At 54.4% G+C, this 136615-nt stretch overlaps 9 protein-coding genes and 1 long non-coding RNA gene across 12 annotated transcripts in view; 7 read left to right on the plus strand and 3 right to left on the minus strand.

Annotated features, from left to right (window-relative positions):
• The window catches only part of LOC311579263 (keratin, type II cytoskeletal 75), a 9442-nt gene extending 9290 nt beyond the window's left edge, over positions 1-152 (plus strand). Inside the window, exon 9 of the mRNA XM_084749634.1 lies at positions 1-152. This exon is cut by the window's left edge and continues 481 nt beyond it. The gene's annotated coding sequence lies outside the window, so the exon portion shown is untranslated.
• A 2100-nt stretch (positions 153-2252) lies between these two features.
• Positions 2253-13258, plus strand: LOC311579256 (keratin, type II cytoskeletal 75-like). The gene is made up of 9 exons (XM_084749627.1): positions 2253-2809; positions 4510-4718; positions 5720-5780; positions 6570-6665; positions 8350-8514; positions 9409-9534; positions 10517-10737; positions 11281-11315; positions 12268-13258. Exons 1-9 carry the CDS (start codon positions 2327-2329, stop codon positions 12492-12494), a joined length of 1623 nt encoding a protein of 540 aa, XP_084605753.1. The 5' UTR covers positions 2253-2326; the 3' UTR covers positions 12495-13258.
• A 1575-nt stretch (positions 13259-14833) lies between these two features.
• KRT82 (keratin 82) lies at positions 14834-26776 on the plus strand. Its single transcript, XM_084749632.1, has 9 exons — positions 14834-15277; positions 17221-17429; positions 19617-19677; positions 20255-20350; positions 22131-22295; positions 23912-24037; positions 24717-24937; positions 25115-25146; positions 25490-26776. Exons 1-9 carry the CDS (start codon positions 14873-14875, stop codon positions 25732-25734), a joined length of 1560 nt encoding a protein of 519 aa, XP_084605758.1. The 5' UTR covers positions 14834-14872; the 3' UTR covers positions 25735-26776.
• A 7439-nt stretch (positions 26777-34215) lies between these two features.
• On the plus strand, positions 34216-42046 carry KRT84 (keratin 84). The gene is made up of 9 exons (XM_084749605.1): positions 34216-34845; positions 35998-36206; positions 36890-36950; positions 37504-37599; positions 38441-38605; positions 38732-38857; positions 39265-39485; positions 39797-39828; positions 41036-42046. Exons 1-9 carry the CDS (start codon positions 34294-34296, stop codon positions 41368-41370), a joined length of 1797 nt encoding a protein of 598 aa, XP_084605731.1. The 5' UTR covers positions 34216-34293; the 3' UTR covers positions 41371-42046.
• A 10982-nt stretch (positions 42047-53028) lies between these two features.
• LOC311579262 (keratin, type II cuticular Hb5) lies at positions 53029-60180 on the plus strand. Its single transcript, XM_084749633.1, has 9 exons — positions 53029-53536; positions 55526-55734; positions 56150-56210; positions 56350-56445; positions 57034-57198; positions 57387-57512; positions 57933-58153; positions 58860-58891; positions 59241-60180. Exons 1-9 carry the CDS (start codon positions 53117-53119, stop codon positions 59432-59434), a joined length of 1524 nt encoding a protein of 507 aa, XP_084605759.1. The 5' UTR covers positions 53029-53116; the 3' UTR covers positions 59435-60180.
• Positions 60181-78195: 18015 nt separating this feature from the next.
• On the minus strand, positions 78196-85166 carry LOC311579293. 3 transcript variants are annotated; one of them, XR_014773104.1, is made up of 5 exons: positions 84885-85166; positions 82931-83206; positions 81932-82120; positions 79562-79714; positions 78196-78299 (listed from the first exon to the last, which is right to left on the minus strand). It is a non-coding gene; the product is annotated as an uncharacterized lncRNA (long non-coding RNA). The 3 variants fall into 3 exon arrangements; XR_014773105.1 differs by lacking the exon at positions 79562-79714 and having other exon boundaries at positions 84885-85161; XR_014773106.1 differs by lacking the exons at positions 79562-79714; positions 81932-82120 and having other exon boundaries at positions 78202-78406; positions 84885-85158.
• Positions 85167-86580: 1414 nt separating this feature from the next.
• Positions 86581-92925, plus strand: LOC311579270 (keratin, type II cuticular Hb1-like). Its single transcript, XM_084749650.1, has 9 exons — positions 86581-87024; positions 88236-88444; positions 89355-89415; positions 89543-89638; positions 90125-90289; positions 90525-90650; positions 90834-91054; positions 92030-92061; positions 92500-92925. Exons 1-9 carry the CDS (start codon positions 86662-86664, stop codon positions 92664-92666), a joined length of 1440 nt encoding a protein of 479 aa, XP_084605776.1. The 5' UTR covers positions 86581-86661; the 3' UTR covers positions 92667-92925.
• A 6043-nt stretch (positions 92926-98968) lies between these two features.
• On the minus strand, positions 98969-105130 carry LOC311579267 (keratin, type II cuticular Hb6). Its single transcript, XM_084749644.1, has 9 exons — positions 104689-105130; positions 103831-104039; positions 103230-103290; positions 102407-102502; positions 102077-102241; positions 101716-101841; positions 101312-101532; positions 99713-99744; positions 98969-99562 (listed from the first exon to the last, which is right to left on the minus strand). The coding sequence occupies exons 1-9, from the start codon at positions 105055-105057 to the stop codon at positions 99384-99386; spliced, it is 1458 nt and encodes a 485-aa protein (XP_084605770.1). The 5' UTR covers positions 105058-105130; the 3' UTR covers positions 98969-99383.
• A 9277-nt stretch (positions 105131-114407) lies between these two features.
• On the plus strand, positions 114408-119320 carry LOC311579269 (keratin, type II cuticular Hb1). The gene is made up of 9 exons (XM_084749649.1): positions 114408-114861; positions 115510-115718; positions 116380-116440; positions 117076-117171; positions 117337-117501; positions 117737-117862; positions 118046-118266; positions 118494-118525; positions 118815-119320. The coding sequence occupies exons 1-9, from the start codon at positions 114493-114495 to the stop codon at positions 118979-118981; spliced, it is 1446 nt and encodes a 481-aa protein (XP_084605775.1). The 5' UTR covers positions 114408-114492; the 3' UTR covers positions 118982-119320.
• Positions 119321-125153: 5833 nt separating this feature from the next.
• On the minus strand, positions 125154-131642 carry LOC311579286 (keratin, type II microfibrillar, component 7C-like). The gene is made up of 5 exons (XM_084749720.1): positions 131445-131642; positions 128642-128746; positions 126024-126241; positions 125872-125903; positions 125154-125563 (listed from the first exon to the last, which is right to left on the minus strand). The coding sequence occupies exons 1-5, from the start codon at positions 131445-131447 to the stop codon at positions 125400-125402; spliced, it is 522 nt and encodes a 173-aa protein (XP_084605846.1). The 5' UTR covers positions 131448-131642; the 3' UTR covers positions 125154-125399.
• Between the last annotated feature and the right edge of the window lie 4973 nt (positions 131643-136615).

Here is a 136615-nt window from a genome sequence, read left to right on the forward strand (position 1 = left end):
GCAGCCATGGGCGAGTCCGTGTCTCCCAGCCAGCTCAACGCCAGGCTGTCTTGTCCATGCCTGGCTGCTTATAAACTGCCAGCGGGAGTCAGTGCTCCTCAGCTTCCTCCTGGAATGTGCCTATTAAATGCATGTGTCATGTGTTTGGCTCAGCCCTCTGTGTGCAGTGGTGACGAGCCCAGAACAATGCTGACTCTCAGGCAGCCCCCAGCCAGGGTTCCACACAAGCAGCACTCAGCACTGAGGACCCAAAAGACACTGCCCCTTCCAGAGGCGCTAAGAGGGGAGTGGGGGGATGAGGGAAGGGGCAGCAGACCAACAGTCTCCCTCCTTATGGGCTCCTACTTCCTCTCACTTTTCTTTGGAATGCTTGTTTGGGAAGTCCCACGCCCTGGACAGAAGCCCTGCCCAGCCTCCTGCTCAGTATGTCATGCAGGGCGAGGCCATCCCCTCCCCAAATCAGCCTGTGTCCCCGGGACAGCACTGACGTAGGATGGGTGGTCAAGGCCCTGGCCAGCAAAGGAACTGATTGTTCCCGACAGCTTCAAACTTGCAGAGCCGAGCAGGAAAGGAGTTAAAAGCGAGCCCCGAGGCCAGGCCACGGAGCCAAGGAGCCCATAATTGCCAGACAGGGAGACACCCAGGAAACTCCTCATTCCTGAGTTGACAGTCTCCAGACCCATCCCCTCAGGTCGCGGGGATGACGGGACTAATCCCGAGTGGGGTCCAGGTGTTTGGGCAGGGTGGGCTTGACACACACCAAGAAAGGAGAAGTTCACTGACATAGGAGTCAGAAGACAGTGAACTAAGGACCCATGTCTGGGATGGCCCAGAGGGCAAGGATTTCAGAGTAGAGGGGAAAGGCTCCGAGATTAATTGTTAAAGTCACTAGCTGAGACCAGGGAGGTCAGAAGCAGAAGGCAGGGATTTGGGGTGACCTCCGACTATTTCTTAGGAAGGACAGCCAAGAGACCTCACTCCCCCCAGCTATGTGAAGTGCAGGGATCCTGGGCACATTCCCCAGTCAGGCGCTGCGTTCTAGTACCAGCCCCAGCGTTCCCTATCCCCTGGCCATGTGGCCTCTGTGCCAACAGGTGCAGCTGGAAGCCAGGGGCAAGAGCAGCCAATGCCGAAAGGTAAACAGGTGGAGTTCAGCTCCCGTGAAACTGCTCAAAAAGTGTGGGCAATGAGTTACCATCCGTTTTCATAAAGTTATAAAAAACAAAGTGCAGTAATGTTTGTGGTAGACCGACCACACGGTGCGGCACAGACTCAATTCACGGTTAACGGGTTGTTAAAATATTTATGTACGTAACCAAGATGGGATGGATGCAGTCAGATGTTTGGGTCCAGAGTCTGGGAGCTAAGCATGCAGAACAGACAGAGCTGTACATGGAAGTTCATGTGTGCGTGAGTGCGTGCAAGTGTGCATGTGTGTGTATGTGTGTGTGCATGTGCGTGCACACATGTGCCTGTGTGTGCCTCTGTGTGAGTGTGTGTGTGTGTGAATGTGCGTGCCTCTGTGTGTGTGTGAATGTGTGTGCCTGTGTGTACGCCTGTGTGTATGTGTGTGTGCATGTGCATGAGTGTGCACATGTGCCTGTGTGTATGCCTGTGTGTGTGTGTTTGTGTGTGCACATGTGCTTGTGTGTGAGTGCCTGTGTGTGCACATGTGCCTGTGTGTGAGTGCCTGTGTGTGCCTCTGTGTGTATGTGTACATGTGTGCCTGTGGGTGCACATGTGCCTGTGTGTGAGTGCCTATGTGTGCCTCTGTGTGTGTGTGTGCATGTGTGCCTGTGGGTGCACATGTGCCTGTGTGTGAGTGCCTGTGTGTGCCTCTGTGTGTGTGTGTGCGCATGTGTGCCTGTGGGTGCACATGTGCCTGTGTGTGCCTCTGTGTGCGCATGCGTGTGTGTGTGTGTGTGTGTGTGTGTGTGTATGTGTGTGTGTGTGTGTGTGTGTGTGTGTGTGTGCGCGCGCGTGCCTGTGTGCCTGTGTCTGTGTATGGTGGGTGGTGTCCAGAGTGTGTGACTGAGGACCTGGGCAAGTGGAGAGGCTCAGAACCTAGCCTTGCCTCAGGCTGGGCTCCCCAGGCCCGGTCCTGCCCAGGGTAGGGTGTTCCCCACCGTGATTAGCGGGCAGGGACATGGGCTGTGGCCAGACATGCCATTGAGGTGAACACAACAGAGGGGTCTTTGATCTACTCCGGCCAAGCCCAGTTCTTGAAAGGGATAAAACTCAAGATGAGCGCAGGCGAGCCAGGCTTTGAAGGCTCCTCACTCTTGCCCTCTCTTTGCTCCGCTGCCCTTTGACCACACCTTACACAATGGCCCAGCGATCCTCCGTGACCATCAAGTCTGGGGCCACACGGAACTTCAGTGCCTCCTCAGCCAGCCTCCTGCCTGCCTGCCGGCCTGGTTTCAGCTCTGTCTCTGTGTCCCAGAGCGGAAAGAGTTTTGGAGGTGGCTTTGGGGGTGGCTTTGGGGCAAGAAGCCTACACAGCTTTGGGGGTAACAAGAGAATCTCCATAGGCGGCGCCTACCGCTCCAGCCGAGCCGGCTTCGGGGGTGCTGCCTGTGGGCTGGGTGTCAGCAGCGGCATAGGGTACAGAGTCGGGGGAGCCTACGGCGGGTATGGATTTGGAGGTGGCATGGCCTCCGGAGCCGGTGGCATCCACGAAGTCACCGTCAACCAGAGCCTCCTGACGCCCCTGCATCTGGAGATCGATCCGTCTCTCCAGCGAGTCAGGAAGGAGGAGCGGGAACAGATCAAGAGCCTCAACAACAAGTTCGCCTCCTTCATCGACAAGGTGAGGGGCAAGCGGGGTCCCCAAGTGCTAAGGCGCTGCCTTCTAAATGTGTACTTTCTAGGCTTTCCTGATGTCCCCTGTGGTACCCCAGGACCCACGCTCCTGGGACCTAGGCAGCCTGCTGATGGGGTAGAGGACAGTGTCCACCCATCCTTAGAGCTCTCAGACCCAGACGCCGCTGCTCTAGTGCTCAGTGACCATGGGCTCAGCCAGTTTGGGAGGAAGGCGGTAAAGGGACAAAGGCCAAAAGTGCACGGAAGGGTGTTGTGTCCCTTTCTTTCTCCCAGATGGTTAACACTTCTGTCCCCGCAAGGCAGAGGCATTTCCCTGTTGACATGCCTTGGTGACGGAGTGTGTAGGAAACTGAGTGGGCTGTGAAAGGAGGCTGAGGTGAAATGTGTGACTTCAGAGCCAGTCCCAGCGGCTCTGTGACTTGGGCTCCTAACAGTCCCCAGTTCTGAGAGAGAGGTCTGTGGGACGTGATGGTGATGCTGTTTATACACTATCTCGTGCCTCAGCTGGGAGAGACTCTGAGCAGTGCCCTGGTCCCCTCAGACTGTATCCCTGGGATGAAAAAGGGAGTGGAGCAGAGAGTGGTCCAGCTCAGGCTCCAGTCTGGACTCTACTGAGAGCGGAGAGTTACCCCTCCCCTCAAGGCCAAGTAGGGTGGGACAGACGGACTCTCAGGCCCCTCTGTGGCTCTGTTGTACAACAAATGCCTCCTCATGGCGGGGTGGGCAGGCAGGCAGGCAGGTGGGCAGATCACTGGGCAGAGAAACCCAAGCAGAGACACTGATGAGACAGCAATTCTTGAGAGTTGTCTCCCCACCTGGCCTGAGTTATCCCAACAGAGGTGTGACTTCCGGGAGCCTAGCTGAGACGGGGAGCTCCCTGGGCTTTGGTTTTCCTGGTTTCTTCAGAGGAGATGTGGGAGCCGTGGGTGGATTGGGAAAGACTGGGAGCCGGGAGGGGGGGGTGTTCTCTCTCCCACAGTGGGAGTGGCAAGGGAAAGACCCCTGTGGAGACACTGCTCCAGTCCCTCCCAGTGGAAGGACAGACTTCAGGCTCAGGAAAAGCTCACACAACTCCCAGAATCGAGATCAGGTGGAGCTAGGTCCACAAACCAGATAAGAGCTCAAGACTGCAGGGGACTGACTCAGTGACAAACCCAAGGGGAGGGGGCATGGCTCAAAGTCACACGACTAGGGAGAGCTGGGGCTGGGACTGTGCCCAGGTCCCCTCAACGCGATCCCAGCCAGAGTGGCTCACACTAACACTTCTAGGGTGACAGACAACCAAGTCCAAGATCCCAGTGCTGAGAAATCTTCCCAGGAAGGAAATGAACAGGTGGAATTTTCAGCCAGGAACCAACCTCCCATGAAATAGGACTCAGCATGGGCTGCAAGCCATAGTGTTCTTTTCCTAAGTTACCACACGTCAACACGGCTGGCTGGTTCAGGTGGCTGCCAGCCCCTCTGGACTTAGCATCTGCCACCCTCAGCCTACTGTGCCACCATTGACTTGGCTCTCTGCAATGCAGACTCCTTGCAGCTCATGGGGGCTCAGGGGGGAAGCCACCACCTGGGTTTTGAGGTCATGCAGGGACCCTCACCATTGGGAGGCCCTGCATCGTCATAGCAGGGCGTGCGGGAGGCTGACACAAGAAAGCCCTCACGATGCCTTACCTTTGGCGGGGACAGGTGCGGTTCCTGGAGCAGCAGAACAAAGTCCTAGAGACCAAGTGGAGCCTCCTGCAGGAGCACAAGACAACCAGGACCAACCTAGAGCCCATGTTTGAGGCTTACATCAGCAACCTGCGGCGCCAGCTGGAGTGCCTGGGAGGAGAGCGCGGCCGGCTGGAGTCGGAGCTGAAGAGCATGCAGGACGTGGTGGAGGACTTCAAGAACAAGTGAGTGGACACTCGGGGATGGAGTTAGCAGGAAAATGACCGTATAGGTCCAAAGACCTGTCCGCCTGTAACAACTTTTACCCGGGGCCGACAGGAAATGCAGGCTTCCGAAGGCATGCCGCTCACTCACCCAAAGTTATACAAAGGGGCAACGCATGAGTTAAGAGTTAAAGCCAGAGACTCCATCCTCCCCTTTATTCAACTAAGTGAGCATTTATAGGGCTTGTGTTTTCACCCCAGCCCTGCCCAGGAGGCTGGGAGAATAGAGAAGAGAAAGAGCCTCCCAGGACCACTCGTGGTTTCCAAGGCACAGTAAATAGCTCCCTCGAATCCCAGCCGGCTTCCTCAGGGAGTGCGGGATGTGCTGATGCTGAGGCAGGCTGGGTAGGCAGGCAGTGGGCCACTTGATGAAGCTCCCTTCTCAAAGGACTGTGGGCAGAGAGTACTGAGGCGTGCGTGCTGTGGGCGCCGGAGGGAGTGCAGGCAAATTGAAGAAAGGGAAAGCTGGGGTGGGCGATCCTGTTAGCTCAGGACTCCACCTTTCAGGATAGGGTTCGGCATGGCTGAGACATTGAGGGACATGGCATCGCTGTAGGGTGACAGGAGCCAGGCTAGAGGCAAGGAGCTGCCAGTTACGAAGAAAAATGAGGAGAGGGATGCAGGGGGGCGTCGTCTGGGGGGGGGAGGACTGCGCTCTTCCTTAGAGACCCAGGCTGTGTGAAAGTGCTTCACAGGAAGACAATGAGTCTATTTTGCCATTTTCAGTTTGAGTTTTCTCTTGGCAGAAGTAGGAGTGTTTGACCTAGGATTCTGGGCCACGTGTGTGTGAGGGAGACACACAGCAACACAATGTGTGTCCAAGTGTGCCCGCCTGCCAAGCCTTGAGCTGAGGAGCGTGCAGGCCGTGGTGGAGGGCTGCGAGAGCTGGGCCAGACAGAGTGATTCCGAGCTCACTCTCCTGCCCTCCTCCCAGCATCCACCCTTCACGGCCATTTCCACAGGTACGAAGAGGAAATCCACAGACGCACGGCAGCAGAGAATGAATTCGTAGTTCTCAAAAAAGTAAGCGCAAAGGCGTTCTCACCGACCCACAGGTTCCTGGGGGAAGCGGAACTTTCTCTCAATCCTGCGCGGTCTTCCTGGAGACAGATTTGACTTTAAAGTCGGGGACACTGAGGTCTGGGCAGGTTCAGTTTGTTGTGCAGAGGCCCTCAGAAGCAGGTCAGGACCCAGGACTCCCCAGTCTGAGCTGTGTGAGTCATGACACTAGCCCCCCTATGCTTAACGGTGGAGTGTGGGGTGAGGGGGAGCCAACGTGTCCTGGCCCCCCAGCTCAGAATCCAGAACACAGAGCCAGTCTCCAGGCAGGGCAGTAGGAGGACCAGGCAATGGCAGCCTAGAGGTCTGGCTGTCCTGCATGGAGCGGAAAGAAAAAAACAAAACAAAACAAAGCCCACCAAGGGTTGAGCTGAAAGAAGGAGGAACCAACAGTTCAGAGGAGAAGGGGAAAGGCAACGGGTGGAGGAGTGAGGATGCGAGCCCCTTTGGGGACAGGCTCGAAGGCCTCAGAGGCAACGGGAGCCCTGTGACGGAGGATGGGGTGTCCTCACCGTGGACGGTGACATAGGAGAGACCCTTGCATATATGGCACTAGCTGATGAGCAGCAGACAGGATCTCCTGTAGGTCATACAATGTCAACTTCCTGTCTCCCCAGTTCCACTAGATAGTGGTCAGGAAAGACAGACAGCTCCTTGGGGGAGTTTAAGCCGTCCCACTAGCCCCAGAAGCGATTCCCAGAGGCTGTTAGGCAGCCCAGGGTAGGGCCCAGAGCTCGTGCCCTGTCTCCTCAGGATGTGGACGCCGCCTACATGAACAAGGTGGAGCTGGAGGCCAAGGTGGACGCCCTGATGGACGAGATCAACTTCCTGAGAGCTTTCTATGAGGCGGTGAGACCTTGGCACCCTGTCTGAAGGGCTGGAGGCCATGAGCACTAGGGACGGGGTGGGGAGGGGGGGCGGTGTTCCACACAAGCTGCCATCCCTTTACTGGCCTCCTCTCTGCTCCCCACCCACCCACCCATCGGCACATTGTGATTCATGGATAAGATCCTGCTCTTTGAAGGGGATGAAGTGAGGTTCCTGTGGGGAGTATAGGGGGGCATGGGGCAAGGTAACAAGATGTTTCCAAAAGTGAAAAGTCCAACCTTGGCCAATTAGAATAAGTGTGTTCTGTTGAACAGGCAGAATATCTGCATGTCACCAGGTTCAGGTGATTCCCACAGAACTGTCTGAGCCCTGTGGCTTAGCCCAGCCCAGCCCAGCCCTGCACCACCACTGCTCTTCCAGGAACACCACAGATTGATGCAATTATACAAATCAGCAGCATTCACCCAGCCTGAGGGCGCTTTCTATCCAGGTGTGACAGTTACCTGCCTCTCCTGGAGACATGGTTTTGCGTGTGTGTGTGTGTGTGTGTGTGTGTGTGTGTGTGTGTGTGTGTGTGTGATATGTGCGTGATGTGTGTGTATGTGTGAGATGTGTGTGGTGTGTGTATGTGATGTGTGTGTATGTGTGTATATGTGCGTGTGTGTGTGTGTGTGTGTGGTGTGTGTATGTGTATGTGTGAGATGTGTGTGGTGTGTGTGTGATGTGTGTGGTGTGTGTGTATATGTCTGTGTATGTGTGTGTGGTGTGTGTGTATGTGTGTGAGATGTGTGTGGTGTGTGTGTGTGTGATATGTGTGTGGTGTGTGTGTATGTGTGTGTGGTGTGTGTGTATGTGTATGTGTGAGATGTGTGTGGTGTGTGTGTGTATGTGTGTGTATATGTGTGTATGTGTGTGTGGTGTGTATGTATGTGTCTGTGTATGTGTGTGTAGTGTGTGTGTATGTGTCTGTGTGTGTGGTGTGTGTGTGGTATGTGTGTATGTGTCTGTGTATATGTGTGTGGTGTGTGTGTATGTGTCTGTGTGTGCGGTGTGTGTATGTGTGTGTATGTGTGTGTGTGTGTATGTGTGTGTGTGTGTGTGTGTGTGTGTGTGTGTGTGTGTAGCACCAGGGCACTTACTCCACTGTGAGCTGCAGGGACAGTGCCACAGACATAACCAAGGCCCTCACTTTTGGACTTTTCTCTGGCATCCCTCTGCTATTTTTAGCTCATCTTTGTGCCCCATCCCTAAGGAACACAGCACAGGATGGGAAAAGCAGTAGCTAGTCCCTTCTGACTCAGGCTCTTTGGGTGTGAAGGGCTGGGCTCCCTCAGAGATGGGGACATCACAGCCCTGGCCGTCAGCAGGCTCTCTTGACAACAGATGGCTTCTGAAGTGTTCTAGCTAGAGTCCCCTGTGCTGAGCTCTCAGGTACAGATGCGTTGGTGCTGAAGAGCAGCTGTAAACTCAGTGGCCCCCAAATATCCTTCCCAGCCCTTCAGAGCTCAGAGGGAAGAAGCACTCCACAGTGCAAGACCCGCCCCCCAGGCCAGAGCCTGTCCCAAGGCTTCACCATCTACAAATAAATATATGCACGCATATACACAGCGACACACATGCACAAAAATGCAAGTGCGCTCACACGCGCACACACATGCACACGCGAGCATCCTGTTTCATCTCTCCTCTTTGGGCTCAACCACAGGAGCTGGCTCAGCTTCAGACCCAGATCTCAGACACATCTGTGGTCCTCTCCATGGACAACAACCGCAGCCTGGACCTGGACAGCATCATCGCCGAGGTCAAGGCCCAGTACGAGGACATCGCCAACCGCAGCCGGGCAGAGGCTGAGTCCTGGTACCAGACCAAGGTGGGGTGCCAAGATCCAACCAATTAAGCAGGCACAGGGACTGGAAGTTTCACAGGCAAATAGGATCCTGTCCTTTCCAGTGTCCCTAGCCTTGTGGGAACCAAAGTGTCTGAGTTCAACTTAGAGCTCACATGTGCTCTGAGTATTACCAGGGACCAATACTACCAGGGGCAAAGCAAATACTCAGATACTGACAGAAATGCCAGGTCTCCCTCCAGGGCCTATGACATACACCTCAAGTCTTTGTATCAGAGAAACATGCGTAAGTGGCCAGTTGTAGCCACCATGCCAATGGGAGTGGGTGAGGTCCAGACCAAGGGCTAATGCCTTCATGATGAGAACAGAGGATGGAGAGAGAGAGAGAGAGAGAGAGAGAGAGAGAGAGAGAGAGAGAGAGAGAAGGAAGAAGAAGGAGGAGGAGGAGGAGGAGGAGGAGGAGGACGAGAGAGATGGGGAGGGAGGTGATTGGAGGCAAGGCTCTGGGGACAAAGACTTAATATGGGTCACAGAATGAGATACTCTGAGCTGGGAGTCATGGCAACAGTAAGCTCTAGTGTCACGTCAAACGTATGTGAAGGGAGATCACTACCAGAAAGCATCCCCATGTGTGATGCTGATCTGGGAGAGTCAGGTGCACGGAGGAGAGGGGGAGGGAAGGGGCCAGGAGCAGGAAGAGGGGAAGGGGTATGGCCACAGGCGTCGGCTGTTGGCTAAGTGTGTGGCTACGGAGAGGAGGTGGAGAGCAAGACCTGGTGCCGAGGGATTCAGCGGGCAGGGCATGACGATCCAGGACTCTCCCAGGCAGCACACCATAAGCCTGGGGGGCGCAGGGCGCTACATCTCTCTCCCCTTGGGCCTGACTATCCCTCACCTGACGTCCCTTCTCCCTCACAGTATGAGGAGCTGCAGCGGTCTGCTGGCCAGCGTGGGGACGACCTCCGCACCACTAAGATGGAGATCTCTGAGCTGAACCGGGCCATGCAGAGACTGCGCTCTGAGATTGACAACCTGAAGAAGCAGGTAGGACCGAAATCTCCAAGGCCATCCCATCCATGCCCCTGCATCAGATCTGGGCTGTCTCAGTCAAGGTTTCTATCGCGGTGATGAAACACCATGACCAAAAAGCAAACTGTGGAGGAAACAGTTTATCTGGCTTACATGCCCTGCCTCATCACTGTTCATCATCAAAGGAAGTCAGGGCAGGCACCTGAGCAGGGCAGGAACCTGGAGGCAGGAGCTGAGGCAGAGGCCATGGAGGGGCGCTGCTCACTGGCTTGTTCCCCATGGCTTGCTCGGCCTGCTTTCTTTTCTTTTCTTTTTCTTTTTTTTTTTTTTTTTCATTTTTCGAGACAGGGTTTCTCTGTGTAGCCCTGGCTGTCCTGAACTCTCTTTGTAGACCAGGCTGGCCTTGAACTCACAGCTATCCACCTGCCTCTGCCTCCCAAGTGCTGGGATTAAAGGCCTGTGCCACTACGCCCGACTTCAGCCTGCTTTCTTATAGAACCCAGGACCACCAGCCCAGGGATGGCCCCACCCACAGTGGGCTGGGCTCTTCCCTGTCAATCACTAATTCAGAAAATATCCTTCAACCAGATCCTGTGGAGGCGTTCTCTCAATTAAAGTTTCCTCCTTTGGGATAATTCTAGCTTGCGTCAAGCTGACATAGAACTATCTGGTGCACGGGCTTAACTCAGTCGGTGCAGAAGGAAGTCTCTCCAATAAAGGCCTGCCAGGAATAGAGGTGCACTCACCTAGGACATGTAGCCAACGGACCATTTCCTCGCGTGGTCAAGCTTGTCTTCCTTTACGTACCTAGAGAAAGACCGCAGGAAGCCATTTTCCCATACAGATTATTCCACCTTACCCCTGGGGACTGAGAACAGCCTTATTTCCCAACAATGCCCCCTGACTTCCATGACACTAACGCATTTCAGAGAAGTTCATCTAAGCCAGATGTGGCCTGTGAGGAGACTCACAGACTCCTCCTTTCTCCTGGGGGCAGTGTGCCACACTCCAGGCTGCCATCGCTGATGCTGAGCAGCGTGGGGAGCTGGCCCTCAAGGACGCCAAGAACAAGCTGGCCGAGCTGGAGGAGGCCCTGCAGAAGGCCAAGCAGGACATGGCGCGCCAGCTGCGCGAGTACCAGGAGCTCATGAACGTCAAGCTGGCGCTGGACATCGAGATCGCCACCTACAGGAAGCTGCTGGAGGGCGAGGAGTGCAGGTGAGGCCCCACAGAGATGCTGCCAGAACAGCATAGTGTGATCCGGAGGCCACATGGGCCGGTCACTACGATGCCCCTACGTAGAAAGGCCAAGGGCAGATGTCGGGGCCACTCACAGTTCCGTCACAGGTTTCCTCCTACAGCTGTTTCTGGGCAAGGATCAAAGCTGTGAGGCAAAAGTGGATGCAGTCTCCTAGAAGGCCCGAAGCAGGGACATTGCCACCTGGGCCTTACAACATGCACACGTGCCCTTGGCATCCACCTCAGGGACAGCACATCGCCCCCAGACATGTGCTGCCCTTTAACTCCTCTGTTTCTGCCTCACTGCCATGGGGTCACGCTTCCGTCTTGACTTGATTCCTCCTCTGGCTTTCTTTCCCCTTCTGTATTCTTCATAGCTTCTAGAGCTCATGAGATAAACGCCAAGCTTGTAGGACACGGGGTGGCACACAGCGTGTGCTGAGCAGTACCGAGGACTCCACACGCAAGGGACGCAGAGCTCGCCAAGTCCCCTCGGCACTGACTTGCCTTCTCTTCCCACAGGCTCACAGGAGAAGGTGTTGGTGCCGTGAACATCTGTGAGTAAATGTCTCGGGGAGGCAGAGGAGTGTGGGGGAGGAGGGGTAATGAAGGATTTCCTAGCATCGCGGAGATTTGATGCTAGGGGGAAATATTAGATTTGGGGGAAATATGTCATTAACCCCTCTCCTCTCCTTTGACTCCTTTCCTAGTTAGTGTTGAGAGCTCTGAGCATTTCTTGTCTCTGGGGAGGGAGCCCAGAGCCTTTTTTTTTTCTCGTTCTGGGACGGTATCCTCGGATGCTGCAGAGGACCCCTTACCCCTGGGTGGCCCTAATGTGGTCACATGCCCAGCCTAGCCTCAGAGGACAGGACTGCCCGCGCAGCTAGAGTCCCCAGCCCTCAGCTATTCTGGCGGGAAGATGGAGCAGCTTAAAGACCTACACATGACGTAAAGGAGCTGAGCAAGTAAAACAGACACCTCGGCGTGGCCTGGACACCCAGGAGGAGGCCGGAAGGGCTGGGTGATCTCTTGGTGTCTTAGGTGGTGTGGCAGCACTGAGGAGGTTCCAGTACTTGGCAGAGAAACTCACCCAGGTGGCCTTTGGATCTGTGCTGATATGGGGAGTCCAAAATCCCCACCCAAATTTGAAGCCTTATGTCCCATCCAGTATGAGAGCCCCAATAGAGAAAGGGGCAGTTGCAGCCAACAAGTCTGAGGCATGGTCTCAGGCAGAGGTGACCCTGCGCATGCTGCTTGGTCTCTTTGCACTCCCATCTCCTCATCTGTAAACTGGGGTGGGGTGGGGTCCCTGCCATAACAGCATCACTTTGAGGGACTGGTACCATCACAGCTATAAAAGCTTTGAAAGTCACAGAGCCCTGTGTGGATGTCACCCTGGCTCCTGCTGCCTCAGGAGGTAGCTGTCTGTCACCTGAGCTTCCCTGGGGAGAGACAGCCTGGAGAGGAGAGTGGGAGTGACACCGGACAACCTGTGCCTTCTTTCCTCAGCCGTGGTGTCTTCCTCCGGGGGCACGGGCTACAGCGGAGGCGGTGGCCTCTGCATGAGTGGGGGCAGTTACAGCAGCGGCGGCGGCTACAGTGGGAGTGGCCTCTGCTATGGCGGTGGAGGCAGCGGCGGTTTCAGCTCCACCAGCGGTCGCAGTGTGAGCGGCAGCAGCTCAAGTGTGCGCATTGTCTCCAAGACGTCATCCAGCAAGAAGAGTTTCAGGAGCTAAAGTGCTACCTGCCTTGGCCCTGTCCCCAGGCCCCCAGCTCCCCAGCCTGCGCTTAGCCCAAGCCCACAATCCCCAGCAAGAGGCACTGACGCCAAGCGGCCTGCGAGTTTTAAGGTTACCATCCTTCTGCCTCCAGGCAGGTCTCCACAGAGACGCCCCACCCACTCCTCATCTCAAAAGTCCCTCCGCCCCCTTACCCACAATGCTGTAGGCTAAACCTTTGCCCCCTAAGCAGCGCGGAGTGTAGGAAGTCTTTCTCAGGCTATAGCCACAAGAGGTTCTTTCTTCATGGGGACCTTAAACTTGGTGGCCCAAAGTCACCTTTAATATTTGCTTCCCAGCCTCTGAGGTGGCTCTTAGCTGTGAGGACCATCCATCGTTTGTCCTGGATTTAAAAAATAAAATAAAATAACAGGCTCTCTAATCTAATCCCTCAGGTCAGAGCCCCAACTGGAAACTACTTGAGAAAGACAGCTCTTTTTGCTGCTTTCTCTTGCTTCAGGGACATGGGGGCACTCCTGGAAGCGGAGAGGAAGAGTGAGGGAACGGGAAAGCAGTTGCATGGAGGGTTCTGGAGCCTGGTCTTCACAGTGGTTTAGTCTGAAGACCCGCGAGTCCTCAAATGTTCACTATGAGTTCGGGCATAATCCTTCCCAAAGGCAATTAGTCCACCTGCTGCTGTGCTGCCTGTAACGCAGCCAAACCCCGCCGAGCCACCCCCTCTTACCCACGCGTGTTTCCTAGAATTGCTTCAATAAAATGTCACTGAGCGCCCTAGGTCTTCATTGAGTGTGTTTCATCTGGGATCGACCCCCTGCTCTGAGGGGTGGAGTTCCACGAAGGGTCCCTGAGACCATTATCTGTCCTGGAGACGGTGGAGGGGTTGTGGCTTTGTGGTATCCGCGTGGCTCCAGCAAGGCCTGTCCTCACGGCTCAGCCCACTACCCATCCCCCGCAGCAGGCTGCCCCCATTCCCCTTCCCCCCTCCCCTACCACCGCGCTTCACACCATTTCCTGGACCTCCCGGCAAAAATAAAAATATTACTACCTGCTCCATGTCCGAACACCCAAGCCCACTCTACCCTCTGCCTCCCAACCATCGCCAGACCTGTAGTTACGCCCTTCACTCTCAGACCCAAAGCTAAGAGGACAGCATGACATGGGCCAATTAGACAAGAATTCCCAGGGCCCAAGACAGCGTCACATTCCGGTCCGCTGATGGACAGGTGACAAGACAAGGAACACAGAGGTTGGGGCTCTGGATCCAGGCTCCTTCCTCGGGAGCTAGAGGGCACAGTGAGGGCAGAGAGAACAGGGCCCAATCCCAGCCTTGTCACCACCACTCCCACTGCTCCACGAGATCATAAATGTAAAAGGCTCAGGATAGCCTTGGCTTGTAGTAAAGACCCCAAACAACACCACTACGGGCTTGCAGCCTGGACATAATCTCAACAGGAAAAGGAAAGCCATTTGACCCATCAGGTGGGTAGAAAGAAGAGCAAGGAAGTCGAGGAAACTTTGAGCATCTGTATGCCCAAGCTGGAACGTTCGCTAGGGCAACACTGTCCCCCCACACATGCCCAGGTCGGAGCGGGGCCCCATCACTCTGAGGGAGGATGCTGATGTCAGTGCGGAGCCACACTGCCGTGTCTGGCAGGAGCACAGAGCGTAGGGGAGAGCGTCGTTTCCTCTGCTTTCCTCATGTTCAGGTCTCTCCTCCCCCCTAACCCTAACCCTAACCCTAACCCTGAGTCCCCAGCAGCCTACGTGAATGAATCCTGGGGGTCCAGTACCTGTTCCGGGAGGACCCTGTGACGCAGCTGGGCAGGAGCAAAAGGGGGCTTCCGATGCAGGGACAAGGTGTGGCTAGCCACCTTCTTCCTCCTTGGGTACTTCTAGAGGTGTCTGGGTGCACACGGAGTAGCACGGGGTCTATAGGAGGACGCTGACCCAACCCTCTGGTAAACAACACCCAGCCTACATCCGTCCCAGGGAAGTCCCCTTCCGTGAGCGTCCCAGAGTCCCACTCTCCTTTCCCTGCAGGCCGAGCCACGGGATAGGACATTCATAAGCGCCTGCTTGGCCTCTTTCATCATTTCTATAAACAAGGAAAGGAGAATTAATGGGATTTTTATGGGACCCTCCCCCCAAGCATTGACCACTGGCTCCTTCTTGCTCCCTGCTACCCTAATTATGAACCTTGTACGTAGCAGCTGCCAATATCCCAAGCTCATAAACCTGATTTAGCAGTGATTAGGGGTTTGAACCAGTCCAGCGGCCCCCCAGCCCCCACCAGATAAAAAGGGGAAAGCCAAGCCACCGTTTGGTCAGTCCTGTGCCTGCCCTCCTCTCCAGCGGCCCATCTCTGCCAGGGAGCCATGTCGTGCCGAAACTTCCAGCTGAGCTCCAGATGCGGCAGCCGGGGTTTCAGCTCAAGCTCGGCCACCACGCCCCGGATGGTAACCCACTATGAAGTGAGCAAAGGGCCCTGCCGGCCCGGGGGCAGTGGGGGCCTCCGAGCCCTGGGCTGCCTTGGCTCTCGGAGCCTGTGCAACGTGGGCTTCGGGAAGCCCCGTGTGGCCTCCCGATGTGGCATGTCAGGCTTTGGGTACCGGGCGGGAGCTGCCTGCGGACCTCCGAGCTGCATCACCCCTGTCACCATCAATGAGAGCCTGCTGGTCCCCCTGGAGCTGGAGATCGACCCGACAGTGCAGAGGGTGAAGAGGGACGAGAAGGAGCAAATCAAATGCCTCAATAACAGATTCGCGTCCTTCATCAACAAGGTAGGGGCGGCAAGGGCGGGGCCGGGGCGAGAGATGCTGCAGAGAATGTCCTGGATCCGTTCTGTCTGGGGAAGGGGGCGGGGGGGGAACTGGTCCTCCTGAGCATCCCATGACCATTTGTCATTGAAAATCCCTACTTCCCAGTCCTGACTAGCAACACTCCTCCCGCCTCCGCCCCAAGCAGACGTCATTTGACGGATTATCAAGGTTGTCAGAGAGCGGTCTGTCAGAGAGACTTCCAAAGTAACAGGAAAAAGGTGACAAAGGCTCACTAGGGCGAGGCCTTCCTCATGAGGAGCAGAGCTGCCTCCTCTGTACCTGGGCTGTGCCAAGACTCTCAGGCCTGAAGGCATAGATAGTCTTCCATCTGTTTAGGCCTGGGGTGAGGTAAAAGTGGAACAGAGCTCAGGGCATAAGCTGGCTACTCCCCATGTCTTGCTCTTGGCAGCCCCAAAACCAAAGCTTTGGAGAGCTGGAAGACACATTGCTTCTAGAAAACACTGAGCTGGCCTGTGGTTCCCCCCACCCCCACCCCCTGGGTTTGCCCCATACACCTTAGGGAGTCAGGATCCAGGCCAAGTGCTAGGCTGCTGTTTCTGGAGACCCCAAGGATTGGGGCAAACATCCCTGAGGCAGCAGTGAGAAGGCCTGAGTCCTGGCAGGTCCCTCCTACCCTGAGTCTCTCTGTAAGCTGCTCACAGCTCAGTCTCTGGGACTTTGCTGCCCTGCTGGGAGGATGGGCAGTTAATACAGTGTGAGACTCAAAGGCTGTGTGCTGCATAGAAACGTGCCTCTGGGGCCAGCCACGGTGGCAGGGAGTGGGGGAGGCTGTAGCAAACAGCACATGGGAGGTAAAGGCAAGAGGATCAGAGGTCAAGGCCAGCCCCAGCCACATAGTGAGTACAAGGCCAGCCTGAACTACATGAGACCTTGTATCAACCATTACCCACACACCCACACCCCCGCAAAAACAAAAATAAACAAACAAACAAAAAACTCACAGGCCAGTGATATGGGTCAAAGGGTAAAGTCAGTTGCCAAGCCTGACACCCTGAGCCTGATCCCCAGGAGCCACATGGTGGGAGAGAACTGACTCCCCCAAGTTGTCCTCTGACCTCCACATGTCACACACACACACACACACACACACACACACACGCACACGCACACGCACATGCACACGCACACGTACACGCACGCACACACGCACGCACGCACGCACGCACACGCACACGTACACGCACGCACGCACACACACACACACACACACACACACACACACACACACACTTGCAAATGAATGATAGGAGCTGGTCCACCAAGCCTGTTACTTTCTGGTTATAACCACCCCACTGAGGGGCGCCTCAGGCGTGAGCTTCTTCCATAAAGCTGCCAGCTGCCTGCTAACATGGCTGCTGAGCAGAGCAGAAGCCCTGAGACGGGAAACCCCAGAGCAAGGCTACAGACCATGTTCTGGGTGCCTGAGACTGGCCGGTGACCAGATTGACCCCATCGCTGCTTCCAATCTTGATTCCAACTCATAAAAGCGGGAAAGGTGAGCCACGGTGGCCCGCACTGCTGGGCTGGGCTGACAGAACAAGTCAGCAGTGCTAGGACACAACCCCTGACCTGTGCTGGGTGCCTTGGACACGGGCGTTCATGTGTGGGTGAGCTCGTGCCAAGGAGAGAGAGGCTCGCAAGGGGAGGAAGTATGGTCCAGGTCACAGGGCTACCAAAAGGGGCCAGCCAGAGAGCTCCGTGTGGACTGCCCAGGGATTTGGGGCAGCATGTTTTCCACATGACCACGGAGGGGAAGGCCCCTAAGGTAAAGGAGGCAGGCACAAAGACACATCCTCTTGGGTGTCAGTCTCGGCAGAGACCTGGTCATTGCAAAGCATGCTCTCCCAGTCCTTTCCACACGGTGACTCCCGTTCTCCGGGCAGGTACGGTTCCTGGAGCAGAAAAACAAGCTGCTGGAGACCAAGTGGAACTTTATGCAGCAGCAGAGAAGTTGCCAGAACAACATGGAGCCGCTCTTCGAAGGCTACATCTGTGCACTGCGGCGGCAGCTGGACTGTGTGTCGGGGGACCACGGGAGACTGGAAGCCGAGCTCTGCAGCCTCCAGGATGCGCTGGAGGGTTACAAGAAAAAGTAAGTGGCCTCTGCCCTCACCCTGCCGTGGAGCAAGAGCAAGCTGCAGAAACAACCCAGGTCTCCCCCTGTCCACAAAGCAGGGCACTCCACGGCAGAACAATTAGGTAGCCCAGAGCACCCATGTTATCACCCCCACAGGAGCCCTGAAAAGTGTGTCTTTGCCCCAGTTCCCTTCCTCCCACCTGGCGTGAATGAGGCCTTCAAAGCGCCTTGCTGCAAACACTCTCTCACTTGCCACTTCCGGAGCCCGGGCCTCTGCCCCAGCTACACTCTTAGTTGGCGTTCCATGCGGCACTCCCTCTGCACACCAAGAACTACATCCTAGACCCCCCCCGCCCCGGACCACCCCAGGCTCTTGCCTCCATTTGATGAGCCCTCTCCTCTCAGGTCCCCCCCCCCCATGCCTGCCCCATTCCCATCCAGACATCACAGCTCACGTGTTCTGTCTCCTGACACCTGGCTCCCCTGCCCTCCCCTATAAGGGGCTGTGGGTTTCCGTTGTCTGTCCCATCCCCACGCTCGCTCCTCGGGACAGGCTCTGAGCCTGCCTCTCAGTGTGAAGTAGGTGGCTTTCCGTTAGTGAAAAGGAGGTCCCCAGCTTGGAGGAGGCCCAGAGCACTTGTCACCTAGGGGGTTATGGGTAGTCCTGCTCAGAGCCTCATGGGAACTACATGGGACTTGGAGAGCATGTTTCTGTTGAGGGGAAATGGCGCAAGAAGACTGGGCAAGCGATGTGTCGGTAAAGTAGAGCCGTTGCTGGGGACATGACTGTTAAGCGTCAACCACTGGCCTTCATAGTGGCAGGCACTGTGCTAGGAAGTGATGCCCTCCCACCCCCACCCCACAGTACCAGGAAGAAGAGCAGAAGAGAGGAGAAACAGGGGGCAGGGACATGGGACACGCTTGGACCATGACCTCGGCAGATAGTTTTTCCTCCAGCCGGCCTCTTGTAAAAGAGACTCGGAGCCTGGTATGGTGGTACCTGTATCCTAATACCAGTACTCAGGAGGCTGAGGCTAGACAGTTGTGAGTTCTAGGGCTAACCTGAGATACACGGGGAGTTCAAAGGTTACAGAGTAAGATCCGTATCAATTTTTTTTTTTAATTAATTAGAGGCCAGGGTAGAGCTTTAAAAATGGAGGGAGGAAGGGAGGAGCGGGTGGCTGACAGGCAGACTGTGGGAGAGGGCAGAGGCCAGGTGTAGAGCAGCAACGCCTCCCTTGAGGAGTACACAGCAAGGCCAGAGTGGACTGGTTTGCAGCTCAAAATGTCACCTTTGTATTTTAAACCCGAGGTCCTTCTGGCCTATCAACCACAGTGGCAAACTCTTGCGCAACGCTTGTCCCACCCGGCGCATTGTTATAGGACATCACAGATGTCAACTAACTCACAAGAGTGCTTTGAGGCAGGCCTGGGTTGGCCCCGTTCTACTGGGGATACCCCTGTCAATAACGAGGGCCCCCCCTAAAGCCATCTCCCACCCAGTTTGGTAATGTCTACTGTGTGACAGAGTAGGGATTCAAACTTGGGCAGTAGCTCCAGACCTCTTCGTCAAGCTAGGCAGAGCTCTGCTGGACCAAAGAGAGAGAGGTGGGCACCGGGAGCACAGGGGAGACTCCACGGATTGGCTGTGCTCATCAAACTGTCAGTGCAGCAAGGTTGAACCCCGACTCCATTCCCTCTGCCGTGGGCACAGTGTGTGGGGACCGAGGAGCCCCTAAGGAGTGGGAGGGATGTGCCTGGGCTGTCTCTGTGCTCCAGGAAGTAGGTAATTGCTACCTCTACCCCTGGGCTTCAGGTGGGGGCCACACATACCCTGTAGACAAGGAAGAGGTCATCTGGGAATCTCCCGGGGATTACAGCTTCCTCAGAACAGCTTGGGAAAGATGACGTGCCAGCGGCATGACCTTTCTCCCATTTCCAAAGGAAATGGCTGTGGGGGGCGGGGCACCTCCACAGCAAGAGGATGAAGTACAACAGGTGGTCACTGACGCAGGCCATTGGCGGTGGGAGGGGGTACTCCGAGGGATAACTGTGAGGTGTTCTGGTGACAAGTGTCTGTCCCCAGAGGGTCTGGAGAGAAGGCTGGGACATGGGCTCCCGGGCACAGTCAGAGCGCCCACGGGATAAGAGGCCCCTTCCAAGCCCTACACCTAACCAAAGCAGTGTTTCCCGTTCCCACAGGTATGAAGAGGAACTCTCCCTGCGGCCCTGTGCCGAGAATGAGTTTGTCACCTTGAAGAAGGTGAGGGGGTACGCGGTGAAGCACAGAACCCAGATTTCAACCCCACACTGGTCCCGGTGCCCATCCATGCCCCAAGGCCACTTCCGCAAATAAGTTCCTCTCCCTTTGTCTCATGTGCTGGCCCTGTTGAAAGAAGAAAGGCTGACACCCAAGTCAGCTCCACCCTGCATAGAAACAGGGCTTCTCCTGGTCTCCACACATTGTCCACCCCCTACTTACATGGGGTCAGAGCCGGGGAAGGGCCGTGAACCCACCGCCCAAGCAACTGATGAACACTGACTCAATCCCGGGCACAGCAGCAGCTGCCCAGCTCCTCAGCTGACGTAAAATGGTTCCGGGCAGCCTCTGCGCAGGAACTCTGGGTAGCCTCTAGCCCTCTCCTTCCACACCCTTCCCACTGGGTCAGGCCCCCGCCTTTCCTCCTTGGCCCCATCTCCCTTGGCCTTCACCTGGCCTCAGAGAAGAGGTCCCAGGCCCACAGCCATCCCTGCCGTCAGCTGGCTCAGGGAGTGACCAGCTGGCGTTGGGCACGGCTCCTACAGCCCTGCAGCAGGTCACAGTTCTGTCACTGTTACAGGATGTGGACACAGCCTTCCTGGTGAAGGCCGACCTGGAAACCAACTTGGAGGCTCTAGAACATGAGACTGAGTTCCTGAAAGCCCTGTTTGAGGAGGTACTCAAAGCCACTAGGTCTTCTGGGTGACCTGTGAGGCCAGTTCCAGCGGGACAGAGGTGGGCAGGAGAGCCAAGGCAAGCACTAGAAGGATGCCACAGGCGCCCAGGGAGTGAGACTCCCCAGGGCATATCATCTAGATCGCTGGTTGTTGGGTCTCCCCTAGAGAAATTCTGGGACATCAGAGGGACAAGGACAAGGGGCAGGCTGGGGACTGTGGACAAAGCAGGAACAGGTCCCAGGAGGCCACTGCAGGCTGCTCTCTTGGCTGTACCCTCACTGCTCACGTCCCCTGCATGGCCCTCACTGCTCACACCCCCTGCATGGCCCTCACTGCTCACGCCCCCTGCATGGCTCTCACTGCTCACGCCCCCCTGCATGGCCCTCACTGCTCATGCCCCCCTGCATGGCTCTCACTGCTCACACCCCCTGCATGGCCCTCACTGCTCACGCCCCCCTGCATGGCTCTCACTGCTCACACCCCCTGCATGGCCCTCACTGCTCATGCCCCCCTGCATGGCTCTCACTGCTCACACCCCCTGCATGGCCCTCACTGCTCACGCCCCCCTGCATGGCCCTCACTGCTCACACACCCCTGCATGGCCCTCACTGCTCACACACCCCTGCATGGCTCTCACTGCTCACACCCCCCTGCATGGCCCTCACTGCTCACACCCCCCTGCATGGCCCTCACTGCTCACACCCCCCTGCATGGCCCTCACTGCTCACACCCCCTGCATGGCCCTCACTGCTCACGCCCCCCTGCATGGCTCTCACTGCTCACACCCCCTGCATGGCCCTCACTGCTCATGCCCCCCTGCATGGCTCTCACTGCTCACACCCCCTGCATGGCCCTCACTGCTCACGCCCCCCTGCATGGCCCTCACTGCTCACACACCCCTGCATGGCCCTCACTGCTCACACACCCCTGCATGGCTCTCACTGCTCACGCCCCCCTGCATGGCCCTCACTGCTCACACCCCCCTGCATGGCCCTCACTGCTCACACACCCCTGCATGGCCCTCACTGCTCACACACCCCTGCATGGCTCTCACTGCTCACGCCCCCCTGCATGGCCCTCACTGCTCACGTCCCCTGCATGGCTCTCACTGCTCACGCCCCCCTGCATGGCTCTCACTGCTCACGCCCCCCTGCATGGCCCTCACTGCTCACACACCCCTGCATGGCCCTCACTGCTCACACACCCCTGCATGGCTCTCACTGCTCACGCCCCCCTGCATGGCCCTCACTGCTCACACCCCCCTGCATGGCCCTCACTGCTCACACACCCCTGCATGGCCCTCACTGCTCACACACCCCTGCATGGCCCTCACTGCTCACGTCCCCCTGCATGGCCCTCACTGCTCACGCCCCCCTGCATGGCCCTCACTGCTCATGCCCCCCTGCATGGCCCTCACTGCTCATGCCCCCCTGCATGGCCCTCACTGCTCACGCCCCCTGCATGGCCCTCACTGCTCATGCCCCCCTGCATGGCCCTCACTGATCACGCCCCCCTGCATGGCCCTCACTGCTCACGCCCCCCTGCATGGCCCTCACTGCTCATGCCCCCCTGCATGGCCCTCACTGCTCATGCCCCCCTGCATGGCCCTCACTGCTCACGCCCCCTGCATGGCCCTCACTGCTCATGCCCCCCTGCATGGCCCTCACTGCTCATGCCCCCCTGCATGGCCCTCACTGCTCACGCCCCCTGCATGGCCCTCACTGCTCACGCCCCCTGCATGCCCCTCACTGCTCACGCCCTCCTGCATGGCCTCCGCAGGAGATCAGCCTGCTGCAGTCTCAGATCTCTGAGACCTCCGTCATCGTGAAGATGGACAACAGCCGGGAACTGGACGTGGACAGCATCGTAGCTGAGATCAAGGCTCAGTATGACGACATTGCCAGCCGAAGCAAAGCAGAAGCAGAGGCCTGGTACCAGTGCCGGGTGAGGCTGGGGTGCGGATGGGCAGTGCTGGCGCTGGGGAGAGGCGTCAGAGCAGAGGAGGGTGAGGGCAAAAGTAGGGAGCAGGGAGAAGCACGAGACAGGGGCTAAAGACCTCACAAGTCTGGGCCACTCCACGACGGCACCGAGGAACCCACATAAACCTAAGCTCTGTGGCTCCTGCCAGGTCAGGTCTTTGCCCAGCCTTGACACCAGGGTGCCAGGTCCCCAGCTCTGTTTGTTCGCAGACTCACTACAGTGGCCCTCCGAGCAGCATGCAATCAGTGTAATTGCTGTTGATGGCAGAGAGGCTTCTGTGCTTCACCGTGTAGGTGGGGGCCGCTGGCTTGGGTGTTCCTGGTGGTGGAGCAGAACCAGTGATTACAGGTTCCCCAGACTTAGTAATTAGGGGCTTGCTGGGAGGGCAAGGGGAGCCCTCGGGCAGCCGGATCTAACAAATCCTGTCATCTCATCCTCAATGCCTTGTCTGTGCAGTGCTGTGTGTGTGTGTGTGTGTGTGTGTGTGTGTGTGTGTGTGTGTGTGTGTGTGTGTGTGCCTGCTCACCCACTGGCTCCCACATTCAGCAACTATTCCTTGAGCATTTCTCACAGGCCAAGCACAGAGCATGGAGCTGCAGGTGTAGCAGGGGCTGGGAAAGCTGGCAAGCCTCACCTTCCTGTCATTTGCCTTCTCCAAGGCAGAGCCAACATGACAGAGAGAGCCAGACTGAGGGAGGGTGTGTCAGGTGATGTGTGTAGTATAGCCACACAGCACAGCCAATGAGGAAAATAAGGGAGGGCGACCCACAGAGGTGCTGTCTGTCTGTCTGTCTGTCTGTCTGTCTGTCTGTCTGAAGAGGTCTAGGGTCCTCTTGGGAACAACATGGGTCTAGCCACACCCAATTGCACGGGGACACTCATCAGTGTCCAGGGTCAAGCAGTGAGTCTCTGCAGGTGATAAGAGTGGTGGCAAACGGGGTCTGGGAAAGCAGGAGCCTTGACATTTGACCTACTCTCGGGGGACACAGAACACCCATACGCAGAGAGCAGCGGGAGGGCAGCTAACTTAAAAATAAGCAAAACGGCTTTCACTTTGAATCTGATTTCTGATGTTTTTATTTGATTCTTGGTTTGCTTGTTTGTTTTGTTTTGTTTTGTTTGTTTGTTTGTTTGTTTGTTAAGTTAACCAAAGCATGACACCACATTATGTTTTGGTTTTGACTGTCCAACCCCAGGTTGAGCATACAGTCCTTCTAAAGTCCAACAGGATATGAAATTTTTTAAAAAAGTTTTCAAGAGAGCTCAGGCTCGGGGATGAGGGTGGGGATGGGAGTGGGGTTGGAGGTGAGGGTGGGGGGGGGAGTGGGGGGTAGGGGTGGGGGTGGGGTGAGGGGACCAGATGCAAAAGAAGCAATGTAGGAGCGTAGGGGACAGAGGGGTCAGGGCCACCTGACGTAGGAATGAGAAGCAGCCACACAAGGCCCCTGACGCAGATGAGAAAAGGGCCAGGAATCAGGGCAAGGATGGGCGCAGGGCACCTCGGCCAGGAGCCCCACCAGCACCAACGAGGAGGAGGTGACACGGTGGGGTCCTGGGATCTCACCTCTGTGTCCCCGCAGTACGAGGAGTTGAGGTTGACGGCTGGGAACCACTGTGACAACCTGCGCAACCGCAAGAACGAAATCCTGGAGATGAACAGGCTGATCCAGCGGCTGCAGCAGGACATAGAAGCAGTCAAAGGCCAGGTGAGGCCCCCTAAGTGGCCGGGAGAGCCAGAGGTCCACTTTCCTGCTGGGCCATGCAGGGCGAAGCAAACCTTGGCAGTGAGCAGTGAGGAAGAGATACAAGCCCCGGCCGCTTTGTCTCACAGGAAGCAAGCCCTTCCCTCACAAGGGGCATAAACAGCCCCCACAAAGTCAGGCAGCCTACCGCCACGGAGGTAGCAAGGCAGTAGCTTCAAACCCAGTCTCTCACCCTGGAAGCCTGACTTTAAACATGAGTAAGCTGTTTATAAAATTAAACCTACTCGCCAGCTGCCCATGGTGGCGCACGCCTTTAATCCCAGCACTCGGGAGGCAGAGGCAGGCGGGTCGCTGTGAGTTCAAGGCCAGCCTGGTCTAAAAAATGAGTCTAGGACAGCCAAGGCTACACAGAGAAACCTTGTCTTAAAAAAACCAACAAATAAATAAATAAATAAAATAAAATAAAACTAGACCTACTCAATTCTACTAGGCTAATGAAAACCAGCCAGGCACTGCTGTCTATTGGCCACCACCCCATCCCTGCCTACCCCAGGCACAGTTACTAAGCATATACAAAAAGAAAATCTCAGCTCTCCTCAAGATGAGCCAGGCACTGCAGGAGCCACTATGTGTTACTCCGCTGGTCTAGTCCCAATGACACCTTCCTGTGCCCTCTCCCCAGCGTTGCAAACTCGAGGGAGCCATTGCTCAGGCAGAGCAGCAGGGGGAAGCTGCCCTCAGCGACGCCAAGTGCAAGCTGGCAGGGCTGGAGGAGGCCCTGCAGAAGGCCAAGCAGGACATGGCCTGCCTGCTCAAGGAGTACCAGGAGGTGATGAACTCCAAGCTGGGGCTGGACATCGAGATCGCCACCTACAGGCGCCTGCTGGAGGGCGAGGAGCACCGGTGAGCCGAGTGGAAGATGGGCCTCCCTAGGGCAGCTGCTGCTGTTACCATCCCATGGTCTTGGGGAACAAAGCGCAGTCTGCCATAACCCCTCCCCCGCCCCTGAAACACAGAGAGTGCAGAAAGCAGGACCCTCTTCCAAACAAGCACCTGATCTCTTTTCCCTTCCTTCACTAGGTTGTGTGAAGGCATCGGGCCTGTGAATATCTGTAAGTAGCGGAGCCATGCATCTTGGACTCTGGATCTCCATATTTGATTAACCAAAGTAGAAAGCCTATCACATCCATCCAACCCCACGGGAAAAGCTTGTCTGCCCGGGTGGAGAAAATCCAACAGGGCTGTGCAAGGGGAAAAGGGGCGAATGTGTGGGGCACTTCCAAGCACTGCGTGTGATTAGAAATGGGAATCAGCTGATTAAATGACTGTCCTTGGAGGTGGGTATCAATACTGGGAGGTTCAGAGATCTGACTGGTATGGTCCAGGGTGGGCGTGGTCCAGGGCGGGCGTGGTTCACGTGGGACCCTGAGCATGCTTGCTTTCCCGTTCCTACAGCTGTCAGTAGCTCCAAAGGTGCGGTTCTCTACGAGCCTTGTGTGGTTGGCACACCCATGCTGAGGACCGAATATTGCGCGGGGCCCACGGGCATCCTGAGGAACAGCGGGGGCTGCAGCGTGGTCGGCACTGGCGGCGGCAGCGAACTCTACATCCCTTGTGAGCCCCAAGGGCTCCTGGGATGTGGGAGTGGGCGGAGCTCAAGCATGAAGATGGGGGCTGGTAGCAACTCATGCAGCCGCTAGTGTTAGTGGAAGCTGGGGACATCGCATCTCCACAGGGATGAAGGCCAGAACATTCCAGAACTCTCCCTTCCCTCACCAACTTCGCACTGCCCTAGGATACTCCTGGGAGCTGAGCTACTCTCAGCTCCACTCTAATCTTCAGAGCCGCCCCTCACATATCTGGATGCAGAGCCCAAGCTAGGCCCAGAGTGTGTGGGATACAGAGAACGGGGCTGCATTGGTCCTGTCACCTGGGGTAGCAACAGTCAACTCTAGTACTGTCAAGAGAGTGGCCACGGTCTAACCAGCTCTCTCCCAGGACAGAGGGCCAGGTGGGCACACTACAGTTCTATTTTGTGAAAGACTCCGTGCCACTTTCCTCACAAAGCCAGCCCTAACCTTTCTACCCCGTACCCTGCCTCCCTGTTTCCTTCCCTCTGGCTCTCAAATACCGAAGAAAATTGAATTCACAGCACCCACCTGAAGCATGCACTATTATTAAAAAAAAAAAAAAAATCAAAAGGTGATTCCCCAAATCCTATTCTGAATTTCAAAACCAAGGTCCAGATCAGAGCTGCAGGGTCAGGTCGCTGGGCACTGCTGGTGTCTCCCGAGCGCTGAGACTCAACAGTGATATTCAGGTAGTTAGTATATTGGACTCAAACTAAAAGTTACAGCTGTCACTGGCAGCTGATGGCGAGGCGTGCCTAGAACAAAGCTGAGAGCCCGTGGCCTGGGTGCCGCCCAGACAGACAGTGAAGAGCTGGTCTGCGTCACTGCACCTAAGCGCCCTCTGCCTCCTCCTTCCTGCACCCTCTCATCCAATTTCTCCAGCTTCAGGCCTTGAGTCAAATAGGAGCATGGTTCACCCACAGTGGTGCGGGCAGCCTCCATCACTGGGGGCGGGGGTGGGGGGATCGGGGCGCTGGTTTAGGGCGTAAGAGAGGGAGGAAGTGCTAGGCTCATCTGCAAATCCTGGCCCCCTAGAGTCCAGGTTCTCCCTGAGGAGCCTCTGAGCTGTCTGTTTCCAATAAACTCGGTTCCCACTCTAGGGACGAACTACGCGCCTCAGCCTGTCATTGTGAGCTGCGATGGCCTAAGGGGACTGGTGAGCAGCCTAGCGAGAGCTGCAGTTTGGGGGTGGACAGGAAGGAGTCACACGAGTGGGAAAGCCTCGAGTGCCTGACTTGCAAGCAGCCTGTGGAATAAACACGACACCATACAATCCGTACCGAAAGCCTGCTCGTCACACATTTGCAAGACCCTCTCCATGGACAGCACATGTGTTGTGTGTAAGCCTCCCTGTTACGTGGGTCCCCACACATGATCTAGAGGAGACCTACAGGACCCCATCATATGTCTCCCACGCCCTTGGCTCTTTTCCCTCTGCACCATTCCCAGGACCACACCTTGGGAAAGCTTGGAAGTGATTGACAGCTAGACTCAGTGGAGGGGAGGAGGTCAGGACATCCACCCCCACCTGCCCTCATTTAAGGAGCCCGAGGACCTGGAGGCAAGGCTGGATGGATGCCAGCAGTCCCATCCTCCATGAGGCTCTAGTGCCCACCCTGCTGGCCCTGTTGACCTCAGAGTGCCCCCTGTGGGAGTCAGAAGGAGCCTCCACCTCATAGCCACACACAGAGCAGGGCCTCTGAGCTGGAGGCCATGACACTGAGATGAGAAAGGGGCCAAACTATGGAGCCATAAATAATGCTCAAGACACGCTAGTGACTGTGCCGAACACTGGGTGGAGAGGCTCACAGGGAGGCCAGACAGGAGTGTGGCAAGAAGCCTGGAGTTGCAGATTCTGGGCAGCATGTTTAAAAGAACCCACACTTCCACTTCTCACTTAGGCAATACGTTTTTTGTTTTATTTTGTTTATATTTGAGACACAGCCTCCCTACGTAGTCCTAGCTGCCCTGGAACTTGCTTTGTAAACCAGGATAGCCTCAAAATCAGAGAGAACCTCCTGTCTCTGCCTTCTGAGTGCTGGGATTAAAGGCATGTGACATCACAGGCAGCCAATAACAGATGTTAAGACCTGAGTCAGGCTACCAGGTGCTGACAGTACAAAGGTGACAGAGACAGCCCTCCTTATAAGTACCAATACTAAGGTCTCATTGAGAAGAAAAGGCGGCAGGGGGTGGGGGTACCTTTGGCAGGCCCGTGCCAAGGGGTGCCACTAAGAAATTACGCTATTCAGCTTAGTGGTGGCACACACCTTTAATCTCAGCACTTAGGAGGCAGAGGCAGGCGAATCTCTGAGTTCAAAGCCAGCTTGGTCTACAGAGCAAGTTCTAGAACACACAAAGAGACCTTGTCCCGAAACCCCACCCCCTCAAAAAAAAAAAAAAAGAAAGAAAAGAAAAGAAATTGCCACACAACAGATCTAGTGACGATATTGGGGGAGGAAGGAAAGCAAAAGGCCACCTCAGAGTGGGCACGAGAGAGAACAGAGGGGCAAGGGAGAGAGATGGAGACAGGGAGCTGGGGTGGACACCACTACCTGGTGTTGGTAAGTGACGACATAAACAGCTGTTAGGTTCCTGAGGGTGGGCAGATGGGAGTGCACAAGCCCAGCCCAGAACCTGGGTCTGGCTTCTAAGAATGTTACAGAGTTACCTAGCCAGTCCACTCCTAGGGAAATGAACATGTGTGTCCATACACCAAAAGTTGCTATATTGTTCATAACAGCCAAGATTTGGAAACAACTCAAGAGTCCATCAACAGGTAAGCAAAATGTATCAACAGTGAAAAACTGCTTTATTCTTAGAAAGGAATCAGAGCCTAGTGCCACAACACTCCAGCATAGGCAGTCCTCGAAGCATGCAAAGTGAGGAAAGCTGGTCACGAGTGGCCACTAATCCCATGACTCAGCTCCTGTAAATGCAATGAAAATGGGAACTCCATAGAGACAACGGTGAAGGGTAGATCTTTAGAACCAGGAAGAGATGCTAGGAGCCAGAGAAATCCCAGGTTCTTTCTGACATGATAAAAATGTTTTATAATTATAACGATAGCTACAAACATCTGTGCCTAGACAGAAACTTTACCAGGTCCCCTTAAAGAAGCACGTTGTATGGGGCTATGTGTTGTACCCGGGTGCTCTTAAGAGCAGCTTAATGGGGGTGCAGAGCCAGAGCACCAATTATAGCTGTAAGTAAATGTGGCCAAGTGGGGTGGGGGTGGGCGTGGGGGACAGAACTCAGGGTATCACTTCAACAGGACTTCTGAGGAAGAGCAGCAGGTAGCAGGCAAGTCTGAACCACAAAGGCTTACAGGACTGTGAGGGGAGAGAAGCCCCCAGTAGGAGGCTCGGCAGCTGGGATCTGAGGCTCCCCCTTTGCTTACTGAGGGAGAGCCTTCATCTCTGGCCCTGTCTCTGTGCCTGCCAAGTTCCTAGGGCTCTGGAGTCAGCAACCAGCCCCTGAGGGTCTTTTGTTCCAGATCAGGGTGTTTGCTGTGAGGTGAGGTCCCCAAGCAAGCACTATCACACAGGTTGCCGGACACCCCAGCTCAGGCCGCTTATCTTCAGATCCCAGGAGCACTCTCTCTTGTCTTGTAGTAACCCACAGCAGGTGGAAAGCGCCCCCTGGTGGTAACTGGTAGTTCTCACCCCGCTCTCCCCAAACACCTGCTCTCCGTGCAGCCGGGATGGGTACTGACTGGGGAACTAGAGGGATCCTATACTGCTGGGTGAAGCTAATCCTAGTTCCTTACAGAAGGCAGCCCAAATAAGGAGAGCTGGGAAAGAATCTGCAAAGATGCAGTGGGTGGAAGGACTTGGAGGTAGGCTCCACTTCCTGTGTCTGCCTTCCTGAGTGTCTCACAAGCCCATCCCCTCTTTCTGTCCTGGTTGTCAAGTGCTTCCTTCCTGCCCCATGAGCTTGTCCCCAGAATCCTCTGCTCCTGTCCCAGTGGCCTTTCCTCATGCGGTCCCAGGCTCACTTCATTGCTGCCTTTCTACAGCTAGGGTTACCAAGCACTCAGGAAGAAACCCAGCAGTTTAGCTTGGGACAATGGCTTCAAAAATGGCACTGTGGATCTGGAGACTAAGTCAGAACTACAGACTCCTGCATGGAGTAGGGCAGCCTGGCACTTAGTACAGACAGGGGGTGTGGGTGGGAGATAAGGCTCGGGTAGACCAGTTGCCTAACAGCCAGCCTGGGCAACGTAGTATGGAATGGGGGAAGGGCCGGGGGAAGCAAAGCCCAGGTAGACCAGTTGTCTAACATGCACAAGGCCCTGTGTTCAATCCCCAGTATAGAGTTGAGTGGAAGGAGGGAGGAGAAGAAGCAAAGGGAAGGGAAGGGAAGGGAAGGGAAGGGAAGGGAAGGGAAGGGAAGGGAAGGGAAGGGAAGGGTACTGAGCAGAGGACCAGGAAGCTGGAGCGTCAGAACCAAGGGCAGGAAGATTCACTGTCATCCCAACACAACTGCAGTCAGCATGCACACAGTGAGAATAGAACACGGTGCGGCTCTGTGGGAGCAATCTGAGCTCCATGCCTGCCAGGAGCAACATTTTCACTCCGGGCAGGTCACACCGGGTAGGCAAAGAATATTGGATCCAACCTGAAAAACTCATCCTTTTGGTGGGTAGGAGGCATCTCCCAATAAAGGGGGAGCACTTTACTTCCTCTAGGGAAACATTTGGGCCCTCAGTCTGAGAGGTCCCAGGCAAGGAGGTGCTGGCCAATGATGACTTCCACCTCTGACCCACCCAGCCACTTTCTGGGGGGATGGGGGAGGGGACAGACTCCAGAACTTGCTTTCCTGGCAGGAGCAGGTCTCGACATGAGAACCTCAGCACAATCTCATACCCGGCAGAAGGAGGAGTTCCTCAAAGCCTCCTGTCCTTCCCACGCGCCCAGCCAGGCCTACCCAGGGTTCCTGGACCTTGCTTGGCTAGCTGGGAGGGGGGTTTCCCCTCCCGTCCTCCCATGCCCCAGATAGCATCATGATGACCCAGCAGTGGAGGCTCAGTCACACCGCTGAGGAGAGGCAGATCTCTGGGATTACACTCAGGCTCCCTGACAAGAGAAACTGTCACAGCAGCAAAACCTCCAGCCAGAGTCTCCGGGGGAGACTCCTCCCCCTGCCTCCACCCACCACCCCTAGAACACAGCTTAGGACTGTGTTATGCATCGTCTGGCGAAATGATGTCTCAGAACTATAAAGTGCTGATGGTGACAGGTTACGCTTGACTGGCCCTAGTCACTCCCTCCCACCCTTCCTGCTCAGAGTGCAAGGAAAGCCCAAATGAAAACAGTCCAGGAATGCCTAATGGAGCAAGGAGGATCCTGCAATGGGAATGTGGGGTACAGTAGAGAACCGGGGGCCTGCTTAAAAGTAGATGGAGGGCTGGGCCAGAGGGCTAGAAGTGAGAGCAAACATAAGGAAACTGAACTCACACTAACCAGGCCCCTGAAGGCCACTGGCAAACCATGCAGCAGGGTAGTATTTGCCTACTAACACTGTTTCGAGCAGCTAGGGTGTGGCGCTGTTAAAACAGGGTTTTTAATTGGTAGTGTTATCCTTTTTTGGGGGGGGGTTTTTGCAAACAGGCACTTCTATTACTGTACTTACGTACACCAGAACACACTGACCCAGCCCACACTGCTACCTACAGAGTGGTGAGAGTGGGATTAAACCCAGTGCGCGGGACTCCGTCTTCTGAGTCAAGCCTTCTGCCCTCCAGGCTGTCCTTCCTGCCACCCCCCACCCCCACCCCCATCCCCTCCCCCTTTCCACCCTCAGTGAGTTCCTCTTGTCCTCTTCCCACTCTCCTGCGACTCTTTGCCTGGCCTCAGAGCCACGCAGATCCATTTTCTCCAAGCAGGCGGATGCAAACTCCAACAACCAGCCGGAGGAAAATCCACATGTTTTGTCAGCTCTCAGATGTCTGTGCCTCCGGCATCTCTCGGTCTGCCTCTGTCCACTGTGGTGCCCAGAGGCTCCTCTTCCTAAAGTATCTGCAAAGCCAAATGCCCAAATGCCACACCACCCACCCACCCCTTTCTCTGCTTTTAACCCTTGAAATGTATCGATTCATTCAACAAAGCCGAACAGCACGCCGTGATGGTGTTGCTTCCTAGAGCTAGCTTTCCAGCCAGGGCAAGCAAAAGCCAGTAGGCAATCCACGCAAGACAGTGAGTGCCTCAAATGACAGGAGACGAGGAAGCAGAGAGCCCCAACAGCAAGCGAGAAGGTAGCAAATGAACAAACACCTGAAAGGTTTGGGGGAGCTGTTAGAGGTGAAATGGCCCCAGTGATACAAACAGCCAGCGATTGATGTCTGCAGCGGGGGGGGGGGGGGGGGGGGGCCCTCCTGAGCAGTGGACAAGCAGCAGAGAGAGCAATGGGGCAGCAGAGGCAAGTGCAGCCACTGCAGAAGCACCGCTTCTGGCAAAGATACAACCTGGTGTAACAGGTCTTCAAAGGAGCCCTTGACTGTGCTGTTGGGAGTGACATCCCAGGGGCACGAGTCAGCAGACCCAGTGAGGAGCAAGCAATGGACCTCAGTGTAACCGAGAACCCGAGGTCCAGATTCTGTGAAGATGGGCATGTGGTGGACGAGTGAAACGCTGAGCAAAGGCAGGGACCGGGGAGAGAATTATTCCAAGGCTTACTGCGTGAGCTATTGCAGAGACAGTGAGATTGGTGGGTGAAAAGTATGAAGCAGGAAGAATTAGGTAGCATTTGGGAATCTATTGTTTGAGATGCCTATTTGATATCTGAATAGGAGATATTGATTAAAACATGTGCCTAGGGATCTGGAGAGGCGGCTCGGAGGTCACGAGTATGCACTGCTCTTCCAGAGGACCCCGGTTCTATTCCTAGTGCCTACACTGAGCTCAGAACCCTCCATAACTCCAACTCCAAGGGGCCCAGCATTATCTCCTGGCCTTTGTGGGCACCTGAAGTCCTATGCACATACCTTTAGACAGAGACACATACATGGGTACATAACTAAAAATAAAATAAATCTCCAACAGGACACAGACTGCAGAGGCAATCCCGGCTGCGACTCCGCAATGGGGCTCAGTGATGGACAGGGATTTAGAGTCCTGAGTCCTGAGTCTGTATGATGTCACCAAGGCATGAACTCAGGCAAAGATGAGAAACAGTCAGAGGGCTGCCCCAGGGGACGCTGGGTCTGTAGAGCCAGGAGACGGAGCCTGCTAGGAAGACTCTGGGGACTGGGAGACTGCAGCACCTGGAGACGGAAAGAAGGCTGCTCCTGAAAGGTAAAGTTGTGTGCATTGTGTCAAGCATTGCTGGTAGGCCAAGAGAGGTGGGGCTCAGGGGACCACGGAGGATAGCAACAGAAGCCACCAGCGGTCTTCACTAGACCTACTTTCCTGTTGTTTGCTTTTCTTCTCCCTCTTTAGACAAACGGGTGACAGAAAGAAATAATTACGCATCTGAGTAGGCTTCTAATTAAAAAAAGCATGGCTATATCTTTATCTGTGTGTGTGTGTGTGTGTGTGTGTGTGTGTGTGTGTGTGTGTGTGTATCTCAGTGTGTCTGTGTATAATAAATATGTCACAAGCATCCAGGCCAAGACATATTTTCCCAGGCACAGAACAAGGACAGATTATGCTGCAGACTAGAGCGTGAAGGTGAGAGAAGCTTGGTGTCCCGCACACCTGCAGTGTTGCCAACAGTGGTGGCCTCCGCCGGCTGAGGACTTCCATTTTGTACCCATGTGCTTACTGCTTTGTTTGTGTGACCCACAAGATTCATGAACAGTTCAAGGAACCCGTGAGGGTTAGGGCCGTAACTCAGCTTCGGGGTACAGCTGGGGCTTGAGCGTAGGGGGCTGCAAGTCATGTGAGTAACTTGGCACACACTATCTGGGACTGAGCAGACACTAAAGAACAAAAGTCAGAAATGTGTCCACCGCAGCCCGATGAGCTTTGCTGTATACTCAGCCCTTGCATAAACAGCCGAACCCTGAAGGGGGCGCTAGCATGGGGGCGCTAGCACGGGGTCAGTGGCATGCCGCTAAGGGCTCCGAGCATTGAGATGATTCAAGATGTCTTCTCTCCACACGGCTTCTCGGAGCTGTGCACACACCCCTCCTGTGCAACCCCCTCCTGCCTTGGGAGAGTTAGCTCGAGATACCCACGTTCCTCTGGCTGAGACTGTTAGCATTTTACCTCTCTGGTGGTTAGCCGCACTTAGAGTGGGGGAACAGCCTTTGGATTTATGAGCAAAGCAAACTAATGTCCCCATAATGGCAATTGTGGTGGACTTATAGGGAAAAAATAAGACCATAACATTTATGTGCTTATATGTTTTTAATGTTTATAGGTTGCCTGCTCCAGCCCGCATCCTGATGAGAATAGGTGTGTCTGAGTTAGTTCATTGTGAAGGATGTTACGGGTATGAACAGTTTCTGCTAACTACCCAAGCTCATAAATGCCTTCAAATGGCTTTTTCCATTTTTATGAGGCCAGTCCTCATGTCCACACACAACATAAAAGGGGTGACAGGGATCCACTAGTCTCACAAGGACTCCTAGCTCCAGCTCACCCCACTCCACGTTGCTCCTCAGCTGTCACCCACAAAGCCACCATGTCTTGCCGCTCCTACAGAGTCAGCTCTGGCCATCGGGTTGGCAGCTTCAGCTCTTGCTCGGCGATGGGCCCTCAGCGTCTGAACCGCTTCAGGGCGAGCTCTGTCCCTTGCAGGAGTGGGTCTGGTTTCTGGGGCTTGGGTGGCTTTGGTAGTCGGAGCGTCATCAACATCGGATCCTCCTCACCCAGGATGGCAGCCGGGTGTTCTCGCCCCGTCCGCTGCGGAGTTGGCTTTGGAGCTGGCAACGGGATGGCCTTTGGTTGTGGTGATGGGAGTGGAGCTGGTTTGGGCTTCAGGGCCAGCGGTGGTGTCAGCGTGGGGTTTGGAGCCGGAAGTGGCCTTGGCTATGGTTTCAGCGGCCCTGGCTTTGGCTACAGACTTGGAGGAATTGGAGGCCCGTCAGCCCCCTGTATCACAGCTGTGACTGTTAACCAGAGCCTGCTGACACCCCTCAACCTGGAGATCGACCCCAATGCCCAGAGGGTGAAGAAAGATGAGAAGGAGCAGATCAAGACCCTCAACAACAAGTTTGCCTCCTTCATCGACAAGGTACCTTGCTGGCTGACCCTCTGAGGCAGGCACTGAGAGCTTAGGGGTTTTGGGGGGCTGCTCCTCCACTTCAGAAGAGCTGGTTTGGTCTGAGCCATTGCTTTTGACCCCCCAAGTACTTAAGGCATCTGCCAAGGGCGTTGAGGAGTGGATGGCTCCTGGATTGTTCCGCACCAAGAATAGAAAAACAAGAAGAACAGCTGCGTGGTGAGACAGACTGAGATGCTGGCCACAGTTTCTGGAGAAAAGAAAGGCCGTCCAGCCAAACCTAAGGGTGTCTGGGCAAACCAAACCCTCTTTCTTGGTTTCTTAGAAATGCCTCCCACGCAGTTGGGGGCTTCTGCCAAGCATTTGATTTGTTCATGATTAACATGTTTCATCCTCTAAGATCACCATATTCTTGGAGAGGGGGGGGTGTCTTCATCTTTTCTGAGACTGACAGCCTCATCCATTCAGCCACAGGAGAGTGAAAGACAGAATGGGTGATTTTCACGAAAAAAAAAAAAGCCATGTAGCATAGTTTAAAGATCTAGTTAGACCGAGAGAAACACAGGCGATCGCCAATGGCTGACATATAGAAAAAAACTGGATGTGAATTTTCCAAAAGCAGATCCCGGGTAGACCATATCTGTGGGGAAATGAGGCTTAGCCTCTGACTGGAGATGGGATAGAACCTCCATGAGGTCATGTTTCCTTGGAGCTAAGGAGCTCTGCTGATAGACCATCAGGATGTGGTCATGGGGTACAGTCCCAGGCAGCCACCTCTGACTACCACAAGGACCCCCAGTGTGGTGTTGTTGCTCTGTGTACTGTGCTGGGGATGGCTGGTATCTACTCTCGGATGCAGGCAAGTCCAGCAACAGCCCCATCTTTAGAACTTTCTCGGGACTAGCTGACACCTTGTTTAGGTGTGGAGGGGGAAATTATACTGAAATGTCTTCACTACAAAATGTCTCCATTTCTATCTGGGTGTGAGGAGAGGGCTGCAGGCCCACCCTCCTAGCTTCTGGAGAGTTAGTACAGAGTGAAAGCCCACCGAGGGAAGAACACCAATAACACAAGGCAGAGAGTCTTCACTGCCATCTGAAGAACTGGCCTGCACGGGTAGACCGTCAAGCACTTTAACGTGTTGCCTTTGCTTCTTGAATGCAGGTGAGGTTCCTGGAGCAACAGAATAAACTCCTGGAGACCAAGTGGAGCTTCCTCCAAGACCAGAAATGTGTGCGGAACAACCTAGACCCTCTCTTCGACAACTATATCAACAACCTGCGCAGGCAGCTGGATGTACTAGTCAGTGACCAGGCTCGGCTGCAGGCCGAGAGGAACCAGATGCAGGACATCCTCGAGGGCTTCAAGAAGAAGTGAGTGTGCCTGGGCTGCCCACACCTGGCCTGCCCACACCTGGCATGCCCACACCTGGCAAGCCCACACCTGGCATGCCCACACCTGGCATGCCCAGACCTGGGCTGCCCACACCTGGCATGCCCACACCTGGCATGCCCACAACCTGGCATGCCTACACCTGGGCACCATATGGACAGTTTCCTGAAGCAGCCCAATGTGGATTGGAGCAGCCCCATGAACAAGGACTGGAGAGTTGTTGGCTACAAAACCCAGCTCCAGGATGCATGGGAGACATGGATGTATGAAGTAGGAGAAGGAGGCCTTCTGTGGGTGCTGAGGAAAAAGAAATCTGGAACTGGGGGACTTGTCCTCAATGCTGCCGGAGGGAATGAATGGGTCGGAGCACCCAGTCAGTTACGCCCCACCTCCTCTGTGTTCAGTTGCAGTGGCCCCGAGCTGTTTCTCATAGAGAACGGTAGCAATGGCCCAGATTTTCAGACCCTAATTCCAAGCTGAGAAAAACAAAGACTTGGAGGGCCACTAGCTTAGAAATGGTTTTAAAGATGGGACGGAGATATGCTGAGCTGTGGGAAGCAGTGGAGGAAGGTGTTCCTCCACAAGCCCGGGCCCTGTTGCGGGACTGGTGAGGGCTTGGGGTAATGTAAGTGAGGGCTTACCTGCTTCATCTCCGTGCTCCCAGGTATGAAGAGGAGGTGGGATGCCGAGCCAGCGCGGAGAACGAGTTCGTAGCCCTGAAGAAGGTAAGGAGCCCATGAGAAGTTCTATATGGGGGCGCACGTTCTCCAGACACCCCCAAAAAGCCCCGGGCGGCCATGCAGTGGCTGAAACTGCACACACCAGGTTCCCTCCAAAGTTCTGACAGGACCACAGAGCATTTGAGTTCAGGTGGTGTGAGTTTGAAAAAGACGAGCTCGAAGGCTTCTTGAATCAGCAAGACATTCTTTACTTTTATCTATAAAAAACAAAAAAAGATATCATTTATTTGCTGAGCACAGGAAGGGCATGTGTCTATCATGGCCCCTGCGCAGGGACCGTGAGTCCGTTCTCTCCTTCCACCCTGTAGGACCATGAACTTAGGTCCTCAGGTTTGATGGCGAGTAGCTTTACCTCCTGAGCCAGCTCGGTGCCCCTTTCCTTTGCTAAGGTCCAGAAGTCCCCGTGCAAACGTTGTCATAGGGGAAGAGGCATGCTAGGAACTGCTGGGCCCTCCTGCCCGCCTCCAGACCCCTCCCAGTCAGGAAGGCGAACAGCTCAGGCAGTGAGCGCATCCTTTTCTTTTTTGTGTGTGTGCAGGATGTAGACACAGCTTTCCTGAATAAATCTGACCTGGAAGCCAATATGGATGCCCTGGTCCAGGAAGTTGAATTCCTGAAGGCTCTGTATCTGGAGGTGAGACTCTCCTTCCATGGCTGTTCAAGGATGTGGCTGCTCAGCCTGCACGCCCCGGGCACTGAGTCAGGCCTTCAGGTTTCCAGATGCTGGTTTCGTACATCCAGTCCCACCCCCACCCCGACCTTTGTGCTCTCTGCCACTGTCTGGAGGTGAGGAAGGCCAGGGAGGTAGGTGTCTCCACAGCCGTGTTAGGCCTGACAGCGGGCACCCGTTGTCTGTGACCCAGACCTTCACTGGCCAAGCTAAAGACTGGCTTTTGTACTGCCTGGTGAAACAATTTGAAAGAAGAAAAAGAAATGGCTTTGTTTTACTAGCCAAACCAATGCCATGTTCTTCCAAGCAACCTGTCTAGTCTGAAGCTGAGCCCGTCAGAACTGTAGGGTATGGTCTCACCGGGGTGGAGACCCCGGCTCTCTGACAGTTCTGGATCTAGGAATCTACAGGTTCTGCTGTGTTTTTAAACACCGTTACCTCTCAATGGGCCGTGACCGGCCAGGCCGCTTTTTGAAATTCACAAACATGAATTTAGGCAGCTGTCACTCTGGGCCCTGAGGTGGCCCTGGTTTTGATGGTCACCTAAGCCAAGGCAAGTACTGGGGGTGTGTGCTAAGCGTGCTCTAGCTGTGTGGCAGGTGTGTGGCAAGTGTTCTCCAGGCAGACTCCATTGCCCCTCAAACATGCCTTTTTCTGAGCCACAGGCTGGGCGGGGACGAGGTCTTGCAGTGTCATAAAGCAAGAAGCAATGATCCCTGTCCCTGATTAACAGGGAAGCCAGCTGCTGCTGAACCGCTGACCCCCCCCCCCCCACACACACACACTTGCTGCTTCCTCAATACAGGAAACCCAGTTGCTGCAGTCACACATCTCAGAGACATCTGTCATCGTGAAGATGGATAACAGCCGGGACCTGAACCTGGACGGGATCGTAGCTGAAGTGAAGGCCCAGTACGAGGAGGTGGCAAGGCGCAGCCGGGCAGATGTGGAGTCCTGGTACCAGACCAAGGTAGGCAGCGGGAGACCAGGGCAGGGGTGCAGGCGTCCTGGGGTGAAGGCTTCTGTCTGAGGTCTTCAACTCAGACTGTGAGTGGGCAAACTGATGCGTCTGTCCCGCCCGCCCCCCACCCCCCAGTATGAGGAGATGCGGGTGACAGCTGGCCAGCACTGTGACAATCTCCGAAGCACAAGGGACGAGATCAATGAGCTGACCCGGCTGATCCAGAGGCTGAAAGCAGAGATTGAGCATACCAAGGCTCAGGTGAGAAAGAAAAAAAGAAAACACTGCAGGTGGGGGCAGGGGAGAGGAGAGGCAGGGTCCCTGGCTCTGAGGAGCCCCGAGTCTGGTAAAAGTAAAGGACCCACAAAGACGTGGGCACAAACCCACGGGTTGTCCAGCAAAGCTTCCTGGAGGATAGAAACATGTACTGGAAGGAAGGCCCCGGGACCAGTCACTGAGTAGGGAAGGCAGAAGGACTGGAGGAGCCAGGCTCCCTCTTCTCTTTGGGCCTCGCTGCAGTGGGTTAAAGCAGCCACCGCCACCGTGGAGAACTCCGTGGAGAGCTCCAACCGAGGCCCGAGGCCCGATGGTTAGCACGCTATCTCCCACCATGAGTGAGCCTTGGGTCCCTAGCGAGGCCCCCCACGCGCAAACTCTCTCCCTTGCAGCGCGCCAAGCTGGAGGCTGCCGTGGCTGAGGCCGAGCAGCAAGGTGAGGCCGCCCTCAACGATGCCAAGTGCAAGCTGGCAGACCTGGAGGGCGCCCTGCAGCAGGCCAAGCAGGACATGGCGCGCCAGCTGCGCGAGTACCAGGAGCTCATGAACGCCAAGCTGGGGCTGGACATCGAGATTGCCACCTACAGGCGGCTGCTGGAGGGCGAGGAGAGCAGGTGAGAGCAGGAAGGAGTGAGGTCAGACCTCTAGAGAGATTGGCCGCATAAGGGGAGGGAGCCAGGTGAAGAAACACGCAGAATAAACAAGCACTCTTCAGAGGGAAAGGGAGTGTTTTCTGAAAACAGCTGGCCGCCCCTGGCAGGGTGTTAGACAGTGCTGTGTGCTGTCCAAAGTCTTAGGCATTTTGCTTGGCTGATTAATTTGTTAAAATCATAATAGGTCATCGCTTGTGTGAATTCATGTTTCTCTCTCTCTCTCTCTCTCTCTCTCTCTCTCTCTCTCTCTCTCTCTCTCTCTCTCTCTCTAGGATCTGTGAAGGTGTTGGGCCAGTCAACATATGTAAGTTTCCAGCCTTCCTTCAGTTTGTTTCTTCTCTCCCCATCAAATTTCCTTTTGGCACTTGTAGGAGTCGAGAAGCTCCCAAAATAGCTGCTCTGGCTGAGAAAGTCAGGAGAGCAGGGCTGTCAGGGGTCCCTGGACTGGGGGGGGGGGGGGGGGGGCGTGTCCTCAGCAGAGGCTCTCAGAACAAAGAGTAGACAATGGTTTACATGGCTTCAAGGTGAGAAAGGGTTCCTAAAAACAGACTTTCGGCTTTCGGCGGCCTTGTAGGCCGCCATCACAGAGACTTAGAAAAGAACAGGAAGGCTGTGCCCAAGCGGTGGCTCACATCTGGGTTGCAGGATGCTAAGTGGACATCATCCCCCCCCTCCCCCTCCCCCTCCCCCAACCCTCCTGCTGCTCCTAACTAGAGTATAGGCCACCCCCAAAGCAGGTGTGTGTCACCACTGCGCTGCTGCTGTGGAACAAGGAGAGCCTGCACTCTGTAGAGCCCCAGTCTTCTTAAGAGGAGGCATACTAGCTAGTGTCACTCTAATCCTGGAAGGACAGCGTGGGGGTGGGGCGCAGGCAGTAACACACCAGCTCTGGTCTCAGAGAAGAGTCATGATTTGCTGGAAGGCCCCAGGGGCCTGGGGAGGTGGAGGGGAGCAGCAATGGCCTTCTGCGGAAGGTCAAGCCCAGAGGTCACAGGGGCCAGCAAGGACTCTGGTACAAAAACAGAATGTAAAGCACTCAGGGGAAGCCAAGCTGGATTCTGGGCCTGAGGTATAGGCTGTGTCCAGTGAGGCCCACTGGGGCTACAGAGCGAAGCCCTGCACAGTGGCGCGGAGAAGGCTGGCCAGGGATTGGTGCTGGCAGCATTGCTTGTCTGGTATATACTTGGGAACAAGCCAGAGGCACAGTATAGTGACAGAGAAAACAGCCCCCATGTTCCTAAGAAGGCCACTGCTCCAGCTGTCTGGGTGACACATCTCACTTGGCCTCTCTCATAGTCCACCATGACGTGTGATGTGGACAAATAGTAGTTTGTAGGCATAGGCGCACAGTTATGGCAGCTAACCTGTGGGCATGGGCAAATCCCCAGCGGCACAGGCAGCACCCCCTCCCCAACTGCCACCGGGGTGTCCACTTTTCACGTAGCCTCAGTCTTCGAACCACTCAGCTAGTGAGCCCTGGGGTCGACATTGCATCCCTCTCCTCTCCACAGCTGTGAGCAGCTCTCGGGGAGGTGTACTGTGCGGCCCCGAGTCCTTGGTCTCGGGATCCGGCCTTTCCCGCAGTGGAGGTGTCGCCTTCTCCAGCAGCAGTGGCGTCTGCGCTGCTGGAGGGGTTCTGGCTTCTTCGAGCCTGAGGGCTGGTGGGGACCTGCTGAGCTCTGGGCCCAGAGGAGGCTCGGTGCTGGTGGGCGATGCCTGCGCCCCCAGCATCCCCTGCCCACTGCCCACCGAGGGCGGCTTCAGCAGCTGCAGCGGTGGTCGGGGAAACCGAAGCTCCAGCGTCCGCTTCTCGTCCACCGCAACCTCCCGGAGGACCAGGTACTGAGCACCTAGCCCCGGGTGGCCACTGCCTGGAGAGGAACCCGCTGTACACCCCCTGCTTCTGTCCCCTGAGGTGCATGGACCCGGTCCTGAGGGGTCTCCGGCCACTCCCTGCTGATATACAAGCCCAGCCCGTGTGCTCCTGAAGGATTATTTTTCATTGTGTAGACACACCATCTACAGCCCCAGGGGCACCAGCTTCTCCCCAGTTTCCCTCAGGCTCCAGCCACAGTAAATGTATTTCCAGCACTGCTACAGAGGGTGCTATGCTGGGGAGAAAGGGACTGTTTAGGTCAAGCATGAGCGGAGACCCCTGGGGCCTAAAGGCGTCCTCAGCCTGCAGCTTCTCCCCTTCCATGGCTCCAGAGGACACACAGTCCTCGGGGACCCTGGGCACCACTAAGTTCCCATGACGGTTCCCCTCCCAGTGACTCATCCTGGCCATTTCTCTCATGGTTGTTGGTTTATCTGCTGTACGTGAGTAGGTGGGGTGCACACGGAGGGGTGCTCTTTTTATCTCCGTGTGCCTTGTCCCTGTGGTGATATGAGGCCCAGCTCAGTGTCCTGCTGCTGTGGGGGGCTTGCGTCTGCAAACTCTGGGAGTCTGTGGGTGGGTGGGTGCCTGTTTGTACTACTCTTTGTATTTCTGGGTTTTCAATAAACTTGCCAAGCTAACTTCACGAGGACTCTGCCTGTCCATCTAGATCACGCTGAGGAGGTGGCCAACCAGAACCCACCAGTTCGCGTGTGGCCAGGGCAGGGGTGGTGTCCTGGGCCCATGGGGAGAACGCATACAAGCTCTTCAAGGGAGGGGCACAGGGTTCTGTAAGGCAGAGGTGGCACAGAGTCAAAGTTCTAAACTCAAGTGCCAGTCCCCACACTCTTCTCTGTGTCAGAGCACCATCCTCCCGACCACACTGAGCCCGCCCCGATTTCCCCAGCTCCCACGCCACCACCAAACCCATGAGGTCATCGTAACCGTGTCCTCGTCTCTCCGTCACCGCTCTTAGCTCTGTCCAACTTACCCAGCATGAGGCTACTAGAGAAGTCTTTCTCACATGGAGAAAGCTGCTCATGGCTCCCCTGCTTAAAGCCTTCCGTGGCTTCCCATCGCCTTCCAGAAGTAGCCCAAGCTCCTATGGCATCCTGGTCCTGCGGAATCTGTCCCCACACCCCCACTCCCAGCCACTCTCTCAGTGCACCCCACTTCCAACCTGCCATTCTTCATTCATTCAATCAATAAACATCTGTCCAATGCCTGTTATGTGCCAGGCACGATGCCAGGCAAATAACTGGCAATACAATCCAGTCTTTGCCCTCAGGAGCCTCCAGTTTAGTCTTTGGAGGGGGGTGGATGCATAGCGGGGGTTTGGGAGGCCGAAATCTAAGAGCAAGATGTGTAAAGATCTCAGGTAATGATAACTTCCCAAAGATGTGGTACCCAGCAAAGACAGATGCAAAGGATGGAGAACGAGCCATGTATGTGGGACAGAGAGTCCCAAGAGAGGCCACAGTTTGTGTACAAGTGCAAAAGCCTAGCAGTTATAGAGAGCAAAGCAGGTAGGAGGAGGACCTGCCCGGAGCTGGGTAGGACATTATTAGAGATCACGACACAGCAGGAGGTGGAGGCAGGAGTCACACAGCGTGGGACCCAGCCAGCAGCCAGGCACAGCTGTCAGCGCCCAGATCTCAGCCACAGCCAGCAGAGTCATTCTTCTGAGGCAGGAGCATGCCCTGCTTCTTCACACACCACACCTTCCCAGACCCTAGCCAGCAACCTGCACGTCTGCACGTCCGCCTACCAACCCCCTGCCCTCTGTACTGGGGCTCCGGAATGTCCACTTCATCTCAATGCGCAAAGTCACCCGCACGCTTTGAGCCTCGAAAGCTGCCCCACGGAGGCCGTGGTGCCTCTCTCAGCCAGACCAACGGCCACCCCACATCAGTGGCCAGGTTCGTTGCCCTGACTCCAAACTGATCTCTAACCGCCTGCTCCTCAGAAACACGTCAGGACCCTATTTGTTTGTGCTAGCTGTCACAACATCAGGCTTTGCCAACAGGCATCTCAGTAACCATTAAGGGGCCGCAAGAATGTGGTAGTCGGTGGCCAGGAACACTGTTCAGCTGGCTGTGCCCAAATCTTTCCAGTCATCTTTAGCCTCCCTCTTTCTCTCCCACACTCAAACCCACTCCATCAGGAAAAGTCTTGTTATCTTAGGCGTCAGGTGAAGCCCACACTCTGGCTGTTTCCCACCACCTCCATGGCCAGCACTGATACCCAAACTGCGAACTCTCTCCTGGGCGCCTGCAGCCAACCCCTAACTGGTACTTACTTCCTCTACCTTCCTTGAGCCTGTGCTCAGACAGCAGCCTGAAGAATCCTACGGAAATTTCAACAAACCAGGGCTGAGGAGGTAACTCAGTGGCAGAGTCTGTTCCTTGCACAACAGAAGCCCTGCATCCAATCCCTAGGTGTAAAGATTTTTTAAAAATCCAATGAAATAAAATTTAACAGTCTAGATAGATTCAAAGACAGCTATTTGAATAGCCTGAAAGGTAAACAAAGCCAGGCAGATCATGGGGAGTGGGGGGCCAGGAGTGGGATGGGGTGGGTGCCAGGGGGCAGGGTGGGTGGAGGCTTTGAGGGATGAGCAAGTGTTTGTTCGTTGCTCCCGGGGCCTTGAGCTGAAGGTGGGCCCCAGCTGTGGAGTGGGCAAGCACCAGCTTGGACACCTGAGCTACCGGGTTCGCTCAAACACAAAAGGAAAAGGAACTCTTGTGGGTTGGAAATTACAGAAGCGAAGCCATGCTCTGTTCTCTCTCGTGGCTTTGCCATGGGGCTGGATCCTACAGGCCTTGGCAAGACTCTGTAGCAGGGTTGTAGTTTAAAAAAAAACAAACAAACCTGAGAGGTTTGGTGGCTCTGGCATGAGGAACCAGGGAAAGAGGTTCCTGAGAAGGGTGGGTGGGGTCAAGCTGGAAAACTGAAGAAGGGAATGCCTCTGTGTGTGAGTCCACCCACAACCTGGGCTCGCCCAAAACTTTACTGGCCTGGAAGTCCAAAGCAACGTCCCAAAGGCTTTGAGACTGAAGTTAGACTTACCGCTCTGCCCACCAACATTTCTAGCAAAGCTCCAAGGGACACTACAGAACAGCCACAAAGCATCCAGCACAGGCTCGGGAGACCGAGCGGCTTTGGCACCACCACCCCTCCAGGAGAGCGGGCACACGCAGCCTAAAACTGACTGGGCCGATTCCCCACCCAAGCCAAACCAAATCACACCAAACCAAACTTAAACATTCCCAAAGGATGCTGAATCAACACAGTGCCAACTGTGTGTGTGTGTGTGTGTGTGTGTGTGTGTGTGTGTGTGTGTCATTTGATGCTCAAAGAGTCAAGAAAACATGAGCAATTCTCATGGGGAAAGACAGTCAGCAGACACTCAGCACCCGTGATGCAGCCACAGAAACTATGAGGTTACAACCGTGCTCTGTGAGGTAAAGAGACACACACACCTGAGAGGAGTAAAAGGGTAGGTTGGGCCTTGTAGTTCGGGCTGTAATCTCAGCACTCAGAAAGCTGAGGCAGGAAAATTAAAAATCCAATACAAGGCCTCCCTGAGTTACAGAATGAGATCAGGGACAGCCTGATCGGGGACAGCCTGATCGGGGACAGCCTGATCGGGGACAGCCTGAGCAAGCTAGCGAGGCCCTGCCTCAAAATAGAAAGTGTTAAGAGTGCTGGGGCCAAGGTTAGAGTGTTTGCCCAGTATGTTCAAGTATTTGCCTAGGCTTGATCCTCAATAAAGAAAGAAAGAAAGAAAGAGAGGAGAGAGAGAGAGAGAGAGAGAGAGAGAGAGAGAGAGGTTCTCAGCACCAAAGAACAAACAATAAGAGACAAAACCAAGTAGACATTTTAGAACTGAAAAGTAGAATATTTGGAAAGTGAAAGCAGTGGTGAACTTAAAAGCAAAAAGAGTGGACAAAGGAAAGAGCCAATGTCTTGGAGACACAACAATAGTCATTATCCACTAGAGAGAGCATAGAGAAAAGGAACAAAAAGTATTAAGCTGAAGAAAGTACCACATAAGTCGGGGGGCGGTAGCGCGCACCTGTAATCCTAGCACTCGGGAGGCAGAGGCAGGCGGATCTCTGTGAGTTCAAGGCCAGCCTGGTCTACAAAGTGAGTCCAGGACAGCCAGGACTACACAGAGAAAGAAACCTTGTCTCAGGGAAGAAGAAGAAGATGAGGGGGAAGGGGGAGGGGGAGGGGGAGGATCAGTGCCATGTAGCATACGAGGACAACGGTTCAATCACCATAGATTTCTCCTGAGGAGCACAGAAGACAGTGGAGCACCAGTTTGCAAGTGCCAAGGACCAAGTAGGAAAAGAACTTCAAGTGCCTATTTGTTTGGTTGTGGTTTTGTGTGTGTGGTACCAGATCTGGAATCCACCCTGAGCCTTGGGTGAGCAGGGCAAGCCCTCTACCACTAAGCTGCATCCCAGCCCTGCAAATATGGGACTCCTTGGCCAGCGAGCACATCCTACTGAAGCAGAGGCGGGAAGAAAGAAAGACAGGCATGCTGCATGAGAGAGGGTCCCTACGGACTCTCCCTCGGCTCTGGCACAGAGGCCTGAGCTCTTCAAAGTGAAGGGAAGTGACACAGGAGGGAACCATGCAATGAGGGAGCGAGGGAAGGGCGACAGAAGTATCCAACCAAGCATAAGAAACTGTCTTGCTTTCTTTATAGTCTTCAAAGTGGGCACAACTGCTGAAAACCAAAATGGCAGCCTCCTAAGATGAGGTGGACCCGGAAGTGTGGTGCATAACAACTATAAGCTAAAGGAGACCGGAACAGGAGTGATGAAACCCCTGCTGTAGCCAGGAGCGCCGGTGCACGCCTGCAGTCCTATGTTTAGGAGGCTGAGGAAGTAAGTCTGAGGCTAGCCCGAGCTGTATAAATACATCCAGGACAATCTAGCCGTGTGTGTGTGTGTGTGTGTGTGTGTGTGTGTGTGTGTGTGTGTGTATGCGCGTCCTTGTGCATGTATACATACATACATACATACATACATACATACATACATACATACACACACATGTTCTACTTCTAGGTAGAATGCCAAATACATTGTCATATAAATTGCAGCTCTAGATAAGTTTAAATACATTTTTGAATTTTTACTCATTACAATGGTGTCATACAGTGGGGTGCGCCTGTGGCAGTCAGAGGACAGCCTGTGAGGTCTGCTCTCTCTTTATGTGAATCCTTACATGGATTCAGGTTCTGGGAATCAGACTCGGGTCACCAGACCTGAACATCAAGCCACTGAGCCGTCTCACCACCTACAGAGGACCAGATAATAAAGCCGTAGACTTAAACAGACCCACATTAATAACTGGCTGTGATGCGCATGGTCCAAGCACGGTGCCGGGGTCATGAACTCCCTCCCCTCTTCTGCTTCTGGCTGGCAGAGAGGCAAACCCAAGGTCCAAGAGGTTAAACTCCCACGCGGGGACATGCGCTCGCCTGTCCCTGAACACTACGGAGCTGCTTGTCTCGTGGGTAAAATGGAGACGTATTTCCAACCTCAAAGAGTTGGCGGAGATTACACTCATGTCACGGTGCGCCTCAAGTGCTTAGCCAGCCTGCATATAGTAGGAGCAGACAAGAAGCCCATGATGGATACATCTGTATTTTTTATTATTACTATCATCATCATCATCATCATCATCATCATCATCTTCAAGGGACAGCAGCCCCACTACTGCAATCTCATCCAAGGTGGATGCCAGGTGGGTGTAGGTATCTGAGGGCGGCCTCCAGCTCCCAAAGGGTTGGCATCATGGGCAACTCCTTGGCCTTCCCTGCGCTTCCCTGAGCTTTAGGCAGACCAACTGAGGGCATTTGCTGCCATCTGCTGGCCAGCAGCTCCTGAGCTAGAATCGAAGGCAGCTGGCTGGAAACTCGAGCATCTTTCTAAAGCCATTTCCCCCCAACACCAAGTTTGTATTTAGGCCCCAGATGCTACATTAATCAATTAAAAAAACTTAGCATAAGAATCGTATCTCACCAACGCAACATGGCTGTATTTATAAACTCCTGTGTCCTTGCTGGTCTTTGCTCCCAGAAGGTGCTCACACCACCCTGGGGCAGGAAAGCCACAGGAGTGAGGTTTCCAAGTCCTGCAGTTTTCAAACTTGGAGTAACCTTCCCTGGTGGGGGTCGGTCTGCAGACACACGGAGGCAGCATTTTCTGCCCATCTTCAAATATTTGAGACAGCTATTCAGCTACTCATTTGCACACCGTGGGCCAACAGATAAACACCTCCTAAAGTCTCAGAGCAGTGGCAAGTGTTAGGGACCCACAAATGACAGGCAAAATTCCTGTTCCCATTGGCTTCCTTTGGAATGAAGGGAGAAACGGCCGGTGGCAGATATGTAGAATTCATGCACTGTACAGTTCATTAGAACAGTTTTAAGTGCTAAAAGGTTTGTTTTTGTTTTGTTTTGTTTTGTTTTGTTTTAAGTAGACCAGGGTCTGGCAGATGGCATGTAAAAAACCAGGGTGTGGTCACAAACATCTCCAAGCCCAATGCAGTGGGGGCAGAGACAGGTAAACCTGTAGTGCTCATTGGCCAAAACAGACAGCTCCAGGTTCTGTGAAGAGATCCTGTCTCAGAAAACAAGACGGAGATCAGTTGAGGAAGAAAACTGAAGTTGGCCTCTGACTGCTGCAAGCTCACACATGGGTATATGATACTGCCACTACACAGACACAGACACATACACACACACACACACACACACACACACCACATGAGCATGCACAGACACACACATGTGTGTGCACAGACACACACACACACACACCACATGAGCATGCACAGACACACACATATGTGTGCACAGACACACACACACACCCCACATGAGCATGCACAGACACACACATGTGTGTGCACAGACACACACACGCACACACATACACATGCAATCACACATACACACACATGTGGATGTAAATACACACATGAGCATGCACAGGTGCACACACACATGCATGCACAGACACACACATACATACAGAACAGTAATCAGAGCCAGGTAAGCCAGATTAAGGCAGCCCTAGGGGAGGAGGGCAGTTTGCCATTTTTGAAAGAAGAATCAGAAAGATGACATTTGCACAAAAGCCCCATAAGAAGCAATGGTGCAGGTCGTGTGGGTAAAGGAGAACTGAACAGAAAGAACGGCCATGCAGAAACTGAGGTAGGCGCACACCTGCCGTGCTCAAGGGCCAGCGTGGGTGCAGAGACCAGAGAAAATAGACACACGTGAGGAGGCAAAGGAACACGCAGAGCAAGGCTTTGCCGCCTGGTCTTCAGACTCCAGATGAAACAAGGAGCCACTGGGGGCTCAGAGCAGACAAGCCGCACAGCCCAGCAGCAGGGAGACTGGTGACCCGGCCTGTCTGCTCTCCACCTAAGTACAAAGGCAAATGCGCAGCTCTTTTCCGATGCTTCGGTTCAGCCAAACACAGCAGAGAAAACCACGCCTGCGCTGAATACTGCAGGCTCACGCTCAAGGTGGGCCACGCTGTCTCCACACAAATCCTGCACCACTATGTGGGCGGGGTTTGGGTGTCTTTGGATTTTGTTATCCTGGGGGGGGGGGTGTCCCGAAACCAGTCTCCTGTAGATACCCAGGGATTTATTCCACGGCTTTGTACAGCCATCTCCCTCCTGAGACTTAGAAGATGATGCTACTGCTAAAAAGCAAAGTAAAACTTTCAGAACCACTAATGTGGCCCAGTTCTGAGACTAGAGGTTCTGCTATACTGCTATGCCTGCAGGACCAAGAAGGCCACTGTTGGGAGGAGCTGGAGACGAGGGCACTGTGGGGGAGCATGTAAAGACAGCTGGGGAGAGAACGGAGCCTCTTGGAGTTCCTGAAGGGAGGTGTGGGGACAGGGCAGGGGCAGCTTAGCCAGCAGATGGTGCCCCGGGCAGATGGGGGGAGCGGGGTTGGGGGCAGGGAGAGTCGTTCCTCCGGCTGCTCCTCATTTCTCCACACTGGGTCCCTGAGATGTGCCAAGGTCTGTCAATACTGAAGGAAAGAGTCAGAGAGGCCAAGCTCAAAGAGCTGCCGCAGCCGCCATGGACATTTGGCACGGATTTGGGGTCATAAAGCATGGCCAGGAAAGGTTTGTTAGGCCATTCCTGAGATGAGCCAGATGTCCCCAGGGCCCCTACAGTCATACTTGGGATGGACCTTATCTGTGGAGAACCTTCCAGAGCTGATCTAGGAGAAGGCTGCCACACAGATACACACATAGAGCCGGTAGGGTCAGCAGGTACCTCCGGGGCCAGGCAGGGCAGGACCAGTGAAGTGTCGGTGCTCTCCTGCCTTCTGATAAACCCAAGAAGGCTCGAGGCAAGCAGAGGACGAGGGCAAAGGAAAAGGGGGCAGTGAGGCCCAGTGTGGGAAGATAAGACTGAGCAGGCAGCCTCAGTGCCGAGAAGGACGACAGGGCCCAGCAGGGTAAGGAGGTATAAGTGTCTGGGCCTCCAAATAGCACAGGTGTGAACACCGTGGACGGCAGGTGACTCAGAGAGGGCCTCAGAAGCTGGGGGCTCCGGCGTGTGCAGGCCTTTTCATTCAGTCAGCTTTTGAAGGCTTCCTAGAAAAGGCCGCTTGGAAGCGTTTCAAATTATTAAGAGATAGTCATGGACTCTTGGGTGGAAGTTCTAACGCTGGGTGGGGCCTCAAAAGACGTGAGACAAGGAGAGAACAGGACCAAAAGGCGATGATGGATGGATGACGGCACCAGGTACAACAGGCTATGGGAGGACATGATCTGAGTGACCCGGGGACACCCCCACAGAGGCATTTTATGAGACAGAGAGGAAGAGAAACCACAGCTTTCCTCCCTGAGTAGTCCACAGCAGCGTCCTAGTAGAGGAGGCAGCTGCTCCGGAACATTCCAGGCAAAGGTGTAACTGCATAGGAGGCGTAGACGTCCAGGGAAGCGTGTGGTACCTTGACTGATGGGAGGACAGCGGGGAGACCTGTCCCCACCTGTCCTCGAAGCTGACCCAGGACAGCTCCTGGTCAGGGACCTGGGTGTTCCCAGCAGGGAGGCCGGGCAGTGGGTAGAGATGGGTGCTGGGCTGTGGGGTTCCCTCTTTCTCCCACACGGCAGACGTCTGGCTTCCTCCAACACAGCTGTCCTAGACTGAGCTGGCTCGTCAGTTTTTCTTTGCTCTGTGCTACCTGGGGTCCAACCTGAGGACTCAGCCTCTCTGTCCCCTCGGTCTTCTACCCAGCCAACCCAACCAGAGCTTTGTGAGCGCAGCTTCCCTGAGCAGCCAGCCAGTGCTACAGTGGCAGGGGTGGACTTCCTCTGTCCCTCAAGGCACTGGATCTTGCACACCTGCACAGCCTGTACCTTTCTTGCTTCCCTGTCTGGCCTGAAACAGTACATATAACCAGGCCTTCCCTAGCCTTAGCACCCAGGCCAGTTCTGAGTGATGGTAGGGAACAAATTCGGCTGTGTTGATGAAGAGAAAGCTGAGGACTGAGTGTGTGTCCCTTGGGGCAAAGCCTGCCTGCATCCCCGAGGACTGAAGAGAGGTGAATCTGGTATAAGTACCATCGTAGAAGAGGGCGGAGGCTTCCCAGAGTCAAAGTGAGCTGTCACACACACTTTCACGCCCCCTCTCTTCTCAGCTGCCTTTGCCTTCAATGCAAGCCCCGGGTCTACACGAAAGCTAGCCACTGAATCTACTGTCCAAGCCCTGGACCCAAGCCGGGAGTCATCCCTCATGCTCCCCCAAAACAGCCTCTCCCTCCACCCCCATGCTCCACCCAAGTTTTTATAAGAGTGAAATCAGGCCGAGGAAACATTAAACACAGCCTTGAAAGGGTAAAGAAGCTGTGAGTGTGCAAACGAGGCGAAAGCAGAGGGTGGGGCCAGGGCAGGCCCACACAGCTGGGGGCGGGGTGGGGATGTCCAGACCTTGATGATACGCCAAACCCAGTCTCATGTGTTTGCTTCTTGCCTCCACCAACAAGGAGGGCTAGAGCAGAATCAGCCGCTGGAAGGGAGGAGGGGCGCTTTAGAGAGCTGGAGAGCTTCCAATGGTGTTCCAAGCCGATCTATGTCTTACATACCCTACACCTTTGACCGCACTACCCCAGCCACTAAGCCCCTGTTGATTTCTGTTGAGGGGCCACTGCTGGAATGTCCTTTAAGGTCAACTGGTAAGCACTTGGGCTCCCCCATCCAGATTCACAAAATCTCTCTACCTCCCCTGATGACTCAGAGTGGGGTGAAGGACAGGTGCCCATCCATCCAACGCCAGGGAAGACCTGAGGCTGCCAGGCCGTGGAGGTGAGGGCCGGCCGACCCACGGCAGAGGGCAAACTATGTTTAAGAGGGATTATTTGGTTCTGAAAAAAGAAAAAAAAAAAGAATCAGTGTCTAGGCAAGCTCACCAGCTCGTCTTCCCCAAGGATCTAATCCCTCGGGTGTCCGCAGAGCGTCCCTGGGGGCAGAGACCACATCCCTGGTGTTTGTGCTCCATAAACATTAGAGGAATGGCATCATTATCCTAATAGGTGGCCCAGGGACACACAGGGAGCAGGGGTGTTAGGAGGCCGTGGCTCCCAGAGGCCCCCAGGAGACAGAAATCCAGGGTCTTCTGACAGGAGTGAGCCTTCTCTCTGCTGTCATCTCTGTACATTCAAAGCAGGCTCAAAAGAGACCGTGAGCGGTGACAATGAGGGGACGGTCTGTGAGTAGGTTCCCTGTGCCAGCCAGAGGTCTCGGAAGAGACAGACACTCACAAGATGTGTTTCTTTCTAAGGAGCAAGCAGAAGGGCCCCAGAGCAGGCTGATATGTGAGCACAGGTTACCTCAAGGTTGAGTACATCTTCCTGTTTTGGCCACATGCAAGAAAGTGGCTGAAGAGTGAAGGAGAGTTTCTCTATTACCCACAAGCGGTCATTATGTGGCCACTGAAACCTCAGTGGTTTGCGCTTTTGCTGGGTGAGAAAGACGGGTTCTAGACCACAGCTCTTTCCAGAAGATTCCAAGGGACTGTTGTCTCCAGCCTCTTTCCTTAAGAATCAAGGTTAAAGCGACCACCTCCCTACCCCCCACCCCCACCCCCACCCCGGTCCTGAATCACCTTCAGGCAAGCTGACAGGGAATGTGAGGCTACCCCAGTGGCTGACGTGAGGATCTGTCTGTGTGAGGTCGACTGACAGAGCGGGACATCCTGGGTCTCAGCCGACCTGGGACTCTACTCCTCTGGAATCTACAGCCCCCACTGGTGTCCTAAACCCGGCCGCCCCCAGATCGTTATGGAGTTCAAATCTGTCTCCAAGTGTGGGTTGAGGCCATCTCAGAGAGACCGTGTGAAAATTAATTACCTAACGTGTGTAAAGAGCTTTGAAGATGAAAAGTGCTGCGCGGTGTCCCTAATAACATCTTCAATCCTTTCCAGGGCCCAAATCACCTCTGAGCTCACCTTTAAGATGAGGCCTTGAGGAGTTCCTGGCAGCCTCCCCAAGCCTATAAACAACATAAAATGGCTTTTCACTGCTTTCACACAGCCAACCCCAGCTCTCCCCACCAATAAAAGGAGCGCAGAGGATCAGAGAGACCCAAAGGGTTCCAAGTCTTCACACTCTGCGGCCCACACCAAGCCCCACAACCACTCCGACACCATCCAGCTCGGCGCCATGTCCTGTCGCTCCTACAGGATCAGCCCAGGATGTGGAGTTACCAGAAACTTCAGCTCCTGCTCCGCGGTGGCCCCCAAAACTGGCAACCGCTGCTGCATCAGCGCCGCCCCCTTTCGAGGAGCGTCCTGCTACCGGGGCTTGACCGGCTTTAGCAGCAGAAGCCTCTGTAACCCGAGCCCCTGTGGGCCCCGCATGGCTGTAGGAGGCTTTCGCTCTGGCTCCTGCGGACGCAGCTTCGGGTACCGCTCAGGGGGCGTCTGTGGGCCCAGCCCCCCCTGCATCACCACCGTCTCTGTCAACGAGAGCCTGCTCACGCCCCTCAACCTGGAGATCGACCCCAACGCGCAGTGCGTGAAGCATGAGGAGAAGGAGCAGATCAAGTGCCTCAACAGCAGGTTCGCGGCCTTCATCGACAAGGTGGGTGTCCTGGGTCAGCCCAGAGCCGACCTCACGCCTGACCTCCCTAGGGAAGGTCCTAATCTATGACGGAGACAAATTGACTGCTAGGTTAGGGACAGGAGAGTGGAAGAAATGCAGGCCCATGTAGATGGATGGGTCCCCTGCCTTCGTTCGGTACTTGGACAGTTTACTACCAAGTCTAGACATTGAGTCTATGATTTAGTGTGTGTGTGTTTGTGTGTGTGTGTGCGCGCGCGCGTGCGCGTGTGCGTGGGCATCCAAGTGTGTGCTTCTCTGAGGACAACGTGAAAAGGCAGGGGTGTCTCTGCAAGTCTGGTTAGGTCTGAGGGCAATACAAGCAGACCCTCAGTGCCCAGGCAGCATAGGAAGTGGATGGGAGCTGCTCAGGTCACACTGTCTCCTCAGGGGCTGGCTGTGACACTCTGTAGTGTGACACCCATGGCAGGATACAGCCTTGAGTAGCAGGATGGAGTTGAGAGCTCTGTTAAGGAAAGTATAGGCCAAGAGCAAGCATCCAATAAATGCCATTGGTCACTATCTCTTTCCCAAAGATAGTGGAGGAGGAGGTACGGCAGCTAACCGAGCCAGGCAGGGAGGTGGCCTGCCTGGAAGAGCACCCATCAATGCTGGCAAAGTACCAAAGTTGGGCAGCTGCCTCCCATGAGGCTGTGGGAAAGGAGCCTAAAAGTCAAAGAGTAGGTCAGCTGTGGGATTCTGGGGTCTGGACCCTGGAGACCGCAGGAATGGCATTGCTGATACACCTCTTCAGTGGCCTTAATAAGTGCTCAAAATCGCCCTGTGGGCAGATCTTAATATTCTTATTATAACAACAAACAGAGCTGAGAGAGCTCAGGGGCACTGCTCAGGCACACTGTGGCCAGTGAAGGCCATGGATGGGACGTCACTTCACCAGAGAGTGTGAGAGGGTCCCCTCATCCTCAGGAGTCTGCGTCCCTGTCTACAACGTGGATAAAATAGCATCTGCCTCGACACAGACTCGTGCTAAGTGAATGAACGTCATAGACACATGACTCAGACATAGGCAGACACAGACATATAGAAATAGAGAAAGATACAGACACAGAAACCTTAGAAATAGGCAGGCAAAGACATAAGGACAGAAAAAGACAAAGACCTTGATAAAGACAGAAAAATATAAAGATGTTAACACAGAAAACAAAAAAAGATCTTAGACACAAACAGACAGCCATAGAGGTGGTGTGTGTGTGTGTGTGTGGTGTTATGTGGTGAGGTTTGGTATTGAGTGTGTGTGTGTGTGTGTGCCTATGTATGCATGTAGTGCATGTGTGTGGTATAGTGTGTGTGGTGTGTGGCTTAGTGTGTTTGTGTGGTATGGTATGTGGTGTGTGTATATGTGTATATGTGTGTGTGTAGTGTGGTATGTGCATGTATGTGTGTGTTGTATGTATACACATGTATGGCATGGGGAGTACACATGAGTGTGTGAGCGGAAAGCAGAGCGGGGTTAGCACAGGCCTGGATACCGCAGCATGAATCCTGGAGATGAGTTTGTTGGAAATGAATGACTGGTAATTACAGTTTGTTTATTGACTTGTTATCCTTGCTACATGTCAGGGACTGTTCTAAACATGTTACACGTCATGTATGAACTGGCTCAGTCTTCACAACTGTAACATATTGTCACGGAAATGAAAAATATAACAAGAGGTTCAGCAGCTTGCCCACTGACAGCAGTAGAACTGGAGCCTGGCCTTAGGCTTTGAGCCAAAGTTCAGTGCTTTTCAGCCAGCATGGGGGGGCAGAGAACGCCAGTAAAGTGCAACACACACACACACACACACACACACACACACACACACACACACACCACACATAACAGAACACACACAAAATACATATATACCACATACACATACACCCCAAACACATACAACACACATAACACAACACACACACACACTTTCTAAACTCCCACTAAGTCTCTTTCCTCCCCATGAACGGCAGGTGCGCTTCCTGGAGCAGCAGAACAAGCTGCTGGAGACCAAGTGGCACTTCTACCAGAACCAGCGCTGCTGCGAGAGCAACCTGGAGCCGCTGTTTGGAGGCTACATCGAGGCGCTGAAGAGAGAGGCTGAGTGTGTGGAGGCCGACAGCGGGAGGCTGGCTGCGGAGCTCAACCATGTGCAGGAGACCATGGAGGGCTACAAGAAGAGGTGAGTGCGCTTGCCTACCAGACATGGGGGAGGGGGGGTGTTCTGCTGCCCTAGGATCCCCAGGGGACTTCCTGGTCCTTGGAGAGTTCCATGCAGAGGAAGTGAGGAGAAGAGTCTTCATGGGCTCCCACCTTTGTCTTCCCCCTTCCTGTGATGGGCTAAGGGCTCTCCCTGCCAGCACAGTGCTCTTTGAGTTTCGGATGCCAGAATGATTTTTAGACTTGGAGGGAATACAAGCCAGGCTGAGGCAAGACCCAGCCAGGAGCAACAGTACAAACAGATCACACAAAGACAATGTCACACTGCAGGGGGAAAGGTTTAATTCTCTTGTGAGCCCTGGAAGAACCAGGCTAGGAGCTGAGGTGGGATTCCAGGTGTGGGCTCTGAGCTCCAGTCCTCCGTCTCCTCCATCCAGGTATGAAGAGGAGGTGGCTCTGAGGGCCACGGCAGAGAATGAGTTTGTGGTTCTAAAGAAGGTAAGCGGCCGCTTGCAGGGCGGGCAGGAGGGGAGGAGCCACCTTTGTGACCTCCAGGCACAGGCACCATGGTGGCCAGACCACCCATCCCTGGGCCTTTCCACACACGCTGCTCTCCTCTCCATCCCCCCCCCCCCAGGATGTGGACTGTGCCTACTTACGTAAAGCGGACCTGGAGGCCAACGTGGAGGCCCTGGTGGAGGAGTCCAGCTTCCTCAAGCGCCTCTATGAAGAGGTAGGGACGCGCACCCACATACCAACACGGCTGGTGGAAAGGAGACACAGAGATGGGGGTTGGGGTGCCTGGGCCCTGTGTCTGTGAGCGCTCAGCAACATGTCACATGGCTATGACTGTTACCTATGCGAAAGGGTACAGTGTGTCCGGTATGCGTATCTCCTGTGCATCCGGGTTCACGTGTGTGTGTGTGTGTGTGTGTGTGTGTTTCTGTGCATGCGCATATACGTGTTTCTGTGCCTGTGCATACCTCTACATGTGTTTGCATGCGAGTCTATTGATGGATATGCAGGTGTGTGGCAATGACATGTACAGAGGGCTGCAGCGGACTCCTTACTGTTTGGCATTCAAACCCAGCCCCTTGGGCTGAGTCTGCAGGCCAGGCCTTCCCCATGGTTCTCCCATTCTCAGCTTGGAGGCTGTCCCCAGGTGATGTTCAGGGCTTCTGGCTTTGCTGTTCGGTATTGTGTCTGAGCGCTAGGGGGAGGGGTCACTGACCTTCCTCCTGAGCTCTACCAGACAACCAATACTGCCTCACCAGGCCTAGAAAGGGCACCTAGCACGATGTCCTTACTGTCGACTCCACAGGAGAACCGCGTCCTCCACTCCCACATCTCAGACACCTCCGTCATTGTCAAGATGGACAACAGCCGGGACCTGAACATGGACTGCGTCGTGGCTGAGATCAAGGCTCAGTATGACGACGTTGCCAGCCGCAGCCGGGCAGAGGCCGAGTCCTGGTACCGCACCAAGGTGGGTGCCTCCTCGGCGTGGTGTGGGAGCCATGCAAGGTGTCTGTCGGAAGAGAGAATGGCTGGGGGGGCTGGCAAGGGCTGCTACGCGGAGGGGTCGCGCATGCTGCACACTCATTGGTGTTATGCTGAGGGGGTGGTCATCCTACTGTGCCTCATAAGCCTCCGTCTTCCATCTCCAACCTCCAGTGCGAGGAGATGAAGGCCACAGTGATCCGGCACGGGGAGACCCTACGCCGCACAAAGGAGGAGATAAACGAGCTGAACCGCGTGGTCCAGAGGCTGACGGCCGAGATCGAGAACGCCAAGTGCCAGGTGGGTCACCGAGCGGATTCAGATAAGCACTGAGCAGGGGCAGGCAGTGTCACCAGGCCCTTTGCCCACTACGGTGAAGTGGCATGACTCAAATTAATCATGAGAGGAAGTGGGGACCTAGAGGGAAGGCAGGGCTTCCCACATATCCTAACAGCGCTTATGCTGGGTGAGCCAGACCGCCGACTTCCAACAGAGAAGTAGCCGCTTCCTCAGCCATTGCCCACCAGGAAAGCAAGATGCTGAACCCACCCTCCCTGCCCCCAACCCCCTCCTCAGGTCGCCAGCACATCTAACTACCTGCCATGGACTTTATCCATGTTTCTCAGTACCCTTGCTCTATAACAGTCGGAGGAGGCCAGCTGTGCCCCCAGGTCACCCTTGTCTTCTTCTAACAAGATGTCCCCTCTCCACCCCCCACAGCGTACCAAGCTGGAGGCCGCCGTGGCTGAAGCAGAGCAGCAGGGCGAGGCCGCCCTGGCTGATGCCCGCTGCAAGCTGGCTGAGCTGGAGGCTGCCCTGCAGAAGGCCAAGCAGGACATGGCCTGCCTGCTCAAGGAGTACCAGGAGGTGATGAACTCCAAGCTGGGGCTGGACATCGAGATCGCCACCTACAGGCGCCTGCTGGAGGGCGAGGAGAGCAGGTGAGCTGAGAACCAAAGGGGATTCCACTGAGGGACCACACTGTCTTGAACATGCAAGCTGGCCAGGGCCTGTCAGTCCTTGGATGGAACAGGGAGACCCTGGTCCTCACAGTGAACTGCCTTGGGCACGAGTGTGACCCACAGCTCTGACACACTCTACACCAGGCCAAGTTTCAGTAACAATGTTTATCTATCACATATATGTTCTATGTCAAGTGCCTGTTTATAACCCTCCATCCTAACAGGTAAGTATTAGTGTTCCTATCCAAAGACAGAGGTCATGACCACAAAGTCACTAAGCTGCGGGGCTGGGACCCAACACTAGGCTTTCTAAAGCCCATTTGTAGCTTCCCTTGAGGCTAGGCTCACATGCAATAAGGATGATGTGCCCTGTGTACAGGCAGCTCTGCCTCATCTTTGCTGTGAGCACTGCTGCCATTCCACAGACTCAGGCACTCTGACTGCAGGCAGTGTGTCAAATCACAATTCCACTCACTGTTGCTCTAAGCCAGGAGGGCTGGTTTCCATGGGATGGGGACTCATCAAAGAAAGAAAGTGAACATTCCATGAGGATTTGGGGGAGCCCTTCCTGCCTCTCAGGAGATAAATTTTACCTAACACAGGCTGACCTTGTCTGTCTCCAGGCAACTGTCTCAAGGAATCCAGCTCTCTGCTTGGAATTAATAGCACTTTCTTTTCTTCCTAGGCTGTGTGAAGGTGTAGGCTCTGTGAATGTCTGTAAGTATCTGCTGGAAACACCCCCTAGAAAAATGGCTTTGGGAGTTAGCAAAGCTGATCATGGGCCTATCCATACCAAGACTCCCCAACTTTCTCAGTCTTTCCTCTAAGGCTCTTCTCTAAGGTCTATAGGAGGTGGAGAGGGTTTAATCTGGCCACTAGGAACTGCAGTACAGGGAAAGGGGTCCAGGAATTCTCACATCTCTCCAGATGTGCTTTGAGGTTGAAAGAACAGAACCACTGATCCTTGAGGAGGAGGCAGGCCCTGCATGTGAAGCCCTCAGGGACCTGAGGTGGGTGGGTGACACCCCAGATTGGCCCTCATTCCTCCCTGTTCCTCTTCCCACAGGTGTCAGCAGCTCCCGTGGAGGAGTCACATGCGGGGGTCTCACATATGGCACAACCCCAGGGCGCCAGATTGCCTCTGGCCCCTCTGTCACCGGGGGCAGCATCTCAGTGATGGCCCCTGACTCCTGCTCTCCTTGCCAGCCACGCGCCTCCAGCTTCAGCTGTGGGAGCAGCCGCTCAGTGCGCTTTGCTTAGTGCCAGGACCTCCAACTGAGCCACCTGTCTGCCCCAGAGTGATGTGGTGTGTGAATGGAAAATGTGTGCTTGCTTGCAGAATCTTCCAGATGTTCCTGTAGGAGGAAAGAGCTCCGGGCTGCTCTCCTCCACTCTCTCCTTTTAGGGAGCTGTTTCTCACTTCTCCTCTGGCTTCACCTTAGGTCATTCCCAACCCTTCCCTTCACCCCAACCTGTCTTCAAATACTTCAAATAACTGATTTGTTTCATTCACCAAGCTTTCTGGGATACTACCGGTCACTCAGGGTGGCTGGACAATAAAGCTTGGTCTTCTTGGGTCAAGGCATGACCCTAACCACCCAGCCATACCCCCTCCCCTAAACCAAGAACCAGAGGGAACCCTCTCCAAGCAGCTCCCATTTCTGGCCCCAGGGACAGGGCCTCAGCAAGCACCGCCTATCATTGGCTGGGCTTCCTAACCTTCCTGACTGCCTACCTTCTTTGGGGCTACCTGCTCTAACCAGACTCCTCAGGGAGTCCACCTACCTACAGCCCCTGGCTAGGGGCCTTTGAACAGGTCTTGCTGTTCAGGACGCCTTTGCACATTTCAGACTCCATACTTGCTCCAGGCCTCCCCCTGCCTATGCAGAAGGGCACTGTCTACTGGAGAGCTAGTGGGATGGGGACTATGGTCACTTTCTGTCTGTGGGTGCCTTGCCTTCTGGGTTGACCCCATCTGTGTTTCAATAAATGCTATTGTGATGCAAGGAGGTGTGATGTTTTGTGCCAGCGTCCAACCAATCTTAGCAAGCCCCACACTGGTAACCAGCATTTTGGAAAAGCCAGTACCATATGTCACAGGGTAACCTTCTCCCCTCACCCCTGTGACTCCTCCTTTTCCTGTCTATTCCCACAGCCTGATCCACTTGTCCTCCTCTGTCCCTGCCAGCCTGGACACAGCTCCACCTCCCCTGTAGCATCCTCCCCAGAGAACAAGCTATCTTGTTGTCCTAGTTAGGGTTAGTACTGCTGTGAGGAAACGCCATGACCAAAGCCACTTGGGGAGGAAGGGGTTAATTTTTCTTGTGCTTCCTTCATCACTGAGGGAAGTCAGGACTGGAACTCTAACAGAGCAGGGCCTAGAGGCAGGAGCTGATGCAGAGGCCATGGAGGGCTCTGCTTACTGGCTTGCTCAGAAACACTAGCCCATGGATGACACCACCCACAGTAGGCTGGGCCCTCCCCCATCAATCACTAATCAAGAAAATGTCCTACAGGCTTGCCTAGAGCCCAAACTTATGGAGGCATTTCCTCACTTGAGGCTCCCTCCTCTCTGATGACTCTAGCTCGTGTCAAGTTGACATAAAACTAGCCAGCACAACTGACCTCTTGTCAACTTCACATACAAAGATATCACTGTTAAAACCACAGACTTTCCTTTCTTGTTCATGCCCCAAAATAACACATTAATATATAAATCACAATATAAAGCATTTCACACACTTAAAAAGTCCCCCACTCTTACAAATTCATACACATTAAAAATTCTGTTGCTGGACTGGAGAGATGGCTCGGCGGTTAAGAGCACTGTCTGCTCTTCCAGATGACCTGGGTTCAGTTCCCAGCAACCACATGATGGGTCATGACTATCTAAAATGAAATCTGGTGCCCTCTTCTGGTGCGCAGGCATACATGCAGACAGAACACTGTATATTTAGTAAATAAATCAATCTTTTTTAAAAATCTGTTTCTTTTTTTTTTTTAATCAATAATACATGCCTTTAATCCCAGCACTTGGGAGGCAGAGGCAGGTGGATCTCTGTGAGTTCGAGGACAACCTAGGGCTACACAGAGAAACCCGGTCTCGAAAAAAATAAAAAAAATCAAACAAACAAACCAATAGAAAAAAAAATAAAACCAAAAATCTCTTTTAAAATCCAAAAGACTCTTTTAAAACTCAAACTCTCTCTCAACTGTGGCCTCTATAAAATAAAAAATAGACTGAATGCTTTCCTCTTTCAAAAGGGAAGATCTAGGGCGCAGTTACAATCTGAACAAAGCAAACCCACGCTCCAACTACTTAAGCAGCTGCATGTGCAACATCTCAGAGCTGCTCCTGAGCTCTGGGCCCCTCCAGCGGGCCTGGGTCACTTCCCCGGCTCTGCCCTCTGCAGCTCACACGCCACCACCATGCCTTCTAGGCTCCGGCTGGCTCCACTCCACGCCTGCCGCTCTTCCTGGTGGTCCTCCCATGGCACTGGCGTATCCCTTGCTGCAGCTGGGCTGCACTTTAACCCTCTCTTGGGCTCTCGTCAGAGACCCCAGCCCCGCCACACGGCGCCACGTTTCAGCAGCTCTCCATGACCCCTTCCTTCTCACCTTCAAAACCAGCACCACCTGGGTGACGCTTACAGGTTCCACTGCCGGCATGAGGTAGGAACTTGGCTGCTCTGGGGCACAGCTACTGTGTCCTGCCTCTCAGGAAACACTTCCCAGAAGACTGGACCTCCAAGATGGCCAGTCGCTTCTTTTTTTTTTTAAAGATTTATTTATTATGTATACAGTATGCAGCAGATCACATTATAGATGGTTGTGAGCCACCATGTGGTTGCTGGGAATTGAACTCATGACCTCTGGACGAGTAGTCAGTGCCCTTAACCACTGATCCATCTCTCCTTAATCACAGCTAACTCTTCAGCCCCAGCTTCAATTGTCCCCGTGAAGCAAAGGTTTCACTTTAGAGGTTCTGCCCTCTTGCTAATCCCAGTTTGCTCTTCAGCCCCAGCTGCCAAGAACCATGGATGCTCTACACACAAGGCCCTGCAGAGCCTTTGCTTCCCCCCTGTCACTTCGCTCGCCCGGGCCTCCATCATCTGCACGTCTCTCAACGGTTTTATCTTCCAAGCTCCTAACAGAACAGTCCACCGAGCTCTCAAAAGCTATGGCTGTTCTAGACCTTCCACAACCCTCCCCAAAGCACAGCTACACCCCACCACCCTGGCACGGATTTCTGTCTTGGTTAGGTTACCATTGCCTTAGTGAAACGTGCCAAAAGCAACGTGCGGGAGGAAAGGATTTATTTCACTCACAGTTCCATGTCACGGCTGATCATCGAAAGCAATGAGGACAGGAACTCACTGCAGGGCAGGAACCTGGAGGCCGGAGCTGATGCAGAGGCCATGGAGGGTGCTGCTTCCTGGTTTGACTCCCGTGGCTACCTCAGCCTGCTTTCTTACAGAACCCAGACCTACCAGCCCCGGGGGTGGCCCCGCCCACCAATCAGTCACTAATTAAGAAAATACCCGACAGGCTCACCTAGAGCCCAACCAACCTAATGGAGGCATTCTCTCACTTGAGGCTCCTTCCTCTCTGATGACTCTTAGCTTGTGTCAAGTTGACACAACACTAGCCAGCACACCTACCTATCCTTTAGCCCCGCCATTCACGTGCTTAGCAGCCGGAACCCATCCCACGTTCGCTGCCACATGGCTGCCCTGGGGCTCACGTCCCTCCCAGCACAGGCATGGACGTCTTTCCCCCACGGTGCTTCTACCCCCTACTCCTCACTCCTGAACAATTCCTGCCAGTGCAGGTTCCCACACCTCCACCACCACAAGGAGACGAGGCTGCCCTGCTAAGGCTCCAGGACCACCTCCCTGCCAGCCCAAACAGACACACAGACACCCGGGCCTGTACTCAGTGACCTCTGTTTCCCAGTTTCCAACATCCTTGCTTCACAGCATCTAGATCCCTGAAGATACTTGGTTTTGTCTCCGTGGCTTCAGGCCTTGTCTTGTCAAAAGGCCAAGCGGGAACCTTCTTGAGAGCAGGAAGTGTTTCCTACGGGCTCTGGACAAATCCAGGCCTGGGGTGTGTGAATCTATCTCAAGGAGCTGAGAAAGCGGGAACCATGGGCACACACACCCTCAGATTACCTGGCGCACATGAGCTCTTGCAATTCTGCCTCCTCAGCCTTCATTAAGGTGACAGATGCCCGTGACCATGCCAAACTTCTCTGTGTCGGTCCCTGTGCTTGAACAGCAGGCAGTTCAGTAGCTCAACTATCCCCTAGGAAAAAGTAACTTAAAGGAGTCGGGGTCTCTGAAATTGATAGATTTAAGGAAAAGTCGGAAAAACAAGCTATCTAAATGAAATATCACAAACCAAGCTAACATCGTCATCAGAGAAGTCAGGACCTCTGTCGTGAAATTCTTGTTTAAATGTTCAATGTTCTCCCCAAACATAAAGTTCCCAAAGGGTTTGTTTGAAAGCGTGGGATGTGGCTATTCTGAGAGAAACATGAGTTTGGGCTGGCCTGTCTTTTCCTTCCCACTCTGAGGCAGCTAGCCATACCCCACCGAGACTCCAGCCCCCTCAGAAACACAGGATGGCTCCTTCTCCTAGCCCCAGCATCCTTCGCTGTTTCCTGTTTGAGTCTGTGTGGCCTTGGAAATACATCTTCATCTTATTGCTCCTGAGGCAAACATAGCGAAGAGCACAAATTCCCCACACTGCCCAGGAACTGTAAGGTGAGCGCACAGTGAGATGGCCACCTGGGGGACGGCACCAAATCTGTGCCGTCCATGTCCCTGCTGCTCTCTGCATGTGGACGCTATAGGTGACCCTGAAAAGTGCTTGTTCTTTGAACATTATGGCAACTATGACATCAGCACTAAGTTCTGCTTTCCTCCATGTGGGGACCTGCCTGGAAGGACACAGTGAGAAAGGCCCCTTCATACTGCCTTCTCCAGACGCCACCAGGGCGCGCCTGGAACCCCTGCCCATTCCTGTGTGTTCACAGGCCAAGGAAGGCCCAGTGTGCCCCATTATTACACGAGAGCCAACGACAATGGTGGTGACAGGAGAGAAAGCAGAGAAAAGAGAGGGTGGCAGTGTGCAGAGGAGGAGGGCAGCATGCAGAGGAGGAGGAGGGCAGCATGCAGAAGAGGAGGGCAGCATGTGGAGGAGGAGGAGGGCAGCATGCAGAAGAGGAGGGCAGCATGCAGAGGAGGAGGGCAGCATGTGGAGGAGGAAGGCAGCATGTGGAGGAGGAGGGCAGCATGCAGAGGAGGAGGGCAGCATGCAGAGGAGGAGGGCAGCATGCAGAGGAGGAGGAGGGCAGCATGCAGAGGAGGAGGGCAGCATGCAGAAGAGGAGGGCAGCATGTGGAGGAGGAGGAGGGCAGCATGTGGAGGAGGAGGGCAGCATGTGGAGGAGGAGGAGGGCAGCATGCAGAGGAGGAGGGCAGCATGCAGAGGAGGAGGGCAGCATGTGGAGGAGGAGGGCAGCATGTGGAGGAGGAGGGCAGCATGCAGAGGAGGAGGGCAGCATGCAGAGGAGGAGGGCAGCATGCAGAGGAGGAGGGCAGCATGCAGAGGAGGAGGGCAGCATGTGGAGGAGGAGGGCAGCATGTGGAGGAGGAGGGCAGCATGCAGAGGAGGAAGGCAGCATGCAGAGGAGGAGGGCAGCATGTGGAGGAGGAGGAGGGCAGCATGCAGAGGAGGAGGGCAGCATGCAGAGGAGGAGGGCAGCATGTGGAGGAGGAGGAGGGCAGCATGTGGAGGAGGAGGAGGGCAGCATGTGGAGGAGGAGGGCAGCATGCAGAGGAGGAGGGCAGCATGCAGAGGAGGAGGGCAGCATGTGGAGGAGGAGGGCAGCATGCAGAGGAGGAGGGCAGCATGCAGAGGAGGAGGGCAGCATGTGGAGGAGGAGGGCAGCATGCAGAGGGGGAGGAGGGCAGCATGTGGAGGAGGAGGGCAGCATGCAGAGGAGGAGGGCAGCATGTGGAGGAGGAGGGCAGCATGCAGAGGAGGAGGGCAGCATGCGGAGGAGGAGGGCAGCATGTGGAGGAGGAGGGCAGCATGCAGAGGAGGAGGAGGGCAGCATGTGGAGGAGGAGGGCAGCATGCAGAGGAGGAGTGCAGTGCGCAGAGGAGGAGGGCAGCATGCAGAGGAGGAGGGCAGCATGCAGAGGAGGAGTGCAGTGTGCAGAGGAGGAGGGCAGCATGTGGAGGAGGAGGGCAGCACCTGGTGCGTACATACTCTGCTGCTCCAGTGTCATTGCCACCACCACTACCTCTACCAGCATGCCCACTGCCACTGTCATCACCACTGCCTCTGCCACCATTACTATTACCGCCATCACCATGGCTACTGATCATTGTCAGCACAGGGACCATGCCACTGTCATCGTTGCACTGTCACCATGGCTGTCACCACCGCCACCATAACTACTGCTACTGACAACATCACCAACTCCTCACCACCACCTCCACCATTGTCACCACCGAGGTGACATCACTGCCACCATCAGCACGATCACCATCACCATCATTGCCACTACCACCATCACATGGCCCCTGACAGCATTGCCACAGACACAATTGTCACCATGGCCACCACCACCATCTCTACTAGAGCTCTCCTTGTACAGGAAGGGGAAGTTGCCCCTCAGAAGCTGTTGTCTTTATTTCACCCCATGCAGCCAGAAAGGACTCTGAGCAGACCTCCACAGATGAGACCCCCCTGGGACTGTGGGCTGTCAGTTTTTTTGGGGGGGTTGTTTTGTTTTGTGTTGTTTTTGTCTAGATGCTACTGTCATCTAGAAAGAAAGAACCTCAATTGAGAGAATGCCTCTATCACACTGGCCTGGTGGCATGTCTGTGGGCAATTTTCTTGATTGATGGTTGACGTTGGAGGGCCCAGCTCACGGCAGGGGGTGGGGTGACGCCCCTGGGCAGCTGGTCCTGGCTTGTGTTAAAGGCAAGCCTATGGGCCCACGGGGGAGCAAGCCAGTAGCCAGTGCTCCTCTGTGGCTTCTGCTTCTGTTCCGGCCTCCCAGTTCCTGCCTTGAGTTCCTGTCAGCTCTCCTTTCATGGTAGACTATGGTTGTAAGCCAAACAAGCCCTTTCTTCTCCATGTTGCTTCTGGTCAGTGTTTCGTTGCAGCGATGGATCCCAGGCTAGGATAGAGTGTCAGCTCAGGAGCCAGTGGCTTCTGTGTACGCTGTTGGTGAAGTGACTCCAATGGGGTTCTGAGACTTAACTCTGGACCTGTCTAAACTGCCCGTCCTAAGATCTGCCCAGGATTCTTGGTGAGCACAGGCTATAAACCAAACGCTCAAGGAGACCTCATGCTTCCTTCCATCTCTTAAGTAGTTGAACAGGACCAGGCAGAGCCGTGTCTGGGAGCGTCAGACAAGCCAGAATGTTGAGCCCAACAGAGCAATTAGGGGATGCCACGGGAAGTTATGCGTTCATACTGGCAAACTCTAGGCCTGGCTTTGCATCCTGAGCCAGCTGTGTGGTTTTAATGCTGTCACTTCTTAGGGCCTGAGTGTCTAAGCGCGCAAAATGGGGCAGGAACATTCTTCTGAGGGCAATGAGTGAAATATATCAACGTGTCAGAAGCTGGATCAATATGTAATTTAACATTGTTTCCATTTTCCTCTCTTTTTCCCTGCTGCGTGTCCCAGGCTGGGAATAGCCCAGACCCTGCAGCAGAAGCAAAGGGTCTAATTAGTCTGATGCTCTGAGAATCATAAAGTCTCCACAGCCAGAATTGCCCAACTCCACTCCCGCCTCTGTCTGCACCGGCAACCTTCCCACTGGATGTCAGAGGATCTTATTTAAATGCACGTTCCTGAACAACAGACTCACACACTCCAGAGACCTAGCAATCGGGCGTGTGAGACAAGTAACCCCTTAGAAAGGTTCACAGCTGTGGACAGAGGCAAGAGATCAGAAACCTCTTCACCTCAGAAGCTGTGCAAGCCAGGGTTGAGGACTCCATTGATACTCTGAGGGCCAGAGAAGCACGGATCTTCTAAAACCACAGGCAAACCAAAACCTGCCACTGCTCCCTCCTGGGGGGACCATGCCTGTCAATTTGGATGTTTAATCCTGCCTGGACCAGAACAATGTTGGTGTTCGTGTAACAAATTAGCAAGAACTGTTGGAAAGCGCTGGAGGAACCGTCTAGAAATGTAGCTGTGGGAAGGTAGCTGGGTCAGAAGCCGACACCTGCACAGGGGTGCGTGAACAACAGAATCCTGAGGACCAGGTGCCTCTAGCTGCCTGAAGACCTGGTATACCTACATCTAGCATTTCCTCATGCGGTGTTGCACAAGGAGCATTCTGTGAGGGATGGAAAACTCGAGTTATTTTCCAGAACTAACTGTATGGGGGCAGGGCAGGGCCTTAGAATTTACCACATGTATTAACTTAAGTTTCATAGATATTTTAGATGGATCCATGTACAGGGCAAATATATGGGGCTGTGAATGTACCATTTCTCAGAGACTTCAAGCCTGCCTTTCTCACACAGTCCCCCATAGGAGGAGGCTCAGTTCCCAGTTGGATGTAACCTAACAGATTATGGACACCAATGGGAGACAGACAGACAGACACACACTCACACACACACACACACACACACACACACACACACACACATGTGCATACACACTCACATGCACACGTGCACCCATGCGCACATACACCTGCACACAAGCATGTGCACACACATACATACATGCATACACACATGCACACGCGACACACGCACACACACACACCCCTTACAGATGCTGCCTGAGCTCACACCTTTACACAATCTGAGGAAGGAGAGATGCGTCGTCAGAGCCAACCTCCCCTGCTTTTGCAGTCTACTTAGCTTTAGCCAGGATGGGATCTGAGCGAGCCCCTCCCCATCTCTGGGCCTCAGTTTCCCTGTCTGTAAAATGAGTAATCTGTGACATCATCCCACTTGGAATCTTCTCTGCCTGGAAGATTTCTACCCCACCTGGGCACTATCCTACCCCTGAATGAGAGCCTGAAGGGACCACCTCACTCACACCCAGAGCCCCGTCCTCACCAGTGCTCCTCGCCCTCCAGCAGTGTCTGGTAAGGAGCGATCTCCACATACAGCCCTGGCTTGGAGTTCATCACCTCCTGGTACTCCTTGAGCAGGCAGTCCTGCTTGGCCTTCTGCAGGGCAGCCTCCAGACCTGCTGGCTTGCAGTGGGCATCAGCCAGGGCGGCCTCTCTCTGCTGCTGTACCTCAGCCACGGCAGCCTCCGGCTGTGGCACTGGGGAGAGAGGAGGCAAGGAGTTTGAGAAAAAAGTACAGCCAGTCAGGATCCCTGTAGGCTGCCAATGACCTTGGTCACACTATTCCCTGACATTTAAAACGGTCACCTTTAGCGGTGTGGTAGCGCATGCCTTTAATACTGGGAGGCAAAATGCTGGGCTGCAGCTGGCATCACCACATCTAGGCCCTCTTCTCCTTCTTCTCCTTCTTTTTTTTTTTTTTTTTTTTTTTTTTTTTGTGCCACTTTATTATAAGATTCATTCGATTTCACACATGAACCAGCAGAGGGAAGAAATGTTAGCAGTGGAATCGCCCGATAATAACTAGTGACGTTGCTGTCTGTCTGTACGCCAGGGCACGTTTACAAGGCGCTATCGCAGACTCTCTGTTATTTACCTTCAGACTCACTCTGTGGGCTTGTCAGGACAAGCCCTGTCATTTCCACTCCTCGGATGAAGAGAGCGAGACTCAGAGCGCCTGTGGCTTGTCCAGTTATCCACTGGGGAGAGCCAGGCACAGATTACAGAGGCCACTGTGCGGGGTCTCAGCCTGTGACCCCCAGAGTCCTGCACACTGAAGGAAGAGCCCACCTGCAAGAGCTCCTAATGAGACACCAGGCGGCTTTATCTCCCGGCTTCCTCCCTGAAGACCGCACACCGAAATGCAAATGAGCCATGCTTCCTCGGGGCTGTTCCCACCTGTCTCTAGCTCCTCTGTTATGACTAACACGTTGCCTGTGGTACATTTGGCACCCTGGTTGAGAACAGCTACACAGAATGGAAACTGAGTCAGGAATGTATGCAGAGTCAGTACCGTAGCATCACAAATCAGGAGTTACAGTCGTTTTCTTACTTTTTGCAGAAAGATAAATTAGAACCTTCTTCTCACAAAAAAAATTAAATATCAAATGGACCAATGATCTAACTGGGAGAGTCAGCGCTGTAAGCCCGACAGTGGGAAGAAACGCAGAAGACATCACTAATATAGCAGAGCCCCTACGCGGAGGCCCTTAAAGAGAGCCGACAGACTTGGCCACATTCAGGCTGGAGATTTCTGCCCAGTCACAGGCGTCAAGCAAAGAAAGCAGACAAAGACAGGCCGAGAAGAGACCGGTGCACAGCAACGTGATGAACCAAAGGGTCACAGGTGAATGGAATCATAGAGCAAAGCTGCAGACAGATCCCCAAAAAAAGATGGGGATCTCAGTAGAAAAGTGAGGCCGATGAGAAACAAACAAAAAACAAAACAAAACAAAACAAAAACAGAAGAGGAAATATAGATGGCTAGTGTAAGAATACAAGCAGACAGACCACGTCGTCAGTCAACCAGAGAAATGAATAATCAACAGTTTTATGCCAGTGGGCGTCCACCACACCCACAGAACCGGAAAGTGACCACAGAATGTGCTGGAACAACACAGGAGTCTTGGCACAGTTGCAGCCGAAGCCAGTACAAAGGAAGCAGCCACTCCTGAAGACAGGAAGAAAGCAGACTCCCGGGGTGAAGTAGCAGGTGCCTCCTAACCTGCTACTTTGCGGCTCCTCCTGACCTGTCCCTTCCGGCTCTACCCAGCAGGTGAGCCTCTGGGTGGCACAGTTCAACTCACAAAGGTCCCCCCCTTGCCTTTGCAAAGATACCTTGCTGGGTCACGGTGACCCTGGTCTTGTCACAAACAAGCAAACGCTGTGGCTGGAGGGCGTGGTGGGATGTCAGAGCGACTGCCCAGCCCTGACTCTGCCAGGGGATCCTACCTCCCTGCCCACCCCGCTTGGCATCTCAGCTGCATCGCTCTGATTGCATGTGTGCCCAGACCAGTTCTCGTGAGTGAACTCTTTCCTCAGTGGGGACAATTCAGTCCTCCTCACGTGTGGGTCTGGTACCAGGACTCAGTCTCAGCCCTGCTGTGGCTGGCAATATCATCATACTAAGCCTTGATCTCAGTGACAACCACGTCCGTGTTGAACTCCTGGCTGTTGTTCATCTTCGCCACTATTGAGGTGTCAAAGGTCTGAAACCCTCAGAGGGTGAGAGTAGATCATTTCCCGCAGGAGACACCAACCAATGGCATCAGCCTCAACCTTCCCTCGGACGGCAAGTCCAACAGTGGCCCCAGCTCTGACCTTAGGAAGAATAAAGAGCTACTGGTGACTTGGGACATTTTAAACACAAAGCTTTTTAGAGGCCTGGACTAGATCCGTGGTCCACGTCATCCAATCGAGAGCTCCACAGTCACCTGGCTCGGCAAGGCGGATGACTATGTCTGCAGGGGATCTATATTCAGGGCCAGAGCCACCCAGGTTGGCAGGAGCCATCAGGGTAAATGATGCTGTAGATAAGCCAGAGCCAGAGCCGGAACCCCCCGATCACCTGGTTGTTTTCACACCACCCACTGACTGTCAGGCTCCGCCTCGTGACATGCGCAGTGAACAGGAAACACATCAGTCTTCTGAATCACCACCCTAAAGGAAGGACATGGCTCATTTCTGTTTTGAAAAGGAGTCTTAATATGAGAAGACTCCACTCTGGTCACAAAGGAGAGATGGAATCCGAGCAGAATAAGAAAGGCGTAAGTTTTTTAACCTATTTTATTGGGTTCTTATACCTCTACCTCCCTTCCAATCCTACCCCAATCCCTTCCAATGCCCCCCAACACTAGGTAGGAGAGAAGGAAGGTTAGAGGGGAAAAGGAGTGTTGACCTCTATAGGCTGCTTCCTGCAGATTAGGGACATTGGGTTCCTTGTGGCAAATCCAATCTTCATTGTCAGAATACTCAGCAGTTCGGCAAACAAGCAATCCAAAAACAGCAAACAGCATCAGGACGGACCAGCAGCAAGGGGAGCAGCAGCGGGAGCAGCAGCCGTTGCAGGCCCTCTCGGGGCTCTCCCGATTATACCTTCTCCAGAGTTCTCAGAATTAAACTATCTCTGGCTGGCAATGGTCACGCCCCCCCCCCCTCTAATGCACGAGGCAAAGTCATAATCACCTGCTATGAAGCAGCCTCTTATCCCACACCTGGGATTAAACCAGAAGCATATTCACATAACATAACTGGGTTTTCTAAGAAACCAAACTCTCACTACTACACAGGGCCTCAGTGAAGAAAAGCCATGGGGAATTCTGTTACCTGCTTGTACAGGGACTGAGGGAAAGCCGTCTCCTCCCTCAGTGGCTCTACATTGCCCTCTAGCTCTGCCTTGTGCAGGTAAGCACTGTGGCCTGGTGTGATGACAGAGAGAGAGAGGATGTGGGTGGGCTTGTGCCCTGCGTGCACTGAGGCTCCGCACACTGCAGTGGCCAAGAGGCCATCGCCTCACCACTCTCTGTCTCTACCCTGGCCTTGCCCAGGGACTATTTATCCTCACCTCCAGGGCCCCTCTTCAGTATCTAACATTGACCCTGGTTGACAGGCAGTGGGACCGGTCACTTAGGGGAAGGAAGTAGAGACTTGAGTCTCTCAGACGTGCACTTGGGCACCGAGGGCTTGCCGGGAGGATGCCCAGGTTCACAGCCTTGGAGGTCAGCTGCCGCTTCTCGGCCAGGCAACCCACGGAGCACAAATACCTGCCTCTGCTGCCTGAGGCCCAGTTACATAGCTCCACTCTCTGGTTACGGATAGAGGGGCCAGGAAGTGGCTGAGGAGCGCGCGCATGCGCGAGCGCGGTCGCACTTTCGCGAGGTTGAAACAACATACAGATCACAGGCCGTTTCAGGCCGGTTGTCTTCGTCTCCGCCCTCTTTCACAGCACTGACCGACAGCCACACTTACCCACTAACAAGCTAAGGTCCCGCTGGGATGATGGGAGGAGCCACTCACAAGAAGCCTGAACGTCAGCAGACAGCAGCCCAGCAGCCCCCCTGAGACCTCAAACCCCCCCCCCCCGCCCCAGATTAGTCTGGGTTACTGCATGAGGACCAAAACAGCTCCCTGCAAGTAAACCATCCAAAGTAGACTAGAGGGTCCCCCACCAACTCAGGGGAACATGATGAGACGCTGGCTCCAGTCCCCAGGACCTGTGACTTCACTCTCACCTTCCTCAGTAGCACAAAGCCACCCTCAGCCACGCCCCAGGGCCAGTTCTTCTCCATACCTGGGGAGAGGGGAAAGGGGACATTGGCCAGCTATACCCTGAGCCGCAAAGCTCCCTGGTGCTCCTTGCTCTCTGTGTGTACCTGTGCTGGTCAGTTTTTGCCAACTTGACCTAAATAGAAACACCTGAGAAGGGAGGACCTCAGCCAAGGTGGCGTTGCCTCCATCGGCTTGTCCTGTGGGCATGTCTGTGTGTGTGTGGGGGGGGGTGTTTTCTTGACTGTTAATTGATTGTTAATTGTGCTGCCCTTGGGCACATGGTCCTGTGTCCAAGGTAGCCTGAAGCAAACAAGTAAACTACTTCCTTCCATGCTTCTGCTCCATGCTCCCCCCACCTTGTTGCCCCTTGGTGGTGGTCTGTAATCTGTACACTAAGATTAACCCTTTCCTACCCAAGCTGCAGTGTTTATCAGAGCAATGGAAAGAAAACTGGGACAGTGCCAGAGAGAGAGAAAGAAAGAAAGAAAGGGGGAGAGGGGAAAAAAGAGAGAGGAGAGAGGCCTAAGAATGTGGAGAAAGTAAAAAACCAACCCCCAGACTGACGAGAGCTACACACTGCCACACCACAACATCGGTCATGGCCACAGGAAAGGCTGAGGGATGCTGACGGAGACAGAACTCAGGTGAAGGAGGATGAGAGAGAGGCCTGCAAGGCTCCCTTCTACATCTGCCCTTCCAAAGCCGGATCCCAAGCCTGAAAGACCCTGAAAAGATAAAGGAGAAGGTTCCCAAAGGCAAGAAGGGGAAGTCGACACTGGCAAGGGCGGGATTAACAGTGTGGGGGGAGGGGAGAGAGGGAGAACCAAAACAGACCAGGCACAGAAGACTGACTGCCAGGGATGTGAGGGAAGTGTGCGGGAGTTCTGGAATGGTTCACTTCCAGTGACTGTAACAGTTTGGAATACTATTTATATTGGCTTTTTATGAAACTCAGGATTTGTTTACTTTTAAACTATGTTGCTAGCACACAGAACACTTTGTTTGGGGAAAGGAAGAAACATGTATCACTAACAAAATATCTCTCAAATTGGGTTGGTGTGAGGAAAACACCTTTCCCCAACAGCTTTGAAATACTCCTGTGTGGTCAGAGTGAGGAGCATCCCCCATAGGCTCCAGCATTTGAGCGCACGGGTCCAGCTGGTGGTGCCGCCTCGGGAGGACTGAGTGGTACAGCCTTGCTGGAGGAAGCGAGACCCGTGCAGTCAGATAGCCTCGCCCGGCTTCCAGTTCCCCCTACTTCACACTTGCAGTTGAGGATGCGAGGTCTCCACCTCCTGTTCTGACCACACGCCTACACTTGTTGCCTACACGCCTACACTCCCCTGGCATGGTGGCCTGGTAGCCCTCTGGAACCATGAGCTGAAACAAATTCTCTCTTCCATAAATCACTTTTAGTCACGAAGTTTTATCACAGAAACAGAAAAGTAACTAATATAACTCCTGGTGGCTCCCAGGAGGGGTTTCCTGAAATAGACACACACATTCACCTGGGCACAAATCCCCTGTAGCGTGAGAACATTCTAAATTCCTTTTTATATCTTCCTCCTCCCCCTCAGCCATCTACATGGACTTACTCCTTTAAATCCAGAGACATGTTGAGACCTGACGCCCTGAAATTGGTTTTGCTTGTCTGTCAGTGTTCATGGGAAGAGCAGATGTCCCTCCAGTGAAAGTCAAAGTGGGTTTGTGGGCAGCTCACAGTGTGCCGAACGTGGACCGCTACCCCGTGCCCTGCACGTCGCCTGTCCACAGCCTCGGGTGAAGGCTCCACAGCAGCCCTCTGAGCTTGGTAGACCATACAAGAAAGGCGTTCGCAAGTTCTTGAACACTATTAATGACTGTGTGCCATGTCCTTCCTGAAGTACTGATTTTTTTTTTAATGAAAAGTGTCTTTAATAAAGCTGGACATGATTTGGCTTGGGAAAAGAAAGATGAGAAGGAAGGGAAGGAAAAAAAGAGGAGGGGAGGAAGAAAAATGATTGACCTCTTTGCCGCTTTACTTCCCAGCCATGAGAGCCTGAGGAAAGGATGGTGGGATCAGGCCCCGGCTTGGACTGAAACCCCAGCAGTGTCTGAAGTGAGTCACTTAATCTCTCTGTGCCTGTGCAGCAAGCAAAGCCACAGCTAGGATGTGTGAAAGAAGGCTGTCGTTCCTAGAGCCCTTCATCTCTTAACACTACACAAACCATGACACTCTCTGAAGAGTCAGGACGCCTCCCCCGCCCACCCAATACCCAAGGACTTGGATTTTTAAAAGGGACCCCAGGCTAGAGCATTTCCTCAAACCCTGGCCACCAGCTTGGCCCTTGCTCTGCCGGAAACACCTCCTTTCTGGACCAGTGTGGCCCCAGCTAACACGGGAGAGCTCAGCCCCCAGAGCATGGTTCCCACGACTTCTCCATTATAGGGTAATTCTGGCTGCAGCTTTCTCTCTCAGCTCTATAATTACCAGCCCGCGCATGGCCAGCTGGGAGCTGGACCTGGACACCTGCCCATTAAAAAGTGTGTGAGCATCTGCCCCACTCCAAAGGAAGGAAAGACCCCCTGCTGTTTCTCCTGAGGTGACAAAACCTCATCCGGTTCCAGGAGAGTCAAGGTTAAAATAAGCAGAACAAACTGATATCAAATCTCCTTAGGGCTAATGATGTGGTACAGCACTTGCTATGCATGCAGGGGGCTTGGGCTTCACCCCCAGAACCACAGAGTAGAGGTGGTGGTGGTGGTTTGTTGTTGTTGTTGGTGGTGGTGGTGGTGGTGGTGATCGTGGTGGTGGTGGTGGTGGTGGTGGTGGTGGTGGTGGTGGTGGTGGTGGTGGTGGCCATAATAAAATCATCTTTCATTCTGTCCATATCTTCAAGGTAAAGTGGAGCACATTCACAGCGACCTAGGGAGCTTGCCTGGTAAACATGGCAGTCCCAAACCAAAGGATTTACACTGTCATCGAGCTGCAGATCCCAGAAGAAGAAGGAAGCTTGGTGGTTTATTGCAGAACAGCTAATAAAATGAGCCCCATTCCTCTGACACCTTGAAGGACATCAGGAGGTCTCAAGATGCCTCTCCCAGAGCCTCTTCCTGCCCACTCCCACTGGTGACTCCTGTTGAGTCACTGGTGACTGTCACTCCCATTGCCCCCTCCCTGCTCTCCAGCCCTGGTGGCCCTGTGCTTCCTGCTTCCTTTGTTGCTCTTCCTCCATCTCAGTCACTCGGCGCTCTCTACAGCATACTGTGCCCCACCCACACTGAGAGTGGGCCTCTCCCTGGGCACTAGAGTAGGTCTGGGGGGACCGGGAGCTGAATTAGATAACAGGCAGTCAGAGCTGCCTCTGACCCCCAGCAGGATCCCCTACTCCCCACATCCAGAAGAGAGGCGTGGCCTCCCCATTCCCTATAACTGCCCCAGCCCAGTCATGCTAACCTCTTCCTGTAGCCCTCCACGGCCTCCCATACAAGGCTGAACTCACAGGCCGGCCTCCCGCTGTCCGTCTCTCTGAGCTCTCAGTCTCCCTCCTCAGCAGTTTGATGTAGCCACTGAGCACCGGTTCCGTGTTGCTCTCTCACACTTGCCACTTGGTCCCCAGCACCTTGTTCTGCTGCTCCAGGAAACACACCGGCCATTCAGGGGGAGCTAGGGCGGACGCCAGCTCCCGTACAGCTCTCTGCCCCTGCCCTGAAGCAACCTGTGAGTTGTCGAAGGTCGTGATCATGCCCGACGTGATTTCCCTCTCACCCGTCACCCTTCCCAGAAAAAAAAAAGTGCACACTCCACAGCCTTATACCCGTCCTACAGAACGAGTGAACTGTGCACACCAGACCCAGAGGTGTCCACTCACTAATCCTTCACTGGGACCTCCAGTGTGACCTGGAGCACAGTCTGGCCACCGGAACTACTGTGGTGGAGCTGAGGACTGATGACGCAGGTGGGCAAAGGGCAGTCATGGGGTCATCAGAAAGCAAATAATAAAGATGTAGGGGCAGTGAAAGTGACCCTCATGCCTGTAGGTAGAAATGCAAATAAGCCCGTTCACCTTGGTAGTCAGTACGGAGGGTCCAGTGGTGTGACACAGCTGTGCCATTCACTGACTCACTGCCGAGACATTTGCATTTTCTGCTCAGGACCACCAAACGTGCAGGTGTCTGCTGGTGGGTGCAGGGGTGAGAACACGTGAGATGTGGCAACAGGGTTACTGCTTTGCAGATCAAGCTGCTTTGCGCTGAGTCTAGACAGCACCCAGGGGGTGTCATGTGCACCTGGGGCTAAAGGACCTATCCTGCGTGAGGTCCTGAGAAAAGAGGTGGCTCCACCTCAGCCTGGAGCTGGCTGAGGTAACTCACTTATCTCTCTGAGCCAACTCCCAATCAGCTAGTCCCTGGAGTTGGGGGTCATCAGAAGAGAGCATCCCCCGAGGAAGGGGACTTGGGGGCACCTATAAGTCCCTGCGACTGGTTGGCCGGGCCACAGACTCACAATTTCTAAGGATGAAGTTGCCTTATCAAGATGCTGGGGTACCTACAGAGTAAGCCGGAATCTTGGCTGAGGGGCTGAGACTGGGGGAAGGAGTTGGTGGCTTCATGTGAGCCTGGGCTTGCAGTCAAGACCCAAGTCAGAGCACACGGCGGCTTTAAGAGCTGAGCATCGGCCTCCCCACCATACAAGGAGATCTCTGACAGCTGAGCCTGAAAGTTGATCTTACCAGCACCCAGCAGTAAGAGTGCTGACATGGGACCAAACACTCAGGATGCGGGGGGGGGGGGGGGGGGGGCGGCACCAACGGGAATGAACCCCAGAATGATGGCCTAGTGGTGCTATGAAGTCTAGAAGCCCCCACCGAGGGAGGCTGTTACCCTCACAGCTGCCTCCGCCACAGCAGAGTCCCACTCCACACTCGCACCCCAGATTCAATACAGGCTGAAAGCCTTGGGGAGGAAGCCAGGCCCTGGGTGCTGTGAGCAGGCAGTGGGGCAGCAGGGGCATGGCTAGTGTGAGGAGAAGGAAGGGGTCTAAGTGGCAGGCACTCCCAGCTGAGATTTTTGCCTCTGGTTTCTGGAGTGGGGTTACGCTGCTACCTAAGAGTGCCTGCTACAGTACAGACACCGCCGTTTTAACATCCAGTGTCGCTCTTCTGCACGACTCTGAGTGTATCCCAAGGTCATCTTGTGACTCTGTACCAAGTTATGGCCTCTCGGGGCATGTGTTAGCCGTCCTTCTGATGGGTACGACAGAACAGATGATAGGATCCAGGGAGGCGAGGTTCGATCTACTCAGGGCTCGGAGAATACAGTTTGTAATGGTGGGGAAGGCCTGGTGGTGGAGTGGCCAGTCTGTGGATGCTGGAACCAGATGGAGGTCTCAGGCATGGATGCTGGAGCCAGCTGGAGGTCTCAGGAGATGGGTGCTGGAGCCAGCTGGAGGTCTCAGGCATGGATGCTGGAGCCAGAGGAGGTCATGGGTGATACTGGAGCCAGAATGAGGTCTCAGGCGATGGATGCTGGAGCCAGATGGAGGTCACAGGCGGTAGATGCTGGAGCCAGATGGAGGTAATGGGTGATACTGGAGCCAGATGGAGGTCATGGGTGATGGATGCTGGAGCCAGAGGAGGTCATGGGTGATACTGGAGCCATCTGGAGGTCTCAGGCGATGGGTGCTGGAGCCAGCTGGAGGTCACAGGCGGTGGATGCTGGAGCCAGCTGGAGTTCACAGGTGCCAGGAAGCTGAAAGAATGGGCTAGATCCAGGATGTGCCTGGAGCCAGATGGAGCCAGATGGAGGTCATGGGTGATGGATGCTGGAGCCAGCTGGAGGTCACAGGTGCCAGGAAGCTGAAAGAATGGGCTAGATCCAGGATGTGCCTATAGCCATGAAGGCCCACCCTCCATTTCCTCCAGCTATCTCCATCTCCCAAAGGTCCCAATGATACTAGTTAGTGATACAGTGATTTACTACATAAATCAGCAGTTACATTTCACCTTCATCCTGTAACAGGAGGCATTCACTGAGGCCTGTGTCCAAAGCAGTAACCAAAAGTAGCCCTCTGCTGCTCAGGCCACAAGACAGGCAGGGCAAACTATCTCAGGCCCCACTGCTCCTCGAGAACACTGGCTGGCCCAGACAGCACCCAGAGGAATTTCAGGTGCCTTCGAGGCCCTAAGACCCACCCTGAGAGGTCCTGAGGAAAACAGGCTAGGGAGGCCCTTAAGGGACATGGACACGGCCAAGGTGTGTCCCCAAAGATGTGGAGAGCAACTGATGGAGCAAGAACGGGGACTGAGTTTGGGCTCTTTGTGAGGCCTGCTTCCAGGCTGGCCCCATGACCAGAACATTCCTGTCGGGGATCTTACAGGAACAGAGGGGCGTTGGAGGCAGGATGGAGTCGGGGAAAACCTTTTCCATGGCCTTTTACTGACTCCCTCAAGGAGCTCCCTAGCTACACTGCGCTTCCACTCAACAGACCCACCTGAACCCACATCCGCACTGCAATCTTTCACCCTCACCTCCTGCCCCCATCCCCCACCCTCCCGCTCCCACACCCCGCCCCCTACACCCCCTGCAGAGTGAGTGCAGGAAAGCTCTGTGAAGTCATCCGTAATAGCCTTTGAAAAGCTACAACAGGATTACTTCAATGCTTCCACTAGAGGGCGCCCTCAGCCAGAGCCAGTTTCCAAAGACACCACATGCGGAAACCGGCTGTCTACATGAAGCCCTCCCAGGTTGAAGAACCTGAGAAATGGCTTGACAGGCTCTTTCCTATGTGGTTTCTTTTCCCCAGAGGCATCCCTGCATGTACTGACCTCATGGGAACCAACCTCGGCATCAAGAAGCCACCACCCATGCCCAACACTCCAAACTACAAAACAGCTCAAGCTTCCCTCCCCCAGCCTACGAGAGTCTTAGCTGCCACAAAGTCCCCTTCCAAGCTGGGATGGGTCCCCAGGATGGCCCCCAGCCTCTCTAACGGCCTCCAAGGCGCCTCCCACCTGCTTTCCAGGTCTCCTTTGGACATGGCAGAGAGCCAAGTGGACTGTTCTCCTCGTCCTCTGCCTAGGGCTGTCTATGTTGCCTTGCGCCTTCCTTCCTCTCCCTTCTCGGCCCCAGAGAAAGCCTCTGCAACATGTAGGATGCATTCATCACTGTGAAGTAAGTGGTGATGGCACTTCAGTGCATATATGGCGTCCATGTAAGGGAGCTGTCCCCAGCTCCTGCCCTGTCCCCAGCCCCTGCCCTGTCCCCAGCTCCTGCCCTGTCCCCAGCCCCTGCCCTGTCCCCAGCTCCTGCCCTGTCCCCAGCTCCTGCCCTGTCCCCAGCTCCTGCCCTGTCCCCAGCTCCTGCCCTGTCCCCAGCTCCTGCCCTGTCCCCAGCCCCTGCCCTGTCCCCAGCTCCTGCCCTGTCCCCAGCTCCTGCCCTGTCCCCAGCTCCTGCCCTGTCCCCAGCTCCTGCCTTGTCCCCAGCCCCTGCCCTGTCCCCAGCTCCTGCCCTGTCCCCAGCCCCTGCCCTGTCCCCAGCTCCTGCCCTGTCCCCAGCTCCTGCCCTGTCCCCAGCCCCTGCCCTGTCCCCAGCTCCTGCCCTGTCCCCAGCTCCTGCCCTGTCCCCAGCCCCTGCCCTGTCCCCAGCTCCTGCCCTGTCCCCAGCTCCTGCCCTGTCCCCAGCTCCTGCCCTGTCCCCAGCTCCTGCCCTGTCCCCAGCCCCTGCCCTGTCCCCAGCCCCTGCCCTGTCCCCAGCTCCTGCCCTGTCCCCAGCTCCTGCCCTGTCCCCAGCTCCTGCCCTGTCCCCAGCTCCTGCCCTGTCCCCAGCTCCTGCCCTGTCCTCAGCTCCTACCCTGTCCCCAGCTCCTGCCCTGTCCCCAGCCCCTGCCCTGTCCCCAGCTCCTGCCCTGTCCCCAGCTCCTGCCCTGTCCCCAGCTCCTGCCCTGTCCCCAGCTCCTGCCCTGTCCCCAGCTCCTGCCCTGTCCCCAGCTCCTGCCCTGTCCCCAGCTCCTGCCCTGTCCCCAGCCCCTGCCCTGTCCCCAGCTCCTGCCCTGTCCCCAGCCCCTGCCCTGTCCCCAGCTCCTGCCCTGTCCCCAGCTCCTGCCCTGTCCCCAGCCCCTGCCCTGTCCCCAGCTCCTGCCCTGTCCCCAGCCCCTGCCCTGTCCCCAGCTCCTGCCCTGTCCCCAGCCCCTGCCCTGTCCCCAGCCCCTGCCCTGTCCCCAGCTCCTGCCCTGTCCCCAGCCCCTGCCCTGTCCCCAGCTCCTGCCCTGTCCCCAGCTCCTGCCCTGTCCCCAGCCCCTGCCCTGTCCCCAGCTCCTGCCCTGTCCCCAGCTCCTGCCCTGTCCCCAGCTCCTGCCCTGTCCCCAGCTCCTGCCCTGTCCCCAGCTCCTGCCCTGTCCTCAGCTCCTACCCTGTCCCCAGCTCCTGCCCTGTCCCCAGCCCCTGCCCTGTCCCCAGCTCCTGCCCTGTCCCCAGCTCCTGCCCTGTCCCCAGCTCCTGCCCTGTCCCCAGCCCCTGCCCTGTCCCCAGCTCCTGCCCTGTCCCCAGCTCCTGCCCTGTCCCCAGCTCCTGCCCTGTCCCCAGCTCCTGCCCTGTCCCCAGCCCCTGCCCTGTCCCCAGCTCCTGCCCTGTCCCCAGCCCCTGCCCTGTCCCCAGCTCCTGCCCTGTCCCCAGCTCCTGCCCTGTCCCCAGCTCCTGCCCTGTCCCCAGCTCCTGCCCTGTCCCCAGCCCCTGCCCTGTCCCCAGCCCCTGCCCTGTCCCCAGCTCCTGCCCTGTCCCCAGCCCCTGCCCTGTCCCCAGCTCCTGCCCTGTCCCCAGCTCCTGCCCTGTCCCCAGCTCCTGCCCTGTCCCCAGCTCCTGCCCTGTCCCCAGCTCCTGCCCTGTCCTCAGCTCCTACCCTGTCCCCAGCTCCTGCCCTGTCCCCAGCCCCTGCCCTGTCCCCAGCTCCTGCCCTGTCCCCAGCTCCTGCCCTGTCCCCAGCTCCTGCCCTGTCCTCAGCTCCTACCCTGTCCCCAGCTCCTGCCCTGTCCCCAGCTCCTGCCCTGTCCCCAGCTCCTGCCCTGTCCCCAGCCCCTGCCCTGTCCCCAGCTCCTGCCCTGTCCCCAGCTCCTGCCCTGTCCCCAGCTCCTGCCCTGTCCCCAGCTCCTGCCCTGTCCCCAGCTCCTGCCCTGTCCCCAGCTCCTGCCCTGTCCTCAGCTCCTACCCTGTCCCCAGCTCCTGCCCTGTCCCCAGCTCCTGCCCTGTCCCCAGCTCCTGCCCTGTCCCCAGCTCCTACCCTGCCTTTCAAACCTCAGCACTATATATGTTGTAAGTGCATCAACTTTGTCACATGACCTCTGGCCACCTTCTCCCTTCACACCTTCTGCCATGTCATGGATTTATTACCCTGTACACATCCGGGGCCAATCCATGGCAGCCGAGGTCACCTCCCACTTCCTTCTGTAGAAACAATGCCACTGCGAACAACCTTGTCCTTGTAGGAGTGTTATTCTCAAATATGAAGTCTCAAGAGTGGGGTTGATGCGTGTGTCAATCTACTATCACATGACTGACTGCTTTACTGCAACAAAATGTCTGAGGCCAGGGAGAAATAAAGAGAGCTTTTCAGCTTGTTATTTTGAAGGCAGAGAGTCCAAGCAACGTGTGGTAAACTCTGACTGGGCGGGCCCTCAGACTGCCCCAGCACAGGGGCATAGATAGCGTCACCAGAGAGACGTGCAGCGGAGGTGGCTGAGTGATCTAGGCAGGCCGGCCATCGCCTCCGGATGCTGGGGTGGCAGGAGGCGCAGCTTCTTACACGGATGCTGGGAATTCCAGACTCAGATCCTCCCGCGTGTGCAACAAACATCTTTACCCAGTGGTCTATCTCCCAGCCCCTAATTTCCTTCCTTCTTTCTTTTTTTCCCCCTAGGAATTCCAGCATGTTCCAGCAGAGCCTTGAAAATGGGGAGATGGGTGCCACGGCTTGAGCGTGAAGTGGCCCCGACAGGCTGGTGTTTAGAACATTCAGCCCCTGGCAGGTGACATCATTGTGGACAAGGCCAGTGTCGGGCCATAGGGACGGAGCGTACGGACATAACCTAGCCTGTCTCCGTCCTGATCTCTGTTCTAGCTGAGGTGTGAACAAACAGAGACTGCCCACCCCCTCCTGAGCTCCTGTTGCCATGGATACCATGGCTCCTGTACCACACCTCTCCCATGGTGGACCGTGTTTCCTGAACAGAGACCCAAACAAATCTCTCCCCTTGGGTGGTTTCTGTGAGGCATCCAGTCACACTGACAAGAAGAGTAACTAATCCAGCCAGCGGCTCTCAGATGGCATGGACCCCAGGCTCATCCTTCCGACGTGACACCCTCAGAGCTCCACCCAGCCTAGCTACTCACCTGTAACACTCCTGGGCTTTGCTGAGATGCACTTCTTCCATCCTTCTGAACCTCAGCCTGCTGCTCTCCTCTGAGCTGCTGAGACAGGTGCACCTACTACACGGGCTTTGAAGATCTGCCTTGACAGTAGCCGCTGGCCGAGGGCATATCTGCATATTGACCCCGATGATCCCTCGAGGACAGTTGGCTTGTAGGAAATTCCTGTCTGTCGCGTGAGGGACAGAGTACTTTTGCAGTGCTGCGCAGTTGTCAAATACGTGGTGGGACCTTCCCGCACTGTGGGTTCATGGGCAGAAGGCAAAACTGGAGGCCCCACCTCTTGAGGGGTGCCTCTCTGCACTGGCATACACCAGCTGGCCAGATCATCACGGAGTCCAGCAGGCCACCACGCCATTTTACAAGTGAAGAAAGAAGCCTTTTACAACGATTAGGAACCCTTTCACAACCATGTCCAGCTCAGAGCTTGTTTCTGTATCTCCTGGCACCCAGGCTTCTCTGATTTCCCTGCAATAGCTTCCCCCAAGGAAACATCACTTCTACAGCCGGCCAGGCACCAGGTGGGTCAGCCCCAGCCCAAGCAAGCCCTTGGTCCCACAGGCCCACGTTGAACCGTTTGTGATAAGGAAACTGAAGGACAGGTGCAGAGATGTTCGCCACAGGTGTGTTTCCCAAAATTCAATTAAGAAAGGACAGGAAATAAAAGCAAAAGGCCCGTGGATACGGAGACACAAAGGTAAGAAGAAACATCCAAGCCAGAGCGTGCTGACTAACAAGCCGGGCCTTTGGGCAGATTACAACCAGGAACACAGTTAGGAGGATAGCCAGGTGGAAACCACCGGCCCAGAACAACAGGACTCAGAGGCTGGCTGGGCAAGGCCAGCAGGCAGCTTAGGCAGCTGGGCCGGGTCAGTCCAAAAGCAACTCAGGTATCAAGCCTAGGGCAGGCACAGAGCAGAAGCCACAGAGTGCAAGTAAGCCTTATGGCTCAGCCGCAGTCTCGGCCACAGCATTTATAAGGCCTGTATCCAGGCCAGGACCAACCACAGCTGGAACCCGGGAGGGAGGGGGGGGGTCAGAGGCAGCCTTGAAGCAGGAGAGCTGCCCAGGGCCCTTTGTCGGTTTCCTGTCCGTCCGTGTCTGTTTTCAGGGGCTCCCTGGTCCCAATTCCTTTGTTCTTCAGCAGTTACACGTGTGAGCTCTAATTTAGGCTTTTTGAGGTCGCTATGGCCGCCTCATAAAACCGCGGCTGTTTCTGCTGAGCCAAGGTGTGGTTCTTGGTATCTCACTAGCCCATGACACTGTCCCTTTGCAGGGCCTTGCCAGGCGCCTGCAACCACAAGCCAGTCACCCTGTAAGCATGGAGTTGGGATGGGATGGCCCTTCCCATGGCTTGGGCTGGGACCATGTAGCCCTGAGCCGGCAGAGCATGTGCCAGCTGCCGGTCTACCCAGAGAAGCCTGGGCCTTGTGCGCAGCTGGCAGGAGACTCTGTGTTGCCAACAACCCCTTGAATTTTAGGAGTCTGTGCCACAAACTCAGGTAGGAGTGACCATCACTAAGGCTCCTCCTGACCTGAGGAGGTGTTGGTGTCTACACAGAGCCCCTCAGAGGAAGGAGCCGCTTGATTCTAGCCCCAGGACTATGACAGACCAGCCAGCCAGAAAACAGTTACAGCACAGTGAGGAGGAAGAGCTTCGGGAAAGACACGCCGCCTTATACCCCAACTCATGTGACCACTGAACCAAGCCATTCCTGAGGCTCACCCTCTGCTCAGGGGAAAGAAGATCTGGGTCTTTCTTGGGCGTCTGGCAGCTATGAGCCTGCAAAGGCCCTAGCATGTCAGAAGCAGCCTGCCCCTCTCACCCTCCCTTCTGCAGCTGCAGAGATCCAGCTCCAAGCCTCAAGGCCAGCCCCACGGTGGGTCTCTCACACTAGAAGCCCTCATCCCTCCTCACCTCAGCCCGAAACTGTAGAGACCTGGGTGTGCAGAGCAGGGGAGTAGGCGTGGTCCTGCTTCCTGACAGGTTTTCCACAGCAGACAGGCTCCTCTTCATTCCAAAAGCTCCCCGTGAGATGTGCCTGGCCCACACCCCACGCTCCCCAAGGAGGTGGAGGGTAAAAGGTGAGGTGCAGGTGGGATGCGTGCAGAGCTATTTTTAGCTCAGGAGGTAGCTTGCTCAGGAAATGGTCCCATCAAAGAAGTCATCCTCAGAAGCCATCAAGGGACCTGTGCCTGGGAGGGTTTATGAGCTCGACACCCAAGTTAGGGAACCCTCATGACCTCACTATCACGTGACCTGAACGTAAGGATAGGGCCAAACTAAGACAGCATGGCTTTAAGGACAGTCCCCAAGCCCCAGCCTCGCCCCTCCCGGTGAGCTCTCTCGGGGAAGGAGTAGACCCCACTCAGGACCCTGTGGACACCACAAAGTATTTTTCCTGCTCTCCAGTGGGTGCAGGAACACCAAGATGACCACTGAGCTTGCCACTCGTACCCTGTCAGACCCCAGTTTCCAAGCCTGGACACTGAAGAGCATTCGTCCCAGTTGAGGCGTCCCCATCACCCACTGGCCGAAAACTGCTTTCCCCCAGCCCTTTGCACAGCACCCACCTCCCAAACCCCAGGTCTTGGCTGAGCCTCCATGGAGAAGCATTGAGGCTACAGCCAAGGTGACCCTCGGTGTGCACTTCCTGGGTGATGGAGGAATGAGCTAACAGTCTCCAGATCAGAGCTAGGCTACGGTGTCCGGGCTCCTCTCACTCCTGCCCCTCCCAGGCCTCAAACCCACCTTCGATTCCTCCCGGAGTCTGGAGAGCCTGTTCTCGAGCCGTGTTCCAGATCCTACCAGAAATGACTCCCGGAACTCAGAGCAGCCATATATCTGTGGCCGTGACCCGTTAGGGGTCATATACCAGCTATTCTGCCTATCGGATATTACGATTCGTGACAGTAGCAAAATTACAGTTGTGAAGTAGCAACAAAAGAATTTCACGGTTGGGGCTCACCGCAACCCGAGGAATCGTATTAAAGGGGTTCGCAGCATTGGAAAGTTGAGGGCCGCTGCTCTAAAGTCTGCGCCGAGCACTCCAAACTTGCCTTCTCCCACATCCCAGCTCTTCTCCCTGCACTGGGAAGACCCAAAGTGCAGAGGCCATGCCCTGCTCCTACACCAGTCTCTCAAGGCCCCCCTGGCCTGGCCTGCCTTGGTCAGGCTCTGTCTAAGAAGGGGCTGGAACAGGTTGACCTTGGCATTGAAGACAGAGGCCTTATCCCCCTGCCTTTTGGATAGAGGCAGACGAGGAGGTGTTAGGGACATACTCCATCACAGGGCAGGACAAAGCCAGGTCAGGTCTCCAGGATCCATAGCCCACTAGGCCCCTTCCAGAAGAGGCTTCCAAGAGCATGCAGCAAGGAATCTCCTGGCTCTTCCCCACCAGAGACCAAAGGAGGGGCAGAGACCCGGAGGAAGCTTGTGAAGATCTTTGAAGATGAAACAGGCCTGTGGCCAAGGATTGTTGACACAACCACACTAGGAGGCAAGCGAGTTGGAGCTTAAGAGGCCAGGCGCTGTGAAGCCAATAAAATGTAGCTGTTGTCTCTTCTTGGGCCCCTTTTAAAGCCAGCTGCGGCGGGCATATAAAAGGGCCTTCAGTGACCCAGGAAACACACGGCCTCGGCTCCAAACCCTGTCCACTTCTCTCCTCCTCTCAAGTGCCGTCCTTTCCTCCGCCATGACCTGTGGCTTCCCAACTGGAAACTTCAGCTGCGCCTCAGCCTGTGGGCCCAGGCCAGGACGCTGCTGCATCTCCGCAGCTCCCTACAGGGGCATCTCCTGCTACCGAGGACTCTCAGGGGGCTTCGGCAGCCGCAGCGTCTGCGGGGCCTTCCGCTCTGGCTCCTGCGGACGCAGCTTCGGGTACCGCTCTGGGGGCATCTGCGGGCCCAGCCCCCCCTGCATCACCACCGTCTCTGTCAACGAGAGCCTGCTCACGCCCCTCAACCTGGAGATCGACCCCAACGCGCAGTGCGTGAAGCATGAGGAGAAGGAGCAGATCAAGTGCCTCAACAGCAGGTTCGCGGCCTTCATCGACAAGGTGGGTGTCCCGGGTCAGACCCTTCCCTGGAGCCCGGTGTGTGCATGGCCAAGGCTGGGCACTGAGGGGGAGGCAGAGTGAGAACATACCTACAGACCCCCCAAGACTGAAGGGGCTCAGACAGACAGAGACTAGAAGCAAGCCTTTCAGTCTGACGTGGGAAAACAACCTGAAAGCACCCTCAGAAATAGGAGCAGGACCTACAGAGCCCTCCAGTGTGTGAGACCAAGTGGGTGCTCCCCCAGGAAGGCCGGTGTTCCCCACCCCACCCCCACCCTGCGTCAAGGGCAGGGGGAGAAACCGTGAAGACTTCCTGAAAGCTTTACTCACAGCGCCATTTTCATCCATGTAGCCACTGGGGCGGCGTGCTCCGGGCAAGCCAGTGCACTGGAGCACAGCATGCAGGCCTGAGCTGTAGTCACAGCCCGGGTCCTCAGGGCCTTATGGGAAGGCACAGTCTGAGCTCCACAGACACCTCCTGCAGAGCCAGGGTGAACTCTGCAGCCTTCTTCAGAGAATCAGGCATCCATATTTAGCCCAGGCTCTAACACCGGGACAGAAGGCTCCAAGTGGCTGTCCAGTGCTGGCGCGTAGGAGACACCAGAGCTGGCGTGAGGGAACTTACCAAGGATATGGCAAGGTTATTACGCAAAGGCATCTGGGAGTGGAGTACCTGGTGTGTAGGGAGGAATAGCACGCAGCTTGGGACCTAATTGTCTAATTATCGTGGGGAGATAAGGTCTCTGCCCGACGATGGTCTCTCCTTGAAGTCAGCCATGTTCGAGGGCCTTCAGTCCCACACTTGAGCACCAGAGTGGATCAGGAGCCATTTCTGCACATACATCCCAGGTGCCTGTTGTTCTAATCACGCCTCTCTGCACCTTATTAAAAGTTGCTTTGGCTGCCCCACCCTGCAGAGGGCTCTAAGTGCCTTATCCAAGGTCATAAACTGAGAAGAGGCAAAGGAGCCTGGACTGATTTAAGCACTTTCAGTGACACCAGGTGTCACCGAAGTTAGCTCTCGGGAAGGAGTTCCAGGTTACTGCCTGGATTTACCCCCAGTGTAGCTATAGAAAGATGAGATGTCAACCAGGGAGGACATATACTGGTGCTGTGCACACGCGCAAGCACACATGCACGTACACACACGCTCACTCCTGCTCTCTGATCCTGCAAGAGCCCCATCCTCAGACTTTAATTCTGGGTGACAGGTGCGCTTCCTGGAGCAGCAGAACAAGCTGCTGGAGACCAAGTGGCAGTTCTACCAGAACCGCAAGTGCTGCGAGAGCAACCTAGAGCCCCTGTTCGAGGGCTACATCGAGATGCTGAGGAAGGATGCTGAGTGTGTGGAGGCCGACAGCGGGAGACTGGCCGCAGAGCTCAACCGTGTGCAGGAGGCCATGGAGGGCCACAAGAAGAGGTAGGGCCGCTGAGGAGTCTTGGCAGGAGCTCCCTGGATACAGAAGAGCGTCTAGCCTGTGGCTGGCTCTCCGCCTGCCTATGTTAAGAAGCCTACCCCTGCCTTATGAATCAAGGAGCCCACTTCCTCTGGGCAGGACAAATTGTCATGAGCTTATTTGTGTTGCCTTGTCTCCAGAACTAGCCCTTAAGTCCCTGCATGCTGTCTGTAGTGTTCTCTCCTCCAGAATGCCCACCCACACCAAGTAGATCCCGCAGGATGCTAGCTATCAGGCCGGCACTGTGCATGCTCCCTGCCCTTGGTGGGGCATCGGCGTACAGTCAGCGGGGATGCAGGCGTGATGTGGTCGTGTATGGAGACTTTCAGTTACATGTTACACGACCATGAAGGACGGCACCGAGCCTCAAACACTTCTGCTTCTCAAACAGACCAGCCTTCCTCAGTGCTGTGTCTGCCACAGCCTCTGGCCACTGCCCGGGCCCTGAGCAGGCCTTGCCACAGAGTGATCCCATGGTTCAGCCCAGGAAGAGACAGTAGACAGGGTACTGGCCAAGGGCTCAGGGCAAAGGATGAGGGAAAAAAACCAGCCATCTCCCTCTCTCCAACCTTACACACACACACACACACACACACACACACACACACACACACACACACACACGGCCTGCCTGCTCAAGGAGTGTGTGTGTGTGTGTGTGTGTGTGTGTGTGTGTGTGTACAGATGCACACCTTTCAAATACCACTATGCAATCTCTACCCCAAAGACCCATTGTGCTCACAGGCCAGTGCCTGGAGCCTGGCCTCTCCCACATCCTTTAAGGAGGGCTAGAGTTTAGGCTGCTCTGTGGGCTGGCCTCACGGCCGAGGCCCAAGGCCATTTGAACAAGGCCTCCATTTCCTCCTGCCTCAGGTATGAAGAAGAAGTTGCACTCCGTGCCACAGCAGAGAATGAATTTGTGGCTCTAAAGAAGGTGAGTGATTGAAGCTGGTCCCCAGCCAGTTCCACCTCCTCCTGTCCCTTCTGGCCTGCCACTCAGCAGCCAGATGCCCTGAGCCCGTGGGGGAGCGAGCTTCATGGCTCTCTGCAAACCCCAACAGGACGTGGACTGCGCCTTTCTACGCAAGTCAGACCTGGAGGCCAACACAGAAGCGCTGACCCAGGAGACTGATTTCCTGCGGCAGATGTATGAAGAGGTGAGCGGGCTCTGGATGGAGTTCCCAAACCCACCAAGTACCCCTCCCATAAGGAACCGGATCTGACATATAAGCCCAGGAAGGCTGGGGAGCTTGGGTGAAGGACTGTAGAACCAGACAGATCGACTCAGGAAGAGGAAGCGGTGAATCTAGAACCACCTAATCCTTCCTGAACCAGCAGCTACCACACAGCCTTCCCGGCCCAGGTGCAGGTGGTCTAAGAGAACATCAGACCCCAGGGCACAGTCTGTCCCTAAGGAACCATCTGGATACAGCCCAGATTCTCAGGACTAAACAACTCCACAAGCAAGAACTTATGAAACACTTGCCCCTGCATCAAAGGAAGACTTAAAGTCAGGAGCTGTTGCTTCTCTGAGGGGCAGGAACCCCGCTACAAGTATGACAGGCAGCTCCAGGAGAGTCCCAGGGATTGCAGGCGTGGCAGGTGAGGGAAAACACAGACAACCTGGCTCTCTACTCCTGCAGGAGATCCGCGTCCTCCACTCCCACATCTCAGACACCTCCGTCATCGTCAAGATGGACAACAGCCGGGACCTGAACATGGACTGCGTCATAGCTGAGATCAAGGCTCAATATGATGACATTGCCAGCCGCAGCCGGGCAGAGGCCGAGTCCTGGTACCGCACCAAGGTGAGTGAGAGGTCAGGACATCTGTCCTCAGATGCAACAGGGGCAAGGACTCTGGGCTCTGTCAGAAGAGGCTTCTTGCACCCCAAGGATGGCAAGAAGATTGCAGACAGCCCTGGGGTTGAGGAGGCAGCCCAGGCTGAGCACTGTGCTTCTTGCACACTCGGCTGGCAGTGTGCTCAGCGGGTCTCTGTTGCATCCTGCGCCTCAAGGGCTTCTCTGCTTCCCCCATCCCCAGTGCGAGGAGATGAAGGCCACGGTGATCCGGCACGGGGAGACCCTGCGCCGCACCAGGGAGGAGATGAACGAGCTGAACCGCACGATCCAGAGGCTGACGGCCGAGATCGAGAACGCCAAGTGCCAGGTGTGTACGGGTCAGCTGTGCTGGGACCAGAGAGGCTGGATGCCTCCTCAGGGCCACACGCCCACACTGTCTATTTGTTGTTTGAGGGTGGGCGTGTTTCCCAGCTGGTAGCAGACTGTATCTAGGTACTACATAGAGAGAGGCAGGGACCATCGGCTACCTCATTCTCTTCTGTGTCCCCAGAACACCAAGCTGGAGGGCGCTGTGACCCAGTCTGAGCAGCAGGGAGAGGCCGCCCTGGCTGATGCCCGCTGCAAGCTGGCTGAGCTGGAGGCTGCCCTGCAGAAGGCCAAGCAGGACATGGCCTGCCTGCTCAAGGAGTACCAGGAGGTGATGAACTCCAAGCTGGGGCTGGACATTGAGATCGCCACCTACAAGCGCCTGCTGGAGGGCGAGGAACAGAGGTGGGTCTTGTAGCTTTTCCCTCTCCACTATCTTGGAAGTTTTTTTCTTCCTTAACTCACCTGTTTCCCACCCTACACACCTCAGTTTCAGCCCCAAGAACCTGCAGAAGGCACAACCATTTCTCAGTGGAGCCCAGTGCTCTTGAACTGGCCTTAGGTGGCCTCATCAGTCAAGCCATTGTCACCACAGGGCCAGAGCTCCGGCCATCATAGGATCCTGCTAGGATTAGAACCAAGTGCCCTATCTCTGGGTCAGAACTCCCTTGGGTCCTTACCCTTGGCTCTTCCAAGGTGGGCATCTTGCTTAGGTTCTTGGGGTCTCTCCCTGGCTTAGAACTGCTGGCCAACTTCTGCCCCTGGCCCCGTGCTCAGGAGGAGGCGCTGTGCTCAGGAGGCCGCCTTCATTGCTGTGTGTTGCTGTGAGCACAGAGCCAGAGGAACAGTACTGGTGGGCAAGGCTCTCATGGATTCAGAGGGTCCGGGCCCATCAGAGCAAAGAGAGCGTGGCAAAGCTGCTCAGGTCACAGCAGTTGCCACGGCAACAGACCAAGCAGGATGGAGAGCCAGAAGCCTTTGAAGTCTCACTTCTGGTGACCTTCTTGTCCCAGCTCCACCCCACCTCCTAAAATTCCACAGCCTCCCTAAACAGCACCTGCAGTCAGAGGCCAACCCTTCAAAGCACAAGCCTGTGGGGGGGTCGTCTCCTCCTAAAGCTGGGCTTATCCAAGCCTGTGAGGGACTCTGGTCAGGCTGCACAGCGCAGAGGCAGCTGAATGCCTGCCAATCTGAAGCCTGCCCAGTATAGCTTGCCCTGTAGGCCACAACCACCACAAAGCAAAGCAAAACGAGACAAAAAAGCACATTTTTCCGAGTGACACAAGGATGAATAAGAATGAGAACGGGCGCCTGAGGGAAAACTGACGATCCGCCCCGCCCTGACGCCTTCTCTCTTCTCTCTGCCTTTCCTCCACTCAGGCTGTGCGAAGGTGTTGGAGCTGTGAATGTCTGTAAGTATGTCGAACGAGCCCTGAAAGGAAGCTGTACACTAGGGCCAAGTGTTCCCCGGGTGTGACATTCAGACCCTGGTCAACTTTTATTAACAACTCCCAAGTCAAAAGAAGTAGGGATGCTCACGCAGAGGTTAGCGCCCAGGATGACATGGGTGACAAAGGGGAAAGACGTCACCCCACGAGACCTCAGAAGTCACCTGCTATATATCGTCTGCCTCATAGAAGCAAGGAGCCAGGCCCACAAAGGGAATGTTCTAGAGCAGAAACACACCCATTAACTCAGGCCTCCCGGTTCCCATAGGAGGCCTCTCTGCACAGCTTACAAATTAGAGCCGAGGGCTCTTTGTAGCCTTCCCTGAAGGATTGGACCAAGGGAAGGGGCAGGCAGGGGTGGCCACCATCCAGGTTTGAAGGCCCCTTCTGTCGTTTTCACAGGTGTCAGCAGCTCCCGTGGTGGAGTTGTATCCGGGGACCTGTGTGTGTCTGGCTCAAGGCCCGTGACAGGCAGCGTCTGCAGTGCCCCATGCAGCGGGAACGTGGCGGTGAGCACTGGCCTGTGTGCGCCCTGTGGAACTGGTTCCTGTTACCAGGGGAGGTTTTAGGGGTCAAGAGGGAGCCAGGAAGTGGCCTGACCAACAAAGCTGAGCATGATAGCCTTGAGATCTGCTGCCCTTGTGTTCTGAGAATACACTCCCCATCCCCAGCAGCTGCCCTTTTGTCCAGCTACCTGCTTGCTGGCAAGGGGCTTGCTGCTGATAGATCATCCTCCTGCCTCAGCTGCAGGCCTGGAGGTGCCCAGCTCTGCTTCCAGTGCCTCTGGCCTCTAGGCGCTGTGTGCAATAAACTGTGTGCCTACTCTCAGTTGTGTAGAGTGCTGTGCTTCCTTCAGCTGAGCTCCTACTGTCACCCAGGCCTTGGTGATATGGCATAAGGACTGGGGCCGGTGTGGCATGTCCTTATGGTGGGCATCTATGGGGTCTGTTCCCAGTTAGAATTGCCTCCTCATCCCCACCGGGCAGAGCTCAAAGCACAGGTTGCCTATATCACATTTACTAGGCCATGTGGATTTGGGTGTGTCCCAGTGTTGCCCACCAGTCACAGAGAGATGTGACCCCTGACACCCGTTTTCCCCAAACACACACCCTGTCTTCATTCCCAGTAGACTTCCCAGTCAACCCCTGTGGTCGGTACAGCAAGACAGATAGGCTTCTTCCTCCAGCTAGTCCCAAAGGAAACCAGAGGCCACAGCTCTGCTGAAAGGCAGGGTGCTCTGTGTGTGTGTGTGTGTGTGTGTGTGTGTGTGTGTGTGTGTGTGTGTGTGTGTCTGGGTCTGTGTATTTCTAACCCCCTTCCACCCACACCCTATTTTTTCTCCCACATACATTCACTCTCCCTGTACCCCTAATACCACACACACACACACACACACACACACACACACACACACACAGATACATCATCATGGCAACAAGTATCAGAAGGGCCACTTTGTGTTACTCTGGACCCCACTCCCCACCGCCATCGCCACCTCTCTGCCTTGTTCCCAGCACCCATCCCCAACACTAGGATGGCCGCTCTGTTCTTCTTAGCCTGACCTCACTGGTCCCAGGATGCTCTAGAATAGAAGACTCAGAAAAGCTCTGAGCTTAGGCTAGAGGAACCAACCTTAAATGTCCTCCAGCCCCACTCTCTAAGCCTTGGCCCTCTGAGGTCCACACCAAGCTCCATGTCACCTTCTCTCCTCCACGCCTTGGCCTTTAGGTTTCTCCTGCCTCATAGGCTCTCACTCCTCCCATGGGCATCACTGGTTGGCTCATCCCCCTCACCCTGCAGCCTGACCTTGAGCATTCAGGGCCCCTCTACTTTTGTATCCTGACCCTGGACCACTGCACCAGTCTCCACCTTAGCTTCTTCCACTGCGGTTGGTCCTGCCTGGTTCTGCCTAAGGCCAGAATCCTGCGTCCTTCACTGGCCTTATGGCTGAGCAGCAGGTCCCATGCCCACACCCCACGGCCTCGGCCCTTGAACCCTGCCTCTCCTGGCATCCTCCATCTTCTCCTTGCATACTTTGCCATACGCAGTGCCCTTTGAGCCACAGTCCTGGCCAGCATCCCTCCTGGCCTAGGCTGCCCTTGGATTCAGCCACCAGAATTGTCTTCGTCTTCCTCCCAAAGAGCTTTCTAGCGTACTTTCTTCCCTCCCTGTCCCCACTCCCGCCACAAAACCATAGAACAAATGTTTGTGTCTTTCAGTAAGTTCAGAATTTATTGAATAACAATAAATTAATTAGCTATATCAGTATTTTTGACTGCAATTTACCTTGCAATTCTGATTGCCTACTGGCAGTCACAATTGGTTGGTTGGCTAGTTGGCTGGCTGTTTTTGGTTTTTGGTGTTTTGTTTTGTTTTGTTTTGTTTTGTTTTGTTTTGTTTTGTTTGAGACAGGGTCTTGTGGCATCCAGACTGATCTCCAACTCACTATGATGCCAAAGTTGGCCTTGAACTCCTGATTCTCCTCCCCCTACTTCCTGAATGCTCGGATTATATGTATATACCACCAAACCTCAAGCTTCAGGCTCTTTTTATTTTGATAATAGATACTAATGTTGCTCCTTGGATAACACAACACATTCACATGTAAGTAACAAAGTGGCTAGAGAGGACTTAAGGAGGCCACAGAGCTCTTACTGAAGGCAGGAAACTGACACAAATGCAGGTAGCTATGGATGGTCAAGTAGGACAAAAAAGAAGCCAGCAGGAGAGCCAGTGGAAGGGCAGAGCCAGCCCCAGCTGCCAGCGGTCCAGCCGGGTGAGGTCCTAGGCCACGCCTGCATGCACAGAGCGGCCTTCACTGTTCTTGGTGTGTTGGATAAGTTCACAGTCCTGGCTTTTCCAATGTATTTTAATCTGCTCATGTGTCCGTGCGGTCCTTGTCTACTCTGACAGCAGCATGGGTAACGTCTTAAGCTCACATGAACGAGCTCTTTAACCAGTGTGCACCTGGTGACACATGCCAGAAAGTTGATGGTGTCTTCACACATACATGAGAGGCAGAGTTAAGGGCCTGCTTTGTCATTTCCGCTCAAATTGAGCCAACTTCTGCCTTGTAAAATGGAATCGCCCAGTGCAAGGCTTAGCATGAAAACCACTATTTTACACAGCTCAGAGCAGGGTGAGGCTTGCTCACACCACACAGAAACCACCACAGAACGCAAGTCCCATCTTCCACGGCTCCCTCTGCCCTCCAAGTGGCCTCAAGCTCTCTAAAAGACTGGAGAAGTCCCCCACTCTGGCTCTGACCCACCACTCAGAGCCTTTCAGGTCTCAGCTCGGAGGATTCCCCAGAGTCACAGGCCCTGCCCAACCTAACAAATGTTGAGCTGACAGGCTGGGAGCTCCAGGATGCCTCTCCTCTATAGGGCCTCAGAGGTCAGGGACAGAAACCCCATGGGGCCCTTGTAGCTCATCCCTTCCTAGAAGCAGCTTTAGGACATCACTATTTCCTCCTGAGGACTTAAGGAGGGACCTTAAAGACAAGCAACCTCAGGAGGTGCATCACAGCATCACACAGTAGGATCCAGGGAGCCACCTTCCTCCCACCCTATCCAAGGCTGACACTCAGCTATCAGGGACTCCAGTGATGGGACTCTAGGCCCACCTCCCTGCCGCCATAGTCACCTGCTGTGTGGCTTTTCCTGGAGAGGCACGAGACAATGTCTGCATATTCACCCGGGGGCGGGGGGTGGGAACCAAAAAAAATAATATCACTAAGTCCACTCAAGGAACCAATGGGTTTGTAGAATTCCATGCATGCAGGAGTGTGGGTGACTCAAAGGCAGCTGCATCATAAAAGAGCCCTCCCACCCCACAGCATGGATGTGACTCACACACAGAGCAGCATCCTGGAGCTCCCCACCCAGTCCCCTGCCAGTTCTGCCCTTATCACCTTGGACAGGGCCTATGAAGCTGGGGATCCCCTGAGCCTGCATCTTCACTGTCTTCCTGGGTCTTGTGGGTCTCCCTTCTCCTTCTTGGAAAGGGAGCATTTGAGTTGGGCAGCCCTGGGCCTTCCCAGGATGGGAGGAAAGGGAACTTGACAGAAGATCACTAGCCAGGCACAGACAGACGTCATGTTGAAGCTGAGACCTTAAGGAGAGGCAAGAGCCACCAAAGACTTATAGGCCCCCAAGTTCACTCAGGTAAAGAGAGCAGTCATCTCATGCCAGGTGTGGTGACTCATGTTCGTAATCGAAGAACTCAGGAAGCTGAGGCAGGAGGATTATCATGGCTTTGAGACTAGCCTGAGCCACATTGTGAGAGAAAGAGGGAGACAGAGAGAGAGAGAGGAAGAGATGGAGGGAGAGAGAGACAGGGGGAACGAAGGAGAGAGGAAGGGAGGAAAGAAGGGAGGGAGGGAGGGAGGGAGGGAGGGAGGGAGGAAGAAAAAGGGAGAGATAGGCAGAGACAGACTTGAGTCTTTTACTTCTCCAAGCATGAGATTCCTGGAGAATACCCATCTCTCTGGGAACAATGTTTCAATAGCCTGACAGCGAAAGGAGGGGCACAAGTCTCTTTAGTGGATCTTCATGACTGCTAGGATCCTTACAAGGTGTCATGGCAACAGTAACCAAAAGGATGAAGACCAAGTCCCCGCCCCCATCATTTAACTCTGCACAGTATCCCACATTTTATCTGTCTTCCTAATTAATCCTCCTGAGGAAACCGTCTTCAAATAAGGCCCCCAACAATGTTGCCCTCCTCTAGGCACAGCCATTCCCAGCACAGAAAGGCCTCAAGACCCAGCCTCTTGACTTGGGGCTGGTGCCTACACTCCGTTTGCCAGCGAGGGCCCCTCTAGGCTTCTGGATCCTGGCTCTGTGAGGACTGGAAGCCATGAAAGAGAAGAGAGGGTCCTGACTATCATCCTATCCGAGCTGACCGGCTGCCAGCACCAAATGCCAACCACCTCAGAGAAGGCATTTAGGACTGTGCAGCCGCTGGAAGCTTGTGTCGCTATCATAAAGGAAAGTGGCACCTGCTACCTCCATGAAAAATCGTGATTTAAGCAACTGCCTTTGGGAGGTTTGGTTATGATGTAAGAGCCAAGTACCCGGAAATGAAGTGCTTTGGAACAAAAGCTGTTGGCTTTGGGACTTGACTTCAGGCTGAGGTCAGATGTCCCCAGGAAGGTGTCTGGGGAAGAGCCAATTATGTGAGGTGATGAACATTAGTACCTGGGGAGCAGATGGGATGCTCCTCCTGTCTGTGTTCCCTCCCCCTCCCCCTCCTCTTCCCCCTCTCTCTGGAAGCTAGGGATTCATACACAGGAAGTATATTAGGCTTTTTGACACCATGGCACAAATGTCTCAGAGAAGCTATGTGAGAAAGGAAGCAGTCACTTTGGCTCAGTGCTGCAGGCTTTTCCATCTATCATGGCGAAAGTGGGGGCAGCAGAACCACTCCCCTCCATGGCCAGCAGACAGAGAGGCGAGCTCGCTGACTGACTTTCTCCTTCTCTCCGTTGCCACGCTCGCTCCTCTGGACCGCGGGACAGTGACCCCATGCTCAGAGGGGCTCTTCTCCCCCTTAGGAATTTTCTCTGGAAACCCCCTCACAGACACAGCTTTACACATATCCTAGGTCATTCTCAATGCAGTGAACGGAAAATCAAGGTTAACCACGGCTCCAGGCAATCCCTGGTCACATCCACCACCACCACGTCTGTACTTTACTGTTGAATCTTTTGTTAGCCTTCTCTCCCTCCCCCAGCTCCTCTACTGTAGTTAATAACTATTCGTGGTAACTTTCTCTGCCCAGATTATTATATGGCTGATATATTCTAGCTGGCAGCTCTGACCTCAGCTCCCAGCTGGCAGCCAGAACCAGGAAGTCACTAAGAAGCTCTCAGTCATCACAGTGCCCAACAAGATGCCAGGCGAAGAGGAAGAGCCTCCTGCAAAGGCCACAGAATCAAGAGGAAGGATGTGCTTAACACATCCCAGGCTGGGAGGGTTATTCAGCGGGAGAGCGTTCGTCTAGCATGTGCAAACACCTGGATTTGCTGGAGAAAAACTTTTCTTTTAAAATTTAAAAACGACACCTCTCTGGAGAGATGTGTTCTGTGTCACATCCGGCACAGGTGGCACATCTTCCCCACAATGTAGGCACCACCCATGCCATTTTACAGATAAAGAGCTGAGGTCCTGTAAGGTCTGAGAGACCTGCCTGCTGAAGTGGAACCGGAAATAGCCGGAAGGGCTGGTGTTCCAATAGGGCCTCTAGGGACAAAGCCCCTTCCCTGTCTCTTCAGCGAGTTGGGAGGCGCCCTGGGGATTGTATGCAACCCTCTTCACTCTCAGCAGAGGCCATGGTGGAAGAACTTTCTCATCCGCCCACCCAGCGAGTGTCGTCATGTCTCCTGCCACCCGCCGGCCTATCGAGAGTCCCTCTCTTTCCCTCCTCTGCCCCTCACTACCTCTCTTCCATTCTTCCCAGTCCCTTCCTCACACACAGCACCCCAGAAGTGCCCTTCACTGAAGGGGAGCAAAGACGTGTGTCTGAGAAGCTCCAAGACATGTCACCTTGTCTAGAGATGTCTTTGCATATCACAATGGGGGGAGTGGAACAGGCCTGCGTCTACTCAGGGAGGCCAAGGATGATACAAAGTAAAATGTCCTGGGAGACCTCAGGAACGGTCACCCAGCCCACAGCGCACACTACTAAGAACAGAACTCCTCAGAAAACCCTCAAGACTCTCTGCCTTCAATTCTCCCTTGCTGTCACCAAAGTCTGATTTCTCCAGGCCAGATAGGAGGTGCCTAATGCTGTCTTTGCCTACCGAAAGCATGCAGGTTAGGCAGAGGCACCTGTCATAGGCAGTGTGTTGGAGAGTCTGAGACGCACATTTGATTCGCTGCAATTAGTTTATTGGGAACACAGAGTGAAACAAAGGCAACCATGCAGAGGAGTCCCTGTTCTGAGGGAACTGCTGCCAGGCTGACCCAGAAGGAAATGCTCTGGGTCACATGGTCTCTCACTGAGTGACAGAAAGGCCAGCAACCCTGTTGGTCCCTGTCTCCATGCCCAGGCAAAAGCCTGCTAGGGACCCGGGTAAACTCAGACAAAGAAGATCCTGGGGCAGCGGATCCTCCAACATCCTAAGGCCAATGAATTCAGCAAAAAAATAGAAGGGGAAAGAAAAACAAGGGTCCTTGTAACAAGTTGCTAGGAACAGCTACAAAGTGAGATGAAGGCAGCATCGGCCGAGGCCAGTGTCAGGCATGGCCGCCCGAGGCAGTGGCTTGCAGTATTGAGGCTTCCTAGCACCTCTTACAGCCTCCGCTGCCAGCACCCACCCCGGCGCAGGGGGCGCAGGCATTGGGGGTGCCTACCACCACGCTGCTGCTGGGGCCGCTGCTCACTCTGGTGTTGACAGCAGGGCCAGTACCAGAGACACAGAGATCGCCACAGACGACGCCACCGCGGGAGCTGCTCACGCCTGTAAGCCGGGAGAACAGGGGAGACCGAGTCAGGCACTGACACTGCCAAGTGGCTCTGCAGCAAGCCAGCAAGCGCACTTGTTCCCGCCGCCCCGCCCCCAACAGGCGCGCACCACCCAGCAAGAAACGGGGAGGCTGGAATTACTTACACACATTCACGGAGCCAATGCCCTCACACAACCTGTGGGTGAGGAAAGGGAGATGTTAGTACAAGCGCATGACAGGTGCTGTCATGGGCCCTCCTAGGCTCTTGCCCTAGGGAAAAGGTGCATGAAAGAGACTGGGTAACCAGAAACTGGGGTACCCCTGAGGGACCCCTGTGAGTTCTGAAGGCAAGGCATGCCCTCCATCTCCCCATGGTTACTTGCTGTGCACCCCAGTGGGGTCTAGGTCTCCTCCCGGAATGATCCAACTGCTCTCACAGGGACTAAGAGACCCTCAGCACAACGCAGCTAAGCACTGGCTGCTGCAGGCCTGTGGGTTCTGAGTTGTAAGTGCATCTGAGGGGAGCAAGTGTGACCTTCTAAATCCTATCCGACTGTCATTGTGGCAATATTGGCCTAAGGGACACTTTCTACCCCAGTGTCTAAAGACAACACCTGCCCTCACAAATGACTCCTAGGTGAAGAAATGAGATGCCAGAACCTTGGAGCCAGCTTGGGGACTACTTATGGCTTTCCTCTCAGTGCTCACCCATAGAGGCAGTGGCAGTTAGGTGCTAAAACTCCAGCTGTACCTGGCCTGCATTATCTCCCAGAGGGAAGCCAAGTAGAGTTGCCCTGAACACACAGTGGCCCAGGGCTGTCAAACTCAGCAACTGGCCCTCTCCTCTGGTCTCCTAGGTAACTGTCTTCATTGTCCTATCGTCCTCCCAACTCCATGTGGTGGGGAAGCTGTGGCTCCTTCTCCAGTGATCTGTCCACATCTCCCCAGCTTCCCAGGTCCTGTCACCCAGTGCCTCTGGGCTCCCCAAGCTGACTCACTGTGCCAAGGAATCTCTCTATGTGACCAGGTAAGGACTTCCAGGTACCAAGTCTGTTTGCCCATCTCCCCAGTACACATGATCCTCCATCTGCCTGTCACCCTGGAGGCTGGCTAAATGGCTGACCATGAAACAGAAACAAGGGTACAAAATGAGGTCTTGGTTTAGAGTGGGGTCCTTACAGACTTGGAGTGTGAGGAGGCCTCCACCACAGGAAGGCTGAACGGCCAGTAGGTCCTCCACCAGTACCCAACTCTGAGTCATGAAAACTTAAGAGTTCCAGAGGAAATCAGTCTCCATTGTGCTCTACCTCAGTCCAAAGTGCAATGGGAGAGCCTCTTCGGGGCTCTCACTGCGTCATAATAGCTAAGCAGGCTCTGTGGGATCGGTCACCAGAAGCCACTATTGTGAGATAAATCTAAATTTCTAAGGTTGGAGTGGAGCTGGCCAGGGCCAGTTTAGGAAAGAAGATGGAGTCCTGAGAACACACACAGACTTTGATGAGGAAAGAGGAAAGGGTGTCCTGGGTACGGACTCCAGCTAGGCCTTAGCAGGGTTAAACTTGGTACTTCCCTGTTGGCAGCCTTAGACCCAGCTCAGCATGACAAAGTGAGATGGGATAAGGTTAGCGGACTTACATGGATTTCCTATCCACGTGCAGGATGCTGAGATGAGGAAGCCATGCTCGACTGGTACCCAAGGTGTGGGACTCAATGCTGAGGAGGACCCAAGAAGGGTTGGGAGAGGGAAAAGCTACAGGACCCACCTCTGTTCCTCGCCCTCCAGCAGGCGCTTGTAGGTGGCGATCTCAATGTCCAGCCCCAGCTTGGAGTTCATCACCTCCTGGTACTCCTTGAGCAGGCAGGCCATGTCCTGCTTGGCCTTCTGCAGGGCAGCCTCCAGCTCAGCCAGCTTGCAGCGGGCATCAGCCAGGGCGGCCTCTCCCTGCTGCTCAGACTGGGTCACAGCGCCCTCCAGCTTGGTGTTCTGGGGACACAGAAGAGAATGAGGTAGCCGATGGTCCCTGCCTCTCTCTATGTAGTACCTAGATACAGTCTGCTACCAGCTGGGAAACACACCCACCCTCAAACAACAAATAGACAGTGTGGGCGTGTGGCCCTGAGGAGGCATCCAGCCTCTCTGGTCCCAGCACAGCTGACCCGTACACACCTGGCACTTGGCGTTCTCGATCTCGGCCGTCAGCCTCTGGATCGTGCGGTTCAGCTCGTTCATCTCCTCCCTGGTGCGGCGCAGGGTCTCCCCGTGCCGGATCACCGTGGCCTTCATCTCCTCGCACTGGGGATGGGGGAAGCAGAGAAGCCCGTGAAGCGCAGGATGCAACAGAGACCCGCTGAGCACACTGCCAGCCGAGTGTGCAAGACGCACAGTGCTCAGCCTGGGCTGCCTCCTCAACCCGAGGGCTGTCTGCAATCTTCTTGCCATCCTTGGGGTGCAAGAAGCCTCTTCTGACAGAGCCCAGAGTCCTTGCCCCTGTTGCATCTGAGGACAGATGTCCTGACCTCTCACTCACCTTGGTGCGGTACCAGGACTCGGCCTCTGCCCGGCTGCGGCTGGCAATGTCATCATACTGAGCCTTGATCTCAGCTATGACGCAGTCCATGTTCAGGTCCCGGCTGTTGTCCATCTTGACGATGACGGAGGTGTCTGAGATGTGGGAGTGGAGGACGCGGATCTCCTGCAGGAGGAGGTGAACAGCAATCAAACACTGTCGAAGATTCAGCCTAATCCCACATGTGTATGCCAACCTCTGAGACCTCCCCTGGTCCGCCCAGGACTTCACAGCCTTGGCGCAACTGTCTTCAGGCTACCTGCCAGGCTCCACCTGGCTGCTGCCCCTCACCTCCTCATACAGTCGCCTCAGGAAGTCGATCTCCTGGGTGAGTGCCTCCACGTTGGCCTCCTGATCTGACTTGCGCAGGTAAGCACAGTCCACGTCCTGGGAAAGAGGGATGTGTGAGCCTGAGCCACTCAGCCCACCTTGCCCCAAGCTCCTCTGTCCCCTCATCCATCCCATGGAGCATAGGGAAGAAAGATTTCTGTGTGCAAGTCATCTCTTCCTCCACTTCCCAGCATGCACTTGGCCTCTCAGCCCCCAAGACATCTTTCCTCGCCTCACTCTCCGTTCCTGTTCTACTCTGAGAAGCTTCACAGTTGGCTTCCAGGTCAACCAACTGACCCTTACCTGAGCCAGCAGTGCATCAGGAGGGCCCCTGGCCATGCCTAGTCACTCTGTCATCCCTTCCACACTGGCTTAGGCCCTAACTTTCTGGTAAGATTTAGGGTGCAGATCATCCCATTTTTCAATAAGCAGAATGAAGCCCTGTGGCTGCTAGCACTCCAGTCATACACCCCTGAAGCAGGGAAAGGCACAGCAAGGCCAGTACAGCCAAAGTCCTGCATCAGAGCAGGAACCCATAGGCACTCCAGACCAGTGCATAGCTCCGGGGCCCTGGATCCGCTGCCTCTAAGTGCCACCGCCTTCACAACAGCCCTTTGTCACAGCCCTGGGTATGGCATTCATCGGGCCACCTCCCTGAGAATTTTCCTATCTCGGCGTACAAAGGCCAAGGTTCCTGAGAGAGGTTAAACCTTGGGGTCACCACAAGCACAGGGTGCCCCTCAGGTCTCCGTGCTGCTCTGCCTCACACACCCCTGTCGCTCACCTTCTTCAGGGCCACAAACTCGTTCTCGGCTGTGGCTCTTAGAGAGACTTCCTCCTCGTACCTAGGACAGACAGAGGGAAAGTGAGATGGGATGAGAAGACCCCACACAGGAGGAAAATGAGGGTTCAAGTCTGGGAGTGGACAGCATGGAGTCTCGGGTTGTGCACCTGCAATCTCCCCTCACGTGTGTGTCAGTCCCAGCTGAGACTCTGACTAGACCCAGATTCCCAGGCTAAGGCCACAGGACGGTATGACAGACCGAGCATGGGCCCTGGCCCTCCTGTTTTCCTGGGCAAGATCTTTTCAGAAGCCACAGGGCAGGAGATCAAAGGCAAAAAGAGTGGATGTTGCTGGGGGACAGGAGAGCTGTGACTGTCCTCCCTCAGAGAAGGCAGAGCTGTTCATCCTCGTCTCTAGAGGGAAGGCTGAAGCAGAAACAGCCCGTTCTGACACCCTCCAATCCTCTGCAAGGAGCCGTGTGTAGATATTTCACAGACAGCACAGACCCACAATGTCTCCAGCCTGGCCAGGCTGTTGCTGTCTCTGTCCTGGGCTTTGATCTAATGCACATCTTACGCCAGAACCACCAGGCCATTTTCACCTCTTCTTGTAGCCCTCCATGGTCTCCTGTGCGTGGTTGAGCTCAGCGGCCAGCCTCCCGCTGTCGGCCTCCACACACTCAGCATCCTTCCTCAGCGTCTCGATGTAGCCCTCGAACATCGGCTCCAGGTTGCTCTCACAGCACTTGCGGTTCTGGTAGAAGTGCCACTTGGTCTCCAGCAGCTTGTTCTGCTGCTCCAGGAAGCGCACCTGTCATGGGAGTGAGAAGGGGCTCAGGGCCAGATCTGGGGTGGTGGGAGAGCGTGGTGGAGGGAGAGGGGCTCCGGGAAGGATCCCAGCTCCCCAAGTTCCCTTCTCTTGGCCCTGCCTCAGCTTCCCCATGTGGAGAGAGCACAAGGGACGGTGTCAGTGCTCACACTCATGAACCCAGGCGGCCACTTCAGCGCCCTACGCTGGGCTCAGTGCTCTCTTCCAAAGCTAGGCAGGTGGGCGGAGCCCCCGCAAACCCAGCACCCATAGTCACATCCCAGGATGAGGGACTGACTGGCACGCAGCCAGGGAGATGGCATTTAGAGGAGCTCACTAGGTGGGCCTCTGCCCCTTCCTCCAATGCTCTGCACCCCCTCCTGTCAGCTGAAGTGCAGCCATCCTCACTGGGCAGCCCACAGCTCCATGTGGAAGTCCCCTGGAGCTCCCTGCAGGCAGTTTGTGCCCAGCGCAGCCATAAACCCTGCTTCTCAGGACTGACAAGATCCTTAGTGCGCCCCACCTGGGCACACTTCTCCCTTGAGACTAGGGTTCAGTGTGAGAGGTCACTCTGCCTCCTGCCCCTCTCAGTGCCCAGCCTTGGCCATACACACGCTGGGCTCCAGGGAAGGGTCTGACCCGGGACACCCACCTTGTCGATGAAGGCCGCGAACCTGCTGTTGAGGCACTTGATCTGCTCCTTCTCCTCATGCTTCACGCACTGCGCGTTGGGGTCGATCTCCAGGTTGAGGGGCGTGAGCAGGCTCTCGTTGACAGAGACAGTGGTGATGCAGGGGGGGCTGGGCCCGCAGATGCCCCCAGAGCGGTACCCGAAGCTGCGTCCACAGGAGCCAGAGCGGAAGGCCCCGCAGATGCTGTGGCTGCCGAAGCCCCCTGAGAGTCCGCGGTAGCAGGAGATGCCCCTGTAGGGAGCTGCGGAGATGCAGCAGCGTCCTGGCCTGGGCCCGCAGGCTGAGGCGCAGCTGAAGGCGCGGCCGCCACAGTAGGATCCACAAGTCATGGTTATGTGGGGAGAAGGGAGATTCTGAGACTGAAGACGTCCAAGTGGAGGGTACAGCGGACGTGGATTCAGGTGTCTGGCCTTTGTTGGCCTTTTATATATGTGGGGAACCCTGGCTGTGACCACGTGGTTGGAAGCAATTAGAAGGCTTTATGAGCTTGGCTTGTTTAGCTGCTGGGGCTCTTCCTTAAATGTGCTTAATTGGTGATCGGTTGCAGCCAGGTGTTTGTGGTCCTTTACCCTAAACTGTACAATTTCCTTCTTCAAAGGGCCAGCTCACCTCCTCCATCCCTGCCCGTGTGCCCAAAACACTGAGTTGGATGTGGAGAGACAGTGTAGGTGATTCATGTTGCAAGGAAAGAGAATCAGGAATGGACTTGTAATTCCAAACAGCGGAGTTGGGGGGAGGGGGTGTGGGGGAGGGGAAAGCCACCATCGCTGTCCGTGGTCCTGACCCCACCAGGCTAGGGATGTTGAGGGCATGGAACTGGGGGAATTGGTGTGCTGGGTGGGGTGCCTCAGCTTAATGGTTCTTTTCTGAGCCCCCTAAGGCCCCACATCGGTATAATCTCTAAATTATCTGCCTCCCTCCATCTCAGCCCCACTGCCTCTTCCTTCCTTCCCACACACAATGTCCACATACAGGCCCCGTGTCTATGTTTGCCTGCACAGGTAAACACACACACACACACACATACTCACACTCACACTCACACTGATGGACACAGACTGTCTTTATCTCCTCTTGGCTGGCTGGCCTGGACCAAGAGACTGTCTCCCTTTAGTCTTCTCCAAAGACTAAGCGTACAGCCTAGCTGACTGGCCCCAGGAAATCCCAACATTTTTGAGAAAAGCCTAAGACAAATATCTAATATTCTCACCTCATCTCAGGCTCCTATGCCATCCAGGGTGTGGGGGTAGCCTCACTGTTATGTATCTGAACAGTATTTGGATCAGGATATAAAATCCAGCAGGGTGACATAAAGACAACATGCCACCCCTCACTGTCAGCTAAGTCCCTGATGTTTCCCACACTGAACCCATGCCCCCCATGACCTTCCACTCTGTAACATCAGCTTGCCAGTGGTGCGGATAGGCATTAAAACATAACTACACCAGCCTCCGTTGCCCATTCTGTATAAGCCTCGAACTCACAAGAGCTGAGTGATGTGAGAGGGCTGCCCCGAGTAGCCCTGCATGACCCAGAAGCACGTGCTTAACTCGGCTGGGAAACAGGTTGATGCTTTGTCTCGCCTGGCTGTCTCGGAAGTCTGAAGGGGGTGTGTGTAGGCTCTGTAAACTGCAGAGCACAGTGCAGTAGGCTGTACCCCAACCCTCCCCAGTCACTCTGGGCAGTGTTTTTTCTAGAGTTGATGCTGTCATCCACTAATGGGAATGTGCACCATTTTTCTGTCACAGAGCAGACTAGAACAAAACCAGCCAGAGGAGAACAGAGGGCAGTGTTGTTTTGTGTGCATCATGACTGTGCCCTGACTCCTGGTCCAGCCATATTTGCTTTGTATTTATTCTGCCATTGCATAAAATTATTCCTTCTTGGGCTTCAATTGGAAAAAAAAAAAAGTAGAAATACACGTTGTACCAGCTGAGCACAGATCCGGATTCCAAAGTGCCTAGTTTCAAACCCAAGCTCCCCCACGCTACTGGGTAAGTCTGGGCAGATACTGAGCTTCTCAGAGCCTCCGTCGTGATCTGTAAGATGAGGATAAGCACCTGCCTCGTAAAGTTGGTGTAAGGATTAAAGAATCAGTCTACACTCAGCACTTAGGCCTGAGCCTGAAGCGCTCCAAGGGCACAAACAGAAGTGGGGCTGTTGTTGTTGTTGTTGTTGTTGTGCTGTGGATGTGTGGGTGTGTGGGTGTGTGGGTATGGGGGTATGGGGGTGTGTGGGTGTGTGGGTGTGTGGACCGCTTTGACGGTGTGTGCTCACTCACCTTCCCAAACCACCTGTGTGCATTAGCAGTGATGGGCCTGTCTTGAAAAAGTAGTGGGAGGGAACTGAGTGAAATATTACACTGTGACAATACTTAGCATGGCAGCTGGACCACAGAAAGTGCCCCATTACTCTGGAGTGCGCTATTGCTCTGCCATACGGGCCTGTCCCAGGGGAAGAAGTATTATGGCCTTTACCTCAGGAAAGAAGCTACGTGTCCATCACCTCCCTGGTCCAGCCCAACTGTCTCAAGGGAGGCCTGCTCACAAGCCCGTGGTGCAGCCAATTCTTCAGCCATAGCTCCAACAGGGGGAAAAAGCTCAAATGGTCTGGAAAGTCACTGATTGGGAAACAGTTCAAAAGTTTGTGGGTTTTTTTTTTCATTTGGTCTTAGAAATCCTTGCCCACACAACCCAGCAAAAGGCAGAGTTGTGGATCCCGGTCCCAATTGACACACCTACCACAAGGTCTGTCCCCAGGGACCAGGGATCTTCTAGAAGAGGAGATAGAAAGATTGGAGGAGCCAGAGGAATAGGACGTTTGCCAGGTCAGCATGTCTCACCAACATGGCTTCGTAAACAGGAGTGGAAGTGATGACACCAACAGATATGCTAATGCAGACAGAGGAAGCTGCACAAGGCCTCAACTGTAGACAAAGAATCTCAGGAAGCTACAGAAAGCTAAGCTGAGACAGAGTCTTCCCCAGGGAAGGGCCGCCAATTGATTAGCTGGTACCAAATGGCCAGCCCTGAAAACATAATACAAGTAACATTGTATGGGCTGAGCAGGTCTAATTTATGTAATTAGGAATGTATATATTACATTTATACACACACACAACAACAACAACAATTAAAGAAAAAGAAGCCATGAATTTTAAAGAGAGCAAGGGAGTGTGTGGGAGGGCCTGGAGAAAAAAAAAAGGAAAGAGGAAACAACATAATTACATTGCCTCACAAAATAAAATATTATTTTGAAAAAAATAAATCCTTGGTCATAAATCAAAAAATGCCTAGCTTGTGTATCCTTTTTTTTCCCTCCAATCCTCAAACCTCCTGATCGGGTGGTATCCAGAAACCCCTGGGGCAGTTGAGGGGACCCCTTAGTAATCGACAACAACACAATAGAACTGTGAAGGAAGCAAGAGCAGGCAAGCCTTCGCTCACTGGCATGCTGGGAACCGGGGCTATGGAGGAGCTTCCTGGGTGAAGAACAAGCAGCCCTGCTGCTGACAGAAGGGACTGGGCGCCCTGCTGGAGACACAGCGGACCCACGTGGCATGCCCTAGAGAGCAGTTTCTTCTTCCAGCCCCTGTGGACAAGCGGCCCTGGTGGTGACAGCAAACTGGGCCATTTTTATCTTATGAAGTTGATACTCAAAGCCCAGGTCAGTCTCTTCTGCTTCTGGGCAAAGTGTTGGGTGTGAGACAGACCCCCAAGGTGGACGGCAGCAGAAACCAGATGTACCTGGCAGATGGGGGAATCTGGGGAGTCTGGGGTTGGTATGCCGTGTCAGGTCAATGCCAAATGTGTACTGACTTGGGGAAGGGAAACTACAGAGAAGAAGAGACCCAGACTCTGGAGTGCTCTCTCTCTCTCTCTCTCTCTCTCTCTCTCTCTCTCTCTCTCTCTCTCTCTCTCTCTCTCTCTTTCACACACACACACACACACACACACCAGGGGAAACATAGACCTTGAGGTGGGGAAGGTTAGAGTATGCAGAGGGTTCTTCGCAGCCACGTCAGGTACAGAGGAATGCCTGACTGCCATGTCCTTCCAGGACAAGGGAGACTCTTTGGCAAGGCAGGAATGGGCTGTCACAAGGCAGAAGCCCGAAGGTGACTCAGAGAGACTGCGGTATGGAGGAGGAGTCAAGGGTAGCAGTCCAGGAAGACTGAGGGTCCTTGAAAGAAGGTCACAAAACTATGATAGGGGAGAGACACAGAGAGACAGAGACATAGAGAGAGACAGAGATAGAGACACAGAAAGAGACAGAGACATAGAGAGAGAGACACACAGAAAGAGACACACAGAGAAAGACAGAGACACACAGAGAGACAGAGACAGAAAGACAAAGACAGATAGAAAGAGACAGAGACACAGAGAAAGACAGAGAGAGAAAGACAGAGAGACAGAGACAGAGACAGAAAGAGACAGAGGCACAAAGAGAGACAGAGACACAGAAACACAGAGAGAGACAGAGACAGAGAAAGAAAGAGACAGAGGCACAAAGAGAGACAGAGACACAGAAACACAGAGAGAGACAGAGACAGAGAGCGCCATCCAGCAGAAGCCATGACCTTGGAAGCAGGCCAGCCATCCCTGAGACACTATGGGGAGTTTAGGGTGAAGTAGCCTGCAGCTAAAGGGCACCTACACATCACCAGCTGGGTGTGACCTTCTCAGCTGTGAGCAGAAAGAAGCCAGGCTCCATGAGGTTTCCAAGTTAGGGGAAGGGGGAATGTTTTCACACTAAGCAGGACTCTTGAATGAGGGAACTGGCCTCACATGTAACCCCTACATATGTGAGGCAAGTTAGGGGCCATTCCACATCAGAACCCTGCTTCTCCTCCCCGTCCCTACCCAGGACTCTGCCTAAACATCCATCAGAACGCCACTTTGGCCAAAGTGTCAGAAGACTGGAGCTCAGCCTGCTGAGTCTAATTCCCTAACCTCCGCACCAGCCTGTGAGACCTCACCACGAGGCCTCTGGGCTGAAGGAGCCCCTTGGCAGACAGATCAGGGCTCTGACCTCAGGCTGTACCCTTCCAACACCACCCCCCTCCTCTTCTTCCTCCTCCTCCTCCTCCCCTCCTCCATTTCTGCAGAGGTGCTTCCACTATTTCCCCCTGGATCTTCATCCACTTGTCCTCCATCTTGCCCCTCCTCTTATTCTTTTTCCATCCTTCTATTACTCCCCACTGCTCTGCACTCAGTCAGATTCCTTCCCTCCCCGGCCTGACACAAACCCCATCTACTCTGCCCCAAGCCTTCTGGGTCCTCGCCTTCACTGGCTGACTCTCTTTGGCCAAGAACACACTTCTCTTACTCCTCTTCTTCAGACCTCAACAAGGAGTGGCCATCCTGGTCCAACCCCACCCTTAGGAATGGCCACTTCCTGGTCTGACCCCACCCCATTCGACCACAAAGCTTTGTACAACCGGCCACCTAGCTTTGATGATCCCCATTACTCAGTACTTAATGTGTGCCTGGTACTCACTGCATTCATCCAACAGACATTTATTGAGCACCTACTGTGTGCCAAGCCCTTGGAATGTGTCCACAAACAAATCTTTTGTATCCAGTACTGTGTTCCAGGATATGCACCTCTGTTCATGATCTGCGTGTGTGCCCAGCTTTTCTCTTAAAACTGAGGTCTCCCCCATGCTCCAGGCCAGAACCCTGAGAGAACTGTGCAAAGAAGGCCTCGAAGAAGGTGCTGAAGAGGAGGCAAGTGAATATGTGTGTTAGGTGTCCCATGCAAACACATCTGCAGTGTGCTGTTGACGGTGGGCAGACGGGAACGCAAAGAGCCAAACTCACTCCTTCCGTCTGGGTCTGCGGCACCAGCCTCCGGGGTCAGCTGTCTCGGACTCTCTCCTTGGTCTCAAAACCTCAGAGGCCTAGCCTCTGGGAGAACTGTAAGCCTTGCATGGGCCAGGGCTGCTGGTGCAATGGCTCGGGAGCCAAAAGCACTTGTTCTCGCAGAGGATTCGGACCACAGCCATCCACAACTCCTGTTCCTCTTCTGACCTTCATGGGCACCAATCATGAACATGATGCACAGGCATGCATGCAGGTAACACACACACACACACACACACAGAGTTAAATTTTTAATGAACAGACTATACAAAAGCCAGCAAGATTCCCCAGTGGGTAAGAGCACCTGCTGCCAAGGCCGATGAACTGAACTCAATCCCCAGGATTCAGACTGTGTAAGGAGAGACTGAGTCCCACAAGATGTTTTTAGCGAGCACACTGTAGTCATACACACAGGCACACACAGACACACACCTGCACACTATAGTCACACATACAGGCATACACATGCACACTGTAGTCACACATACAGGCACACACAGACACACACATGCACACTGTAGTCACACACACAGGCACACACAGACACACATGTGCACACTATAGTCACACACAGGCACACACAGACACACACGTGCACACTATAGTCACACACACAGGCACACACAGACACACACATGCACACTGTAGTCACACACACAGGCACACACAGACACACATGTGCACACTGTAGTCACACACACAGGCACACACACACATGCACACTGTAGTCACACACACAGGCACACACATATGCACACTGTAGTCACACACACAGGCACACACACACACATGCACACTATAGTCACACACACAGGCACACACACACACACATGCACACTGTAGTCACACACACAGGCACACACAGACACACATGTGCACACTATAGTCACACACACACACAGCATAAGGACTCCTTGATCACACAGATTCGTGGGTACTGATCTGTAGGAATGGTGCCTTGCGTGAGCCAAGGTTGGCATCAAGAGCAATTCTTCTGAAAGCTGGGAGAGCTGCACCAGAACTGGGAAGGGGCATCCCAAGGCCTCTCTTCCATATGTGGGCACAGATCCCGAGCCTCGCCAGGCAGAGGTGACTGAACGAGGTCTTCTCATACAACAAGCACACTCCGAGCGAAAACAACACGGGACAGTTAAATAAGGCAACACAGAACATGAAAGAGAACATACGACAAGAGTCCATATATGTAAAATTCAAATCCTGAAAAGTGGACAAGAATGCCACTGGATTTATAACCACTGGTTCTAAAGCTGTAAAAATAAAATAAAAAATTATAAGATCCAGGTGATGGAGCACCCAGGCCAGAGGGAGGAATCTCTGAAGAAGCCACAGTCCGTAGGAGCTCTTAAGGACTTCTGTTCATGTGTTTTACTTCTTACTACATGTTAAAGCATATCAGTTATACGTTCTCCTATCTGCTGACGTATTCCTCAATAAGAATGGTTTTAATTTCCATAGTGGTAATGTACTGACTTTATGCTGTCAGAGCCAAGATGTTAGAACGGCATGGTTCAAAAGTCAACCTCTTGTCCTCCTTCCCTCCTCTCTTGACCCTTCCTCACCTCTGTTTAATTTTTCAGCTTTTAGCTGGAGGTAAACAGGCTGCGTCCTATTAAGTGTTCAAAAATTAGCAGTGAGTAATAGCCTCGGAAGTCCACTGAGGTGGTGTCACACATGAGTGTCTTTGTGTCTTATTCTAAATTGCTTCTTGGGCTTGAAAATCGTCTAGCGAGAGCGAGGCGTTCCTAATGTGTCTGTGTTTGTGCGGGGTTTTTTTGTTGAAGAGTTCCCTAAAGGAAAGGCCACCTGTTTGACTCAGCACATGCTCGCTCCAAAGACTTCTGCCCAGCTGCCTGGCTGGGGACACTGTTGTGGGCAGTGCCCAGAAGGGTAGCAAAGAGCTCCCAACACATTGGCCCAGCTCTCTGAACACATAAAGTGGCAGCAGGTGCCACACCCATCTGTGTAACCAGATGACCCCAACAGCCTGTGGTCCCACAACTGTCCTCTCAATCTCTGACTGCAGATGCCAGAGCCCTGCCCTGAGGTCTTCTCCTTCCTACCCTCTCACCAAGCCCACCCCCTTGCTCCTCCGGAAGAGCTTTCTGCTTGCCTGGGCTCAGTGGGACCTCCGTGTCACTGCGCTGCCCTCTGTACCTTCCTCCCCAGGAATGGCTGGTGGGCAAGTACGACACAGTAATGAACCAAAACAATTACAATTGCCCATAGGCCCAAGTAGCTAAAACTGGTGCTGTCCGTGGCCTTGTCCGTGCTCGCATCCACAAAGCCGCATCTCAGCCACGTGCCATCCCCACACATCCCTGAGCTCACACACCCCACCGAACCCTCCCATTCAACCTGTTCCCATCACTGACTCTGCCATCTTCCTTACACTGTCTAAGCGCACAGATATTTGCCCCAGCCACCACTCCCCTACCCTCTGGAACTCCCTCAGAGACTAGGAAATGAGGAGGTGGCCCTTACACTTATGAGGGTGAAGGTTTAGCACGTCCCAAGTTCACTACTCAACCACTGGGAGAATTTTGTGCAAACTGCCCAACTTGTCTGAGCCTCTACCCCTCTTCTGTAAAACAAGAGGAACGGTGCATTCTGAGGACGGCTGAGGTAAGGGCTGGCGAGCATCTCCTGCTTATAATGATGGCCACACACTAGGTAACCCTGTGCAAAGGGATGCACTCTAAGCAAAGCAAGGGGTGTGTTCCTGGCGGAGTCCTCGCCCCCTTTAAAGGGGGAACATTCTCAAGCATTCCAACTTCAAACCCACACGTTGACATACTAGGCCTCCTGACCCTATGCAGCAAGAACTGCACAACATTTACTATGTCCGATTTTCGTCCCAAAGGTTGGCTTGTAAAGGAGCCAAGCCTCCAGCACGCAGCACTGTCTCACAGGATTTTGCCCAGCGGTGCCTGTTCCTCTCCTGTGTTGAGCAGCAAACAGGCACCTTTCCCACGTAGGCAGTGAGGGGCTCAGACGTCCACAACAAAACCAGAAAGCTGGGGACTCAACTGACGGAAACGTCAACTGCCACACATATGGAGCAATCAATCGGCCTACAGCTCTGACCTCCATACAGAGGGCGTACGGCTGAGAGAGACAAGTTAGACAGCTGGGGAGATTGAATGTGGCATAGGCTGTGAGCGCTTTTCTGGATTTGCCGTTGGTTTTCTTGCATGTTAAAAAAAAAAGCTTGTATATTTTAAGAATTGTATGTTGATAGGGTGGGTAGAGCCAGTTCGCTCACGATCCTGGATTCAGTTGAGGAGTCGGGGCACTGAACTCCCTAAGGACTGCATGCCATACACTCTGGAAACGCCAATCAGTTTTTAAAGGACTTAAGAGGCAGATCCTGAGGCACTGGGTACTCTAGAAAGCAACTCCCAGCATGCACAGCCCTGATGCAGGGGAGGGGGGGCAGCCCTGCTGTGGACCAAAGTCTATGGGGTCTGAGGGCTCACTCCCCAGCCTGGTTTGGGTTCCTTCCTCCCCATACACAACTGCATCCACATCGAATTCCCAGCTCCCCCTCTACCCTGCGCTCCCTGATGCCACAGAGTGCGCATGCCCCACCTCAGGCACTTTGAAGATGTGACCTGCTAAGTGCCCCAGGCACAGGCTGACGCAGCTTCAGATACAAAGATGAGGGTGCGGGCCACTCCACCATTAAAGCACATTCTAGAGAGGCTTGGACAGGGCTAACCGCCCAAGCCCATAAAGTCCAATTGTCTCAACCACCTTCTTAGCCAAACCCCTAAGAACTTGCCATAAATAGGACCACAGCACCTGGACCGGCACATTGGAGCTTCGACCAGGACTCCAGAGCTCCCACCCAGAACCCTGCAGCACATTCTCAACAGCACAATGACCTGCGGATCAGGATTCTGTGGCCAAGCCTTCAGCTGCGCCTCAGCCTGCGGGCCCAGGCCAGGACGCTGCTGCATCTCCGCAGCTCCCTACAGGGGCATCTCCTGCTACCGCGGACTCTCAGGGGGCTTCGGCAGCCGCAGCGTCTGCGGGGCCTTCCGCTCTGGCTCCTGTGGACGCAGCTTCGGGTACCGCTCAGGGGGCATCTGCGGGCCCAGCCCCCCCTGCATCACCACTGTCTCTGTCAACGAGAGCCTGCTCACGCCCCTCAACCTGGAGATCGACCCCAACGCGCAGTGCGTGAAGCATGAGGAGAAGGAGCAGATCAAGTGCCTCAACAGCCAGTTCGCGGCCTTCATCGACAAGGTGGGTGTCCCGGGTCAGACCCTTCCCTGGAGCCCAGCCTGTGCATGGCCAAGGCTGGGCACTGAGGGGGCAGGAGGCAGAGTGACCTCTCACACTGAACCCTAGTCTCAAGGGAGAAGTGTGCCCAGGTGGGGCGCACTAAGGATCCTGTCAGTCCTGAGAAGCAGGGTTTATGGCTGTGCTGGACACAAACTGCCTGCAGGGAGCTCCAGGGGACTTCCACATGGAGCTGTGGGCTGCCCAGTGAGGATGGCTGCACTTCAGCTGACAGGAGGGGGTGCAGAGCATTGGAGGAAGGGGCAGAGGCCCACCTAGTGAGCTCCTCTAAATGCCATCTCCCTGGCTGCGTGCCAGTCAGTCCCTCATCCTGGGATGTGACTATGGGTGCTGGGTTTGCGGGGGCTCCGCCCACCTGCCTAGCTTTGGAAGAGAGCACTGAGCCCAGCATAGGGCGCTGAAGTGGCCGCCTGGGTTCATGAGAGTGGGCACTGACACCGTCCCTTGTGCTCTCTCCACGTGGGGAAGCTGAGGCAGGGCCAAGAGAAGGGAACTTGGGGAGCTGGGATTCTTCCCGGAGCCCCTCTCCCTCCACCACGCTCTCCCACCACCCCAGATCTGGCCCTGAGCCCCTTCTCACTCCCATGACAGGTGCGCTTCCTGGAGCAGCAGAACAAGCTGCTGGAGACCAAGTGGCACTTCTACCAGAACCGCAAGTGCTGCGAGAGCAACCTGGAGCCCCTGTTCGAGGGCTACATCGAGGCGCTGAGGAAGGATGCTGAGTGTGTGGAGGCCGACAGCGGGAGACTGGCCGCAGAGCTCAACCGTGTGCAGGAGGCCATGGAGGGCCACAAGAAGAGGTGAGGGCTCTGGGTGGGGAACTGGCAGAGGATTTTGCTTAGCTCGAAGCTCAAGGCAGAAAAATAAGACTGTTTTCATGACAGCGTGCATCCCCCAAGCAAGGGCATTGCTAGCCATATGGAGTCTATGGAATTTCTGTCTAGAAGAGAGGACCTGAGTGTCTTTGGTCAAGCTCCATCTAGCTGAGCTGCAGGCAGTCAAGCAGCTCTGGCCACTTCCCTCTAGGGGAGGACATTCAGGGGCATTCCAACTGCTCCACTTTTGTCCCCTGCACTGTGACAACCAAGTAGGTTCAGGCTAAGGCATTAGCAGAGCCAGGACCAATACCCAGAAAGTTCACAGCCTTAGGTACGCAGTCCTAGGTTTCCATGTCCTTCAGCAGCTGAGATAAAACTGGGTGTTAAGAGAAGGGAGGCTTGTGCTACAATCCCCCAGGACCCATGGTGCCCACCTCCCACAAGACATTGAGGCTAAGCCTCATTCTTCTCCTGAGCTGATCCCAGAGCATCACTGGCCAGAATGCTGACAAGCCTTGATGGGGCTGGCACGGTCTGCTGTAAAGGCTCCTCCCCTCCCCCCACCCCGGCTCTCTCTGACATGGACTATGGGGTTGAGAGACTTCCCCTTCCCTGAGTGACCTCTCCTTCCTTTACGTGTCAGGTACGAGGAGGAAGTCTCTCTGAGAGCCACAGCCGAGAATGAGTTTGTGGCCCTGAAGAAGGTGAGCAGCAGGGGTGTGGGGGGCAGAGCAGCTCAGAGACCTGAGGGGGACACGGACACTGTGCCTGAGGAGTAGCTGGTGCCAGCCTCAGGGGGCAGGGATGTGCGCTTCTCCATGTAGGACGGGGCGTTCCGTGAGAAGCAACCCAATATATGTCATGTCAGGTTTGCGACACGGGCAAATTACCTAGACTGCAATGCACTGGGTGGCCGCACTGACCTCTGCTGCCATGTCCTGTTTCAGAGGGTCTAGCCTGTGGCTGAGGTACAAACAGAACCGCTGGTCTCTGTTCTCTCCATTGAACAATTGTGTGGTCCACTTCCTACTCCACAAGCCCAGTGTGTGAGGAATAATGGAACAGAACCAGAGATCAACGTTGGGGTCAGGGCAGGCTCCAGAGGCACAGCCTGGAACCCATCTGGGAGGCTTGCTGGAGCAAGGCAGAGTCGACAGGAGAAAAAAGGGGACAAGGCCTGGGGCCAGGTCTGGGAAGCAGGAAGTGTCTCCACAGAGAGGTGCTGCCAAGTGCATGCTGGGAAGAGAAGCAGAGGCAGTTTGCACACAGAAACACGGGGCCTTCTACCTGTGCTGCACGGGATGGGCTCAGAAGTGGCTCACGCATTCCTCTTTCCCAGGACGTGGACTGTGCTTACCTGCGCAAGTCAGACCAGGAGGCCAACGTGGAGGCACTCACCCAGGAGATCGACTTCCTGAGGCGACTGTATGAGGAGGTGAGGGGCAGCAGCCAAGTGGAGCCTGGCAGGTAGCCTGAAGACAGTTGCACCAAGGCTGTGAAGTCCTGGGCGGACCAGGGGAGGTCTCAGAGGTTGGCATACACATGTGGGATTAGGCTGAATCTTCGACAGTGTTTGATTGCTGTCCACCTCCTCCTGCAGGAGATCCGCGTCCTCCACTCCCACATCTCAGACACCTCCGTCATCGTCAAGATGGACAACAGCCGGGACCTGAACATGGACTGCGTCATAGCTGAGATCAAGGCTCAGTATGATGACATTGCCAGCCGCAGCCGGGCAGAGGCCGAGTCCTGGTACCGCACCAAGGTGAGTGAGAGGTCAGGACATCTGTCCTCAGATGCAACAGGGGCAAGGACTCTGGGCTCTGTCAGAAGAGGCTTCTTGCACCCCAAGGATGGCAAGAAGGTTGCAGACAGCCCTCGGGTTGAGGAGGCAGCCCAGGCTGAGCACTGTGCGTCTTGCACACTCGGCTGGCAGTGTGCTCAGCAGGTCTCTGTTGCATCCTGCGCCTCACGGGCTTCTCTGCTTCCCCCATCCCCAGTGCGAGGAGATGAAGGCCACGGTGATCCGGCACGGGGAGACCCTGCGCCGCACCAGGGAGGAGATGAACGAGCTGAACCGCACGATCCAGAGGCTGACGGCCGAGATCGAGAATGCCAAGTGCCAGGTGTGTACGGGTCAGCTGTGCTGGGACCAGAGAGGCTGGATGCCTCCTCAGGGCCACACGCCCACACTGTCTATTTGTTGTTTGAGGGTGGGCGTGTTTCCCAGCTGGTAGCAGACTGTATCTAGGTACTACATAGAGAGAGGCAGGGACCATCGGCTACCCCATTCTCTTCTGTGTCCCCAGAACACCAAGCTGGAGGGCGCTGTGACCCAGTCTGAGCAGCAGGGAGAGGCCGCCCTGGCTGATGCCCGCTGCAAGCTGGCTGAGCTGGAGGCTGCCCTGCAGAAGGCCAAGCAGGACATGGCCTGCCTGCTCAAGGAGTACCAGGAGGTGATGAACTCCAAGCTGGGGCTGGACATCGAGATCGCCACCTACAGGCGCCTGCTGGAGGGCGAGGAACAGAGGTGGGTCCCTCCCAGGGAAGCCAAACTCCATTTTGCCCTTAGCTAGCCAATAGCCAGACTTGGGCAGTGGAAACTTCCTTTGGTCCCTTTGAGGCTGTTTATAATGGGCCGTGTTTATAAGGGGCCCTAACTGACTTTTGAGGGCAAATTCCGACATGTAGGACGTGGTTGAGGGTGCAGGCTGTGTTTGCTGCTATGCTGAGCTGCATTCTCTTGTCTTCCCCCAGGCTGTGTGAAGGTGTAGGAGCTGTGAATGTCTGTAAGTATTGGGGGCTTTGGTGTGGACAGATTTACTGCATGTGACAGCAGCCCGAGTGTGAAAGGCGGTGTTTAGATGGGAGCTAAATGCAAACCGGAAGCCCGCAGAGGAGCAGGAGAGATTTGGGATCAGACAAAAAGACCCTTCTAGAAGCAGGTGTTTCACAGGAAGGGGTCTGACCAGGGACCCAGGGGTTCAGGGCCAGGAAACAGGGTCCTTCCGAAATCAGGCGGCTTCCCTGGCTACTGCCTCTCTACCCCTACTCTGACTCGTTCTTCCGGATCTGCAGGTGTCAGCAGCTCCCGAGGAGGGGTCGTGTGCGGGGACCTGTGCGTGTCAGGCTCCAGGCCAGTGAGCGGCAGCGTCTGCAGCGCCCCCTGCAGCGGGAACTTGGCAGTGAGCACAGGCCTGTGTGCGCCCTGCGGCTCAACTGTGTCCTGTGGCCGGAAATGCTAGGCGCTGCACTCACCAAGTAGCATTTTGCCTCCCTGAGCCATCTCTGGCTTCCCAGTACTGGGACCTGGAGCAAGGGGTTCAGCCACTTGCTCACTTCGAAGCGACCCTCTCACCCTCGGTCCCTCTGGTCTCCCTGGACAAGCCCCTGCTCTCAGAAGCAAATATTGGCTTCTAGAAGTCCCTTTGGAGCTCAAGGTGGGGAGTCTGGAGGGTAGGTCTGGGACAGCACCTACCCTGACTTACCTGGGAGCCAGTAGCTAAAACCACAGCTCCCCCCACCCCCCACCCCCGTCTCTAATATCTCTCTCTCTCTCTCTATCTCTCTCTCTCTCTCTCTCTCTCTCTCTGTTTCCAATAAATTAATGTAGTCAACTCTGAGCCTTGTGTGTCTCTGTCAGCCTTCTAAGGAGTCCACATCACATGGAACCAAAAGCTCAGCTTCCAGGACAGTCTCTGTCCCTGGGGCGGATGGGCAATGGTTGGGGCAGGGGGCTGTCTCTTAGTAGAAGGATGCATCTGCAGTGTGAGTCCTGTGTTCATTTCACTGAGGCGCCACTGCCTTTGAGAAAACACCCAGAGCACTTTTGCAGCCGCTGGGCAATAGGCATTGCGTTCTCCAGCACCTGAAGCTTAAGTGAGCATCGCTTGCATCCGGTGGGGAAGACTCATGTCTGAGTGGTCTACTGGAATCCTAAAGGCATGGATACATATACATGATGTAAGACTTAGAAACAAACAGGCAAGCAAAAAAGCTTGAGTGAGCATCGCTTGCATCCGGTGGGGAAGACTCATGTCTGAGTGGTCTACTGGAATCCTAAAGGCATGGATACATATACATGATGTAAGACTTAGAAACAAACAGGCAAGCAAAAAAGCTTGAGTGAGCATCGCTTGCATCCGGTGGGGAAGACTCATGTCTGAGTGGTCTACTGGAATCCTAAAGGCATGGATACATATACATGATGTAAGACTTAGAAACAAACAGGCAAGCAAAAAAGCTTGAGTGAGCATCGCTTGCATCCGGTGGGGAAGACTCATGTCTGAGTGGTCTACTGGAATCCTAAAGGCATGGATACATATACATGATGTAAGACTTAAAAACAAACAGGCAAGCAAAAAAGCTTGAGTGAGCATCGCTTGCATCCGGTGGGGAAGACTCATGTCTGAGTGGTCTACTGGAATCCTAAAGGCATGGATACATATACATGATGTAAGACTTAAAAACAAACAGGCAAGCAAAAAAGCTTGAGTGAGCATCGCTTGCATCCGGTGGGGAAGACTCATGTCTGAGTGGTCTACTGGAATCCTAAAGGCATGGATACATATACATGATGTAAGACTTAAAAACAAACAGGCAAGCAAAAAAGCTTTGGCTTGGCTTTCTTTTCTTCACGGAGTCCCTTTGGGGTTTGGAGCCCTGCCATAGCTGCTGCCTTGCCCCCAAACACAGCAAACCACAGCAGGATGATGGCGGCTGGACTGCCTCTTGGAAGCTGAGTGAACGTAGGCTATGTGCTTGCTCGCTCTGTACCTGTTTGCACAAGTCTAAAACAGGGGTGACAAAACAAGCCCCCAACTCAAGGCTCCGTGGGAAAGGAAAGCAATTACACACGTGTGCAACGGGTTTGGCAGGACCTGCCATAAGCAAACACTGTCTGCATTTCCTAGTTGTTGCTCTTTTGTAGACTATAAGGCAAAGTGTCTCCCAGGAATCAGAGCCACCAGCGGCCTCTTATTAAGTGCGTATCCATGAACAGAAGTCACAAGCTTGTGCAGAGAAATGTCCAAATTGATGAAGGGCCACCAGATTCCTTCATAGATGAGGGTCCTGCAAGTAGCAGCTGGACTAGCACAGCTGTCCTACGGCATTAAGGCTTGTCCCCGAACATACACTTTACAGCTGAGCGCATCTCTAAACTTCAGCTCCCAGAGCTCAGAAGAAGTAGAAGAAATGGAAGCCACCACAGTGAAAACCACTGAGGGAGTGGGACGGAGTGGCCTGAACAAAGGCCCTCATCAGAGGTAGAATCAAGCCAGGACCAGACATGTCTGTAGACAGAGGCCCCAGAGGGTTGGTTCCAGAAGGCTCCAGAGTGTGTGAGTCTTCTTGCCAGCCATCACACCAGGACATCACGGAGCCCCCAGAGGGTGCCAGAAGGTTCCAGACATCATGGAGCTGAGAAGCAGGGCCTGTGTGTGTCCAGACTCCTGACCTGGAGCCCCGGCCCTCTATGACTCTTTCAGAAACTTATAGAGCTCCAGCCTGGATGGGCCACTTCTCTGCCGCCTCCCCATCAACCTCTCCGCTCTTGCCAGCCAAGCCAGGCCTTGGCGGACTACTGGGCTGCCCTGCTGTCAACTCTCCCATCTTGCTGAGCTCCGGTTCTCCCTCTCCTCCTTCCTGGTCCGGCTGCACAACCTCAGCATCCTCCGAGCATCAGGGATTTGCCAGTACGTGGTAAGTGCAGTGTAGGGATGCGAACGGATTGTCGGCCTAAGTGGTTCTGGGATCAACTAGAAAACCTGTTTCTGAGCAGACCTGTGAGGGTGTTTCCGGGAAAGACCCTCCCGCAGAGTGGGCAGCTCTTTCTGGCAGTGGCCCAGCTATCAAAGGGCTCTGAAGGGAAAGGCCATGCTGCTTTCGCCTTCCTGTCTCCAGTCCTTGTGAGTGAGTGCGGCTAGTCGGCTAGCATCCTTCATTTCATCAGCCTTGTGTAGAGCTTCTCTGAGACCTCGATTCCAGACTGCGGCAGCTGGGATGTGAAGCCTTGTGGATCCCGCAGCCGCTTGGCTCTCAGCCTCTCTAGGGGACAGCCAGCCACTGCTGGGCTCCCCGGCCCATACTGCACGTGAGCCAAGCCCCTCCGCAGTGTGTATGCATTCTTTGGGTCCTGCTCCTCTAGGAACCCCTGGTTAACGTCTCAGGTCAGGTTAGGCAGGTGTCACAGGAGGACACTGGGAGTCAAAGAGGAGCTGTGATAGGCTCGTCCTGCTGAGCAGCATTCTGGGAAGGGTTCCAACCCCTGAGTTTGTCAGCCTGTTGTTCCTGCCTGCTGCTGCTGCTCTAACTGCAGCTGGGGGAGGCCAGCTAGCCTCAGACTTTGTACAGCTGTCTTTAAACGTATCGTAAGTGCCCGCCGAAGAGCAGGACATGCAGACCGGAATAGAGCACACGGCGTCATCGCATGGTTCCATCCCCAGCACGGCAGTGAGCACTCTTAAATGGCTTCCAGGGATCTTGTAGGATGGGATGTACTAATAGTGGGGGGGAAGGGGCACAGAATACCCCTGGATAACCAACTAAGGCCCAAAGCTACTTATGTGGTGGGCCCTGACGACAGGTAAATGAGGCAGCCACTGTCCCCACAAAGGGGCTCAGAGATACAAGGCCAGCTCAGCGTGAAGTGTGGGGCAGGAATGTCGTGGGTGTGTAGAGCCAACAGAAGGCCGTCTTTACAGATGGGTCTATGGCGGTGGGAGTGGGCGTTCCCACGGAAACTTCCCCTCAGGTGAGATTGTGACAATTCCGTGTGAGCAGAAAACAATCTATTAAGGGAGAGAGAGGAGGGGGGTGAGGAGGGGGAGGAGGAGGAGGAGAAGAGGGGGGAAGCCGGGGGAAGGAGAAGGGGAGGGGTGGTAAGCAGTGTGTGTGTGTGTGTGTGTGTGTGTGTATGTGTGTGTGTGTATGTGTGTGTGTGTGTGTGTCTTTTAAACTTTCATTGTACAAAGGATATAATTTATAACCAGGCTCAAAAATAAAAGTGAAAAAATAAGTAAAGATTAAATTTTAAGAAAAAAACATGGGGGCTGGAGAGATGGCTCAGTGGTTAAGAGCGCCACCTGCTCTTCCAGAGGTCCTGAGTTCAATTCCCAGCAACCACATGGTGGCTCACAGCCATCTATAATGAGATCTGGTGCCCTCTTCTGCAGATAAAGCACTCACATACAATACAGAAATATTTTTTAAAAAGAAAAAACATATACGCTGGCTTATTTCTCTTACACAGTCTTTCTTGTGGGAGCTGAAGAGATGGCCCAGCCACTGAGAACATCTTTTGTTCTTCCACAGGACCTGAGTTCAGTTCACAGCACCTATGTCAGGGGCTCACAGTCACCCCTAACTCCGGTTCTAAGGGATCTTCAGGAACCATTCATGTCGCAAACATTCACACAGACACACAGTCATACGCATAAAACTTCAAAAATCTGAATGAAATTGTAAGGTCACGTGTGAGGTGTTGCTCAAGCTTAGATCAAGAGATGAAAGCCAATGAGTTAGATTCAAAGTCGCATGCTTGGCCCTCAACAAGCACGGCCTGTCTGTTGCTGTGACGCTCACTTCAGACTCTCTCAGGAAGGCTGTCTTCCCTGATCCAGGCAGTGTGCTAAATCCAGTCAGCCAGTCTCCCCTTCCCACGACCCTTCATTTCCCCAGTCTTCCTTTCCCGCCTCACCCTTGTAATGAGAAGTAACGACTGAACTGGGGACAGATCTGCTCCCTTCAGAGGTCACCTCAACTCAGAACAAACGACTCCCCATAAAGCCGCCAGGTGAGTCTCCTCCATCCCATGTTGGGATGCGACCCGCTGGTCCCAAACCACAGATATTCTGGTGACTCAGCTGGCCCCAGCCCAGGAAACTACTCCAAGCTGAAGCCAGGCGCTGGACCTCTGGGCAGACTCCAGGCAGGCTGACGCTCGGGATTTGGGAGGCAGGGTTTAGAGTGCTGGCCCAAAGCCGTGCCTGCTAGCCTGAGACGGTTCTGCCTTCACTCCCCTCAAAACCCCCTCCCGACACACAATGAAACTGGAGCCAAAAAAAAAAAAACTGGCCTTGAAAATTAAACTCACTACCTCCTAGAAAAATACAAGGGACACGGAGCTGGACTCCAGATGCTCGCTTGCTGCTGGGGCCACATTGCCAGGGCTCTTTGCATTGGGAGAGTCAGTAAGGATGAACGTTGGCTTAGAGAAGGCCAGACCCACTGGTGCTGATGAGATGCGTGTGGCTACCAGCAAGCCAACCTTCCATCCATCGCTTTTCCATGAGACTGCCACGTTTGCCCAAAAAAGGAGCCTTTCGGATACCTGTCCCTCAGGCGCCAAAGCAGGAAAACACTCTGGCACTTAACTGCCTTAAAAGGCGGCTGATGCTGGGCCTCTGGCTGATGACGCGTGCACACACACACACACACACACACACACATACACACACACACACACACACACACACACACGGGCGCGCCCCACCCAGAGACGTGGGGAGCAGGAACTATTGTTCCCAAGACACAATGATGACGTAATCCTTCTCGCAAGGGAAAAGGAATGTGAATTCTCAGACAGACTCTACCCTCCAGCCAGCCTCGCTCAGCCCACCCCCACCCCCACCCTCAGAAAGCTGTCTCTCGTCCAAGTGTAGTCACCTTGTGAAAACTCAGATCAAAAGTATCCCTCAGGCCTGCAGGTAGACGTAAGGACGCTTCCCTGTGGGCTCAGCGTGTTGCTCCCAGCCCGCCACCATCAGCTCCTGAATTTAGAACGCAGGCCTGGGCCACCCAGTTATGTCTATCTTGGCCCAGCGTCAACCTGAGCCTGGCTCTGTGTGTATATGGAGGCAGCAGAGCTGGGGCTTTCTTCCGCCACCCTGTTCTTCATTCCTATTTGTTTCTGTGCCTATGCCTGGCCCCCAGAGAGCAGGGCGAGTAGCAACTACTCAAGAAGCAGTGGGTGTGGTGCACGCTTGTAACCCCAGCACTTGAGGTGCTGAGGCAGGAGAATTGGAATTCAGTCCTAGGCTACACAGGAAACTCCATGCCAGTCTGAGTTGCACAGTGAGACCCTGTCTCGGAGAAGGGGGGGTAGGGGACGGCGCCTGGACGGTAGGTCAGGAGTAGAGCACTTGCCAGGCATGTGTTGGTCACTGGGTTCTACCCTCAGCTCCAAAGCCAGGACTGGGGGAGTGGAGGAGTGGGTGAGAGGACAGGGGAGTCTCCTGTCCCTCTCTGTCCCTCTGCCAGGAGAGTTGACTGTGGACCCAGGCGCAGTCTCTTGCTTTCTCCACCCTACAAGTCACCTGCTCCATCATAAAGACCCGGCCTGTACAATAACAAGTCACCCAAAACTAAGTCACCTTACACCCACACCCCGTCAGGAGCCGTGGGGTGGCCCGGAAGTCAGGTCTAGACAGGCTGGCTGCTTAGCCACCGTAGGACATTTTTATTAAAGGGGCAAGCCTGGAGAAAATGGGGGAATAGGGCAAATCAGAGGGGCAGGATGCAAGGTTCAGGTAAGCCACAGGCCATGTCTCCAGGGTGGCACCAGCATCCCATCTGTGGAAAAGGGAATCTGCGACAAGAGGGCCAAGTCTTTGTACAGAAGGGTGGGGTTTTCCCCCCCTAGTCTTCCTCAGAGGGAAGGATTCAACACTCACGGGAGCCTAGGCCCCCAACACAGCCAGCTGAGCTGCAGGGAGTGCAGCCACCACTGGGGGCACTCATGTCCAGGCTATGGGCGCCAACTCCGGGTGTCTGTAGTGGGGAGGAGGTCAGACCTGGACCTCCAGTGACTCCATCACTGCAGGGAGCTGTATGAAGAACGGGCAACGTGAGAGTGGAGAATGAAGGAAGGGCTCAGGGAAGCCTCCCGCCCCATGCCTGCCAGGGAGGCCCACAGACAGACTTCTCCAAGGAAGATGGACCCTCCTCAGCACCAGACACGAGGTTGGGCTCCCCCAAAGGAGTCCTCTAGACCCAGAGTGCACCCAGAGAAACACTCCCTAAGAAACAGCCCCCTCCAACCCCGATCTGCACAGAGGCAGATAAACCTCTTCTGCCTGCTCAGGGGACTGAGGGGATGAGGGGACGGATGTCCCACCATCCCCAAGTCACTTACCCACACTCCCTGGCCCAAGTCCCAGACCAAGCCTGTGGCAAAAAAAAAGCAACAGCTAAGTCAATCCACCTACCAACCAGGGTCCCCAAGACAGATACCTCCCAGACCAGACAGAGCCTTCCAGCCTGCAGGCCCGGTCCCTGCTCCCTCACCTGCTCTCCTCGCCCTCCAGCAGCCTGCGGTAGGTGGCGATCTCGAAGTCCAGGCCGAGCTTGACAATCATGAGCTCCTGGTACTCACGTAGCTGCCGGGCCATGTCCTGCTTGGCTCGCTGCAAGGCAGCCTCCAGCCAGGCCAGTTTTCCCTTTGCACTGCCTGAGGCCACATCCTGCAGGGCCTCCAAATCTTTGCCTTTCTCCAGTTCACAAGGCTGCGAATGAAGGGAAGAGGAAGCTTCGACCCTTTAATACAGTTCTTTACGTTGTGGTGACCGCCCCTCCCCTGCCCCCAGCAACCATAAAATTATTGTGTTGCTATTTCATAGCTGTAATAAATTGTAAGTGTCTGATATACAACCTCCAAAAGGGTCACGACACACAAGTTGAGAACCACTGGTCTAGACCATGAGATTTAAAAAAAAAAAAAAAAAAAACAACCTTTGCCCAACCTGTGCACTCAAGATGGGCAGTGGAGCCCACCAACTGGGATGGCTAAGGACTCTGTCTCCACGGTGGCCTTCCTCACACCGGGTAAGAGGGAAGAAGTATCAAACGTCCTTCCTCAAGACAACCGTGGTTGGTGCTTCATAAGGAACGAATGGGGTCTGGAGGTGCAAGTCTGCAATCCCAGCTACTCAGGAGGCTGAGGCAGGGGAATCAAAAACTCCAAGGCCTTCCTAGGCTCCGGAGAATTCGAGGTCAGCTTGGGAAAGTCTCAGAGGCCTCATGCCGCACTGAGGAAGGACAGAGGGCTGAGAAGTGGCTCAGAAGTGCTAGCCTACTGTGGGTGACTCGAGGCACAGCCCCCCAGTCCCACCCAGATGGCAGACACACGAGAAATACAGACTCCTCTCCCATAGGATCTAGGGCGCACACCTCTGGAAATACTAGCATAGCATGGTCTCAGTGAGGGTGCCTGCTGCTTAGGCAATCCGGGCAGCTGTGGCTCATGGGAGACTCAGCCACTGTGGGCCTTCCCACGCCTTCTGTCACCACGGGAACCTCAACCAGGCCATCTGCCTCAAAGTCACCGGTTCCTGGACAAGGACCCGTGCCCCATGAATGCTCCCCAAGCCCAAGACACTTGTATCTGCAGAAAGTAAGCGCCAGAACTGAGTCCTGGGTACAGGGCACAGAATGAGGCAGGCAGATGTAATAGAGGAGGTTTGTGGGGGCTGGGGGGAGGGTAAGAGACTGGGAGAGAGACGGTATCCATGAGCACCCTTGTGTGCCTGAGCCTCAGACTCCATCAGGGCCTGCCTGGAGGAAGCAGAAAAGATGAAGGACAAGAGCCAAACACGCAATATGCTATTACCAGCGGGGGCCCGGCCCCTCTCCCGTCCCCCTGGAGTGGCCAGGGCTTTTCCTGTGTGCTTTATGTTTCCTCTCTCTAGGACCATGTTCCTCTACAGCGGTGCTCTCCAACCCGCGGCTCATGCATGACCCCTGCACATGTCCTGCATATCAGATGGTTATGTTACAACTCATAACGGTGGCAAAATTTACAGTTGTGAAGAAGCAATGAAATAATTGCCCAGTTGGGGTCGCCACAGGTCGCAGCATCAGGGAGGTTGAGGACCGCTGCTCTGGGGGCCTGGAGTCGGGGCCTTCCCTCTCCTGTAGGACACTAAAGGTGAGGTCAGGGTAACTGAGATGGACCCAAAAGTAAAGGGTACAGTTGGGAGTGGCAGAGATGGCGGCCCACCAGGGAGCGTGTGCCCTGTGAGGAGTAGCCACGTGTCTCCATGGGGAATCACGCCAGCTCTTGGTGTGTGTGCATGCATGTGTGTGTGTGTGTGTGTGTGCATGCATGTGTGTATGTGTGTGTGTGTGTGTGTGTGTGTGTGTGTGTTGGGGGGGCTTGTTTCTCTGTATTGTTTGTGTGGGTTTGCTCGCTTGTTTGGGGACAGTGTCCCCTCAGTATTCTAGACCTTCCTGGACCTCACTGTGCAGCCCAGACTGGCCTCAACAGGAAATTGTTCTGCTTAGGCATTCCAAGCACAGGGATCAGGGCTCTATTTTACATTAGATTTGTCAGCGATGGGCATGAGGCCCAGGGCTCAGGTACCACAGGCAAACTCCTGCTCAAGAGCTGGAACTCACACTCGTATAAGCCTTGTCGCTCAGGCTCCCCATCAGCTTACTGTACAGCACAGGGTGGCCTGCAGCTTGAAATCTTCTGGGTGCTGGAGCTACCACTGTGTTCTACCACACCCACCTTGCCTTTCACGGGGTTTAAGGAAAAACCAGAAAAATTAGTTTGACTAAGGCAAAACAAAAACTCAGTGACATTTAAATATATATTAATATATATTATGTATGTATATATATGCAAATATATATAAAGGGAAGATCAAACATATGTATTGATAATACCCTCTTTGTTAATTGTCTCTCCATATAAAACAATCCAGGTAAAGGAAGGCATGAGCTACACAGGCATCCAACAGTCTTGTGTACATGCGTGCACACACGTGCACACACACACACCACTTCTTCCACAGGATGAGGGGATCTAGAGAAGGGCTAACGGGTGACGACGCATCCCCTGCTCTGCTCCCCCTCCCCACGTCCCAAGCCCAACACCTCCCCTGACTCTGAGCACCACCCACCTCCGTCCTCAGCTGCTGGATAGCCTGGTTAAGCCTGTTCAGGGCCTCCTTGCTGTGCCTCGGGGTCTGCACACACTTCTGCACGGTGGCCTTCATCTCCTCACACTGGGATGGGGTGGCAGAGTAAAGGGGAGATCAGGGAGGAGAAGAGAGGCTAATGCAGCCCCACCCAGACACGGTGTCCCGGCCCGGTCCTCTCCTCCAGCGAGCATCTGGCTCTCCACCCTGTAACTGGGAGAAGTCGGTGCTCCGTCCCAGGATGGTATCTGTCCAGGGGCTTTGCGGGCTGGGCAACCCGAGACTCACCCCTACAACAGGAAGAGGTCACTGTGGAATCAAGCTCTGAAGCTTACACATATGACCATCGCTTAGGAAAACCCATGGTAACTCCTAATGTTAAAACACATCACACTTAGTATACTTCTGATATATGTGTGTGTGTTCACATGTTATGTGTGCAGGTGTGTATGTGTGTTGTGTGTGTATATGTGCGTGTGGGAGCATGTGTGTATATGTGTGTTCTTTGTGTGCATGTATGTACATGTGTTGTGTATGTGTATACGGGTGTGCAGGAGCACTTGTGTATGCATACGTGTGTGTACATGTGCTGTGTGTGTGTATAGATGTGTTTTGTGTGTGTGTGTGTGTGTGTGAATACAAGCATGCCATGGCGAGCATGTGTTGGTCAGAGGACAGCTTTTAGAAATCAATTCTCCTCTTCCCTCGCGTGAGTCCTGGGGATCAAACTCAGGTCCCGCGTCTCGGCAGCAAAAGCCTGAACCTGCTGAGGCATCTCACAGCATCTCACGGCACCTCACAACACCTCACGGCACCTCACAGCATCTCACGGCACCTCACGGCACCTCACAACTCCTCACGGCACCTCACGGCACCTCACAGCATCTCACGGCACCTCACGGCACCTCACGGCACCTCACGGCACCTCACAACTCCTCACGGCACCTCACGGCACCTCACGGCACCTCACGGCACCTCACGGCATCTCACGGCACCTCACGGCACCTCACGGCACCTCACGGCACCTCACGGCATCTCACAGCATCTCACGGCACCTCACGGCACCTCACGGCATCTCACGGCATCTCACAGCACCTCACAGCACCTCACGGCACCTCACGGCACCTCACAGCATCTCACGGCATCTCACAGCACCTCACAGCACCTCATAGCCTTTGTGGAGCGGAGGGAGTCTGTGTAGCCCTGGCTGTCCTAGAACTCACTCTGTAGACCAGGCTGGCCTTGAACTCAGGATCCACCTGCCTCTGTCTCCCAAGTGCTGGGATTAAAGACTTGCGCCACCAGCACCTAACTCACCAGCCTTTTTTGTTTGGTTGGTTTGGTTTTTTTTAAGCACAAGGTTTCTCTGTGTAGCCTTGGCTGTCCTAGACTGACTTTGTAGAACAGGCTGTCCTCAACCTCACAGTGATCAGCCTGCTTCTGCCTTCCGAGTGCTGGGATTAAAGGCGTGCCAAGCCTCACCAGCCCTTTTTAAATAGAGTCTAAATATGCAGCCAAGGTTGACTTCAAACTCAAGACCCTCCCACATCTGTGTCATAAGTGTGGGGGCTGCAGGAATGCTCCATTATAAGCTAAAAAATACTCTTAAAACCCAGGCATAGGGGGCCGAGGTATGCAGCTCAGGGTAGAGGCTCACCAACTGTGTACATCTCAATTTTTTTTTTTTTGTGCCACAGCAAAACAACCACTAGAAATCCATATAAGTCTCCATAATTTAATGAGTGCTGCTGATCAGAGCTCAATGACATCGGTCCAACACCTGCTCTTTCCTCAAGCCCAAGGCTACACATACATGTGCTGGGAAACGCTGTCTATAACAGATGGGGTTGGTGTCTGCTCACATGCGGTCATGTGATATGTTAACAGCCTGTGAACGGAGACACTGGCACTAAATCGCAGTCTCAACTGGGACCCCACCCCCTGTGGAGCAGGCCAAGTGTTAGATGCCTTTCTCTGTGAGCTATCACTGGGCAGGCTGGGGCTCTTTCCATACCACGTACAAGGAAAGAGGGACCCGTAGGGGAGGAAGGGACACTGGGTCAGCCCAAGCCAGACTGTCTGTGTGTGTGTGTGTGTGTGTGTGTGTGTGTGTGTGTGTGTGTGTGTGTGTGAAGTCTGTTTGGAGGTCAGAGGTCAGTTTTGAGTGTTGCTCCCTAGGACTGCTGCGGTCTACCTTAGCTCTGTGTGTGTGTGTGTGTGTGTGTGTGTGTGTGTGTGTGTGTGTGTGTGTGTTTGACCTTGCTTTTTTGAGGCAGGATCTCTTACTAGAGTCCAGGTCTTGTCACTTAGGCTAGGCTGCCTGGCCAAAGACCCCCAGGGATCCTTCTGCCTCTGGCAACACAAGCACACGCCACCACACCCATGTGACTCAGGCTCTATGGATCAAATGTGGGTCCTCGAGGTTGTGCAACAAGCACAGCTTTATGGAATGTGGTGCCCCCAAGCCCCGGCTTCCCACACTATGTTTTAAGCCAAAGCCCTTCACTCTGAAGGACAGGGGGAACCACACATGCCTCCGTCCAGACAGGGACCTGTTCATGCCAGCTCAGTACAAGTTTCGCAGGTGGAATATGGGGAACAGACAGGGTCAAGCTGTAAAACAACATCTCCCATAAACTTCTCTTGTGCCGCATTGCGCCCCCTTTCTGCTGAATGTGTCCTGGGTAAGTGTGATACAGCCGACAGCCTGTGGCTGGTGACACTTAGAACGCCTGGTGGTGCCCAAGACCCTCAGCCCACGTGACTAGCGGCGGGCAAGGCTCACCATGACAGAGGACCTTCAGATGCCGGCAAACCTCTGGAGCACCACAGCCTCACTTCAGCCTAAGATGCTCACAAACGCCTTCTCTCTGAGAACATTCCACCTTGGTAGCTTTGTGACCTCGCTTGGTTGCGGTTACAGGGTTCTGACTGGAGTTTCAGATGGAAGGAGACAGTGCTGTGAGCCCAGGCAGGAAGAAACCTATATGAGGAAAAACTTTCGCCTTTAGGACCCACTTTACTCTGTTGTGCGACTGCTCATATTTGGTGTAATTCTTTTTTTTTTTTTTTTTTTTTTTTTTTTCTTACAAGGACAGTGTGTGCATGGGGCTGGAGACATGGCCCAGTGATTACAAGCATTTGCTGCTCTTGCAGAGGACCTGGATTCAGTTCCCAGCACCCACATGGTGGCTCACAACCATCAGTAACTCCAGTTCTGGGGGCTGGAGACATGGCTTAGCGGTTAAGAGCACTGTCTGCTCTTCCAGAGGTCCTGAGTTCAATTCCCAGCAACCACATGGTGACTTATAACCATCTGGAATGGGATCTAATGCCCTCTTCTGGCCTGCAGATGTACATGCAAATAGAGCATCATATACAATAAATAAGTACTCCAGTCCCAGGGGATATGACACCCCCTTCTCATATCTGTGGGCACATGGCACACAGGTGATACACAGATATACACGCAGGCAAAATACTCATACACTTAATCAAATCTAAAAAACAAAAAATTAACATGGCGCACACCCCATGTCCACATGTATACAGCCAGGAACAGAGTTACAAGGTGGACAGATACTCAGTGATGTCACAGTCCATCACTGCAGGCAGGCACGGGAGCCGGAGCTGGAAGCTGATGCTCACCCTGTATCTGCAGTTGGGAGGCAGGGAAAGAGAGGGAGGAAGGGGAGGGAGGGGGAGGGAGAGGAGGAAGGGGGAGGGAGAGGAGGGAGGGAGAAGGAGGGGGATAGAGGAAGGGAGGGAGACAGAGAGAGAGAGATGCCCACCACAGCTCACGTTCTCCTTTTTTGTTCAATCCAAGACCTCAGCCCATGGCATGATGCTGCCTATATTCAGGGTGGGTTTCCCCAAGTCAGCTGACCTAATCTAGAATCTTCCTCATAGACCTGCCCAGAGGTTTGTCTCCACAGTAATTCTCAATCCCATCAAGTTGGCGACAATCGAAATTAACCCTCACAACACACTGGTGAAATAGGACATCTCCTCAAACAGTGGCTATGGGTGTGCCCTCTTCCGCCTGCTCCTCCACTGGGTGGTTGTTTTTCTGATGCAATTGTGAGTGTTCTTTACGTCCTGGGTCGGGCTGCTTCTCACGAGTACCACAGATACTGCCTTCAAGTTCTTAGCTCGTCTTTGCTCTCTCTGTGGCTTATTTTGAAAAATACAAGTTCTCAGGTTTTTTGTTTGTTTTTTGTTTGTTTGTTCAAGACAGGGTTTTTCTGTGTAGCCTTGGCTATCCTGGACTTGTTTTGTAGACCAGGCTGGCCTTGAACTCACAGCGATCCTCCTGCCTCTGTGTCCCGAGTGCTGGGATTAAAGGCGTGTGCCACCACTGCCCGGCCAGTGTTCTATTTTTAATGTCCTGGCGACGACCTTTTTTCTGTGTTGCTCACGTTGCAGTAGAGTCAGTGATCTTGAAGACAGATGTCGTGGAGAAGAATGACAGAGGCTTGGGGCCCTGGAGGATAGTAAATGACTGGATATCCTTGTGATAGGAGAAGAGGGAGGACGAGGCAGGAGAAGATGGCATCGCCCTCAAGATCCCCAAGGTCTCCAAACGCAATACAAAGACCACACAGAAAACTGCAATGGCCTCTGTGTTACTGGGGTTGCTCAGGGTCAGCCCCAATAGGCCAGGTTCAGCCACTCATCTTTTGTAAGCCCAATTGAACAAGCAAGTAATAGTGAAAACAAGGGAAGGAGGTTTATTTTATGATCAAATTAGGAAGAGGGACAAAAAACCAGGATTTTAAAACAAGGTGCAGAAGATGAACAAAAGAAAATATTGATATTAAATTGAGCGTTAAAACTGAGGATTTGGCCAGGCGGTGGTGGCGCACGCCTTTAATCCCAGCACTCAGGAGGCAGAGGCAGGTGGATCACTGTGAGTTGGGGGCCAGCCTGGTCTACAAAGTGAGTTCAGGACAGCCAGGGCTACACAGAGAGACCCTGTCTTGAAAAACAAAACCAAACAAACAGAAAGACCACCACACGTCAGTGGGCCAAGCCTCTGGAGCGAGATAAGTACTTAGCGGCATCTGCCTCCTGGAAGACTGGATGTGCCCCTTCTCCCCTCACTCAGAGCCATTTAACAATGAAAACTCCATGCACAGCCTATTCCTCGATGTATACTAATCTCTCTGACCACCCCTCACACTCACACCTGACAGGACCCAGGAGTGGGACTCTCTGATGGCACCCTGTTCACCCAGGTCTGTAAGTAGTTAATCTTTATTCATATGTCCTTTTGTGGTGGTGCACTTAATTTGTATATTCCATTGGAAGAACCAAGAGTTGCCCCCAGCCAGGATTTCTCCCAGAAACCAGGGAAGAGAGGCACCAGGTTAGACTTGGAGGCCAGTGTTGCAGGATATTTGGTTTCCTTGTGAACCCCAAGATTTTAAGCTGTAAAAACCTGTTTCTTGTTTGGCGTGGTTGAGCCCTAACACACACGTTTAATCTGAGAGCTTCTGTACACAGGATTTGATAAAGTTCACCCTAGGCCAAGAGGCCAAGCAAGAAGAGACCAGCTGACAGGGATTAAAGGGCAGGAGGGGCTTTGAGTGGAGAAGGAGCTTCTTAGCTCTTTGGCTTTTAGCGCTTGGTTTTCCCTCCTGGGCTGCTGGGTGGGCTAGCAAGCATTTTTAACTTTTGGGTTTTGGCCTTTTCCTCTGGGACAGGAGCTGAGGAGGAAGGCCAGCTGGGCGCTTTCTCTGCCTCTCTGAGCCAGCAGGCTTTCACCTCAGCATCTGGCTCCTGAGTCTTCATTGGTAAAATTGAAAGTTTGGGATTTTCTTTTTTTTTTTTAAACAACAGGGCAGAGTAACATTGAGGCACACACAAACTGGACACAAATCAGAAAAGGTCTCACAAGGACATCTGCCAGTTAAAGGAGAATCCTGTAAAAGGCACACTGCAGGAGACACACTTGGCTGAATTACTGTTTACTCGGATAAGGGAAGCCTAATTTTTCTGGACTTTGATTTTTAATGTTTATTTTATTGTTGTGTGTCTGTGTGTCTGTCTATCTGTGTAAGTGTGTGTGTCTTTCTGTCTGTGTGAGTGTGTATGTGTCAGTCTGTCTGTTTGTGTGTACATGTGTCTGTCTACCTGTGTGTGAATATGTGTGTGTCTGTCTATCTGTGACTGTGTGGGTGTCTGTTTGTGATTGTGTATGTGTCTGTCTATTTGTGTGTGAGTGCATATGTGTCTGTGTGTGAATATGTGTGTGTATCTGTGAGTGTGTATTTGTGTCTGTCTATCTGTGTGTATGTCTGTGTATGTCTGTGTGTCTGTGTGAGTGTGTATATGTTTGGCTGTATGTCTGTGTATGAAGGTGTGTCTGTCTGTGTGAGTGTGTCTGTGTGTCTCTGTCTGTGCATCTGTGTGAGTGTGTGTGTCTGTGTGTGTTGTATACACAAGGTGAAGGGTGCCCGCAGAGGCCAGCAGAGTGTGTCAGGTCCCCTGAGGCTGTAGTTGAAGGAGGTTGTGTGATGCTCATTGTGGGTGCTGGGACTGGAACTCTGGTCCTCTGAAAGAGCATCAAGAACTGTCAACTGCTAAGCTGTCTCTCCAGCCCCTGTGGGATTTTACTGAGCCCATCTTTGACACCTGCATCCTACTGTTGGGTCCATTTCTTGAATTTTGTTTCAGGTCTGTAGTTTCCAATTCTAAGATTTTTCCACTTCACTCTGTCCTAGTCTCATTCCTTTTTGTTTGCTGAGATTAAACAAGTTTTTGGAACACATTTGCCTCAGTTTCCCTAAAGTCTTCATCTTGTCCAACCGCTGAGGTCCACCTTTCTGGGCCTCAGTAAAGGAAGATGCCAAGAACCTGTTGGCCTATTGGGGCCTGCGAGGTACAGCCCCTACCTGACCCCACCCTGCAGTCCCTGAAGACCCACACCCCAATCCCACCCTGAGGTCCCCGAGGACCCACACCCTGATCCCACCCTGAGGTCCCCGAGGACCCACACCCCGATCCCACCCTGAGGTCCCCGAGGACCCACACCCTGATCCCGCCCTGCAGTCCCCGAGGACCCACACCCCAATCCCACCCTGAGGTCCCTGAAGACCCACACCTTGATTCCACCCTCCAGTCCATGAGGACCTACTGCAGAAGGAAAGGGAAGTTATTCATCCCCAACAGCACTTTAATTCACTCTAATAACAGCAATTATCTGTCTTAGAGATTTCAATCTTGTTATTTTAACAGAATAAATTAAGTTTCTCTGGCTGGGGATAGCTCATTGGTAGAGTTCAAAGTCCTGGATTTAGTCCCTATCAGAAAACAAAAAACAAAACAAAACTTCTCTGAGCTTAGATCTAGGGAAGAGGGCATAGCCTGAACCATGAAGTTGGAATGGTGCCTTCTGTCTCTGTGTCCCTAGTACTGAGTGAGTGCAATCAGGCTGTGGTCAGTACTCAGAAGAGGTATACAGAATTCATGGATGGATAGATGGACAAGTGGATGGATGGATGGATGAATGGATGGATAGATGGACAGGTGGATGGATAGATGAACGGATGGATGGATGGATGGAGGATGGATAGTGGATAGATGGAGAGGTGGATGGATGGATGATGGACAGGTGGATGGATGGATGGATGGATGGGTAGATGGATGGATGAATGGATAGACGGATGGACAGATGGATGGACGGGTGGATGGATAGATGGACAGGTGGATGGATAGATGGATGGGTGGACAGATGATGGATAGATGGACGGGTGGATGGATAGATGGACGGGTGGATGGATAGATGGATGGGTGGATGGAAAGAGGGACAGTGTCCTGGTTCATTCCTGTTGCTGGAACAAGTGTCCCAACAAAAAGCAACAGAGGGGTGAAAATTACTTATTTGGCTTACAGTATCAAATTATAGTTCATCATTTCTAAGAAAGCCAAGGCAGGAGAAACTTGAGTAGCTAG

The sequence above is a fragment of the Acomys minous genome (genome assembly GCF_964271855.1).
Source record: "Acomys minous genome assembly, chromosome: 12".
Taxonomy (NCBI): domain Eukaryota; kingdom Metazoa; phylum Chordata; class Mammalia; order Rodentia; family Muridae; genus Acomys; species Acomys minous.

Bases quoted from the DNA above. Each gene is read 5' to 3' on its own strand.
- LOC311579256 (XM_084749627.1), top strand. From the start codon at position 2,327: ATGGCCCAGCGATCCTCCGTGACCATCAAGTCTGGGGCCACACGGAAC. The intron at 5,781-6,569 runs GTAAGCGCAAAG...CTGTCTCCTCAG, and splicing joins AATTCGTAGTTCTCAAAAAA to GATGTGGACGCCGCCTACAT. The intron at 10,738-11,280 runs GTGAGGCCCCAC...CTCTTCCCACAG, and splicing joins CTGGAGGGCGAGGAGTGCAG to GCTCACAGGAGAAGGTGTTG.
- KRT82 (XM_084749632.1), top strand. From the start codon at position 14,873: ATGTCGTGCCGAAACTTCCAGCTGAGCTCCAGATGCGGCAGCCGGGGT. The intron at 22,296-23,911 runs GTGAGGCTGGGG...GTGTCCCCGCAG, and splicing joins AGGCCTGGTACCAGTGCCGG to TACGAGGAGTTGAGGTTGAC. The intron at 24,038-24,716 runs GTGAGGCCCCCT...CCCTCTCCCCAG, and splicing joins TAGAAGCAGTCAAAGGCCAG to CGTTGCAAACTCGAGGGAGC.
- KRT84 (XM_084749605.1), top strand. From the start codon at position 34,294: ATGTCTTGCCGCTCCTACAGAGTCAGCTCTGGCCATCGGGTTGGCAGC. The intron at 37,600-38,440 runs GTGAGACTCTCC...TCCTCAATACAG, and splicing joins TGAAGGCTCTGTATCTGGAG to GAAACCCAGTTGCTGCAGTC. The intron at 38,858-39,264 runs GTGAGAAAGAAA...TCTCCCTTGCAG, and splicing joins TTGAGCATACCAAGGCTCAG to CGCGCCAAGCTGGAGGCTGC.
- LOC311579262 (XM_084749633.1), top strand. From the start codon at position 53,117: ATGTCCTGTCGCTCCTACAGGATCAGCCCAGGATGTGGAGTTACCAGA. The intron at 57,513-57,932 runs GTGGGTCACCGA...CACCCCCCACAG, and splicing joins TCGAGAACGCCAAGTGCCAG to CGTACCAAGCTGGAGGCCGC. The intron at 58,892-59,240 runs GTAAGTATCTGC...CTCTTCCCACAG, and splicing joins TGTAGGCTCTGTGAATGTCT to GTGTCAGCAGCTCCCGTGGA.
- LOC311579270 (XM_084749650.1), top strand. From the start codon at position 86,662: ATGACCTGTGGCTTCCCAACTGGAAACTTCAGCTGCGCCTCAGCCTGT. The intron at 87,025-88,235 runs GTGGGTGTCCCG...TCTGGGTGACAG, and splicing joins TCGCGGCCTTCATCGACAAG to GTGCGCTTCCTGGAGCAGCA. The intron at 88,445-89,354 runs GTAGGGCCGCTG...CTCCTGCCTCAG, and splicing joins ATGGAGGGCCACAAGAAGAG to GTATGAAGAAGAAGTTGCAC.
- LOC311579267 (XM_084749644.1), bottom strand. From the start codon at position 105,057: ATGACTTGTGGATCCTACTGTGGCGGCCGCGCCTTCAGCTGCGCCTCA. The intron at 101,533-101,715 runs GTGTGTACGGGT...CTGTGTCCCCAG, and splicing joins TCGAGAACGCCAAGTGCCAG to AACACCAAGCTGGAGGGCGC. The intron at 99,563-99,712 runs GTAAGTAATTCC...CCCGGCTTACAG, and splicing joins CATTGGCTCCGTGAATGTGT to GCGTGAGCAGCTCCCGCGGT.
- LOC311579269 (XM_084749649.1), top strand. From the start codon at position 114,493: ATGACCTGCGGATCAGGATTCTGTGGCCAAGCCTTCAGCTGCGCCTCA. The intron at 117,502-117,736 runs GTGAGTGAGAGG...CCCCATCCCCAG, and splicing joins AGTCCTGGTACCGCACCAAG to TGCGAGGAGATGAAGGCCAC. The intron at 118,526-118,814 runs GTAAGTATTGGG...CCGGATCTGCAG, and splicing joins TGTAGGAGCTGTGAATGTCT to GTGTCAGCAGCTCCCGAGGA.
- LOC311579286 (XM_084749720.1), bottom strand. The intron at 125,904-126,023 runs GTGAGGGAGCAG...TTTTTGCCACAG, and splicing joins CTGGAGGGCGAGGAGAGCAG to GCTTGGTCTGGGACTTGGGC. The intron at 125,564-125,871 runs GTAAGTGACTTG...TTCTTCATACAG, and splicing joins ACTTGGGCCAGGGAGTGTGG to CTCCCTGCAGTGATGGAGTC.